We start from the raw sequence: 143,783 nt of genomic DNA, 5'->3' as shown, positions 1-143,783 counted from the left end.
TTATTAAAATAAAATTATCATATTATCTTTATTAATTTAATAAATTATTTTATTAAAATAATCATTTTAATAAATTATTTTATTAAAAGAAATATAAATTTATTTTAAATTTAAAAATATAAAATTAAGGAATTATATTTATTAATTTAATGAATTATTTTATTTTAATAAATTATTTTATTAATATATATAAATTTATTTTAAAATTTAAAAAATAAAATTAACAAATTATATTTATTATTTTAATGAATTTTTTATTAAAATAATTATTTTTAATGAATTATTTTATTAAAATAAAATTAACAAATTATACTTATTAATTTAATGAATTATATTAAAATATAATTAAATGAAGGGTAATATAGTAAATATAAAACTGGTTATGTTTTATTCCCTCCAAATAAATAAAGTAAACCAAACAACATTAGGTTATGTTTTATGTCCCATAACCTTGGTTATGTGATTACCTGGTAATCACATAACCAAGGTTATATATCATAACTTGAACCAAACACACCCTTAAGGTGATAAGCATGATAATGTTATTGACCGTACGTGCAAACTCATAAGTCGTTGGTTCTTGAGATTATTCCATAATTAATTAAGTATCCATTGATCGATTTTTAATTACGATGTGGATTAATTTTCTTTTAAAGAGACATTTTTAAAATATTGACTGCGGAGCCCTGAATCATCTCGATTTATTCGGACAGCCCATGAATCTGTTTATAAAAATTCCTAAACTTAAATTATAAAAAAAAAATCACAAGTCCAAATAAAAAAAATATTTTAATGTGATTATGTGCACTTGTAGTATTATACATCTTTTGAAGATTTAGATAGAAATGTTGGTCTCTTGAGATTCTCAATCTAATTACATCCATTAAATAGATCTCATTTGCTGTGGATCTACAGGGACAATTTTGTTCAGCAGCGGCGTTGGATTCTTATATCTGTCAGGAGCCGCCCTGACAACGAGACTATACGGGTCGCGATCTACCCTCCAATTTATTGGACCTGCAGTTAATCAAATCCATTCCCCTGTGTCGTCTCCGCCATGTGATTGCAACGTTATGATCTCGAAGAGCCAAATCAAGCTTCGGCTACAGAAGCTTCATCTTCGCCTCCCTAATCCCGATCAGACCACGAGCAAAGATCCGATTTTTCCGATCATGGCGGCGGCAAACCACTACTTCCAGGTACGAGTCCAGTTCCCGCTTCGCGTGTGTTCTCTGCGCTTGAGTTGATCTCGCGTCTTTGCTGTGCAGAGGCCGCTGGATTCGCTCCGCTGCAAGCTGAAGAAGCCGCTGTTCAAGGACGACGCCAGGGCCAAGAAGCGCCGCCGGGAGGGGTGGTGGAAGTCCGCCCTGCTCTTCTGGAAGCAGAGCAACGAAGCCGGCGGCGGCGGCACGTCCGACGAGCAGTGGCGCTCCCACACGCAGCTACCGCCCGTGTACGCCACCGAGAGCGGAGGCCGCGGCGCGAGGCGGCCGAAGGCTGCGCTGCTGCTGGCGGCCGCGGAGGTCGGGGTCGAGGCGGCAGTGGGGATGGCCTACCGGAGCCTTAGTGACCCCGGCGGAGGCCACCGGGCGCCGCCCATCTACATCGTTACCTAAACCGGAGATCCTTCGTCTCTCTCTTCTCTCGAATTATCGAAAAACTTTTTTTTCCCGGTGGAATCGTTCCATTCAATGTGTTCGTTAGATTTCTCCTGTCCAAGATTCGATTATTATTATTTTTTAAGTAAAACGAGAAGGAAAAGCCGAAAAGGTGAAGGCGTGGACTGGGAAAAAGGCTTGCTTTCGACGAAGCAGGTTTCCTGGCATCGATGCTCTTCGTTCTCGATGAAGAACCCTAAATTTGTTCTACAATGCGTGGAAACAAGTGCAAGCTGGTGCTGGTGCTTCAAAACGCGAATTTTGATGTCAAAATTAGGATTCAAACTGTTTCTCCATGCTAACGTGCGCCACGCATGTCTTTTCCACTTTTAGGGGTTAAAATGCTTTGCGACTTCACTATTTAGTTGATTGTTTGATGCGTAATTATTTAAAATTATCTTTAAAAAAGTATTTAATATATATAATATATTTTACAATAATAGGATAATTTATTTGTTCCAAAAAACTTTTACCACAATTTTGTGAATATTTTTTAGTCAACCCACCCCTTTCATTAATCTCCGTTCCAGTCAACCCGCCTCCTCCCGTCAAATTTCTCTTTCTCTTCGCTCGCATCACGATATCACATGTGAAGCCACGAGGCTTCCGTAGATCCGAAGCCGAACGGCCCACGCCATTTCGAGTCCACGAGGTTAATTAATTAGTGAACGATTTAATAAGCAAGCGGAGAAAAGAGGAAGCGAGATCGGAAACGATCACGCATTTTGTGGGAGAAAGCCCTTGTTTGTCGCGCCGGCCCGGCGAGGAGGAATCGCCCGATCCGTCGCCTGAACTGCGAGGATGTCTTCGGATCCGCTGCGTGAAGATGCAGGCCACCGCTACGTGAAGATGCAGTCGGAGCCGTCGGCGTTGCCGTCGCCGACGCCGTCGCATTCGTCTCGGCTGCTGGATCAGCCGCGGATCTTCGACGAATTGCCTGTGGCGGAGATCGTCTCCGTGTCCCGACCCGATGCCGGCGACATCAGCCCGATGCTCCTCACTTACACCATCGACTTCCATTACAAGCAGGTGCCTCTCTACGTCGTATTGCTTCACCCTTTTCTCCCCTGATTCGGATGTTACTATAAAAGAAAAGAGGACTTGCTAGATTTTTTATTTGCAGGTGTGAATTGTTGTATAATCGATGATTTGTGGCTAGCCATTTGGGTAGATGATATTTCACGATTCAAAATTGCGGGGTCTTTGGTTTTCCGTATTCTCCTTTCCTAGATTGATGTTAAAATTGTCAATCAGATGTGTTCTGGTGGACTCATGGTATCCATACTTCGAATTTGCGTAGTCGTGTGATTTTTTTCTTTGATTGTGATACGACGTGAAAAGAGAAAAGTGCTTGGGGATCTTTGAATATACGTTTAGTGTTCGAAGAAACAAAAGTTTCTGCATGTTTGATTTACTGTTGAAATATCCGAATATGCATTTTCTTCAAGGAAAGATAGGGCTTGTTTAGTATCTTTCATTAGAGCGGGAAGCATAGTCTATGCATTTATCTCTCTACTGATTGTTTAACCCCATTTTGTTACACTATTAAATTGATCGAGGATTTTGTTTCTTCTCATGGATGCTATGCTTAATCCTCCAACATTATTTGGCTGCATAGATATTTCGGGAAAAGTGTTAACTCCCCCACCCCCCCTATGTTTCCCCCTTTTCTACAATTGGTCTCTCAAAGTTATAAAAGTGAAGCGTTCACCATAATGTTTACCAACCCTTGTCATTATTTCCCTACATTTGATCCATTAGGATTCATGCACACACAGCCATACCTGAAAGGTGTTTATTCTGCCAAGAATAAGCAAGTGTTACTTTTTTCCTTTCACATTTCGCATAGGTTTTTAGAGTGCTGACTACAGATAACCCTGATGATTCTGGCTTGGTGAATACAGTGGCAAAAATTTGCAACCTGTTTGGGCACAAGTGGAACTTTTAGAACTTCAGAGTGGAAAACTTCAAAAACTAGCAATTATAGGGGGGAGTGAGAATTTCCTTTGACTTCACTTGTTTCTCACTGTTATCACTGGAATACCTTTGATCCCTTGTAGTCCAAGTTACTTAATTTGATCAAGTTCATGTTAAATTCAAATCTGGGACTGGAAAATTTGGAATACTGTCATGTAGGTTTTGTCACACCTTTTGTGTGGAGCACTTGTATGCCTAGCTGTAATACATAACTACTAAAGAATCAAATTTACACCTTTTGCTTTTTTCCTACCATCTGGATTACCTTGATTTCATATTAGTTGGATATTCTTCATTGATATTAGCCTATGATTCTTAAAGCACCAAAATACACATTGATGAAATAAAAATCAATATATCTAATGCTTCATTTACCTTGTTCGCCAATTGAATACTATCGTTACCATCAACTAATGTTACTTCCAATTATTTTCGGTTAGCTATATGAATCTTTATGTCACTAGTGATATTCTAGTTGAATGAACTTTAATTTTAATTTTTTTGGTCCTATTAATTTAAATTTTTTTGGTCCTATTAATTTAAAATTTTTTGTGCACCGGGCTGCCCTTTATTGTACTTTGTCTCCAGTTGGACAACATTAAAATAATAAGTCTTGTGTCTTCATTTGTTTCATTGTTTTGTCTTTCTTTTATACTGCTTTTGTTTTCTGAATTATTAATTGGCATTGGCTTGAAGCTTTTTTATACATATCATTCTCAAGAAACTGAACTCCATATTCCATAATAGTTCCATTTATAGTCCTGCAAATAAAATACTTTGGATTCCACAAATACGCTCATTTTGTTGTTTTATATTTGTTTTGCTCATCAAAACCCATAATATGCAACTGTTGGAATTTGAAGATTTGATTGCCTACTTTTTTGCAATGATGGTTTTCAAATATCTAGGTGTTATCTATGTTACTTTATCAGTTTATCATGCTATTGTGAATAATTGAATGTAAATGATCATCTATTATATTTGTCAAGTATTAACTTCTGTAATTTGTTAAGCAGTTCAAATGGCGCTTAATAAAGAAAGCTTCACATGTTCTATATCTACATCTTACTTTGAAAAAGCGTGCTTTTATTGAGGAATTTCATGAGAAGCAGGAACAGGTGAATCTATTTATTTAACCTTTTTCGCAGTCATGTATGCTTGTTGTTTTGTCTCATTGTTTCCACATTATTAGTTTTCATTGCTACTATTTTGGTTTTTTCCTTATTGGAGTTCAAAAGTAAAATTTTGCAAGTTTGGCGGTTCCCAAACTATTTATGTGCTTGACTCTATCTTGATATAGTTTCCTTATTACTCTTTCCTTTAAGTTTCATTATTTTTATTTTTTATGCTGATGAACCATCTTATATTATTTCATAGAAGGGGCAAGATTACCAATTTAGTTGTGCTTACATTATATGTGTCTTTTTTCTCATTATTTTAAGATGTTCCACAAAGTTCTATTTCTCATTTCTGTTTTTATTCCTTTTTCTGCTAAATGACTCAAATATCTGGACACCAGAATGCACCTGTGTTTAATTTCAAATGAAATTTGATATGATTTATCTTTTTTATAATGAAGGTTAAAGAATGGCTTCAAAATCTTGGTATAGGGGATCATACAACTGTTATGCAAGTTGATGATGAAGCAGATGATGAGCCTGTTCCTTTACTGCAAGAGGAGACTTTATCAGCACGGAAAAGGTGATTATTGGCATTCCCAATCTTAGTCCTTACTAATACTTTGTTGAATGAGAATGCTAAGATAATTAAGAGATAAGTTGTTATGGTTGTTTATTCAAATAATTTTGTATCCCTAAAAAAAATTTAACTTTCCTTCCTGACATCTGTGGAGTGACCAGAATAAATATTGGTTATGTTGAACCTTTTTCTTTTATGAATTTTGCTAGAACATGCAATCTTACCCTGTTTGTTTGAGACTAGCTAACAGATGATCGAAATAGTATATCAGATACTAAAAGCATTGTTCAAGGCTCTATCTGGTTGACTATCTTTAATAATGTCTAGGATATAAAAAAACATTCATGATATGTTGGTTGTCAAGGTGATAAATATGCTTGGATTCTTGCGTGAACATCTTTATTAAATATAAAGATGTGAACTGATATAATTGATGGTCATTGGAATATTGGATTAAAATGATATTTGAGATAGTACATTTTAGAGCATTAAAACATGATGTTATTTAGTTGTACTTAACATGGTTTAAGATCTTGGTCCAGTACTAATACTTCTTGGTCGGGCAAATTTGGTACTGCTACTTCACCTTATCATACCATACCAAGCCATCGTACAATAGTACAAGTAGGTATGGGCGAGCATGAACTGGTTGATTTGCCTTATTTGGCATAACATATTACTAGGTCTTGAGAATTTTTCTTTTCGATTGATAATTATAGATGTAAGAATGCTTATCTGTTCCTCATCTCACCAAACTTGAAATGCAAAAATTCATTTTTATGTTCATATAACTCTCATGACTTGCTCTCCATTGTTCAGCTGAATTATACTTTGGTTAATAGTGCTATGTATGATATTCTTTTTCTTAAGTTCTTGCAAACTAGAAAATTTCACTTTGTTGGGCCCAAATGGGCCTCAATACTATTCTTACACATTATTTCCTACAGAGATGTGCCCTCTAGCGCTGCATTTCCAATTATTCGGCCTGCACTAGGGAGACAACATTCCATTTCTGACAGGGCAAAAGTGGCTATGCGAGGTTATTTGAATCATTTTTTGGGGAACTTGGATATTGTGAATTCTGAAGAGGTACTTAACTGAGTCTGAGTACCCCTAAATGTCTATAACAACATAAAAGCAAATTATGCAGATGGTGTGAATGAGTCAAGCATATATTGAAATTGGAAAAGATCTAAGGAAAAATATTTTGTTTATAAATATGATGTTATGATGGATAATTCATGAACTTCTAGATTTTGCATACTTGCTGCTCAGTTTTTCCAGTTACTTGTTTGTCTGTTAGATTGATTAATATTAAGCATTTCCTAGGGTTGATACATCAATTTGGATTTTCTTGTGATCATTAAATTATATATTGAAAATATTTTACTTTGATAGGAGTGCCTTCAAGGCTATTCTCTTTATCTTTCATTGTTTTGAAGCACATTTGATTCTCTTTATCTTATCAAGTTGCAATATATTTTGGTGTTCGTTGTTTCTTTCTTATGTAGCAATTGAACATATTTTGCAGGTTTGTAGGTTTTTAGAGGTCTCAAGGCTATCATTTTTGCCTGAGTATGGACCCAAGCTAAAAGAAGATTATGTTATGGTGAGACATTTGCCAAAGATTCAAAATGATGATGATGGAAAATGTTGTTCTGGTCACTTGTTTAGTTTTTGTAATGGAAGTTGGCAGAAGGTATCTATTGTAATCAAGTTAAGGATTGTAACATTTTAAATCATGTGCCCAAAATGTGAAACCTAACATCTCTGTAGGTCTGGGCTGTACTGAAACCAGGATTCTTGGCTTTGCTGGAAGATCCTTTTGACACAAATCTTTTGGACATTATTATTTTTGATGTACTTCCTTCTTCAGATGGAAATGGGGAAGGTCGTGTTCTTTTAGCAAAAGAGACAAAGGAACGCAATCCTCTACGCTTTGGCTTTCAAGTATGTGAGCCCTTAATTTTATTTCAGTTCGTTTCTCATTCCTTGTTTTCCTGTCAAACTGCTCGTCTGGTGTCTACTTTTACCAACCAAGGCAACCTGTTCAAGTTCAATGTATTGCATGCTAGTTATGATTGCATTATTGAGTTAGCTTTCTGGTCCAATTGAGCAACAATAACAGGAAATTTTCAACTTAGGAATCCATTCACTTGTATGTTTGTTGTGATGTGGATGATCTGAATAACTCCTATACGATTTATATGAATTCATCATCCTTTCCAGCTTTTTCTATGTAGGTCTGAATCTTTCAGCCTTTGTTTGACGACCTAGAATAAAAAAAGGGAATGGAAGGGAAAGAATAGGAATAGTAACTCTGGCAAAAGTTATTTATAACTATTCATCTGGAATTGGGACGTACACTAACTAGATAAGTTCTAAAATCTGTGTTTTCAAGGTGCATCAGTATTATGCATACTACTTTGGTTGTTTATTTCATGCCATCCATTCTCTCATAGGCAGTCTCCAAATTATTGACAAAAATGATAAGACAGTTTGAGATCAGATGAATTTATATTGTTCAATAAATTTCAAGATCATCCAGATCATTTTAAAAGATCTGATAGAAATTTTTGTACTTGTTTAATCTTTTGGTTTTAGTGTTTTATTTCCATCTTGAGTAGCCAGATGTTAGGAGTGATCCCATTGCCAACAATACTTTGAACAGGAGGAAGAAAGAATGACATTTGCTTTCATAACATGCTTTCCATATCAGTATATTATCTTTCTGATTTTTTTTCTTCTATTTTTTAAAGAATTCCATGTCAAATGGATTTATACAATGGCATAAAGGACATATATTGAAGGCCTTGACGAAATGGTAAAGTTACTGCCATGTGACCTTGAGATCACGGGTTCGAATTGTGAAAACAACCTCTTGCAATGCAAGATAAAACTGCGTATTATAAATTCACTGTAGTCCGACCCTTCCCCCGCACTGGTAGGAGTTTCATGCACCGGACTATCCTTTTCACAAAGAACTATATGATAATTTACTTAGTAGTATTAGAGCCAATGATAGTGTGACAAATGATTTTCCATCAAGAATCAACTCTAAATCACTATCATTCTACATGACTACTATATTAACTCACTGAGTTTATTCAAGATAAACCTTGTCGATGTATGTTATTCATAGATGATATTATTCTATTTCATGAGTGTAGATAGATTAAACTTGAGCCTTGGATTGTGGAAAAGTTGAAATTGAATATATTAAGATGAGTAAAATTGCATATATAAAATGTAGTTTCAATATCTAGAAAAAGAATCGAGGAAATAATAAAGATGAATGCACATTAAATTCCTATAAGATTTTGAGTTATTTAGATCTATTCTTTGGTAAAGAGATACTAATGAAGATATGATTAATGAGATAAAATGGTGGTGGTTGAAAATAGAAGCTTCTTGAGTCATGTCCCTTGGCTAAAAAGGAAAATTTTGTGAGCCCATTCTATACATTAAAATGTGAATGCTAGGATACAACATATACCAAAAAATTAATATTGTTGTGACGAGAGAAAATAAGAGAAAACAAGTTGGCTTGCACATTTCATTATATATTAAATATAAAATTAAATAAAATCATATTTTAATCAGCAAAAACATTTAGTTTTGGAACAAATTTAATTTTTTTTTAAAACTGCATAAACACATGCTGATAAAATAGATTTTTCTTACATTATAGTATTGTTAATCTTTTTTCGTATAAGAATTGTTTGTATTATATAACTTTGGTAGATAGGAAATTTCACTATTCTATTCTTGTGAAGAACAATACTTTATATAACTCCTCATAACTCATTTAGACATATTATGAAAAATTCAATGATCCTATTTATAAATAAGTGTTCAAATAATTTTTTAAAACACTGATAAAATGAAAATAAAATAAAAAGTACTAACAATTACATAATAGTCTCATGATGAGAACTTCTTCCTTTTGATTTTTTTTTAATAAATCATAAATTGCTAAAATTGATGGAGGATAAGAGTAAGAATAATCTAACTCTTTAGTTTATGATTGATTAATTTAAGGAGAATAATGCTTGGTGTGGATCTAGGGATGAATCTGAATCTCCTAAGAATACAGTATTCAAGTGAGTCTCTCAATTTTACAATTGGATGTAGATTAGTATGCTTTTAATTTAATATTTTAATTTTATGGTACTTGATGGGCCTAAATCTAGATGCACATGGAACATTATTTTTGTAAAATTGTAAATGTCCTTGAAGATAACTTCAAACTTAAATTATTTAACTAAATTCTAACTTATGTTGAAATTCAGAAGTTGAGATGCCACGTGGAGGACATGAAAGGGGAAAGAGATTTTAAAATGACTAATGTTTAATGGTTTATTTCATAATAATTAGCATGAAGCATTAACTTTAGTTTTAATTTATGAAAGAGCACTAAAGAAATTCTTACCTTGACAAACACTTAACATTTGGATTACACATCGCACAATGTATTTTGTTATTCATTATGAAGCAAGCTAAAAATTCTAATTGGCATAAATATCACAAATATAAGAGGTCAACTCTTTGGTCATAGCTTATAAGTCTATATATAAGTTGGTCAACATGAGATTTACATTTTTCAAAACGACCATAGTCTAAACTAGACAAGTAGAATCGATTAGACTAGAAGTTGCAAGGAGTAGAGGAATACCAAAGATAGGTCTATTTAATATAATGCAAATAACTTTATTAATTTGAATAATGCTAGCGATTACAATGCAGCAAAGAGAAAAGATCCATATAGCTGACCTTAAATTTGAATTGTACTTGGCTTGATGGTAGTGGTGATAATGATGTTCAATGGAGTAATTGCAATGGCATCTTCAATGTTGATCTCAATCTTAATATTTTTTTAAAAAAATAATCATGTAAGAAGAATGAGTTTTTTTATGTAACTGATCAGCAAAAAAAAAATCAATTGTCATACTTTTCTATTAAAATATGAAAATTCTCAGTTTGAGGTTAAAAATAGCCTTGACTGTTTTGGATAGTCTAGCATATAAGATATGGTTTCATGAGCAAGGGTTTCTTTGTGCTACTAGACTGTTACTGTTAAACATGCTTGATGTGTTTTGGTATTCAATGTTGGTTGCTATCAAGGAAAAGAGAAAAGCTATAAGCCTCTTCAAATTTCTCAATGTGAAAAATACAGTAAGGAATTTTGGTGAAACAGTTTCACTCTCATCCTCCTAGAATAGCTTTTGCAATAAACCAACCTTAAAGGTCTCATATTACTAGGATTTTAAACAATAATTATCTTGATGATACATGAAGAACACCTTTTTTGTGTCTGATCCAATCTGATGAGGATATTTTTTTTCATTATTTTCATGGTTGGTGAAAATTTGATCTTGCTAGGATATTCATGAGATATTCAACAATTTTTGTGGACATATTTGAGTTAACCAATTCGCTAAATATTTGATTCAAGTAGCTTACTGTCATCTGGTAATACAAGGCAATTAGCATTTTACTGAAAAATTGAAGACATCCTGGTTATTGATGATATCAAGATTCCTACGTGTCTAATAAAAGTTTGTTTCACAAGATATCTTGTGGGAATCGTACTGTAAGGATAAGGATGAGAAGTAATGCAAAAGTTAAGGATTGGGTTGCTGCAATAAATGATGCTGGGTTAAGGCCTCCAGAAGGGTGGTGTTATCCTCACCGCTTTGGTTCATTTGCACCACCAAGAGGTTTAACTGAAGATGATAGTTATGTTCAATGGTTCATTGATGGCAAAGCTTCTTTCGAAGCAATTGCTTGTTCAATCGAGGAAGCGAAATCAGAGGTACAAAGGATTTATAAAGGTTAATGCCATTTACTATTAGGTGGCATTTTTAATTGAAATTCAGAATTCTGTATTAATGAAAGTCCAATGCAGATATTCATTACTGGTTGGTGGTTGTGTCCCGAATTGTACTTAAGACGACCTTTTAGTGTTCATGGATCTTCACGACTTGATGCGATGTTAGAGGCAAAAGCCAAACAAGGTGTTCAGGTACATACTGAAACATTTCTTTCAAAAGAATCTTCAAACTTCTTCTTTTGGAATGTTCTAGTAATTTTGTTATGGTAGAGTTGAGACCATAATCGATGCTTTGATTGAACTTTCAAATGGTAACGTCTAGTTTGTATACCATGTTCTAAGAATTTGGTTCTCCATTAGATATAACTGTAGTCTTGTGGTCTTCTTTCCTCAACCATTTCAATTTTGTTTCTTGTTGCTTATTTTCTACATTTTATTGGCACCTTATACCCTTCAAGTTAAATTAACTCACCCTTCATATTTTTTGTACTTGTAATCTGAATATATATCAAGGCATGCTAACCAATCCTACCTTTCCTATTTTGAACATACAAGAAAGAAATATTTTCATGTTTTTGTTTGAATGCTGTAAAGCATGGACATGAAAATGGGCTTCTGTATGATATCTGGTCAAGATTTTAAACTATCAGTACATATGTACATATGCAGTGTAATTTTACTAGAATTTCCATGTTTGTTGGGATGAATCTCACTTTAATGATATTAGTATCTAACTGGAATTCTTTATTCATCACAAAACAATCATATGAAGCAAATCATTTTTTCATTCACTCATATCCTTTAATGAGGTTAGCTTGATCTTATCATATTATAAATTCGCTAGATTATTGTTTGTATTGTAATAGCCGACTCTATCTAGTGGGATAAGGCTTAGTTGTTGTTGTTGTATTGTAATCCTTAATTTAATTAGGTATCAGTTTCTAACTATCAAAATCATTTAAACCTATTTCATTTTATATCCATCATCAAAAATATCAATCAAAAGTCTAAGTAAAAGTTGCGCTGCTTTTTCTGTAATCAATCAAAAATACTCTACCAACAAAATGAAGAAGTATCATATCCACAATGAACTAATTTATTTGCATGTGTCTGGATATTGTTTCTTCATGGATCTTTAGAAGCAGGAGGCATGTTTCATTCAGATAGGGAGTTATGAGAACGTACACACACACACACACACACACATTGCAGATATATTGCTTGAATGAATGAAAAGTCATCTGTTTGTTGTGGCATCTGATCAGATAAGTAACATATATGTCCAAAAAAATTAGCATGTCGTACCTCTAGATAATTAACCTTTATTCTTGGGTGATTAGCTTGCCTGCAATTGACAACATTCTCTCTCATAAAATGTAGATACATATTCTTCTCTACAAAGAAGTCGCTCTTGCTTTGAAGATTAACAGTGAATACAGTAAGAGGAGATTACTGAACATCCATGAGAATGTAAAAGTTTTACGATATCCAGATCATTTTTCAAGTGGTGTTTATTTATGGTATGAAATCCTTAAATTATTTTATCTGCTGGATTATGGGTAACTTTGTCTTGCTTATTCTGTGGTGTGTCTATACTCATATACTGCTTCATTTACAAAATAGGTCTCATCATGAGAAAATTGTTATTGTGGATAATCAAATATGCTTCATTGGAGGGCTTGATTTGTGTTTTGGACGCTATGACAACTTTGAACACAAAGTTGGTGATTTTCCACCTCTTATGTGGCCTGGAAAGGACTATTACAACCCCCGGTATGCTTTTAGTCTTAATCAAATTAAATAATGCCCACTGTGATATATTTAATTTGATAATTGATTAATGGTCTGCATTTTGAAAGAAAATTTTCTTTTTTATGTTCTCTTTCAATTAGGGAATCAGAACCCAATTCTTGGGAAGATACTATGAAAGAAGAATTAGATCGTGAAAAATATCCTCGAATGCCTTGGCATGACGTCCAGTGTGCTCTATGGGGGGCACCTTGCCGTGATGTTGCAAGGCATTTTGTTCAGCGCTGGAATTATGCTAAGGTTGTTTCATGTTACTTAAAGGAAGTTTTTGCTTCCAACTTTTGCTGTTCTGACTTTCCACTTGGAAATGGTTATTGTTTTTAGAGAAATAAAGCTGCAAATGAGCAAGCAATTCCCTTGCTGATGCCTCAACATCACATGGTTATTCCACATTACATGGGAAATGCTGGAGAAGTCAATGTACGGAACAAGGAACAAGTTCAAAATCACAAAGATGCTAGGAATACAGGGTCATTCCCTTCATCTACATCATATGACGATATTCCACTGCTATTACCACAAGAACCTGATGGGCTAGAAGCCGCAAAGGAAAGAGAAAAATATGTGGCGGACAATTCATGTGGTCTTTTGGACAATCGAAATAGAGCCAACCAGAATCATCCCTTTCCCTTGAGGAGAATCAAAGTTGAACATCCTATTCAAGACATGCAGTTGAAAGGTTTTGTTGATAATCTTGGATCTCCCCAACAAGCAGAGAGGGGAAACCACTATGATGTGATTGCCCCACCTCAAAATATGGATGAGTGGTGGGAAACACAAGAGAGAGGCGATCAAGTTGTGTCTGCAGATGAAGCTAGACAAGTTGGCCCTCGCACACTATGTCGTTGTCAGGTTGGTGTAATTGAAGTTGCATGAAAGAGACTATTCTACATTATACATTACTTAGTTTTTCTCAACCATAGATTTCAACTTTTATTTTTTTCTAATGAGATTACTTGGAGAAATAGTTTGTTTTCTTGAATTTGTTATCTGGAATCTCTCTTTTCAGTCAAAGCAAAATACAACTTACATTGATTTCCTAGACCTCTAGGATATGAACCAAATTAGATGTTTTGTACGATTGCAGTGCCATCATTCTATCTATAGGTATTGCAATTCACTCATTTGTTTGAAAATTTCTCTATACAAATTCCCTTGCATTTCATGCCAATTTATGGTATTTGGATAAGGTTAGTTATAAGTTGATGGTTTGTTAGGATTCTCAATGTTGCACCATTTAAAAGATTATAAAGTGTGAGCTTGTTCATTGGAAAATTAATATTTCCTTTTGAAGTGATTGAAATTAGGATGTTTGTAATAAAGGGAGGAATGATGAGCAATAAGAATCTATAGCACAACTAATCACTGAGTAACTTGAACGAGAAGTTAAACACTGTCTGACCATTATTGTAATTGTACCAACCTTTGACCTTTTGCTTAAAATGTCTCATAAATATATTATAGCTTCAGGGCTTGATATCATGAAAACCTTTATCACATGTTAGGAATCAACATGAGGAAAATGCATAGAAATAACAAACATGCAAATCTGTGACCTTGTTCTCTTTTATGATCCTTCCAACTTTCAGGTTTAAATTGCTAGCAGGGATATCTAAGACTAATTACTTCACCTTCCTTCTGGATATGTGAAAATATCCTTCTTCATTTTGATATTGGTGTAGTTTCTTTGTTCAATTTGTTATTAAGAATAGGCTGAAGTCATGATGTACTCACATAGTTAGATTTCACAGTTAAGCTAGCATTTGTGAGAATGCCTATTTCGATCATCATGTGATTATCCTGCTTAGATTTGTTTAACTGTGCTGCAAAGTCCTAGACTCTTAGCATACGAATTGGAAGTAAAAAACACATGGAAGACCTTTGTGGGTTTGAACCCACAATTATATTTTTGTTTATTTTTTTCATTCTCATATAATATATGGCATGTAGGATGTGTCTGGTGGCATGTTTGTTGAGTGTTTACTTGATGAATTTAGTCATTCTCTTACTTTTTGCTGATTTTATTGGTTACAGATCATTAGAAGTGTTGGTCAATGGTCAGCTGGAACAAGCCAGACTGAAGAGAGCATTCACAATGCCTATATATCCCTTATTGAAAAAGCAGATTATTTCATTTACATTGAGGTAGGGATTTTTTGTTTGGCAATGATCTTGATTAAACATTTCCAACTAATTGTTTGCAATAGATCCATGGCTTTAAAAAGACTTCACTGCATAAATGGCTACTATGGTGTAGTTTGAACTTTGAACTGCGTAATTGTTTGCTACTAATTGTTTGAGGTGACTACCATATTTAGTAGCTTGTAACTTCTAAGGTCTACTTAAAACTTCACATGCCTTTTGGATTACATAGAGAGAGAGAAAGAGGGAGAGTATATATATGAGTCCCAACCACTCAAAAATTTCACTAACCTAATGCAACTTAACTGCATTTTTCCAAATAAAAATTTATTTCAATCCTAAAGTGGCCAAAATGATTGAAATTGATCCTGATTTGAACCTATGTGATCCTCACCATGCTTACATGACAGCTTGCATCCAAACCCAATCTGACTGCAGCTCTTCCCCTAAAACCTAATTTGTTGATTTGAAGTTAAATACAATAAAATTCAATATTTATAAGTACTAGCCTCCTTGAAGTGTTTTTTTTTGAATGAGCAATTTATTCATAAAGCAAATTGTGATAGCAGTATAGCTTGGTCACAAAGGTTAGTTAAAGACAACCAAGAAACATGACGGAGGGAAAGATAAACAGGACAGAGTAGAACTCGTGGCTTTCTAAGTGTATATTATCCCCCATAAAAGGACAAGAATTTTCCTAACTGTGTAGAGTTGTAGCTAAGATAGAAGTTGAAGCTCACTAAAAATCATTTCTGCTGCAGCATGGTGGACCTGTTTACAGTTTTGTGACTTCTTGGCAAGTTGTCCTTCATAGTTAGCATAGCAGTCTACAAGACTTAAAAAGTGTTCATTAGTTTTATGCATGGATTGAAATCTGAAGAAATTGATGATCACCTTTCTCTCTACTTTTTCAGGAAAAAATTTACATCCTAATATATAGAGTATACATCTACTAAAACTAGGAAACCAAATATCTACAAATTTGGAAGACAATCAATTATTTGATAGACAATCAATTAGTTGATTGTAATTTCCTACAAATTAGGAAGACAATCAATTAGTTGATAGACAATTAATTAGTTGATTGTAATTTCCTAAATTCAGTACTACCAAAAAACTAAATAAATCTTAATCTTTTCTAAATACAGAAACTAAATCTCCTATTTCTACACTCCCCCTCATGCTGGGTTGTATATGTTATACAAACCAAGTTTGGAATTCAAATCATTGAAACTGACTCTTGGAAGCACCTTGTTGAGGACATCAACAACCTGCTGTCTTGTAGGAATGTAGCTAAGCTGAATGATTCTTGTGTTGACCTTTTCAGAGATAAAATGACGATCAATCTCAATATGTTTCGTCCTATCATGCTGCACTGGATTTTTAGCCATACTGATGGTTGCTTGGTTGTCAGTAAACATCTTCACCAGGGTTTGATCTTCAATATTGAGTTCCCTTAGCAATCTTTGTAAGCACATTCCTTCGCATATACCAAGAGCAAGAGCTCGATATTCTGATTCTGCACTGTTGCGAGAAACCACAGCCTGTTTCTTGCTTCTCCAAGTGACAAGATTCCCCCAAACATAGGAGCAGTAACCAGTAGTTGACCTTCTATCAGTCTTTTCTCCTGCCCAACTTGCATCTGTGTAAATCTCAACTACACGACTTTCACTCTTTCTGAACAGTAATCCATGACCAAGAGTCATCTTCAAGTATCTCAAAATTCTAGTCACTGCATCTAAATGATCCTTAGTTGGATTATTCATGTGTTGGCTGACTACACTCACCGAATAAGCAATGTCGGGTCGAGTGTGTGATAGGTAAATGAGTTTTCCAACCAGCCTTTGATACCTACCCTTGTCAACTGGTGTGCCTTCTGCACTTTGATTTAGTTTCTTTGTAGAATCCATAGGTGTATCAGCAGGTTTGCAGCCAAGAAAATCGGTTTCATTCAACAAGTCCAGTATATACTTCCTTTGTGATATAACAATACCCTCTTTTGATCGAGCCACCTCCATTCCGAGAAAGTATCTCAGTGTCCCGAGGTCTTTGATTTCGAATTCAGTTGCCAGCAGTTTTTTCAGCCTAAGAATTTCTTCTCAATCATCTCCAGTAAGGATGATATCATCCATATAGACTATAAGAATTGCTATTTTTCCTCCTGATCCACCTTTGACAAACAATGTGTGATCTGCCTGACATTGTGAATACCCATTGGTTGTCAAAGACTTAGCAAATCTCTCAAACCATGCGCGAGGAGACTACTTTAAGTCGTACAATGACTTCTTTAATTTGCACACCAAGTTTCGGTTTGAGGTATGAACATGTAGACTTTCTCTTCGAGATCTCCATTCAAGAATGCGTTCTTGACATCAAGTTGATATAATGACCAATCTCGATTTACTGCTAAGGATAGTAACACTCGAACTGTGTTTAGTTTGGCCACTGGTGCGAAGGTCTCTTGATAGTCAATTCCATAGGATTGAGTGAACCCCTTAGCTACAAGTCTTGCCTTGAACCTGTCTATACTCCCATCAGTTTTGTACTTGACGGTAAAAATCCATTTACACCCAACCGGATTTTTTCCAGGTAGTAATGTCGTCAAGACCCAAGTGTTGTTGTTTTCTAAGGCCTGAACCTCTTCTTCTACAGCTTTCTTCCATTCTGGTCTTATGAGAGCCTCCTGAATAGATAGAGGCACTTAAACACTGTCCAGCTTGCCTTGTAAGATGGAGACAACTTTCCATATGCAACATATCTTTGAATTGGATGTTTAGTGCATCTATGGATCCCTTTTCTATGAGTAATGGGCAAATCTGAATCATCAATTATAGAAGCAGGAGTATAATTAGGAGAGGAATCCATACCATCGTGAGTGTCAGATACAGTGGGGTTTGGTTCTTGTGTTTGAGAGTGCTGAGTTTGCAGAAATTCTCTGGTTTGCTGGGTTGTTCTCCTTTTGTAGACACGAAGCTTAGTGTTATTGGTATCAAGTTGCAATGGACTTTGGGTTTCTGTAGTGACTGGGGTTTGAAAAGGTGCAAGGACAGGAGTAGTATTGGAATCAGGTGTAATACTAGAATTTAAAGGCTGATCGAATGGAACAAAAACCGATTGAGTATCCTGAAGTAGATCCCAAATCTGATATTCTTTGGAACTATTCTCCCCCTGAATGTCGGATTTGGGAAAGTAGGATTGACTCTCGAAGAAGGTAACATCCATGGAATTGTAGACTTTCCTCGTAATAGGAGAATAACATTTTAACCTTTTTGATGAGAAGAGTACCCTAAAAAATAACACTTGAGTGATTTTGGATCGAGTTTGGTACGATGACTATGATGAATGTGGATGAAGACGGTGCACCCAAAGATCCGAAGAGGAAGATCAGAGGTGAAAGCAAGAATTTGAGGATGTGTTGTGGTGAGAACATGACACGGTGTTTGGAATTTTAAAACATGACTTGGCATCCGGTTGATGAGATATGTGGCTGTAAGTACAAGCTCCTCCCAAAACTGTTTAGGAACATTGTTAGCGAACATATTGGCACGGATGACTTCAAGCAAGTGTCTATTTTTTCGTTCAGCCACTCCGTTTTGTTGTGGAGTGTCTACACAAGAACTTATATGAACAATTCCATGTTTTGACAAGTAAGGACCGAGGATGGAGTTGAAATAGTCCTTTGCATTATCAGTTTTGAGAACTTGGATTTGACATCTAAACTGGGTTGAAATCATGGTATGAAAGGATTGAAAAATTGTGACTATTTCAGATTTTTCTTTCATGAGAAATGCCCATGTGGTTCTTGTATGATCATCGATAAATGTTACAAACCACCGAGCCTCATTGATATTTTTCACACGTGATGGCCCCTAAATATCACTATGAATGACTGAAAATGGATGTGATGGTTTGCATGATAAACTTGAGTATACATGTTGTGTATGATTTGCTAGTTGACAAATATCACACTGATAATAATTGAAATCCTTATTGATGAACAAATGAGGGAACAATTTTTTAATATAAGCAAAGTTTGGATGACCAAGGCGATAGTGCCATAACATGACTTCACTCTCTACTAGGACAGACTTAGAATTGGGAACAGACATGGAATTAGAAGCAAACTTGACAGACTTTGGACTTGACTCGGAATTACAACTTGGTTGATGAACTTGTCTACCGGGGAGGTTCTTTTGTTTGAGTAAATAAAGTCCTCCATGCATATCAGCACTGCCAATCACCTTCCCCGAATCCACTGATTGAAAAACACAAGAATTGGAATGAAACTTAGTAAAACAGTTGAGATCCCAGTGATCTAACTGATAGAAAGTAGATTGCAATTCAACTTTGGAACAAAAAGAATAGATGAAAGATGTAAGTCTTCTATAATATGTATAGATCCTGTTCCTGCTACTGGAGAAATTGTGTCATCTGCAATTTTTACTCCTGAGTGACTAGAACAAGGCTGAAAATTCGTAAGAATGCTGGAATCTCCCGTCATATGGTCTGAGGCTCTTGAATCAACAATCCACATCCTTGGTTGATCAGTTTTAACGCACAAAGCAGAAGACAGAGTACCTTGATGTGCAAAAAAGCTAGTATGTTGCTCAACCGGATAAGCAGATTTTTGGTTGGACCCAGGAGTCTGACTAAACATCTTTTGTAGTACTTCAATTTGCTCCTTTGTAAACAGAATGTTTTCTGCACTCGTTTCAGTTGATGCAATAGCATTGGCACGGGAATCTCTATCCTGATGATTGGAGGGTTTCGAATCAGTAGGTCTTCCATGCAATTTCCAACAAGTTACCTTCATGTGTCCAGGTTTTTTGCAATAATCACACCATGGATGACCTTTTCAAGGCCTATTATTCTATGAAGGGCTATGAGTAAATAGGGCTGAACCTTCAACTGCAGGGGTGATCGTGGCTTCGAGCAGCATTAATTTCTTCTTGCTTTCCTCCCTTCGAACCTCTGCAAAAACTTCCCAAATAGTGGGAAAGGGTTTTATCCCCATAACTCGCCCCCTGACTTCGTCTAAGTCTCTATTCAAGCCAAGAAGAAACCTTATAGTCTGTTTTTTTTCAACAATTTGTCGATAGATAGATGAATCATTAGTACACTTCCACGGATGTGTCTCATACAAATCCAATTGCAACCAGCAACGAGTAAGCATGTTAAAATACTGTGTCACATTCAGGTCTCCTTGTTTTAGATTGTATAGCCGTGTCTCAATCTCAAATAATTCTAAGATATTCTTTGTGTTGGAATAAGTTTCACGGGCAACATCCCATATCTCCTTGGCTGTTTTATGAAGTAGAAAATTCTCTCCAACTTAAGTGGTCATAGAGTTTATTAACCACGACATAACTAGATGATCATTAGTCTTTCATGAGCGAAATTTTGGATCTGTGGCCTCCGGAGCAATGATTTCACCAGTGAGATGTCCATCCTTGGCTCTGCCACATACAAACATGAACACAGACTGAGACCATTGCAGAAAGTTTTGGCCATTCAGTTTGTGATTGGTAATAAGGTGTGGAGAAAAATCTGGAATGGATGAAACCGCAGGAGTGGACTCTGATTTAGAAGTCACTTCCGAGAAAGTCGAGGGAGACGTCATGTGCCAGAAAAACAAAAAAAAGGAACGAAAGGAAATGTTCACCCAGAAAAACGAATGACGAACTATAGCTCTGATACCGTGAAGAAATTGATGATCAACTTTCTCTCTACTTTTTCAGGAAAAAATTTACATCCTAATATATAGAGTATACATCTACTAAAACTAGGAAACCAAATATCTACAAATTTGGAAGACAATCAATTATTTGATAGACAATCAATTAGTTGATTGTAATTTCCTATAAATTAGGAAGACAATCAATTATTTGATAGACAATCAATTAATTGATTGTAATTTCCTATAAATTAGGAAGACAATCAATTAGTTGATTGTAATTTCCTAAATTCAGTACTACAAAAAAACTAAATAAATCTTAATCTTTTCTAAATACAAAAACTAAATCTCCTATTTCTACAAAATCTTTAGCCGTATCGCGCGATATCGGCGAAAAATTTCGTTCCGCCAACGGACCGACACCGACATAGACGTTCTGGCCGAGAGACGCCTCCGGAGGCATCACCGAGGCTGCACGACGCCTCCGGTGGTGTCGCTTGGGCCCGGCGAAGCCACCGGAGGCGTCGCGCAGGCCCAGCACGCCTCCGTGCGCGGGCTGGGCGCGCCCTTGATCGCGCGCGTGGCCAGTCTTGCTTTTTGTTTTTGTTTTTTTAAACTTAAGTTTAATAAGATTTTAATAATCAATTCCTAGTTATAGTTGGAGATAATTTAAATAGACTTTATTAAAATCCATAAAATTATCTTATTATTTTTTAAAAATATTTTATTTTTTATTTTTAAATATTTAGATTAAAATTTTTATTTTAGATAATATATTTTATATTTTAAAAATATCGAAACTATACTGGCACGGTACGATACGGTATTGAAACTGTATCGTTCTGATTTGGGACCGAAACCTCAGTACGGTTCGATATTTTAAACCTTGGTTTTATGGGTCAAGAAAATTCCATCATTTGAAGATTTTTTTCTTGCTTCGTATTTGTCAGTGGGTCTTTTATTGTCTGTTTACTTGAGTAGGTACATAGGAGGGAAGAGGGATGGAGAGTAAAAGGAGCATGAAAAACTATTAAAATATTATTCTTTTGCCTTTTTTTACTTTCCTTCTCCCTCTCTCCCCTCCTGTTCATCTAAAGTAATAGGCTATCAGTTAGTACTGTGACGTTTTATACTATGATGAAATATGATCATATATTCTCCTTTCCTAAAGCTTACTAATTAATCCCTTTGATTATTAGTTGCTGCCTGCAGTATTCCTTTGTTCAAATTCTTTTTCATGTGCCACTCTTTCTTCAAGGTTTTATATAAATCCTTAAAAAAAAAAGATTGTTGGTATATATATTGGTTCATGTTTGCATTATATTGCTTGTCTGTCAATGTATGATAGTACCTTTTCTGAAAATGATTTTTTTTCCCTCCAGAATCAATTTTTCATATCAGGGCTTTCAGGTGATGTGATAATAAGGAACCGTGTCTTAGATGCACTGTACCAGAGAATTCTGAGAGCAGAGAGGGAAAAGATGTGTTTCAGGGTCATAATAGTGATACCCTTGTTACCTGGATTCCAGGTACCATATATTAATAATGTAGTTATCTTTTCCGTGGTATTCATCTGACAACCTTTGTCACAGGGTGGCATTGATGATGGTGGTGCTGCATCTGTGAGGGCAATAATGCATTGGCAATATCGAACCATTTGTAGAGGCCCGAATTCAATATTGCAGAATCTATATGACTTGATGGGTCCTAGAGCACACGATTACATTTCTTTTTATGGCCTTCGATCATATGGAAGACTTTCTGATGGAGGTCCTTTGGCGACAAATCAGGTGAAGATTCAACAGTCAACACTTCGAAATTAGCATGTTTAATAATTCATTCTCAGAGCAGTTGCTTATATCTGAAATATCACTCCCATAAGATAGATATGATATCCAATCTGTAGGCTTTACTGAATGCAATCTGTAGACCTTACTGAATGCTCTTATAGTTCACGTGCCTTTGTTGAATTTCAGAACTGATTGGATTTGTCATTAAATTGTGAGTGATACAACTTAGGGTAAGCAAACTTATGACATGCTGTTGCAGAGCATCCATGGCCAGAACCTCAACATACCTTGATCATGCACATGCCTTTGGCATGGTGTCAGCCTGCATTGTCCCACCATCTGCCAGTGTCCCAAAAAATGCTTCATAATCAGCTAGTTTGTACCCCCCCCCCCCCCCCCCCCCCCCCCCCCTCTTATTTGTTTGGTATGATTGCTTGCCCATAAGTGTATATTGTTGATTAATATTGAAAACGAAATAACTGGCTTTAAATTAAAAACATCTGTAATAACATTCTTTTTTTGAAAAATCTGTTGTTATATTCATGTATTCCTTGGTTTTACAAAATTTTCGATGGCTTTTATAGCATACTCTTTTTGTGTAACATTTATATTATTGATATCTATCTTTATCTAATTATCAATAAAACATGCACAACCTGATTATTACAAAAAGCAAATAATGATGGTGGGTACTGATTATTTAGTCTGATCTAATTCTTGGTGACAATAGTCATCCAGCGGCATTGGATATTTGTTTCTTGAGGCAATTATTGATATGTATTACTGTCTTTATATCCATCAACATGTAAAATATGCTTCTATTGAAACTTTTGCATCCACAATTTTTGTATTCAATTTCAGTGGGAGGAAAGTCTCTTTTTTAACATTTTTTTTTTTCACTTTTTGAAAAAAATCATGTTCCAAGGTTTCTAATTTTTGGAATTCGTTCTCTCAGATATATGTACACAGCAAATTGATGATAGTTGATGATCGGGTGGCATTAGTTGGTTCAGCTAACATAAATGATAGGAGCTTGTTAGGATCTAGAGATTCCGAGGTATCCTTCTACTTTAATATTTGCCTTTCTATATTAATAAATATTCATTTGCACAACATATGCTAGAGAGCATCTATGTTACCTGTATGTCTCTGGTCAGTATTAATCAAATGCTATATAGTGGTGTGGGCCTAATGGAGGATTGAATCAGAGGACTCTAAGCTGCTGTCAATAGACAGGAAGAACAGGTTTATTCCTCAGAAAGGGTAAGTTTGGGGCTTCCTGCTGCTTCCTCTGGCCATGTTGTGCCTCATTCGGAGAAGAGAGAATACGATGTTCAAGGCGAGAGACATGATAGAAAATTAGAATCGGAGATGATGTATATCTCGGACATATTTAAATACACCCCTTTACATCGTGCGATCACAATTGAATCCTTCCCTATTGTCGCAAATAGGTCTCCTTCAAAACATTAACTACCCTACTAATTACTGCTATTACTTCTGATAACTGCCATTTCCAGCCACTTCATGCTGCCATTTATCATGCATCATTCTTTTATAAACTTGAGTTTCCAAGTCACAATATGTGTTCACATTGTCATCTGTCATATATATTCCTTGTTTTATTTTGTGCTTCCACTTGTCCTTGTAGACTTGTCTCTTTACCATGATTTACAATTATTCATAATCCTAGCTCACATGCTAGCTTCACCTGCCATTTAATCATCTTGAAAAGTATGGAAAAAGAACTTCCATATTGCTAATTAGTTGGAACTCTAAAGCCAGATTTTGTGTTTTCCCTAGACGAAGATAAGTTGCTTTTTTTTCACAAGATGTAATTTTTGTCATCCAACTATGAAGTTGGTAGAAAGGGAACTTTGGCGTAATGGTAAAATTATTGTCGTGTGACCTTATGGTCATGGGTCTGACTCATGGAAATAGTGTACAATAGATCCAATATGGTTCGACCCTTCTCCGGGATCTGTATTAACGGTAGCTTCCTGCACCAGGTTGCCCTTATAACTATGTAGTTGGTAGGTATTCTGAAAGCTTTACATCAGGAAAATGCTAGACCATTGTTTCTGTCCGAGATCGCAGTCAGGTAAGTCAACGGGAGGCAACTACTGAGGTTGAGATATTTGAGGCTTTGAAGGTGTCTGAGACGTCTACAATACTTAATCAAGGGTTAGAATGGGCGTCGAGGTGGGACTCGGCGGATCCACTCCGATGCTCAAATTAGCACAGGAGCTAGAAAGGGGTGAAAGTGATAGAACAATAGAAGTGGAATGTTTGTGTGCTCGTACTTGCACCTGTAGGAGCAGGCAACCTTTTAAAGGGCTACAACAGTGTCATTACGTGACTCATGCGTTTGTCCACGTCCTCTGGGTGAAACGGCTACGTTACTAACGTCTTTTGGCAGCAACAACTCTGTTGTCCATGTCATTCGGAAGAAACAACTACGTTGCTTGTGTCTTTCCTGAAAAACAGATGCGTTATCCACGTTCTTCGGAAAAGTGATACAAAGGACCACATAGGATATAGGTCCCCACTAGGGGTGATTGAGTTAAAGAAGTCGAATGACCGAGTTGAGGGAGTTGGGCAGACCGAGTTGACAGAGTCGGATCTGACGGAGTCGGAGGGGTCGGATGACCGAGTCGAAATCAGGTGAAGTGAACCGGAGAGATCGGGTGACTGAGCTACCGAAGTCAAGGCGGCTGAGATGAAGGAATCTGGTGACCCAAGCCAAAAGAGTCGGATGAAGTCGGGTGGACAGAGTAGGAGTTGAGTGGGTACTTTAACTTCCAGCTCTATTTGACGTTGACCTGTTGACTTGATCTTCCACTTGGCTTTGCCACGTGGAGGTTTCTCAATCCACCATATTACAAATCTTCCCTCTAAGTCTAGTCGAAGGAGATCCGATTCTGACTAGACTAGTAGAGTCGTAGCTTGATCGTTGCTCTCGATTGCCACTCTTTACGTGGGGATGATGCGGCATCTAGGCGTCACTGCCTTACCTTTCGTATGCCTCGATAACACGCGAGCCATGTGTTATTAATGTGGGTGATACGAGTGATGGCATATCAAGGTTATGATTGGCTTGTCGCTTTTGATCATTAATGCGATCCGATCTGAGATTGACACATGTTGAAGCCCTGTCGGGCGATCAGTTTGAGACGACTATTGAGATTCTGTTGATTCGGATGTGTGATCTAACAGCACAATGTAGCAGTCTGCTATTTCATTTCCCAAATCCAATGACTGACATTTTGAGCGTTGGGTATATTAGGGCTAGCGACGGAGGACGGCTGCCGCACTCATCTACTTTCATTGCAAAGCTCCGTCATCGGCGATCCCTACAACTTCGCGAACGGTCATATCCCTGTAAGTCTGTCCTTGTTATTGTACTCTGTTCATGTCTGCTCCTTTTTCTATACTTGTTGATTCCATTCATGGCTATCGAAAGCACTTCTGCTTACTGGTATGAATCCATGATATCAGACTTTAATGGGGGTGACTTAGACAAGATCCGCATGCAATTTGAGATCCCTGCCAACCATCGTTTAGTAATTCCGAACGCCCTTGATCGATCTCATCTTCCACCCGTTGGGTTTGTAACTTTCTTTCCGGGTCAAATGATAGGTGACCTTCGATTTTCCATCCCAAACTTCTTTGTTGAGGTTTCTCAATACTTCCGCATTCCTCTGCAACAACTAGTCCCTAATTCTTACCGAATATTGTGGGGTAGTCATCATCTTTCGCCTGTACCGAATCCCCCAGCTCAAAGTTGGAAGTCGAGACAACCTCCACGGTTTGCACCGTTTGCATGCCTGCCCGAGCCGGTACATATTGGTGGTGAGTGAATGGCTCTTTGTGTCGAACAAGTAGCGGAGGAGCCTTGTACTCAAATCAAGCTGACACTGATGTTGGCACTACAACCTCCTTCCTGGCAGCTTAGACTTCTTCCACATTGATATACCTTTGGGCACGACCCAAAAGGTTGAAACTTGTCGGAGGTTTATTCACTAGAGATCGAAAGAAGTCTTTTTCTTGCAAACCTTGGGAAAAGACGTTAATGACACTTTAGAGGTGGCCAATGGCACGTCGATGACAACTCTTTATTAAAATGGTGTATATAGTCCCTCGGGCTTTCTTTATTTGTCTGCTTTAATGTGAACGGTTAAGGGGTGTCTTATGGTATCTCTTGTTGCTAGCGAAGTGCTGCAAGAACGTAACCTTGAAGTCGGTGAAGGTGTAAATTGATGAAGATGGTAGTCGGCCAAACTATCGCTGAATGGGGCCAGAGAGAGTCGTTAGAAGGATTCTGCACTTGACACCATCGATATATCAATGCAACATGATATTTTTCTCAAACCGACTTAAGTAATCTTCAGGATCAGATGATCCATTATAATCTTTGAGCTGAAGCGCCTGGAAGCTACGGGGTAATTCATCATTCAAGATCTGTGCTGAGAAATGTGTACTCTCAACAGGTATGAGTTCTTTGCCTTTACCTTGGTTCAGAGGTGGCATCTCTCTTGCCATCGATCCATTTGAATGTTCTTCAAGTGGGATCACAATCTTACTCCGCTGCTTAGTGTAGGTGGCAGGAGGAGGACCTACTAGGTCCATCGGCACTTGACTAGGATTAGGTGGTACCTTGGTCGAGGTGTGGAGTACTTTAGGAGTTGAATTCGTCGAAGGAGTCTCTGTAGCATCCGTGGCACCGCTTGATCGACCAATGTTTGGAATTCTTCCTTAGCCATGGTGATAGTTTAGTCATGCACTACATCTCCTGTGGAATTAGGACCCTCGACAGTTCTCCCAGATTCTACCATCTCAATGTTGCAATTCCAATGAATTCCATAAACGAGGTCCTTCCCCATGGAGAAACTAGCCTTGACTTTGGTCACAACGGCTCACAAGCTATGTCCATATTTCCTCTCACCCCATCATCGTGCTCACTAATAGCACCCTAGGACAAGTATTGACCAACACCGAGGCTTCGGGAAGGTTACTCAAATGGACGATCGAGCTCAGTGAGTTCGACATCCAATACCAACCCAGAACAACCATCAAAGCACAAGCGTTCCAAGAAGGAGAAAGGTAATGGTGTTGCAAGAAGTGATCAAACCTTATGGATCATATATAGGCCATAATATTCTTGTGTTTTGAGTTTGTTTTATGTTTTCCACTATGTAATCTTTTTGTAGACAAGAACGACGTAAGAAATATGAGTGTCTATTCACCCCTAGTTGCACACATCCGTCTTACAATTTGTTCTTTGCTTGAATTGAGGCACTTGAGGCTTGAGATTCCAAGATCTCTTCCTCTATAGACTTGGACCTTTTTTATCTCTTGAAAAGGTGGATGATTTTCCACTTGATTCATCCAATGAAGAGGGGCTTGTGTCCTCATTAACTTTATCAACAATTGGATCTTGAATTTCCTCTTCTTTATTTTGTGGAATTTTGAATTTCTCTTGTGCTTCTTCCACGACCTCTTCAATTGCTTCATGGACTTCTTAACCGAGACTCTAGGTCAGGAGTTAATGGAAACTTGAAAAATCTTTGTAGATGGATTAACTACGAAGTAAGGTAGTGGAGTAGGGGTGTTACTAATTTCACCCCGAGAAGAAATTTTGCAACTAGTCATCAAATTGAATTTTCGGACTTTCAATAATGAGGCTAAGTATGAGGCGTTGTTAGCTGGGCTTCGTGCTGCTAAACAAGTTGGTGTTGTTTGTGGGATTTCGCTTAAACTGAGACGTTGAGATGGTAGAATATGACAGAATTGTCGAGGGTCATAATTCTACAGGAGATGTAGTGCGTAGCGAAACTATCACCATGGCTAAGGAAGAATTCCAAGCATTGGTCAATCAAGTGGTGCAACGAATGTTATAGAGACTCCCTTGCCAGATCCGACTCCTTCAACTCAGCCTGTTCGACTCCCTCAACTCGGTCATCCGACCTCTTTAGCTCGATCACCCTTGGTGGAGACCTATATTCTATGTGGCCCTTCGTACCATTTTTCTAGAGAATGTGGGTAAAGCATCTGTTTTTCCCGAAAGACATGGGTAATATAGTTGTTTCTCCCGAATGACACGGACAACATAGCCATTGCTCCCATAAGACGTGGGTAAGATAGATGCTTTGCCCGAAGGACGTGGACAAACACATGAGCCACATAAGGGCACTGCTATAGCCCTTTAAAAGGTCGCCTGTTGCTGCAGGTGCATGTACGCGTACACAAGCATTCCACTTATTCTATTGTTCTATCACTTTCGCCCTTTTCTAACCCCTGTGCTAACTTGTGCGTCAGAGTGGCTCCGTTGAATCGCATCTCGACGCCCATTCTAACATCTGATTGAGTGTTGCAGACGTCTCGTACACCTTCTTCGTAGCCTCAGATATCTCCACCTCAACAGTTGCCTCCCGTTGACTTACCTAATTGTGATCTTGGAATAAATTGACGCTATCTGTGGGAATTTGCTTGAATTGAGACGTTGAGATGGTAGAACTTAGGAGAATTGTTGAGGGTCTTAATTCCATAGTAGACATAGTGCGTGACGAAACTATCACCATGGCTAAGGAAGAATTCTAAGCATTGGTCGATCGAGTGATGCAATGGATATTACAGAGACTCCCACAAACGAAGCCAATTTGTTCATGTCCGAGATCATGGTCAAGCAAGTTAACGGGAGGCAACTACTGAGGTGAAGATATCTGAGGCTTTGAAAAAGGTGCCTGAGACGTCTGCAACACTTAATCAGAGGTTAGAATGAGCGTCAAGGTGGGACTCCGATGCTCAAGTTAGTACATGGGCTAGAAAGGGGCGAAAGTGATAGAACAGAAGAAGTGGAATGCTTGTGTCGGCGTACCTGTGCCTGCAAGAGTAGGTGGTATTTTAAAGGGCTACAGCAGTGCCCTTACGTGGTCCATATGTTTGTCCACGCCCTCCAAGCGAAATTACTATGTTACTCACGTTTTTTGAGAGCAACGACTATGTTGTCCGGGTCATATAGGAGAAACAATTACGTTGCCCGCGTCTTTCGGGAGAAACAAATGCATTATCCACATTCTCCGAAAAAACAATACAAAGGGCCACATATAATATAAGCCCCCACTAGGGGTGATTGAGCTAAAGAGACTGGATGATTGAGCTGAGGGAGTCGGGCGGACCGAGTTGAAGGAGTCGGATCTGGCGGAGTCGGAGGAGTCGGATGACCGAGCTAGAATCGGGTGAACCAAACTGGAGAGATCAGGTGATTCAGCTGTCGGAGTTGGGGCGCCCGAGTTGAAGGAATCTGGTGACCTGAGTCGAAAGTGTCAGATGGAGTCGGGTGGACTGAGCAGGAGTCGGGTGGGCACTTTGACTTCCACCTCCGCTTGACCCTTGACCTGTTGACTTGACCTCTCACTTGCCTTTGTCACGTGGAGGTTTCCCAATCCACCATATCAGCCATGAATATTTAAAACACTATCTTCATATAGTCATAATTTGTGTAGTTATTAATAACTTAATTTAAGTAAGCATTTTTAAAGAAAATATACAATTATTGTCAAAAGGCCATTAATATAGAAATTGGTTACCAGTCTAATAGCTTATGTTTTTGGACAAGTTGCCAGCTTATCTCCTTTAGCATGGTGTCAAAAAGGTACCACATTTGAGATTATGGTCAACCTTGAAATGGTGTAGTGCATAGGGATACGAGTCATTCCTTTGGCTTCACCCTGTTTATCACCGGTTTGCAGTGTCATTCCACGTTTGGTTTGTACCACTCTCTGGGTTCCATGAGCCTAACCTATTTCTGATCTTGCTTAGACTTAGGAGGGAATGTTAGACCATGTATATAAGTTGGGCCCTTTCCTGATTATGGTCATCCAACAACACCGATCACATGAAGTTAATTAACATCAAGTTTAGTGCTCAAGGCCAGAAGATATGAATATGGTTTTTAACCTGATAAAGGTTTGCTTGGCAACTGATTACCTAGAGAAATGTGCAGCACCATATGCATCATGCAAACTGGAAATGCTAAGTCAACCACATATATGGTCTGACTGCATGTTCAGAGTGCATATGGCAAAATGTGAGGCAGTTAAACTCTGCATACACACTTCTGGCCACGTTGAAAGCTTCAAGCTTCTTTTTTTAATCTTTTTGATTATTTTCCCTAGGGAAATATATTTTTTGTTCTGATTTCTATGTGGCTAATTATATTTTAATGAACATTTGCCTTGCTCAGATCGGTGTTCTTATTGAAGATAAACAATATGTTGAGTCATTTATGAATGGCAAACCATGGAAAGCTGGAAAGTTTTCTCTTAGCCTTCGCCTCTCATTGTGGCTGGAACATTTGGGTCTTCGCCCTGATGAGGTCAGTAGATATTTTCTTCTATTCTTGAAACTTTATTCTCTACCGTGTGAACTATGGATGATCTTGTACCTACAGATTTCAACAACTTAATTTTCATTTTGGATTGTGAAATTATATCTTGTCGATCCTTTTTAATTCAAACCAATCTAAAGGTTCACATATATCCCACACTAGCACCTATTTTGATTTTTACTGCCTCTTGGAAGATCAGTCTACTTTATTGCAACTTGTTAATTTAGATATCTTACTGGACTGACAATGACACAAAGTTTGAATATTGTACTTGAGCGACAGTCAAATAGAATATGCATAAGTTCTTGCCTTTTTAAAATTTTTGTTTTTGTTTGTTGCAGATTAGTCAGATTAGAGATCTTGTTTTGTCAGCCTTTTAAAAACTTTTTTGTTTTTCACAGATTAGTCAGATTAGAGATCCTGTCATTGATGCCACATACAGGGACATATGGATGACAACTGCTAAGGTGAGAAAAATGTATCTTCTTTCTTTCAGCCAATTACTTGTTTGCTTTACTCCTGTATCTTTGCTACCATGCTCATTATCATGAAGTTTTAGTCCGACATTAGTCATTGACTGTGTAACACATTATTTCTTTCCAAAAATATTGGAACAAAATATGTTAGTCATTGTCATAATTAGACTTTTTGTCTACCTGATACCCATGCCCTACATTCAGCCTGACAAACTCAAGCTGGATTGTGTGACCTGCCAGTATAAAGGTAGCAAGACCATCTCGTTCCATTCTACATGGATCTTTTGCTTGCACTCTCCATTTGACCTGATTAACTTTGAGAGATCATCTTTGATCTTAACTTGAGTTCGTGATTAATTAATATCTGATAGTTAAAGATGATTATAATCAATAAACCGCAATATTGTCTTTTATTTTTTATATTTAATTTATTTATATTGTTAAGGATGCATTTGTGCAGAAGAAATGTGAAATATCAATCTTTCCTCTGAATAATTTAAAATGAACTATCATCATTGTTCTCCCTTTGCCCTTGTCTTGATAAAAGAGAATTTCTCTATTAAAGTATATTGCAAGCATGAAAGTCTTTTAAATGAAATTAAAGGGAAAAAAAGAACGTTTAAATATGCATTAGCTGAGGGTTCTAATTATGACACAGGAATGACATTCCAAATTGCTTATCATTTTCTAATCTTTTATTACAAAAACCTTTCTTTGTCTCATGGGGTAATGTTGATTGCATGCAAGTCTGCTTGGTCTAATTTTTTTTCCTGACACCTAGCGCAGCAAACTCTTTGACATCGCAAATTTGCACACTCCTTATATCACATTCATCATCCAATACGTGCCATTACTATTGTGTGCTGTTGATACTAGCTCTAACTAAAGGTACTAAATCTGTTTCTGTCAGACAAACACAATGATATACCAGGCTATCTTTTCATGCGTTCCAAATGATCTTATTCACACCAGGTACAATCATATTCTTGAACATTTATGCTCCAACATCTCAGTTTCTATTTTCACATTTCCTCTGAAAAATGATCAAATATGCAGATCTGCCTTCAGACAGAGCACTAATTATAGTAAAGAGAAACTCAGACATACCACCATTGATTTAGGAATATGTCCCGAAAAGTTGGAGACCTACGAGAATGGAGATGTCAAAGACATGGATCCGATGGAGAAACTACAGATGGTTAGAGGCCACCTGGTTTCTTTTCCTCTGGATTTTATGTGCAATGAAGATTTGAGGCCAGGTTTCAGTGAGGGCGAGTTCTATGCGTCCTCTCAGGTTTTTCATTAGCTTATAAACTTACATTCTTTTTCGATACACTGTAGATTGTATACCACAGCAGCCCCATGGCTTGTAAATGTTCTCAACTTGTACGTACAGGAGCAGAGTAAACTATACATGATAGATAAATCATTCATTGATTTTTATAGGCTAAAGAATAAAAGCCCTTTCAAAATGATGCTACTTTTGTTTCTGTCTGCTTTACGTGGGTAAATTTTTTACCATTCTAGCATAATTTTGATCGTCAAAATGGAGACTGTTTGCCCAAAAGCAAAGAGCATAGAGACTGGTTGTTTTGATCATCGACAATTTCCTCTCCAGATAATAATTAAATCTCGATAAAGTTGTCCTCTTACTTCGTCTTTTCGATGTTATTTGATTCAGATCAAAAAGACAAAAATGGTGCAGTGCACGAGAAATTAACAGAGAGAACTTGAAAAATCATCTCCATCACTTGTTTGCTGTGGCTAGGAAGACGTGAATCCGATTCTTCGACCTTATACGATGGTGCATGCATTCGGATTTTCCTCGCTGAAGACGCAGACATCTCCTCCACCACCACGGCGGTAATTACCGCCATAACTGTAGTCGTCGCCGGCGACAGCATCCTGGATGTAGCGTACACGCTGCGCGGCAGAGCATAAGGCGAGGTCCTGTAGTCAGGAGGCTCATATCTCCGAGGATAAGGGTAGTAGTGGTCGTGGTAGTAATTTAGGATGCGATCACAAGGATAGTGGTGCACCACGGGGATGATCTCGCCCACCTCCTTGGGCTCGGCGGGCACTGCCTCTTTGGTCTCCGGCGATGGCTTGTTCGCCTCAGGGGCTGCAGGCTCGCTTTGTGAAGGCGGTGCCTCTTCCTTGGGTGGTGTCTCAGCCTCAGCCGGCGGCGGCGGCGGTGCTGCTGGCTCTGCTGATCCTCCGGTGGCCTCACCGGCCGGTTCCGTGTGCGAGCAAACCGTCGCAATCTTCCTCGCCTTCTTGATGGCCTTCACGATCGCCTCTGGCTCGGCCGTGCCCACCACCGTCAGCTTCTGACTGGCTAAGTCGATGCTCGTGCTGTAAACTCCTGCAGACCAATGCAAGTTTAGCCAATTCAACGCACCGAATTCCTTTGGCTTACGACCAGAAAGGAACTCTCACCGTCGATGCCGTGCAGTGCCCTCTTGATCTTCTGCACGCAGCCACGGCAGTCCATTCGGACATGCAGCTCCGTCACTCGAGCTTTCTGCAGTTCGATATTGAAACAGTACAAAAAAAAAAAAAATCAGAACAGGCGACGATGAGTTCAGACAGAAAATTGCCACAATGCTAACTCACCTCAAGCTCTGGAACCATGGCTCTTGTGTTGTCTTCTTGGGATGGAACTGAAGGATGAGAGCTGACTGCGTATTTGTACTCGAGGAATTCGAAGGAGGGAATCGCTGAAAGCGATGGGGAAAGCACAGTGATTTTATTGGTGGAGTAGTGTGGTTGGCTTGGGGTTATGGAACGCATCCCGGAAAGAACTTTGCTTTGGCGATATATCCATCAGCCGACCACAAGGATTAAAAGAGAGAGCATTATGGGGTTTGTTTTTCTCTTCTGTTTTTTTTTTTCAAAAATTTAAAAGATAAAATAAAATCTTTGTTTTGGTTTTGGGATCTCCACTGAAGAAGAATCCTTTCGGCCAAAGAAAAGAATATAGCTATCGCTAGTTTTGACGAGAGAATGCCAATTGTTCATTTGAACGGGCATTTGATTTTTATTTTATTTTGTTTTATGCATAGAAGAGTATGATAAGCCAATATTTATGTAGAATATGGGTAAAAAGGTTTTGGTGATGATGTGAACACAGAAAGTAGATTCTTGCGTATGCTCGAGTTAAACATTCTAGTGTAGACGCAACATTATTTTTTAAAAATAGCACCAATCTTGTCAATGATCATCTACGTCTCACGAAAATTTTCTATAAACTATTAGGATAAATCAAAAAAATACTTATAGAAATCCATCCAAATTCTTAAATTCATTTTTATTAGAAGAAAAATTGCACAATTGAGACTCAAATTTGAGATATTTGATTATTCGTTGGAGGACCTAATTGTTGTACCGTACTCCCGTGAGCTAGTATAGATACAACATTGAACATGAAAGCAAAGATATAATATAGTTATCTTCTTGATTTAATTCAATTTTCTAATAAATTAAGTAGATATCATGCAATAATTCTTAATAAGAAATTCAATTTTCTTATCCCAACTATAATATAATGCATGGTAAGAGATAAGATAAGACTTCCTAAATAATAAATAATGATTCAAATATCACCCAAAATATATTATATTTAAAAAATTTAAAAAACTTATTACATTAACTCGAGGGAGACGAGAGAAGCAGCAAGCAGGAGGAAACCGAGAGCAGTGAAGATTCGAGGTCGACTGGTCCTGAATGCCCAACTTGTAGGAATCATGTCCGGCATCGAGCACTCCTCCCCGTTGAAGTAGACCTTCGAAGGGTAGCCGTCGCCGGCGAGGATGTCAATGCCCGGCGTCAATTTCTTCGTGAACGAGATCACGGACTGCTGCTTTCCCGGCACTCTGGGGTCGCCGTCCCTGGTACCGTTTGTTTCTCCGTTTATATAGTTGAGTCCGGGCATGCCCACCATGAAGATGGTGTCGTTGCCCATCTTGGTCCCGTTGAAGGAGTACATCTGCTCGAAGCCCGGATAGGCTTTCTCCATCTTGGCGGCCATGAACCAGTCGGCGAACTGGTCCTCGCGCCAGTTGAACAGCGTCACCCTGGCCGACCACCCCTTCTCGTAGTTGGTGACGACGTGCCAGTTGATGCTAACGCCGCAGTTGTCCGCGCAGGGCAAGGGCGAGGGCACGTCGTAGTGCTTGATATGCGCCCAGGCGAGGGTTTTTTCCGTCCGGTTGTCGAATGGCACCAGGAGGGCTTCGGGAGGGAGGAGCATCGCCTGCGCGGTGGCGTTGCAGGCCCGGGTGCGGTTGCTGGCTGAGCACCCGCAGGCGCAGGTGTTGCAGGGGACAACAGAGTCGTTGTAGAAGGCAGAGAAGGAGACGCAGCATTTGGGGCTGGTGCCCCTAGGCCTGGTGATGTTGCAGACCACCTGCCAACTGGCCAGTGCGAGGCTTTCCGAGTCGAGGCCGCTCGGGTCCGGGAACTGCGCCGGGCTGACACGGATGGGCTGGCCACACCTGTAGTCAGGATTGAGACCCGAGCCGGAGATGTTCCAGTTGACCGGCGGAAAGAGGACGGAGCGGTTGAGGTCCGGCATCATCTTGTACACCTGGATCTGGAATGCCGAGACGGACTGCTCCTGGTCCATCTCGGGAGGAAGAAGGCTGCCGTTGCGGCAGCAGTGGGGGATGCGGCCGAGATTGGTGTCATTGTATTGCCATGGGGTTAGGTCGGAGATGACGGGTTTCTGCTTGCAGCTGAGCACCTTGGTGAAGTCGAAGTCCTTGTAGTGCTGCCCCTGCTTGCCGAAGATGCAATCGGAAGAGTCGACGACCGTAGGGTACGCGCCCCTCATCGAGGAGATGAACTCGCCGCGCGCCCACTCCCATGAGAGATCCCAGTGGTCGAGGCGGCCGACGGGGTTGTGATTCTCGATGGTGACGAGGGCGAGGTAGTTGGTCTCGAAGGACTGGAGAACGTCGTAGGCGATTGTTAAATCGCCGGATCGGCGATCGAGGTAGCCGGTGACGTTGACCGGTTTGGGAACGTAGTTAGGGTCGCGGAGGCAGCACGTATCAACGGAGCCGGAGCCGTTGAAACCGGGGAAGGGTGCGCAGCTGTAGGAAGGGTCACCGAGATCGAGGAACTCCGGCAGAGGCACCGCAGGGGGCGGCGCGCCGAAGAGTGTGCCCACGAGGGAAATCTTAGCCTGGATCAGCGTCAGATCGTTGGCCGTTTCGATCGGAGTCTTCAGATCGGTGTTGGGGTAGCCGGAGAAGGCAGTGACATTTGCATCGATAGTGGTGTTGTAGGGTAGAGCGGAGGCGGAGCCGTTGGCGAGAACGCCGCCGTCGATGGAGACGAGGAGCTCATCGTGGCGGAAGGGGACGAGGAGCGTCCAGGACACGAGGTCGGCGGTGCCGTGGTTGAGGACGGTGGCGGTGGCGCGGAAGGAGTAGGGTTGGTCCGCCGGGTTCCTAGTGATGGGGTGGATCCTCTCCCGCTGCTCGAGGAAGTAAGAGAGGTAGATGCCGTTGCATTGAGACTCCGGCGACGGGTCAGGGGCAGGGGCAAGGGCCGGAGCAGGGGTAGGGGCGAGCTCCGGCGCCGCCGCGATTGACGGCGGCCTAGTTCGATCTGACCAAGAAGACTCAGCGGAAAGCAAGAAAACGAGAAGAAAAAGCAAAACCGAGGCCCATGAACGCGAGTAATCCATCATATGATTGCTTCCCGATCATCACAGAACAAGATTCGTGAAGCTTGGCGTGATCTCGATTCAGGATCGCTGAGAGAACGAAGAAGAAAGGAAAGGAAGAGAAGCGCGTTAGGGTTTTCACTCTGTTTCGCTACCAAATGAAGCAGAGCAAGACAGGCGGAAGCGGAGGCGGTGGCGAAGGGGGAGCTTAACATAATTTTAGGGAGGCTTTCGGACTATTTGTAGTTTTGAAAAACGGCGCTGACGTCACTGTCGTGTGTCTACTGCGTGACATGAGATGTTTTTCTTTAATAAAAAATAAAATTCAGATCACGATTATTCATGAAAAAATAAATTAAAAAATTATAATTAATTATTATAAAAAAAATATTATTTCAATTTTATTGAAAATTTAATTTTTATCCCCTCTAATGAATCTATACAGTAAGTAATCAATTCAATTAGATTTTTGGGGCATGTGAGATGTCTTCTTTTTCCTTAATTTGAGAAAATTATATTTTTACCTCCAAAATATAACTGAGTTAGTTACGACGGAGCAGACTTACAAAAAAGGATAAGGATTCGAATCTTGACAAAATCAAAAATACCTTTCTCCATCGTGACCAACTGCAGTTTCTCGATTTACCTCTACACAGATAGTCGTGGGACCGACCATATAGGACCGCTGGGATGACGTTTTTTTTTTTTTTTTTGCAGAAGAGAAAATTGCATTTTACCTCCCTTAGTTTCTCATTCTCTTCTAATTCTCTATTATAATTTAGAAATTCAATTAAAATAGAGATGAGTTGTAAGTTTTCAATTAAAGTAAGATGAAAATATTATATTTTAATTACAGTCAAATGGAAATGAATTATTTTTACTCTTATTTTTTATAATAATTATCTATTAATTTTTACACGTTGTAAAAATTAATTAATAATTTATATCAAATGATCAAATAATATTAAAATATTTAATTTTAACTAGAAATAGAATACTCATCTGACAAAAATACCTTTAGAAATTTATATTTTATCTTGTAATTGTTAATTCTTGAAAAAAAATATTTGTTTTACCTCCCACGTGTGAACTTTGTCAGGTCAATAGCTCGTTCAACAGTAGCGTCGAGTGAAAAATAAAGGAAGAGGCAACTAGCTTACATTCCATGTGTGAAAATTAATTTTTTAAACTTAGAGGGGCAATGTGAAATACTTTAATGTTAAAATATTTGCATTAATTCAAATACAAATACATCCGTACGCGGAGAGAACTTCGAAGGAGGTGTAACACAAGACGTAGCTGGCGATTAGAATGGCAGGTGGCCCCGCAGCGTGGGGTCCACAATCGTCCAGGATGGTGGCGGCCTGTTTGCTGTCCTACGTAAACATTAAATTTTTAAGAATATATTTTTTAAAGATCTTACTAATGTTAAAATGGCTCCTTTTTTTTATTTTACTATTTACATAATTTTTTATTAAAAAACAAGGGCAATCCAAGTGGTCACTAAAACAGGCAAAATAAAAATATTTAAAGTATTTTAAAATTTCCTTTATTTGTTTTCCTATTCAATCAAGAATGGCAGGCACAAGGCATCCTCCCAGGTGCCAACTCATTGTCCTAAAATAATCTGATTTAATTGAAAATTCTTCTAAAAATCAAAACTTGCCAAAAGTAAAAATTCATCGTATCATAATCATGATTAGACAAAGTGAAAGTTGAAGCTGTGTGGTGAATTAAAATTAAAATTTTATATATATATATATATATATATATATATATATATATATAAATATATATAAATTTAATGCACATCTTACAATACGTGACTTGTCCACGATAAAATATTTGAAATGCTCAGAACATGAATAGTGATATTTTTATTTTAAAAATTTTCTCTTTAGGATTTAGAATTAAGTTATAGTATTAAACACACAACAATTTTTAAAATAAAAAATTTAATTACTTATGGGGTATGCCAGATTATTATCTTGTACTTCTTATCTGGCACACCACGTGAGCAACTATTTTTTTTATTTTAAATTTTTTTATGTTTAATATTATAACCCAACCCCTAAATTTTAAAGGAAAAAAAAATTTAAATGGTTTAACTATAAATAAAAAAAATAAATAATAAATAATATCAATATTCATATTTTAGGTTCCTGAATATTTTATTACAGACGAGTCTTATAAGACATGCAGCGTGTATATATATATATATATATATAGGTCTCATATCCTGCCCGACACCTCCGCGCGACCCCGCTGCGCGATCAGCCGACCTTTCGCCGTTCATCGCCGCCGTTCGTCGCCGTCCGGTCACCGCCGGCCGCCATCCCGGGGGCTCGTTGGAAGCGCAACTCGATGGCGCACACACCGGCATCGGATTCCGGGCCGAATTGGGGTCAGAATCCGGCCGGAATTCCGGCCGAGAAATAGAGCAGACGGTTCTGGCGGCGATTTCGCCGGATCCGGATCGGATTCCGACCGAATCGGGGCCGGACACTGACTGCGGCCGGAGTCCGGCCCCGATTTGGCCGGAATCCGGCCGAAATTCCGGCCGAAACCGGCCGCCAGACACTGTTGGGCGATTTCGCCGGATTCCGGCCGAATCGGGGCCGGATCCGGACCGCGGTCGACGCGCCGGCGCCGGGCGCGTCGACCGCGGCCAGAGTCCGGCCCCGATTCGGCCGAATTCCGGCTGAAACCGCCCAACGCCCTGTTGGACGGTTTCGGCCGGGATTCGACCGGATTCCGACCGAATCGGGGCCGGAATCCGGCCACCTCCGGACCGCCGTCGAGTTGCGGTTCCAACGGGCCCGGTCCGGCGGCCGGAGGTGGTCGGACGGGTGTGACAGTGGCGGAGAAGTGGCGAAGGTCCGAGGAGAAACACTGTGCAATCGCGGTAAACGGACGGTTGCGATTTCACGCGATTCGACCGTGGACGGCGGGGATCGATCGCGCACGAGTCGGGCAGGATACCGTCGCGTAGTATATAAATCTATATATATATATATATATATATTCTTTTGGAAATTTTAATTTGAAAGATTCTCATACCACTCTAGCAATGTCTCATGAGTAATTTTCTCTTACATATTTCATACATTCATCAGTTTCTAGATTAACGCTATGTTTACTTCATGAAACGGATGAAGAAAAGAAAGGAATCCCTAGGGAAAATAAATCCCTGGGGAGGAGAAAGGAAATCCCTCGCCGTAGGAAGAGTAAACGGAGGATTTGCGTTCCGCAGGAGGCGACGAGGAGGGAGAGAAGAAGAAAGGCGGAGGCGTAGGCGGAGGCGACGAGCAGCGGAGGCGGAGGCGACGAAGAAGAGAAGCGGAGGCGGAGGCCTGGAGGCAGTCGATCGGCGGGATATATGGTCGCAGTCTGCATCGCGCCGTAGGCGTTCCAGCAGAAGGGGTCGTCGCTGCCGGTAGTCGTCGCTGTCGGTCACGGCGCAGCGGTCGAAGACGAAGCCGGTGGGAGGGGTGCGCCGGCGATAGAGGAGAAGAAGAGAAGAAATCGGCGAGATTTTTTTTATTTTTCGTCCGTCCGTCCGCGTTCCGCCCGATTTCGGGGTGACAGATTTTGAAGAAAAATTGATCCGCGGACGGATGAAATTTCCTTTCCTTCCTAAAAATTTCGAGAGGTAAACGAGGGATGCATGCATGCAAGAGAAACTTTTCTGTAGTTTCTCTTTCCGCACCTCCAAGTAAACTGGGCATTGTTCATGCTTAATTTTATAATTTCTTTTAACTGAGACAATTCACTATTTTAAGTAAGTGTCATACAACTAAGGATCACACTCAATTATATTTAAAAACACAAAATCTTTTCTAAAGAAAGTGATTTTTGATTGTCTTCTTTTCCCTATGGTCCTAAGTAAAAGATTGTTATTGGTGTATAGAGTTATTCTAGTTATGGGAAGATGACCTTATCAATATTCCATAGTTCTCATAGAATTTTCTAAATATTGAACTTGAAAAGGTGACCTTGATTTAAGAGTAGATTCTGTTTGATTCATGAGATTAACTTCTTTAAGTTATTTCCTAACAATTAGATTTCTTTCTTCATTGAAGTATAATTTCCAATCTTCTCCTAATTGTTGGTGTTGTTTGTTTATCTGCTCTAACGACTATACTATTTCTTCCAAAGTTAGATAAGCAATAGCTTCTGTTGGTAAGTAAACGTACGTTTTGTCTAGATCATCAAAAAAAGATTTGACTATTTCTGTAATATCCCCATGTCTATGATATTCATGAAGTTATGCACACCAACACTATCTTGTTGGAGTAGTTGGGGTTTTACCGGTTGTAAGTATCTGATTCCTACTTGTTTTAGTAGGTAGTAAGGATCATCATGTTCTATATTCATTAGAATTTGATTATCATTCTATTTCTTCATTCTGAGATGCAAAAGGTTGATATCCATTAATTTTTCATGTCTGTCTTTATACAATGAACGATTGGTTTGAGTCATATGCATATTAAAATTTGGGCATAAATAAGTGCATGATATCTTTGATTCCTAATTATTAATGTGATTCATTATCCTAAACATATAACATTATATTCCGTTGGATGTTATTATTTTGGAAGTCCTATCCTTTTGTTTGTACCAAGATTTTAATATGCTTGACGAAGTCTTTGATAGTCATATTAAAATTTGATAAATACATGATTCCTAAATTATTATTCATATCAACCTCTATAAGGCCTATGACTACTTTTTCTTTAAAAAATCTGAAGTCATAGTGCATAAGTAGAACTTTACCACCCATTCTTTTCCTAGTAAGTCCTCTAAGTCGAAAGACAATTAATCCTAGATGGATATTAAATAACTTGAGTTGTTCTAAATCTTTCATAGCTTCTTTCTACCTTATGTCAAGTCCTGTATTGACATCTTTGGTTATTAAGAGTCTACAAATGGTGTCGCAAAAATTGATAATATTATTTCTTTAAAATAATATATATAGAGAGAGTTTTATTATCCTGCACACCTACTTGTGAGCAATCTATGAACACATAGATGCATTATATATATATATATATATAAAGAGAGAGGGGATATGTTGTGCGCCTTCCCATACACGAGACACTCGTCCCGCGACTGAGTGGGTGCCCAAATCATTTCCAAACACCTCGATGCGCATTTAGTCATGAACATTATTGTACGTACGGGAAAACGTGCAATATCAATTTCGTGTATATATATCGATATATAGTGATATCCTACACGACACAGTGCACGACTGTGTGTCTGTAAAATTTTATTTATTTATTTATTTTGATTTACGATTAAACCATTTAAGATTTTATCTTAATAAAATAGTACCTCTTATTTTTATTATACATTCTATTTTAAAAAATATATATTAAAATACTATTCCATTTTGAAATCTCATTCAAATGATCTTTTTCAGCTGATATAGTAAGCATCAAAATTGCTTAACATTCTAGTAATTTTGATTAAAATTATTATAACAACGTGTGTAGTGTGTGTTAAAATACTTTCAATTAAATTAATTAGAGTAATTTTAATTAAGTTATAACAATTTTAATCAGTATTAATGGCATCTCCAATAGGGGATATTTGATGGGATACTTGAAGAAATATCCCCATGTATCGAGGGGATATTTGAGAGGGGATTAGAAATTTTGCCCGGTGATTTCAATTATTTTATTATAAAAAATATATATAATAATTAAAATTAAATAAAAGAAAGATATTAGGCTAGGGAGGTTAGGGTAGTGATAATATTTAAACGTGAGATAGTGATAATAGGTGGGACTCATAAATAATTGGTTTGTGGTATATTTGATTGTGAAAGTTGAGATATTTGAAGAAAGAAATATTTGATTGATGATGTGGACGTGAGGACTACAAATATTTGGATGAAATATTTGGTGGCATTGTGGATGCCCTAAGACAATTTTAATTGAAATTAGTTACAGTAGTTTTGATCTAAATGTGAAGCAATTTTAATCAACATTGTACCTTTAGATCAAAATTACTATAATAGTGGTGTTGGAGTTTTTGATTAAGTTTGAATAATTTTAATTAAATTGAAATAATTTTAATAGCTATTTTGACCATCATTATAGTAATTTTAACCGTAATTAGAGCAATATGTTATTGAATGTTATTTTGTGTGATAAAACTTTGAGATGTGATAAATTTATGTGATAAAATTTGTGTTAAACTTTTTGTTTGTTGTGTGTGAATATGTTATTGAATGTTATTTTGTGATGTGTATGTATTAGACTTTATTGTGATATGCATGTATTACAAGATATAAGGGAAAAAATAAGAAACGGGAGCAGAAAATCTGCTAGTTAGCCACGGAAACAGAGCAAATATGCTAGTTAGCGACGAATTTGGTTAAATTCGTCGCTAACCTTCGAGATTCTCCGGTGACCTATTTCGAGATGTTAGCGACGAATTTTCGTGGATTAGCGACGATTTTTATTTCGTCGCTAATGTTAGCGACGAATTATCAAAATTTCGTCGCTAATGTTAATTTGCGACAAACTTATAGCGACAAAAATAGCGACGATATATTATCGTCGCTAAGATATGTTAGCAACGAAATTATTAGGTTAGCGATGAAAAAATTTCGTCGCTAAATACCTGAATTCTTGTAGTGAATTTTGATCGATATTGAAACAATTTTAATCAATATCAAAATAAATTTATTTTTAATCAAACATTGGAGCAATTTCAACTAACATTAAAATATTTTTATTCGTATTCAAACTGTTTTGATTACCATTGAATCAACTTTGCTCAATATATATTGAAACAATTTTATCTAAAATATAATTACTACTACATTATATTGTTAGGCCTTTTAAAATTTTAAATTAGGATGAGATATTAATATTTCTCAATATGAAACTCCTTCAACTGGCAATAAAAATAAGAAGAGCACCTTTAATTTTTACCCAAAAATTATTTATAATATTTAAATATTTAATATTTATCCAGAATTAGTTTACGCTCTGTTTATGGATCAAAAAGAGAAAGGAATCCACTGCGAAAATATTTCCCTAGGAAGCAGGGGCGGAGCTATTGGTGGGCCAAGCTGGGCCATGGCCCAGTCTTGGTATTAAGAATCGTAAAAAAAAAAAAGTGCGATCGGTTCCGCCCGAGAGAACCCTAGCCTCCTCCGACAACCGAGCGTCGCATTCCCTAGCCCATGCGATCACCCCTTTTGCCCTAACGCGCCGCCGCCACCGCTTCTGCGCCACACCGCGACGTCGCTACTCGCGATCGCCACCGCCTGTCCCGTCCACGAGCGCTGCCTGCCGCTGCTCGCGATCACGTGTGGAGAGGGAGACTCGCGATCGCGCATGAAGAAGAGGGAGAGAGCCGCAACGAAGGACCCCAATCCGTCTTCCCTTCCTTTTACTTTGCTTGTTCCAGCCGGCGCATCCAACCAACACCCTAATTCCAGCCTGTTCCAGTGTTCCAGCCGGCGCATCTAACTCTGATTCTGACTAGAAACATAAACTACAAACACTCAGGAAGTAACCATCTGAGGTAACTAGTTAACCTTTTCTTTGAAACTTAGAAATTTAAGATTGATAAATGAATATGATTCACTCTTGTCGATTTTATCCCTTAAAATGAAGCTTTATTATCCATAAACTCAGTCCAGTATTGTTAACTACCTAAGTAGAAGTAGAGAGAATCTTCAATTAGAGAAATAATGATGTTTAAGAATAATCTCACTAAATTAAATAGATTGTATTATGTTTACTTGTGCTCATCCATGAATGAATGACTTGTCACATTGAATTTCTTAAATCACACTTAGATGTGGATGCAAAACTCGATCAGACATTAATTTCTTGGTACAATTGTCAATAGCTCATATGTACTTCATATTTGTTAGACCATGCAGTTTAGGTTTGAACAATCCACACGGAATATTGCTTATTGTCTCAGGCTTCCAGGACCCTAAACTCCACCCAAATTAGGGGCTCCGAGATCGAATCTATCTGTCAAATATAGGAGATTTAAGAGAACAAAAAAAAACCCTTGTTGTTAGCCGCCTTTCCTCTACGATCCTATAAACTGTTAAACCCTACTTCTTTCTAGTCAACAGTCCTAATCCTTAGAAGATATAATTTTATTAGGATGATTATTTAGATTGGAATAAAACTCTTTTTCAAAATTAGATGATGGGGAAGAATAAAACTCTGCATTCATTTTTCAAGAGAAAAAGAGATGAGATGGACTCAGAAGAACAAGTAGATGCTTCTTTTCCTCAAGTGCACGAGTCTGATGAAGTTTCTCTCATTATTTCACCATCAAATATTGATACTGAGAATCCAGAAAAACAAGAAGAAGTATCCAACAGAGGTGAAGTGATATTTATAGGAATTGAATTTCTAGAAAGAGATCCTGGACTAAGACCACAAATTTGGGAATATCCAATAAATCAAAGGGATGAAGTTCGCAGGGCTTACTTGAAATTAGGTCCTATGCAACCACAATTGGATGAGTATAAACCATCTGGTCCACCAGGGCATAAACGCAGGTTTCAATATTCATGATTTAAGCAATATCCATCTTGGTTGGAATATTCTGTGAGCAAAGATTGTGCCTATTACTTTGTTTGCTTTCTTTTTAGTAGCAATTTGAATAAGAGATCTGGATTTGATGTATTCACTGTACAAGGTTATTCTGATTGGAAAATAGTGCGTAATGGAAAGAAATGTGCATTTCTAACTCATGTTGGCTCTACTCCTTGTTCTGATCATAACAATGCTTTGAGATCTTGTCAGGATTTGTTGAACCAATCTGGGCATGTGGAAAACATCATCAATGTGCACACCAATGAAGAAAGAGAAAAGAATCGCTTAAGGTTAAAAGTTTCAGTTGCTGCTGTCAGATGGCTTACTTTTCAAGGTTATGCTTTTCGAGGTCATAATGAGTCAATTCAGTCAAGGAATCGGGGGAATTTTCTGCAATTAGTGAAACTTTTGGCTGAATTCAATCCTAAAGTTGAAAAGGTTGTCATGAAAAATGCTCTAGGTAATTCTAAATACACTTCGCCTGATATTCAAAAAGAAATTTTGAGTATTTATGCTGTTGCAGTACGTAAGCATATCCGAGATGAAATTGGAGACTTTAAGTTCTCTATCATTGTTGATGAAACTTGTGATGTTGCAAAAAGAGAGCAAATGACTTTAGTGCTTAGATTTGTTGATGGAGCTGGAGTTTTGCAGGAAAGGTTTTTTGATGTAATACATGTCAAAAACACTAAAGCTATGACGTTGAAGGATGAATTATGTTCTGTTCTACGCAATCATTCTTTAGATATTAAGAATCTTCGAGGTCAAGGATATGATGGGAGCAGTAATATGAAAGGAGAATTGAATGGATTGCAAGCTCTTTTTCTCAGAGAATGTCCTTATACTTATTATGTGCATTGTTATGCTCACCGTTTACAGCTTGCTCTAGTTGCTGCTTCAAATGATGTGGTTCCAGTGTGTCAGTTTTTTCAGAAACTTTTGTTCATTGTGAACACCGTGGACTCATCTGCAAAACGTCATGATGAACTCCGAGACTCTCAAGTAATTGAGCTAGCTCACTTATTAGCTATTGGTGAACTTGAAACAGGTCAAGGAGCAAATCAGGTTGGTTCACTCCAACGACTAGGTGACACTAGGTGGGGTTCTCACCTAAATTCTATTTCTAGCTGTATGAATATGTTTAATGCAGTAAGTTCTGTTCTTCAAAATATTGCTGCTGATGGATCATCTGGTTCAATTCATGCTGATGGAGATATTGCTTTTGGTTATCTTGTGTCTTTTGAGTTTGTGTTTATCTTGTGCTTGATGAAGGAAGTATTGGGAATTACAGATATGCTTTGTCAATCATTACAAACGAAGACACAGGATATAGTAAATGTTATTCGTATAGTAGCATCTACAAAGCAACTTCTCCAAAATATGAGGGAAGATGGATGAAACTGTTTTTTCATGAAAGTTAAAGAGTTCTGTGAAGAGCATGACATTGATGTTTCAGATATGGAACAAACTTATATTCTACGTGGTGGACGTGCACGTCGGCAACCTGATCATTTTACCAATGAACGATTCTTTCGAATTGAAGTTTTCTTGGTTACAATAGATACTCAGTTACAGGAATTGAATTACAAGTTCAATGAGAAGGTAATGGATCTTTTATCTATTATGGCTACTTTAGTTCCGAGAAATGAATTTAGATCCTTTAATGCTGGAGAGATATGCAAAATGGTGGAAAAATACTATCCAGAGGATTTCAGCCTACAAGATAGGTATATGCTAGAGAATCAGTTGAATCATGTTGTTTTGGATATTTCTCAAGATGCTGAGTTGAGAAAGATTGGGACAATTACAGAGTTGTATCGATGTTTGGTTGAAACTAGTAGACATACTGCTTATAACTTGGTTGACAGATTGCTTCGTCTACTTGTTACTCTTCCAGTTTCCACAACTAGTGCTGAGTGAGCATTTTCTGCTTTGAAGATTATTTAGACAAGATTACGCAATAAGATGGAAGATGGATTTCTTAGCAATAGTTTACTTGTATACATAGAAGGTGGAATTGCAGAGAAATATGATTATGATGATATAATTCAAGACTTCAAGAATTTGAAGACACGAAGAGCTGATTTTTAAGCATTTCTTAGATAATTGTTTACGTTTTATTATAATCAACATGATTTCAAGACTTCATGTTGTTTACTTCAAAAAAAATATTTCAAGACTTCATGTTGTTTACTTCAAAAAAAAATTTGGCCCACTCTTCGGAAGAATCTTGGCTCCGCCCCTGCTAGGAAGGGAAAGGAAAGATGAAGGAAATAAAAAACATAAAAGTAAACGTTGAAGAATTAAGAACAAGAAGAGAAAGGAAAGGAGCGACGTCGCAATCTCGCCGTCGGACTTCCCGTGGTGAGGATTCCTTCTCCAGCGAAGACTTGCACAAGCTTCACCTCACAAATGGCACCAACTCTTCCGAATCCTCCTCCTCGACCACTATCACAGTCGTCGAAAGGCTTGTAGAGGGCTCCGTTGGCACCTTCTGGTCGGAGGCGCCTATCCCTGGCAAGGCGTGGAGTAAGCACTCTCACGTCACCCCATGTAATTGTTGGTAGAACAAAGAAGGGAAAAAAAACTTGGTGGAAGAAGGCAAATGAGATATAGGTAAACTACTCAAATTTTTCGTGTTCAATCTCTTAGAAACATTACATATTTATAGGCTTATTGATAAATGATAAGCACTATCCTCAAATACATTGAGTCTAGACCCTTTTATTTTATCAACTTTCCACCTCATCTATTTTATCTCTACTAATTTGTATTTTATCAATATCAACTTTACACCTCATCCATATCGCTACCACATCATTTCTATTCATAATTAAGTTTACTTTTCAACACCCTCTCTTAGACTTAATTTTGTGACTCCAAGTAGATTCCGCATCTTGATGAAATCTTTAAACTTCAATGGCTTGGTAAAGATGTCATGGATCTTTAGTCTTCACATAGACTAGCTCCGCATCTTTGTTCTTCACATATTCACGAATAGAATGAAAGCGAACATCAATATGCTTACTTCTTTGATGATATACTAGATTCTTCCCCAATACAATTGTCGATTTGTTATCAATGCAAATTTGAGTTGCTTCATTTTGTTCAAATTTTATCTCCTTTAGCAAACTTCTTAGCCATATAGCATGACTAACACATGAGGATGCCGCAATGTACTCTACTTCACAAGTGGAAAGAGTAACAATAAGTTATTTTTTTGACATCCAAGAAAATGTCATATCTCCAACGAAAAATGCAACGCCAGAAGTGCTTCTCCGGTCATCACAGTCTCCACTCCAATCACTATCCGAATATCCAACAAGTTGAGAATTGTTAGAGTGAGAATAAAATAATCCATGATTTAGAGTACCTCGGACCTAATGAAGGATTCGCTTGGCCGCCTTCCAATGAGTCTCTTTAGGCTCCTCTATGAACCTACTCACAAGACCGACTCTATATAATATATCCGATCGAGTACAAGTTAAGTACCACAAACTTCCCACCAAGCTTTTGAAAAGTGTGGAATCAACCGTCGATCCTTCGTCACTCTTGGATAGCTTTGTTTAGCAGTCCACTGGTGTGTTAATTGGATTACAATAATTCATTCTAAATCTTTTGAGGACCTCCGTTGCATATTGTTCTTGAGTCAAAAATATGTCATCAACTCCTTGTTTCACCTCCAAGCCGAGAAAGTAGGACATAAGTCCCATATCGGTCATATCAAACGCTTTTGCCATAGTTTCCTTAAAAGTTTTTATCATTTGAGGTGAACTTCCTGTCAAAATAAGATCATCTACATATAATGATACCAATAAGATGTTATCATTATCTGCTCTTACATAAAGAGCATGCTCATAAGGGCATTGTATAAAGCCATTTTCTTTGAAGTATGTATCAAATTTTGAATTCCATGCTCTCGGTGCTTGCTTCAAGCCATAGAGAGCTTTCTTCAACTTCAACACCTTTCTTTCTTGCCCCCCTTGATGTAGCCAGCCGGTTGTTCAACATAGACTTCTTCTTCTAAGTAGCCATTAAGAAATGTCGATTTGACATCAAGCTGAAATATTTTCCACTTTAGTTGAGCGGCTAAAGAGATTATCAACCTTATAGTCTCCATTCGGGCAACGGGAGCAAACACTTCTTCGTAGTCAATGCCGACCTTTTGTTTGTAGCCTTTTGCCACAAGTTGTGCTTTGTACTTTTCTATTTCTCCTTGAGCATTTTTCTTCACTTTATAAACCCACTTCACACCAATGGGTTTGTGGCCATCGGGCAAAGTAGTAAGATGCTAAGTTTCATTCTTCTCAATTGCCTTCATTTCTTCATCCATGGCTTTCTTCCATTTGCTATCTTTAATAGCTTCTTCAAAAGATACAATCTCTTCATTAGCATAAATACAAATGAGATTAAGTGAAGTTGTCACCTCTTATAATTCTTGAAGACTCCTTGTCTTTTGTGGTGGAGGATCTTCTTCATCCGAGGATGATGAAAAGGTAGGCGACGGTGGTGGACTTGGTTCTTTCTCCTTCACTTGCTCTTCTTCTTGAATCATCACCATATTAGTGCTCCAATTCCAAGCATCATCTTCTTGAAATTCAACATCTCTACTTATGATAACCATTTTGTTCACTGGATTATAGAGTTTGTAAGCCTTCGATCTTGCATCGTAGCCAATGAAAATGCAAGGTAAGCTTTTGTCATCAAGCTTTATTCTTCTTTGATCCGGAATGTGTGCATAGGCAATACACCCGAAAATATTCAAATAAGATACACAGGGCTTGTATCTGGTTCGTGCTTCTTGAGGTGTAACTCCTTCTAGATTCCTTGTAGGACATCTATTTAGCAAATACACTGCACAGTTTACCGCTTCGGCCCAAAATTCTTTAGGCACTTCTTTCGTTTTTAGCATACTTCGAACCATGTCAAGAATAGTTCGGTTCTTCCTTTCATCAACTTCATTTTGTTGAGGGGAGTAAGGTGCGGTTAAAGGCCTCCAGATGCCATGATTTTTGTAGAATTTTTCAAATTCTTTTGATGTGGATTCACCACCACGATTTGACCGTATCGCCTTGATAGTATAGTCGGATTGATTTTCTACCAATCCTTTGAATTCCTTGAACTTCTCAAAAGCATCGTCTTTATTCATCAAAAGATAGACTCAAGTTTTTCTACTGAAATCATCAATAAAGGTTAGAAAATATCGACGACCTCCTAAGGAGACCGGAGTGATTGATCCACATATGTCTGTATGAATGAGTTCAAGAGGAATTTTTGCTCGGTTGTGTGATTCATTCGGAAAGCATGCTCTAGGGTGTTTGCCAAGAATACATCCTTCACAAATATCCTCTTGAGCAGTAATATGAGGAAGACCATTCACCATTCCTTTGCTTGAAAGAAGCTTTAGAGCTCTGAAGTTCACATGCCCGTACCTCATATGCCATAGCCATGTATTATTCTTTATGCATGCATTTAAACACTTTGCAGTAACATGATTAATATCAAGAGAAAACATCCTATTTTTAGACATAGGAATATGAACAATAAGTTTGTTTTGCTCAAACGAAGACTGTCAGATACAAGAAATTAGTTAGTTATTTATTTTATTTATTTTATTAGTGGATCAGTTTTGAACCAACTTAGTTTGATTCAGGATGGAAGAAAATTTTGGAAAAACGGAATAGATGAAAAGTTTCATCTTGGGAAGATGAATCAAACAAAACTGATTTGGGTCAAATCGGAGATCGTTTGGTTAGTGAACCAATCGAACCAAAATTGAACCTGGTTCGTTATAGTAATCGGTTCAAGGAATTACAGTAAACCTAACCCGGTTTAGCCCACACCTTAACCCCGATTTAAAAGTACTGTGCATTCCTCATTATAACTAATCTCGCCCGCCTCTTCTCCTCGCAATCGCAACCATCCGCGTGACCCGCGACCGCCGCCCCTTCTTCCGCACGACTGCATTCCGCCCGTGCCCACGCCCGCTGCGAGGATCTCGGTAGGAAACCTATAAAGGCAGCCGAGAGATGGAAACCCTAACCACCCTATCCGCCATCGCTTCCCTCTGCTCTGTTTCACCCTCGCCGCCGCCCTCACGATCCCCTCGTAGCTGGAGTTAGCCGCCGCCGCGTGAAGACCAACAACCTTGCTGCCCTATCCGCCGCCTCCTCTCGCCTTCCTTCACTACCGAAGATGCGTCGTCGCCATCCCTTGCCAACCAGCACCGTCTACCGTGATCGGTCCCCTGCTCAATCGCCGCCTGCCACGATCCGACGCCGCCCCTGCTACTCGTGTGAAGAAGATGCCCCCGCTGCCTGCCAGAAGAAGCCGACGTTGATGCCCTACCGCCGCATCTCCTTTTTCCCCCGCGAGAACCCCTGCCGCCGGACCGCCAACAAATATTACGGTAAAGGGTTTATTAATTGGTTAATTGGATTAAGGGTTAGTTAAACAATTAAATTAATTTGATAATCAATGGGTCGGCTAAATTAGTTTAATATTTAATTAGTAAATTGATTAATCAGTTTAAGTTAATCTTTAATGATGAATTGATTATTCAGTTAGGATTTGTTACCATGATTAGTTTAGGGTTTGTTCAGTTGAGGAGCTAGGTTGATATGTTGTGGAGTTAAGGTTTGATGTGAATGATCCAGGTTTCACCTTGTTGGGTTTTGGATCTCTGATGGTGATGGAGATCAAGTTAGTTATTGTTGGTTTTGAATTAATTTAATGGATCTGATTAGGTTAAAGATTAATTGGTTTAATACTTAGTCAATAATTGATTAATCATTTTGGATGAGGTTTGATAGGGTTAATAGATTTAAATTGATTATGAATTTTAATTAACATAGGGTTTATTTAATTAGAGTTTATGTCTAATTAACAAGGAGATTAATTTAATTAAATGAATAATTAATGACTAAGTTATTAATTGATTTAAATTGGGTTATTTGTAATTTAGTTTATTAATTGATTTAATTAATGTAATTAAGTAATTAGTTTATTACAGATTTAATTATTAGTTAATTTAATTAACTAATTAATAGGTGATTAAGATGTAATTAAAGAGGGATTAATTACATAGGTTAATTTGATTAGTCATTCGATTAATAAATGATGAGTTGATTTAGAATAGGGTTAACTTGAGTTAATGGGAGTTTAGTTGAGCTAGATTAACTTTTGAATCAACTAGGATTTTCCTTGATGGAAATTAATATAATAATATGCTTAGTAGTGTTGTATTTGTAAATTTCAGGACTTTGATTGTTACGGAGAGATTCTTATTGCGACAATTCATTAATCAGGTGGGTACTCCTGTGCTTGGTCAACACAGGTCTTTTCGTAATTATCATGTTGCTATGCTTATGACTTAATTAGTTGCTTGACACTTACCGTTGACCTTGATATAATCTGTTCTTCATCAATACAGTTTTCTTAATTGTTGTTTATCTATGTTGGCTTATCATGATTGATGTTGTAGTAGTTATCTGTTGAACTATGCATCGTACCATATTGTTATTGTTATCTCTCACTGTACAGTGTGGGTGAGAGCATTATAGCTACTACACAGTGTGGGTGCTACCAGGACTAGCTAGATAGCTCTCTTGAAGACTGCTCCTCCCCCTCGCGTATAGTGGTCTGTTGTTGGAGCGGGTGATTCTTGTCGTGCATCCCAGTTCATTGCACAGTGTGAGTGTTTGGGGTTGTTGACGGCAGATGGTGATATTTTTCCCGCTTCCCACTCATGTGTAGCGGTCTGTTGTTAGAGGATGTGCAGTTGTCCTATTTTGCGCCCCAGTTCATTGTGTGGGTGTCTGGAGGTGGCGAATGCAGACAGTGACCATGCATGCATTTGTTGTTGTTTATTGCATTTATAGTTGATTCACTTGGTTGATATATGATTTATGTGACATGACATACATTATTATATGATACTTGTTAGTTATACGTAGTTGACCTTGTTCATATTGAGACTGTATATCTTTGATATCCATGCTTATATTCCTTTGATACCTTGTTATGTTGTGCACTTTTATTCTAGTACCCACTGAGTATTTTATACTCACCACCCAGACCCTGAGATTTTCTGTCTCCTCAGGTAGTAGATAAGGATATCGAAGCTTGGAGTTCTGTCGGACTGCCCCCATCTTACAGCAGGAAGAAGATTTTGATTTTTTTGTGGTTTTACGAATTTGAGTTGTATCCGTTATATGGATTTCATCGTGGATGTTATTGTTATGTTGTCGCTGCATTGTTGTAGATTTTGGTATACGTTGTGTTTTTGTATAATTGTGGTCGATTTTTCGTTGTTGTAGTGGTGTGTGTAGCTGATGATGAGTTATATGTGTTGTTATTGCCGTGTGAGCCTTTATCCATGTCATTTAGTAGTTAATTACATGTATTGTATTGTTGTTTCGGCCGTGTAGGCCTCTATGTTGATATGTACTCAGGAAAGTTGAATTGTTATAAGGGAGATGCTGCTGAAATTTTTGGACGACCATCTCTCGGGGTGTGACAAAGACTAACATCTTTTAGTTGCATATCAAAGCCTTTCTCAAGCAATTATCCAAGGCTAATAATATTTGTTTTCATGTCGGGCACATACTAAACATTGGTGATGTATGTGTGAGCTCCATCTTTAAGTTTGATGAGAATCTTACCAACGCCTCTTACTTGGATTTTAGAAGCGTCTCCAAATGAGACTTGTCCATTCACCGTTTCATCCAACTCGGCAAACATATCTTTACGCCCACACATATGATTGCTTGCCTCGGAATCTAAATACCACAAATTCTTATTTGTGGAATCTCCATCCTTTCTTGCTAGCAAAACCACATCATTGTCATTGCCTTCTTTTGATGCGTAATTAGTATTTCCTTGTACATTGTTAGAGCGACATTCCGTTGCATAATGTCCAAATTTGTTGCAAGTATAACATCTTACATTTCTTTTGTCATACCTTTGGCATCTACCTTGATTGTTGTCATTACTTCTTCCTCGACCTCGAGCAAAGCCCCTGCCACGACCTCTACCTCGGCCACGTCCACGGAAATCACCACGGCCACCACCGTTTTCTTGTGAACCTTCAATCTTTGACTCTTCTTTCTGGTCAACAATCGTGAGCTTGGTTTGTAGAGCCTGCTCCAAAGGCTCTCTCCGTCTTCTTTGCATTCTTGCTTCATGAGCTTGTAGAGAGCTTAATAGTTCTTGTACCTTCATTTCTTTCATATCTTTTGATTCTTCTATGGCCGCAACTACATAGTCATACCTTGGCTCCAACGAGCGTAGAATTTTCTCTACGACGCGACTATCTTCAATGTCATCGTCATTTCTTTTCAATTGGTTGACAATAACCAATACCCTTGTAAAGTAGTCTGATACACTTTCGGACTCTTTCATCTCCAACGATTCAAATTCCCCTCTCAAGATTTGAAGGCGAATACTTTTTGCTCTTTCATCACCTTTGTATGCTACTTGTAGGATCTCTCATGCCTTTTTGGAACTTGTAGCTTTGGCTACTTTCTCAAAAGTAGCTTCATCAAGAGTTTTATAGATAAAGAAAAGAGCTTTCTTATCTTTTCTCTTTTGTTCCGCCATTGTCGTCCTCTGTGCCTCAGTTTGGTTGACTCTTTCTTGAGGCGCTTTATAGCCTCCTTCAACAATATCCCACAAGCCTTCGCTCTCAAATAAGGCACTCATTTGGATACTCCAATTACCATACTTCAAGTCAGCAAGACGAGGGATAGGAAGCATCGACATGGCTCTGATACCACTTTTGTTGGTAGAACAAAGAAGTAAAAAAAACTTCGTGGAAGAAGGCAAATGAGATATAGGTGAACTACTCAAATTTTTCATGTTCAATCTCTTATAAACATTACATATTTATAGGCTTATTGGATAAACGATAAGCACTATCCTCAAATACATTGAATCTAGACCATTTTATTTTATCATCTTTCCACCTCATCTATTTATCCCCACTAATTCTTATATTATCAATATCAACTTTCCACCTCATTCATATCACTACCACATCATTTCTATCCATAATTAAGTTTACTTTTCAACAGTAATTAATCCTCCCAGCTATTGGTCGTATCCCAGCCATCGTTCATCTCACCTTCCCCTGACTAGGAGCTCATCGTGCCCCCAACGCATGCATCCCGCCCAAGAAGATCACGAAGAGGAAGGAGTCAGTCAGTCTCGCCTCCGTGGACGGGCTTCACTGCATCCACTGCGAGACCGACAAGACGCAGTAGTGGTCGACAGGGCTGATGGGGCCCAAGATGCTTTGAAACGCCTGCGGCGTCCGCTTCAAGTCCGACCGCCTAGTCCTAGAGTATCACCCTATCGCAAGCCCTACCTTCGTCGTCTCTCAACACTCCAACTCTCAACGCAAGGTCCTCGAGCTCCGCCATTATAAGGAACTGGACCAACTCATTGCCCCACCTCTCGGAGAGGTTGTACATCCCATGCAACCTTGTGGCGGGCCAGGCCATGGCCGATTTGCAGCCCCGTCGTCGAGATGTTGTGACGGTGAGGTCGAGATGAAGTTGCGACGACGGATGGAAAGTTAATTCCGTCCGATTTGGATGGATAAGAAAACAAGTTAAATTTGATCTACTGATAAATTTAAAATCCGTAGCTAATTTTTTCCCCAAGAGCAAGTAGTGGAAAATGTATGATTCGTATATAATTTATCCTTTAGATTATCAGTGCTTCGAGGTGACGTGGCAGATTCTCATTAATCTTACGTGGCAGAAATGAGAAGGCACGAGTAGATGTGTCAATAGATAATATTGAGTAGGCTAGCACCTTAGTCTCGACCTGGACCGTCTACTACAAAAATATAGGCTATTAGCAACGAAATTTACGATGAAAATATTTCATCGTAAATTGATGATAAAATTTGCGATGAACCAAAGATTTATCACCGATTTGCAACGAATTTTGCGACGAAAATACTTTAGTTGCGGAAGTTGTGATATAATAATTTTCGTCGTGAAAATCATCAGAAAACTAATATTTGTCACTAAAATCGTCGTCAATTTGGCAACGAATATGGATTCGTCGCCAATTTGGTGACGAACTGTAAATTCATCGCCAATTTGATGATGAATTTGGCGATTAAAATGAATTCGTCGCCAAAAACTCTAACTTATCCCCCACCGCCCCTGACTTTCCCTTTCTCTTCTTCCTCCTGCGTGATTTCTCTCTGCCTAACTGTCTCCTCAGCGACCCCATCTGGCGATTTCTTCGCTTTCTTTCTCTCCGATCCCTCCGACAACTGCAACGGCGACAAGCTAGGTGACGGTGCAAAGTGGTAAATCCTTCTCCTTTTCTTCTCTTCCTCTCCCGGTAGTCGATTTAGGCGGTCGTCTGCCGCTTAGGCCACTGGCCAATTGTCGGGTGCCAATTAGCGTGCCGGCAGACCACCGACCGCGAGGTAGCTCGCTGGTCGGCCGCAAGTCGTGAGTTAGCCCGTTGGCCGGCCGCGGGTCGTGGGTTAGTTCGTTGGCCGGCCACGGGCCTGGGTTAGCCCGTTGGCCGGCCACCGACCGCAAGATAGCCCATTGGTTGGCTGCTGGCCGTTGCTTAGGCCGCTGCCCGGCTGTCGGCCGACCCTCTGGGTGTTGGGTTGCAAGGGTGAAAACATAGTTTCACATCTAAAGTACATGGAAAAGATCATGTGGTTAAAAGGATGGAAAGTATCTCCATTGGTATGCGACCTTTTGGGGAGAGCCCAAGAACAAAGCTATGAGGGCTTAGGCCCAAAGTGGACAATATCATACCATTATGGAGATATTTTGATTCCATCGGTACTAACAAGTGGTATCAGAGCGAGATCGCTTTTCACCGGACTAACCGCTGGATGAGTTATGATCCAGATCTAACCATGTGGTTTGAACCTTAAAAACAAAGGAAGTGGGTGCTCCCGTGTCTGAGTCAAGAGGACCAGACACCAAGTGAGAAGTCCTAGTAGGTCGGGTGGACCGAGGGGCAAAAAGTCCTAGCTGCGGCTAGGTGGGAAGTCCTAATAGGTCAGATGGACCGAGGGGAAAAAGTCCTGGTGGGTCGAGGATTTAGACATCAAAAACGACGTTGAGGGGGCCTGTGGTCCTTTGTTTGAGGGGGAGATTGTTGGGTTGCAAGGGTGAAAACATAGTCCCACATCTAAAGTACATGGAAAAGATCATGTGGTTAAAAGGATGGAAAATATCTCCATTGGTATGAGGTCTTTTGGAGAGAGCCCAAGAACAAAGTCATGAGGGCTTAGGCCCAAAGTGGACAATATCATACCATTGTGAAGATATTTTAATTCCATTGGAACTAACACTGGGCACCGATTAGGCTGCTGCCCGATCGGTGGGCGGCGATTAGGCCACTGCTCCGCCGGGGGTCGCGGCTTATGCTACTTTGTAATTTTATTTAGTTTTCAATATAATTTTATTCATTGTTTTTGTTAGATACTATAACTTTGTAATTTGTGCAGGTCCCATTTTAAGGTGTGCTTCAAGTCTTCGGCTACATTCGATTGTATTCACCTGTTTTAGGTATAATTTTACTTATTGTTATAATAATTTAACATAATTGACTTATCTTATGGTTGTTAATGAGGTAGTAATAGGTAATAATTTTGTTTAATAATTTAATAAATTAAAAATAGAAAAAATGTAGAAAGAAAGGAGTTAGATGTATAAAAAGAATAAACTTGAAGGTAGAGCTTTAACTGATAAGTTTATTATTGGATTAAAATAATTTTTAGATTTTGCTTCTACTAATGTTGAGTTTATGGATGGAAATAATATAAGATGTCCTTGTAAAAATTGTCACAATGGTAAATTTTACAGTGTGACAAAGTTCGTGAGCATCTTTGTAGATCTGGTTTTACCCCAAATTATTATAATTGGACATGTCATGGTGAACCATTTATATTTGATAAGAATTATAGACAAAGCATACAAGTCTCAAGTAATGGTGATCAGAGTTATTATAATCAATTCTTTTTCTTTTACAAAAAGGTAAAATTACGCCCCAGCGGCCCTACACGGTCGGCCCCACGACCATCTGTGAGGAGGTAAATCGAAAAACTGCAGTTGGTCACGACGGAAGAGGGTATTACTCGACTTCGCCGAGATTCAAACCCTATTATAATCAATTCAATCCATATCAGAGGATGGTAGTTGATGTAGGAGATAATAATTTCTTTTCTGATCCGAGTTTTGCAAGTTCTAGTTGTCCTTCAATAGATGAACAAATATTTACTACTTATACATCACCATTGGAGAGAGTACAAGAATAACGTGTTCATGAAAATATAAATAATGAGGTATATCTTAAATTTCAAGAAATGTTGAGTGTTGCAGATGAACCTGTGTGGGCTGGTTGTGACAGTCACACTAAATTATCTCTCACTACAAGACTATTAAATATTAAGGCAGAACACAATGTATCTGAAGATTGTTTTAATGATTTTGTTCAAATTATGGGAGAGGTACTTTCACGTGATTACATAATGCCTAATGATTTTTACAGTATGAAAAAACTTGTGAAAGACATGGTCTTTCAGTGGAAAGGATTGATGCTTACAAGATGGTTGTATGATATATTGGGGAGAAGATCAAGATACAGATGTATACAAATTCTATAATCAAGCTAGGTACAAGAGAATCAATAAGAGTCAACAACGACGTAAAGCATATAGTCAGTTGTTTTATTTGCCTTTAACTTCTAGGTTACAAAGACTCTATGCATCAGAAGCCACTGCTGAATACATGATTTGGCATGCAACTTATCCAACAGAAGAGGGTCTAATGTGTCATTCATTAGGTGCAAAAGCATGGAAAAATTTTGATAGGACACATCCTGAATTTGCGAAGAAAACTCAGAATATATGATTAGGTCTCAGTGTTGATGAATTTGCTTTATTTGGCAAATTAGGAAGAAATGATTTATGCTGGCCAGTTATATTAACTCCGTATAATCTTCCACCTGGGATGTGTATAAAAATACCATATATGTTTTTAACATTGGTTGTGTTTGACCCGTAAAATTTGAAAAAGTTAATTGATGTTTATATGCAACCACTGATTGTAGAGCTGAAACAATTATGGGATGATGATTTTTCTACATTGATGTTCATACTAATCAGATGTTTGTAATGAAGGCTGCACTGTTTTGGACGATAAATGACTTTCCGGCTTATGACATGTTATCAGGATGGAGGTACTGTTGGAATTTTAGGATTCCCAATATATATAGAGAGATCAAAATCATTCAGATTGAAACATAGGAGAAAACCGAGTTATTTCCATCTTTATTTTTTGATTCCATGGAACATCTTTTAGTTCATTTACCATATGAGGCCAAAGTTTGAGGTTCTGTCCATTATCGATGGATGTATCCATTTAAAAGGTAAAATTTTAAATTTTGATTAATGGAGAAATATTTATTAATCTTATTATATATTTTTGATATCTAATATGATTTCTTATATGATAAACAGATTTCTATATCATTTAAAGAAAAAAGTAAAAAATAAAACACATGTTGAAGCCTTTATTGTTAATGCATACATTGTAGAGGAATTAACAACTTTTACATCATATTATTTTAAATCTCATGTTAAGAGCAAAAGGCGGATACTAAGAAGAAATGATGAGGATTCTATTGATCCAAATTTAAACTTATTTTTAATTTTTAACTATTTTGGTTGACCAAGTGGACAATATAAGCAAAGATATTTAACTGATTAAGAATAACATACAACCCAGACATATATTTTACTGGATTATCTAAAAGTCACGTCATATTTTGAGTGAGTATATATATTTTATATTTTTTGATTTCTTATATCGTCGCTATTTTATGTTATAATTTAATTTTTTTGAAAGATTTTTCAACACTTATATTTTGAAATGTTGACATAAGATTTTGATCGATTTTGCGATGAAGAATTTACACCGTGGTTCAAATCATATGTAAGTAGTCAATCTAACTTGCACTATAATTTATACATATACAAACTTTTAAATATATTTTTTTAATTTTAGGTTCATGATAATTAAGCTCACCTTGAGCAGGAATTTCTATTTCATCTTTCTTAGGGTCTAAAAGCATTGGTACACACTTGACCAGCATATTTTATAAATGGATATAATTTTCATACTCAAGAATATGGAATGGAAAAGAGTACAATGAATAGTGGGTTTATCTTTAGTCATCAGATCATGATAGAGGTGCAAGCAATGATTTTTATAGTTTGCTCGATGAAATTATAGAGGTAGAATACTCTGAATCAGAAATGTGAGTTATTTTATTTATGTGTCGTTGATTTGACCTTGTTAGATGAATGAAGGTGCATCCACACTATAATTTGATTGAAATAAATCATAAGAGATTTTATAAAAGATATAAATTATTTGTGTTGGCACAATAAGCTATTCAAGTATTCTATGCTTTGTATCCTAGTTTAAGATGTGACAAAAATTATTGGTAGGTTGTTTGTAAAGCACGGAAAAAGATTGAGGAACGTTGGGAAGACATTGTATATCAACAAGAGGATGTTAGGAACACATTTCAGATTGAAGAATATATTATTTCAACATTACAAAATCTCAGCGGAGTAGTAATAAATATGGATACAAGTGAAATTAATGAGAATAAATCTAACGACGACGACGACGAGGAGAATGCCAATGAAAATGAGGACTTTGATATTATTATATAAAAAAATGAATAGATCTTTTAAAAATGGTAATGAAATTTTCATGAGTAATTTAGTTTTATTCTGCATATTTATATGACTTGTTGCTTACTTAATTGTTTATATACTATCTTATTGTTAAATATTTGTAATTAACTGTTAATGCACTGTATTTTTTTTTATAGGTCATTATAGGTGATATTATTTGCATGTTTAGTTTTGTACCTATTTATATTGTAGCAAATATAGTAAAATTTTTCATATTCCTCATCATGTAATCAATATTTATTATTTTATCTCATAACAATTTTGGTTGATAGTTTCGTAAAGGTGGTCACAGACGGAGTACTCCTGGCCAGTCTGCTTCAGCACTTAGCACTGCAAGACCATTGCATGCACCTTTGCCAGATTCATCACCATTGTAGTCTCCAGTCCCTTCTCTCAGACAGTCCGCTATCGAGTTGTAGGATATTCGGGAGTTTATAGTCTCTCACGGAGATTCGTAAGTATTTAATAATTTTGTATTCATGATTTTATCTAAAAATAATGGTTATCTTATCATTTTTCTAGATATTCAGATTTCATCTTATTTTGTTTATTTAATAATATTTGTTTAGAATTTTATGATAGATTTTAAAATTTTGTACGTGTTATTCATGAAATTAATAAAATCGTGAATAACCATTGGGGAGGGGTTTCAATGACCTATACCAACACTCCAACACCCACAAAAGAATTATGGTGGAACGAATTTAAGGTATATGTTTCCTTCAGTTGATATATCAAATTAAATTGAATATATATAATCATTTGTTATTTTTTCAATTTTAACGAACATTTAATTGGGATATATCTGAAGAATTAAAAATCAAGCGGATCTTTAAAAAAATATGGGGATCACATTCGACATGTTCTAAATCATGCCAAGACAAGGGAAAAAAAATCATCGTGCATCATCGATGAAAATTGGGCTAGGATCCTCGATTTTTGGAAAACTGAGGAAAGTAAATAAAGGAGTCACCAGAACAAGGCAAATCAAACATTTAATTTTAGGGACTCATCTACAACATTTGCGGGAGGCTCCATCAACATTGAGGAACATACACGCAAATTGATAAAATTTTTATAAATATTACGTTACTAATTAAATTTAAACTATTACATTATTTTTAACAATGCATTTTTAGGCTAAGGAAATGGGAAAGGAGCCACTTTTTATTGAGCCTTTTATCCGCACTTTTCAAAAGAAAGATAAGACTTGGAGCGGGGATAGAGCTAGAGCTATGAAGGTTTGGATTTTAATTTTTAACTTAATTGGATTTTAATAGTTATGTACCTTCTCTAACTTATTAAATGTATTTATATTTTGATACAGGAAAAATATAATGTGCTAGAACTAGCACAGAGAAGTTCAAGTGCTAGTGATAATAATGATGGATCTGAGCCCTCTATTGGGAATGATTTGAATATCTGGTTGGAGGCGAGTGAAGGATTCAAGGGGAAAGGATATTGGGAATGGATTCTCTAAGTAGAACTCATCAGTTGCTGACACATCTTTTTCCACCCCACCAGCAGTAAGGGCATCGATAAAAAGCCTAACTAAAGAAGTTTCTAATTTGAAGGACATAATTTTGCAACATCAGCATTGAGGAACATACACGCAGATTGGTAAAATTTTTATAAATACTACGTTACTTATTAAATTTAAACTATTACATTATTTTTAACAATGCATTTTTAGGCTAAGGAAATGGGGAAGGAGCCACTTTTTATTGAGACTTTTATCCGCACTTTTCAAAAGAAATATAAGACTTAGAGCGGGGCTAGAGCTAGAGCTATGAAGATTTTGATTTTAATTTTTAACTTAATTAGATTTTAATAGTTATATACCTTATCTAACTTATTAAATGTATTTGTATTTCAATACATCAATATATGAAAAATATGATGAGCTAGAGCTAGTACAGGGAAGTTCAAGTGCTAGTGATAATAATGATGGATCTGAGCCCTCTGTTGGGAATGATTTGAATATCTGGTTGGAGGCAAGTGAAGGATTCAAGGGAGGAGGATATTGCGAATGGATTCTCTAAGTAGAACTCATCGAGTTGCTAGCACATCTTCTTCCACCCCACTAGCAGTAAGGGCATAGATAAAAAGCTTAACTGAAGAAGTTTCTAATTTGAAGAACATAATTTTGCAAAGGGATGAAGAGATGAGAGAAATGTGCAGACAACAGGATTTTATTATGCAACATCTTCAGTTAGGCTCCGCTCCGAGTCAGATTCCTCCTGGTTCTGGTGATGACGGTGATGATAATGATTCTTCATAAGCCTAGTTGTGTATCATTTTAATTTTTCTCACAATTAGTATTGCTTTATATTTTCTTTCATTTGTAAATCTTTTATTTTTTTATCGATTAACACTGTTATTTTATTTCGAACAGAGTTGGTGAAACCAAGGATGACGGTGAAGTAATTACATATTATAATTAATTTGTACAAAATAATATTTTTTTATTTTCTAATGTAGGAAAAGAAAAAGAAGCTTGGAGGGAGAAGAAAGTGAAGCAGAAAGTATTTTTCGAGATCGATGCCGTGGACGATGATACTTTTTATTTCTTGTAGTTTTGAGACTTTGTTAGTTGTTTGGATACTTTATTGGATGTTTTAAGACTTTGTGTTAGATGTTTTGAGACATATTTATTCAGGATGATGTATTGGATGTTTTGAGACATATTTATTCAGGATGAATGTTTTGAGACTTTGTGTGAATGTTTGTTAAACATTGATGTTATTCATGATGATGTCTGATGATGTGTTTGTATTGATATTAATGTTTCATTGATGTATGTTTGTTTGTTTGAATGTGTTTGTTTGTTAGGATGTGATGTGATTGATTGGTTGTGATTTATGTAAAGAATTGGTTGTTCTGAAATGAAGTGAAGTTGTATATGTAAACAGGATTCATATTTTCATAGAATGGAATGAATCTGTAGGAAATTTTAATGGTTTGCGATGAATTTTGCGACGAAAATAATTTTATCGCAAAAGTATCATAATTTTACTGTGTTATCAAAACATTGATGACAAAAATTATTTTCATCGCCAAATTGACGACAAAAATAGAAAATCATCGCCAAATTGGTGACGAAAACTGTTTTCGTCGCCAAATTTAGCGATGAAAATTCTTTTCATTGCCAATTAGTGACTTTCCTGTAGCCTCTCTATTGCAATGAAGTCAAATTTCGTCAAGACATTGGCGACAAAAATAAATATTCATCGCAAAAATTGCGACAAAATGAAATTTTCGTCGCAAGTTACAAATAGTGAATTTTGCGACGAAAATATTTTCGTCACAAAACTGCGACAAATTTAGCGATGAAAAATTTATTTATCGCAAAATTGGCAACGAATCAGTTTTTTCATCGCAGAATTTTACGACTGAGCTATTACCAATGAAAAAATTTTTGTCATAAAATTCATCGCCAAATGATTTTGCGACGAAATATTTTTTGTTTTCGTCGCAAAATTCATCGCAAATGACCTTTATTTTTGTAGTGTATTCCAATTCAACCACGGCCATACCAGAGTTGTTGCAATCACTGCTTAAGTAGCCAAAACCCCGTTACCATAACCGTTTCGAATGCTTCTTTTCGGCTTAAAACCCTCCATATCTGATGAAGTTCTCGCTAAGGCATTCCAAGTGGATCAGAAGATTGTTGACCGGCTCCAAGCTCAATTCTGGATGGATAACAACAATTAAATTAGATAGGATCGGAGACATGTGTGATTAAATATATTATCAATATCGTTACTATGCGTGGGTTGGAATAACCAACATAATAGATTAACTTAATAAAGTAATGTGTTGTATAATCATTTAATTTATTTCAATAATGATGATAATAAGAGATTTTATTTGAATAATGATAATATGAGATTTTGTTTGAAACTATGGTTTAATGATGCCAAAAAGATAAAAGCATCAAATTTAATTATCATCTTTGTACTTTTTAAATTAGAAATTAAGTTGCAAATTATATGCTTGAATATGACTTAGTTAATCAATGTAAAAGTTTGTATGGTATATCCACTCTACCCTATCTTTTTTTTCTCAACATACCTAGCTTTGTCGACATGCTTAGTTCAATTGAGATTTCATAGCACATAAAGCTTGTTTGATTAATTATAGGTCATATCCATGTGATTTGTCAATCCATCTAATTGTATGTTTAACTCAATTGGCTTTCTTGAATCGTCTTGCACATAATTAATCCATTGAACTTGGTATGACTAGTTTGCTTGAGCTACCTAACACAATGACAATTCCACTTAGCATGCTTGGTATTTCTAGCTTGATTGGCCTACTCAACTTGATGACAATTCCACTTAGCATGCTTGGTATTTCTAGCTTGATTGGCCTACTCAACTTGATTGGCACTACTGGCCTAATTGACTTAATAGACACTACTAGCTTGATTGATATGCTTAGCTTGGCTAACCCACTTGGTCCTCTCATAAAATGAAATCTGCCTAGACCACCCAATACAATTGACCAACCTACTTCTCCAAACATAATACACTTCCCCAAATCTATTAGAATCCATATATCGGGTATTTGATCGGTGTAAATCGCAAGTACATGATCGTTGTCAAATAATAAAATTATTATCTTTTAGGATTGCGTGTTAATTACCAATTTATATGTAAAGTAGGCTATCTAGATGAATCGAATTGAAAGAATTGTTGTAAAAGCAAACTAAGAAGACTTTATGCAGAGATGAGAAAATCAATTCTTGAAATGATACTAGGACTTTAGTTTCACCACAATGGCCATTGATAATTTAGTTGTAATTCCTTCTCTTACCTTATGTTAGATATGCTTAAAGGTGGTTTATTTAAGGTAATAGTCTATAAAGAGAAAGAAAAGAAAGAAATTCACTGATATATCTATCCTAACACGACCTCTACTTTCATGGTAGTCAAATCGAGATAGACCTTCATGCTTTGTGAAATCAATGTTAACCCTCGAGAAAGTTTGAACTACTTTCGTGATCAAACCCTCAAGTTCAATTTTATAGGTACGAGATTAGAGTTCACCTATTGGTCCCTCCTCTAATCTCTAATATATGCAAATATATGTACGCTAATACATCAATAGTTAAGCATGCTAAAATTGAATCAATAATCGAACATGTCATAGATAAAAGAGAAATCACATATATCAATCGTTAACTTAACATTGGGTTACTCTCTAGTCCTAGAATTAAGGAAACTACTTAATCATGATGAAGAGACAAGCCAAAGACATCAAACACAAAAAATCTACAATCAGAAAATAAGAGTAAAGTGTAGAAGAACTCAATTGTAAATGTCATCATCGTCTATGGAAGATCCCTACGTGCTCTTCGATGATCAAAATCTCTTGGCTCCTTAGACATCTTGGAGTCTCTTTTGGGGTCTCCTATTACGAGATCTCTGCCTCTTCTTTAGTTGGTGCCCCTTTGTTTTATTTGTAGATACCAAAATATAACAAACTTTTCTAAAAATAAGAGAGGGCATTGTCACAAAACCCTACTATTTTACGGCCATGGTGGCTACCACGGAGTGGCCATGAATCACGTTGGAATTTTTCTCATCAAGTCTTAGGTTGCACCATGACCGTGGCAAGTGCCATAACTTGGTCGTGATTCTTGTGACTTCTTCTGGGTGATGCTCCAATAGTAATTTTGACTCCTAGGCAATGCAATCAATTAATTAATTAATTAATTATCTTGTATTTTATTAATCCACGTGCCCATTAATGTTCATCTTTGAACTATACATATTTCTTAAATTATATATATATATATATATATATATACAGGATTGATATCCTGCGCGATGGGTTTACGCGACTCGTCCGCGACATCTGACGTGGCGAGGAGTTTCACTGTTCATCCTCCTCCACCGTGGCCGAAACGAAATCCCGAAATAAAATCCCGCCTCTCCCAAAATCGCGCGGCCGATTCTCAATTCGAGCTTCCGCTGTGGTTGAAAAGGATGCAGAGAAGGATGCGACTGCAGCGAAGGTGAAGAACGAGAAGGGTGGTCCGGTTGTGGAGAAGGCCACGTCCTTCAGGGAGGAGAGCAACTTCTTGTCGATTGGATCTCAATAAATCTGAGAGGAAGGCGCTGGTGGAGCTCAAAGCCGCCGTCGAGGAGGCCATTCTCAAGAACAAACTATTTAGAGATGAGTCAGAGCCGTCGGAGGGGAAGGAGAAGGTCCATGGAGAAGGGAAAAAACTAGAACTTGCAAATCTGTTGAGGCGAAGCACATCGACGAAGAAAAACCTGACCTCTCTACCCAAAATCCTAAATCCTATTCGCTCCTCTTGCGTCGCTACGTTCGACCCGCCCCCTTGCTCGCCTGTCGCTCCTCTCGTTTCGAGTTTCCTACTCGAGTTTGGTTCCATTTTAGGTTTCGACCCTCAGTGCGAACAGAGGAGGAGAAACACATCAAAATCGAAGATCTCGCTCTCAGGTATCGGATCGCGTTCTCTTTGGCCTCTATCCACTGTCACAGAATTTAATGTGATTCCTCTGTTTGATCTTTTTCTAGCTATTTAACTTGAAGATCTGATGTTTTCTGATATTGAGTTCCTAGTTTGCTTTCTTGCGTTGCTGTAGGTCTGTTGTTTTGCTTCCGATGAATCTTCATAAATAATTTTTTTTATTGACAACGTGTTCTTTTGTAGGTTTTTTCTGTAAAATGTACGTTTCTGATTTGTTATATTATTGTAGATGGTGGAATTTGTGGTGTTGGTTCAATAATTTTATTTATTTATAGTTACGTACATGAAGATGTTCCTTGGATTTCTCATGTTATAGTCTTTGTTCATGAATTTGATGGTGAGAATCTCATAAATTTGTAGTTTCTTTGATTTCCTCGTTTGTTATTGGTACCGCTTGGTGATCCTGTAAAATTTCTTAGTGACACTAGGAAGAAAATACATTTCTAAAGCCTTTAGACTATGTTGCCTTTTCTTCTGGACGTTTATATATTTGATTGCCATGTATTTAAGTTGTGCTGAAATAGGGTAAATTAGTTTGCCTTTGCAGATTTTGTCATTCAAAACATTGCACAAACCACACATGACACACTGCAGTTTGTGAATTATAAAATTTCTTTCCTTCAAGCAACAGGTCTTTATGATGACTCAATATTGGATATAAAAGATTTTCCAAGATGATGACTTTGATAAGTTGTTGAATAATGATTAAGATTTTTGAATTTTCTACCAAAATGAGATTTATGCTGATTTGTTTTGCTTTGTTTTTACCAATGTTGATCTCACATTAGGCATTTTGGGATACACTATATTTTGATTTGTTTGTTCAACTTGCAGTGAGGTTCTTCATGATCAATGGCACTAATCAAAGCTGGTTTCATGGCTCGAGTTGGCCGCCGTAAAGCTAACACATGATCAGAATATTCTCCAAGTCAACAATGCTACTCTTCAGCCATTTCAAGAGAGGCTCTTCTTTTGTTGTTCAGTTGTTTGAACCCTTGCTCTGAGCTTGTCTTTTCATGTACTCTTTGATTGCAACACTATTTAAAATAATTTTTAGTCATGAGAATCTTTTGTAAAAAACTTATTTCGACTTAAAATTATGTTTCTGCCTTCTTTAAGGATGTGTTTGTTGTCATTGTTTGTCGCAGCTTGTGCCCTCGAATTTAGACGATATTGAGAGCATGAATATGAAGCATAATATTGAGAGCATCCTTAATTGAAAATCATGAACTTCATAAGATCTCAATTAGGAAATAAAAATGTAACAACGTCATTTGTCTGAAGAGAGCATGATATAAAGCATACGGTGAAAAACCATCAGCCGTTTATTATCAAATGTTCCTTGGACTCCCTCACTCAAGTAGATATAAAATTTTAAATTTTTTATTATCAAATAAGCCATCAGCCAGTTTTGACCAAAACCGGCTGATGGACTTAAAGACCTCTAATGCACATGATCCGAACACCTTTTTTGCTCCTCTTGCACTCTATAATGTGTACATCAACTCAGAATGCATTGCGATACATCGTGTTGGAAGTAGAAATTTTTTTCGCTCGTGCTCGGCATGTGGATTGGGTTGAAAATTTATTTTTAATTCTACATAAATGATACTTGGTGTTTAAACACACCATTGAGTTCCTTGGACTCCCTCACTCATGTAGATATAAAATTTTGAATTTTTTATTATCAAATAAGCCATCAGCCTATTTTGACCAAAACCGGCTGATGGACTTAAAGACCTCTAATGCACATGATCCGAACATCTTTTTTGCTCCTCTTGCACTCTATAATGTGTACATCAACTCAGAATGCATTACGATACATCGTGTTGGAAGCAGGAATTTTTTTCGCTCGTGCTCGGCATGTGGATTGGGGTGGAAAATTTATTTTTAATTCTACATAGATGATACTTGGTGTTTAAACACACCATTGAGTTCCTTGGACTCCCTCACTCATGTAGATATAAAATTTTAAATTTTTTATTATCAAATAAGCCATCAGCCTGTTTTGACCAAAACCGGCTGATGGACTTAAAGACCTCTAATGCACATGATCCGAACATCTTTTTTGCTCCTCTTGCACTCTATAATGTGTACATCAACTCAGAATGCATTACGATACATCGTGTTGGAAGCAGGAATTTTTTTCGCTCGTGCTCGGCATGTGGATTGGGGTGGAAAATTTATTTTTAATTCTACATAGATGATACTTGGTGTTTAAACACACCATTGAGTTCCTTGGACTCCCTCACTCATGTAGATATAAAATTTTAAATTTTTTATTATCAAATAAGCCATCAGCCTGTTTTGACCAAAACCGGCTGATGGACTTAAAGACCTCTAATGCACATGATCCGAACATCTTTTTTGCTCCTCTTGCACTCTATAATGTGTACATCAACTCAGAATGCATTACGATACATCATGTTGGAAGCAGGAATTTTTTTCGCTCGTGCTCGGCATGTGGATTGGGGTGGAAAATTTATTTTTAATTCTACATAGATGATACTTGGTGTTTAAACACACCATTGAGTTCCTTGGACTCCCTCACTCATGTAGATATAAAATTTTAAATTTTTTATTATCAAATAAGCCATCAGCCTGTTTTGACCAAAACCGGCTGATGGACTTAAAGACCTCTAATGCACATGATCCGAACATCTTTTTTGCTCCTCTTGCACTCTATAATGTGTACATCAACTCAGAATGCATTACGATACATCATGTTGGAAGCAGGAATTTTTTTCGCTCGTGCTCGGCATGTGGATTGGGGTGGAAAATTTATTTTTAATTCTACATAGATGATACTTGGTGTTTAAATACACCATTGAGTTCCTTGGACTTCCTCACTCATGTAGATATAAAATTTTGAATTTTTTATTATCAAATAAGCCATCAGCCAGTTTTGACCAAAATCGGCTGATGGGCTTAAAGACCTCTAATGCACATGATCCGAACATCTTTTTTGCTCCTCTTGCACTCTATAATGTGTACATCAACTCAGAATGCATTGCAATACATCATGTTGGAAGCAGGAATTTTTTTCGTTCGTGCTCAACATGTGGATTGGGTTGAAAATTTATTTTTAATTCTACATAGATGATACTTGATGTTTAAACACACCATTGAGTTCCTTGGACTCCCTCACTCATGTAGATATAAAATTTTGAATTTTTTATTATCAAATAAGCCATCAGCCTGTTTTGACCAAAACCGGCTGATGGACTTAAAGACCTCTAATGCACATGATCCGAACATCTTTTTTGCTCCTCTTGCACTCTATAATGTGTACATCAACTCAGAATGCATTACGATACATCGTGTTGGAAGCAGGAATTTTTTTCGCTCATGCTCGGCATGTGGATTGGGTTGAAAATTTATTTTTATTTCTACATAGATGATACTTGGTGTTTAAACACACCATTGAGTTCCTTGGACTCCCTCACTCATGTAGATATAAAATTTTGAATTTTTTATTATCAAATAAGCCATCAGCCTGTTTTGACCAAAACAGGCTGATGGGCTTAAAGACCTCTAATGCACATGATCCGAACATATTTTTTGCTCCTCTTACACTCTATAATGTGTACATCAACTCAGAATGCATTGCGATACATCATGTTGGAAGCAGGAATTTTTTTCGTTCGTGCTCAACATGTGGATTGGGTTGAAAATTTATTTTTAATTCTACATAGATAATACTTGATGTTCAAAGACACCAAAGAGTTCCTTGGACTCCCTCACTCATGTAGATATAAAATTTTGAATTTTTTATTATCAAATAAGCCATCAGCCGGTTTTGACCAAAACCGGCTGATGGACTTAAAGACCTCTAATGCACATGATCCGAACACCTTTTTTGCTCCTCTTGCACTCTATAATGTGTACATCAACTCAGAATGCATTGCGATACATCGTGTTGGAAGCAGGAATTTTTTTTGCTCGTGCTCGGCATGTGGATTGGGGTAAAATTTTCACCCCATTGGTGTGTTTGACCACCAAGTATCATCTATGTAGAATTAAAAATAAAATTTTCACCCCAATCCACATGCCGAGCACGAGCGAAAAAATTTCTGCTTCCAACACGATGTATCGCAATGCATTCTGAGTTGATGTACACATTATAGAGTGCAAGAGGAGCAAAAAATGTGTTCGGATCATGTGCATTAGAGGTCTTTAAGTCCATCAGCCGATTTTGGTCAAAACTGGCTGATGGCTTTTTTGATAATAAAAAATTCAAAATTTTATATCTACATGAGTGAGGGAGTTCAAGGAACTCATTGGTGTGTTTGACCACCAAGTATCATCTATGTAGAATTAAAAATAAAATTTTCACCCCAATCCACATGCCGAGCACGAGCGAAAAAAATTTCTGCTTCCAACACGATGTATCGCAATGCATTCTGAGTTGATGCACACATTATAGAGTGCAAGAGGAGCAAAAAAGGTGTTCGGATCATGTGCATTAGAGGTCTTTAAGTCCATCAGCCAGTTTTGGTCAAAACTGGCTGATGGCTTTTTTGATAATAAAAAATTCAAAATTTGATATCTACATGAGTGAGGGAGTTCAAGGAACTCATTGGTGTGTTTGACCACCAAGTATCATCTATGTAGAATTAAAAATAAAATTTTCACCCCAATCCACATGCCGAGCACGAGCGAAAAAAATTTCTGCTTCCAACACGATGTATCGCAATGCATTCTGAGTTGATATACACATTATAGAGTGCAAGAGGAGCAAAAAAGGTGTTCGGATCATTTGCTTCCGAGGTGTGTAAGTCCATCAGCCGATTTTATCCAAAACCGGCTGATGGCTTAATTGATATTAGAAAAATAAAATAATTATATCCATATGAGTGACGGAGTCTAAGGAACTCATTGGAACTCACATCGAGCTGTCATGCTGGAGTACAGGGAACTCATTGGGAGCGGTTTGTGCTCAAGGAGAATGTGGTTTAGGCATTTATACAAGCAGGTGAAGGGCATGCTGCAAGTGAGGTGGAGATTAACCCAATTTAAGAATTGATTCTTGTTGGTCATTCAATGAACAATATCGAAAATAAACCAAACTTGAACTCAAAAGTTTGATGTCAATTTAACATTTACTCACAAAAGGATAATTGTGCTATAAGAATACATTAGAACAAGCTGTACAGGAACATTAAAGAATGGATTTAACAAGTTGAAAAAAAAGTTAGATTGATGAGGACGGATGAGTCAAACCAAAAACTCAACCATCAATCAATTTTTTCCTTCAGTTTAATCATTCAAGATAAAAAACATTCTTTGAACATCTTGTACAATAGGTGTTCCCTGTCTTGCTTTCTCCAATATTTGTGTGATTAAGGTCTTCATTTCTTGATTGTCAACATAGTCAACTTTATCCATTGCATGAACCTCATGAGTAGCTAACAATCCCATGTCCTTCGACTTCTGATCCCACAATGACTCCCATATCAAATTCTCATCAGATGAATGCAAGTAATATCCAATATGGTCCTTTGATCGAGTTAGTTGCAATGATCGGTTCTCCTCCATGTTTGCAAGCGAAAGTCCCTGTTAAACCATAACCGTAAACAAGCTGTAGTAATTTTCAGCAAAGGGGAAAAAGAACAAGTCTCAAAAAGACAATGGTAGATAGTAATTGATCAGCTAGAAAGATAAAGAAATATACAATTCAGATGAATCCTGATGGTTAAATTAAGTACGTTAATGCATTGACTTAATCTTCCTCCTTCTTCTCTTCCTCTTCTGATCCCCTTTCCTCATGAATGCGGAGGTGCCCTGCAAAACTGGCCTCGTCAAAATCTAAAAATAGGCAAAGGGGGTGAAGAAACGAGAGGAGCGACGGGCGAGCAGGGGGGTGGGCCGAATGCAGCGACGCGAGAGGAGCGAGTAGGATTTAGGATTTTGGGTAGAGGGGTCGGGTTTTTCTTCGTCGGTGTGCTTCGCCTCAGCAGATTTGTCAAGTTCCAGTTTTTCCCCTTCTCCATAGACCTTCTCCTTCCCCTCCGACGGCTCTGACTCGTCTCTAAATAGCTTGTTCTTGAGGATGACCTCCTCGACGGCAGCTCTGAGCTCCACCACCGCCTTCCTCTCGGATTCCTTGAGATCCGACAAGAAGTTGCTCTCCTCCCTGAAGGACGAGGTCTTCTCCACAACAGGATCACCCTTCTTGTTCTTCACCTCCGCTGCATCCTTCTCGACTTCCTTTTCAACCATAGTGGAAGCTCAAATTGAGAATCGACCGCGCGATTTTGGGAGAGGCGGGATTTTATTTCGGGATTTCGTTCAGGCCACGGTGGAGGAGGATGAACAGTAAAAATCCTCGCCATGTCAGATGTCGCGGACGAGGCGCGTAAACAGAGCGCGCAGGATATCATTCCTGTATATATATATATATATATATATATCTTCCTTATTTCCAAGATTTATTTTATTTAAATATCCTTATAATGCAAATTTTGTAAAAATAACATTTTTCATAAAATATCTTATCGTACTTTTCAAAATAATTTTTAATTAAGTCATTTAAAAGGTTATTATTTCATCAAAGAATTTCATAAAAAATCATTAATGATCTTTTAAATAATTAATTTTGAAATTTAATAAAAAAAAATTAAAAGTACAGAAGAAGATTAATAAAAAAATTATAAAAATAAAAATTATTTTTAAGTATGATAATTGGAAGAATGTAGCTAATTTGTAAAAAAATGAAACAAACAAAGTGATGATCAGGAATTATTATTATTATTTTATTTTTTCCTCATATAATTAGCTATATATTGGAAACAGATAGAAAACTTTTTTTTGAAAGGCAATGGCTGTGGAATAATAGAGCCGGAATATAAAAAATATAATAGATAGAAAATTACAAATAAAAAAAAAATATCATGAAAAGAACACGTTCCAAATCTTCAAAGTCTGCTTCAGTTGCACCGGCCGTTCCTGCATGCCCCTCTCCCAACCCAAAAAAAAACAAAATTCTAGAACAATCAATCATAGAACAACCGATCAATGGACATAATTGACTTTATTGATCTCCATACGGAGTTTAAAGCAATCTCTTTTCACCATAAGTTAGAATTCGCTATCCCAACGGTGTCACATAGTTGACTTCACGACTATCTATAAAGAGATAAATCGAGAAATTGTAGTTGGATTATTACGAAAAAACTAAAACATTACCTTAACTTTATCAAAATTCAATTTTTATCCACTTCAATAAATTTATCCTCTCATAATTAACTTAATTATGTCTAAATAAGTCTCTCCATATCATACAAATGCATAGATTTTGATTAAAATATATCAAATTCCACTAAGTATACAAATGGTACATGATCGTACATGTCCTACGGAAGGACTCAGAAAAATTATATCGAGAGAGATGAAAATTAAAAAATAAAAAGTTGAGAGGAGCAAGTGTGGCATTGCCACCCTTTCCTATACCTTTACATCCAGTGGCAGTTCGAGGGGTATCTTTAAAATTACATGTCCAAGTAGAACCGTCAATTTGGATTATGTCCGTTGGATTGTCCTATCTCATCAAATAATTTAAATGAATTGAGTTAAAATTTTATCGATCCATTTTAAAATGGGTTCAAGTGGATCAACCCGCGTGGGTCGACACACGATCTGTGTGGATCGGCACGCGACCCGCATGAGTCGGTCCGCGGATTGAGAAAATTTATTTTTTAAAAAAAAATTAAAATTAAAAGAGAAAATTTAATGAATTAGTGGGCTCTGCTTGTCTAAATCACAATCTAAATTTAAAAATTTCAACTTAATCCGTTTAAACTACAATCCAAATTGAAAATTTTTAAAATTTTTTATATTCTTTTATTTTTTGATATACCCGTGAGTTAGCTCATCTAATCCACAACCCGTTTTAAGTTGGATTAGATTAAAAAAAATTTAACCTGTCAAATTAATGAGCCGATCCACCTCGTCATATGATGAATTTTTAATGGATTAATCCGTCCTATCATAAATGGATCCGTTTAATATCTCCTCTGAGTTCTAATGTTATTGGTGTTCATAATTTTTTATATTTTGATATTATTTATATTCAATTAAAAAACATTCACGATCAACATCACTTAAACCCTTAACCTCTAAACATGATTTAAGGACCAAGGGCTGAAACTCACCTTCATGGAAACCCTAGGTTTCTTTAAACACATGAAAGCTAATTTACTCAATGGTATCATAAACCAAATAATTCATTTAACATGTATTAAGCCATCTTTAGGTTTAAAAATCATTCCTTAGGTTCCATAACCTATCTTGGCCGAATGTTCCATTTAGGGTTTCCCTTTGGTTGGTTTTGAATCTAACCACAAGAACTCTAGATCCTGTAAAATACGTTACCAAGCATATAGAACATGGATTAGGTTTTAAAAATCATCATCTATACTTAATCATGCATTGGCCGAAACATTCAAAAAGGTTCTTCATGGCTTTTGCAACACAAAACATAACACATGAGAAAATATTCATGAAACCATAACATAACAAATATGTTGCAGGTGAGGGGAACTTACAATAGTTTCTTAGATAATTCCTTTACCCTTACTTTAGACCTTCTCTTAGCCTCTTAACCCTTGCCTAAGTTCTTCACTTTTGGAAGCTTGATGAAGAGTGGAGACTCCCCAAAGCTCTCGGCCACACAAGAAAGGAAGGAGAGCACTCCAACCTTCGGCCAAGAAAGCAAAGGAATGGAAGGTTGGGACTTCCCTAACCTCTCGGCCAAACCACCCAAAGGAAGGGAGAAGAGGGCTTATGGCTCTCGGCCAAAAAATGGAGAAGGGAGAGGGGGAGAGCTCACGGCAAGGAGAGGAGAGAAATGAGAGAAATGAGACTTTAGGTGGAGTGGAGAGGCTTATATAGAGTTTAGCAAGGGAAGAGTTTCAACACAACTTGACTACTCCCCCTTTAACTCTCATTAACTCCATAGTAAAAGAGAACAATTGTCTCTTTTCTTGTTAAACACCTCTTCATGAATCCTTAGGTTTAACTAGCATTTCCCTCTTCCTTTTCATAGCAATTGCTTGCTAGAACTAGTGGCTAACTCATGTTCACTTAGGCTTGCCACTTTGCATGAGGTCCAAGGTTCAATCCTTGGCACCTCCATTTTTTTTTGTTTCTTCTCTTTTTTTTTCTTTTGGCAAAGCCCACGCATGAGAGCCCATTTTCATTCCCTTAAGCCCATATAGGCACCTCCATTTTTTTTTCTTTCTTCTTTTTTTTTTTCTTTTGGTAAAGCCCACACATGAGAGCCCATTTTCATTCCCTTAAGCCCATATAAGGGTTAAGACTATTACGAGAACCTTGAACCCATATAATCCATTAGGATACATCCCACTAATGGTCTATTTAGGGTAGAAGCTCATTTTGTATTAAATGTCCATTTAGTATTTCTTTTCTATTCTAAATTATTTTTCATAATCTTAGCCATCATTTATCAATATTTAAGGAAAATGTTGAAGCCTTTTGTGGGGTGTTACAACCCGGCTATACGGTCACTTAGTCTCTCGGCCACTAGGTCTTGGCCACTCCATCTCATCCCGTCTCGGCTACTTGATCTCTTAGTCGTCTCGGTCACTTAGTCTCTCGGCCACTAGGTCTCGACCACTCCATCTCATCCCGTCTTGGCTACTCGATCTCTCAGTCATCTCGGCCACTCAACCATACGGTCTCTCAGTCGTCTCGACCACCCGGTCATACGGTCACTCAGTCTCTCAGCCACTAGGTCTCGACCACTTCATCTCATCCCGTCTCAGCTACTCGATCACTTGGTCATTCAGCCTCTCGGTCATACAACCTCTCAATCATCTCAGCCACCAGGCCATACGATCACTCAGTCTCTCAGCCACTAGGTCTCGACCACTCCATATCATCCCGACCTCGACTGTCTCGGTCTTTCGGCCCTTCGGCCACTCAACCAATCCACCTCTTAATCACTCGACCACTCAACTACTCAACAACTTGGCAGCCCAGTTCTTGGATGACTCAGTTCCTTCACCAATCATCCCCTCTGAATCCCTCAATTAGGCGGCCCCTCGGCCCGCTCAGTCTCTCCATGCATCATCTCAATCACCGCCCCCGCCTTACATAGAAACTGCCAAAATCTCCCCCAGTGTGCAAGGTCTGCTAAGGGGTCAGGACGATTATGAGATTGCCAGGCCTGGTTCCCTGAATCCCCTCGTGCCTACGCATATAACCAAAATGTAAAAATAATCAGTAATGGCAAGCCATAGGAGGTTATGACATGTGGGATCCCCGTATCAGCAACTTGCAGAATTGATCTCCTCAGCCTCGACAAAAGTCTTCCCTCAGGTCGATGTGGAGATTCCTTTCTCGTAAGTATATAAACCCTCCCACAGATATAAAAACTCTCTCAGAGCAAGTTTAGCAACTTCACATACTTTCACTTCTACATCTTCTTCTACCAGTATTAACTTAAGCGTCAAAGTGACCTGTTTGAAATCTCCAACACCCATCTAACCCTCCTGTTCAGTCTCTTTTCAAATCTCTTCATCGACGAGGGCAGCTGTGCATGAGCTGAAATTTTATTGACTGATGGCTTGATTGTCCACGACATCCAACCGGAACACAAGGCATTAAGGGTCTAGACACTTCAATTATTAAAAAAAGAAAAAAAATCATGATGATGGAAGTGTCCTAAATCATCTTCTCATCTTTCAAACAAGAACAATATTCTCTTTAATGATTAGGTTGTGATTGGATTAAGAAAGCACATACAAGTGGCTCCAATGGTTGTTCAAAGACAATGAAATAAGCTGATGGAAACCTGCTAACAACCGAATTGTTGTTCATAATCAAAATATTGGCCACAAAAATGGCACAATATTTTTAGCACAAAATTATGTATTAAAAAAACTGACTAAATCAATTGGATGAATCGTATCCTTCTCTTTCAGCTAACGTGGACGTCGTTCCTAACACAACAAGTTTGGCTAGCCACATAACTACTCGTCGAGACGAGCTCAAATAGGTATGAGGCCTAATTTGGACCATTTGCTATCTCATCCTTCTGCTGCGAGGGTAAACAAATTATGCAAATACAATCCTCAAAGCTACGATGCGGATCCTATGGAATTTCTCAAACATCTAACGATCAAATTCTAACTATAATGAATTATCAAATGAATTTCTTTCAATGAACGATTGACCTAAAAACATTAGACGGTTGGATCGCCCATTGTAGCACTTTCAGATTTATCTTGATTGTCAATAGAAAATTTTCATAAAACCGAACTGATCACTTTAGGATTAGTCAATTTCTCGATTTACCTTGATAACTGATTGAAAATTTCTGTAAAACTAAATCGATTATCTTCAGAATTAATCAGTTTCAAAAAACTAGATACCTGATGTCAATAAAGAAAATAAAAAATTATACAAATGCAAATACTCTTCTCATCTGCTCCATGCCCTTCGGTGTGTGCAAATGAACCCTAAACCCTAAACAGTCCCGACTACAAGTTTGATGGATCATAATACAGAATCCATCCCTTTCCCTCCCCGAAAAATGAAAACTTATGAGGTGCCACTTCAAGAAACAGACCTAGCACAACCCTATCATTCATCGACACGACAAATTTGATTTCGCTGTCCTCATAATGGTTAAAGAGTATTAATCACCCCCTAAAAATAAAATGCTCTATGGACCCAGGACAGGAATTATGTGGTCGAATAGAATATGGTATGGACCTCCACTTACTTCGAACTCCTAAATTGAGCATCCAAATTGTCTATTCTTCTTAATCAATCTACCCTTCCAGCTCAGTAGCTGCTGCCTGCATAACCACTCATTGGTTGACTAACTCAAAAGCTTGACTTGTCCTGAAATCGAAGGAAGATCGGTGGAGGGCTTTTGAGGACTGCTGCCAGGAACAATACAAATTTTCTTCTTTGTTAACGTGTGATGATGGCAGGATGCAATTGCTAAAGAGAATAATAAGATAGATATGCAAAAGTGGCCATAAACGATGAAGCAGTCTAGGTCATCGGAACCTACCACCGACAGCCAACTGAAGAAGGGATATATAAAGCGGGATAACGATGGAGCACCTAATTCTCTTTCATTAGAGGAACAGGGGCTGCCTTTACCAGGTATTTCACAGGTTTTTTCTTACCAAGGTTGAATCTTTCTTCTGATATTGGAAATATCAACAAAATCTAAACCGTTTCGATGGCTAAAAAACAGATTTTGCACACCCAAACCAAGAAGTTGGACATTGTTTTTTCCCCCCGATTAACCCAATGCGTGAATATTACTAGATTGGATGAACTAAAACAAGGCAAACGCAAATTGAGAGAGTGGGATTCCGAATGGAACAAATTTGATCATCTTGCTTCCCTTTTATTCATTGAGGCAGTAACAATGGAATGTATAAAATACAAATCGCCTCGCAAGAACGGGGTTGGGGGAGCAAAAGTAAGGGAAGCGAAGAGAGGAAATCACTAAATCCACATTAAAACCGAAAAGAATAACAAACGTGAAATTTTGATAGAGGGGAGCAGAAGATGGGTAATGGTCGACGATTCTGATTTTTGTTTGTATGAAAATTGATGGGGAGCGGGAGCAGTAGAAGTAGACGAGGCAGAGGATTTACCGGAGAGCAGCGGCCGTGAATGTAAGGTCAGGCGACGTCGGGACCGTAGAGATCGTAAGGCGCCCAGAGGTGATCGAGCGGGCACGGCCTATTGGAATCGAGCCGCACCCACGGCTTGCCGCTGCCGCTCCAGTGGAGGAGGCTCACCGGCCCCGCGTGCAGGTCCCTGCAGCTGCCTTTGATGTTGTCGCCGCCGAGCCCGTGCTGGTTCCACCGGTGCTCGATGGGCGCCACGTGCCCGGCGAACACGAGAAGGAAAGGCGGCAACGAGCCCAGCTCGTAGATCCGCCCCGGGCCGCCGGGTGCCTCACCGCCCTTTTGTATTTCCATCCACTGCTCGATCTGCCGCGTGTACCCAGAGCGTCGCCACTGGACGAGGTCGAGCACCATCACCCCGGTATTGAAATAGCATGGCCGGCGATCGGCGAACGCCGCTGCGAGTCGCTGGTCGGACCAGAAGCGCGGGGTGAAGTACTTGGTGAAGTTGGCGTGACAGTACTCCGGAGCTCCGACGGCGCGCGACCCCAACCCCGTCCGCCATAGTTTGGCGATGTCGTCGACGACCACGAGGTCCGAGTCCAGGTAGATCACTCGGCTCACGCACCGTTCGAGGATGTCAGCGAGGTAGTTGCGTGCGTAGTTGAGGGGCTGCTCCAGGGCCTGACGCACCGACGTCGAGACCAGCCCCCGGACGCGATCCGGGTCGAAGAAGTACGCCTTGAATCGGAGCCCGGGAAAGGCGGATCGCACAACGGTCTCCAACCCAGGCTGCGAAACCATGAAATGGAAGAAGATGCTTTCGGGGCACCGGGCGTAGGTGAGCACCGAGTTGACCGCTGCGATGGAACCGCGCAGGTACTCCTTATCTAGGGTAATGGCGATGTGCACGAGCGACGGGTCGCAAACCGAGGTTCCATTGGCCGAAGGGACCTCGCAATCGACGGCATTGCGGAAACTCGGCGCGCGCCGGAATCCAGAGACGTCCTCGAAATCGGATAGGGCGGCGACACGGTGGTACCTGCCGCCGGGGATCCGGAGGAAGTGCGAAGACCGGATGGCCTCGGCAGGAGGTAAGGATTGGAAGGAAGGGGACAGGACGACCATGAGCATGGCGGCGGAGCAGAGGCCGGATAGGCGGAGGAGCCAGAGCATGGTCCCGGCACCCAAACTGCAGGCCGCGGCCGCAGGCCTTGCGGCGCCTGCAACTCCGGGTCTTGAAATGCAACAGATCAGCGAGCAGGGCGACTGATCGCCGGATCGCCGCCAGCGAAGAGGCGGAGGAGGAGAGCCGGCCCCGCAACCAATGGGATGAGCAAGGACCACGGCCTCAGCGCCGGAGGAACCAATTGGATCCTCGTCGCTTCCCTTGAGCCCGAAGCAATCGCCGGAGACGTGGGGAAGCAGCGAGGAACCCTAACGAGAGAGAGAAGAATCCATGGACGAGGAGGCGACGAAGGAAGCGATGCGGTAAGCCCACTCGCGGTGAGCTCCTCCGCTCCTCCCTCTCTTTCTCTCTCTCTCTCTTTTTCGCTCTTCTGCTCGCCGCAGCCTCTCTTCCTAATTTCTATTCTAAAGCAGTTCCAGCGAGAGAGAGAGAGAGAGAGAGTGGAGGACATTTAATTGAATGAACCAAACCGGCGGAGAGGAGCCGAAAATAATATTTTATTCTAAAATTTCCTTTTAATGCATTCTTTTTATTTGATTGCTTTTTAAAACTATTTTAAACCGCCAAAATTAGAAAGCATTCTTAAATAATATTAAAATAATTTTTTTACCAAGTTAAAATAATTTTTAATTGAATATTTCTTATTAATATTAACATAATTTTATATTAGTATTATAATAATTTTGATTAGTATTATAATAATTTTGATGATCAACATTGAATTACTTTTAACTCAAATTATTATAATAATTAAAAAAATATTTTAGAAAATTAAGATAGGATATTATTTTCATATGTTTTAAGATAAGATATCCTTTTAATAAGGAAAATAAAAAAATATTTTTAATTATCATGGATAGAATTTTAATTGAATCTTAGTGCGTCTAACTAAACCAAAGTTGTGAGATGAGTTGAAAATTTTTAAATTCAGTCTAATTCAAAATAGATTACAAGTTAGATAGACCTTTCAAAAAAAATTCTATAATTCATTAAAATTGATAATTTCATAAATAAATTTTAATTTAAAGGCCTCTTTCCCTTTTAAATTTTTTATTTTTCCTTCTTAATCCACAAGCCAATCCGATTCCATTTTGTCTCATTTCGCTTAGATCCACAATTCACACAGACTAATCCATTTAGATCAATTTTTAAATGAATTAATAAAATTTCAACTCAATATATTTAAATTATTTAGTAGGTTGAGTCAATCTAACGAGTTTAATATCAAATTGACGGCTCTAACTAGAACTAAATTATTCTAGTTATTGTTGATTGTTTCGTTGAATAAAATCAATTTCAACCAATGAGAGGCGTAGTTAACGGTCAATGCAACTTGAATTAGTCTTATATGTTGTTGGTGGTTGAGTCAGGATCCGATTCGAATTAGTTTGATCCATGAGGGGTCTCTCTTCTTAGATTACTTGGGCTATCCTTTATTATCAATTTCCTTGGGACCTTATGAGAATAATTAAACTTAATGGCAATGAGTGTACGTTTGCTCTTATTTATTGGCTTTAGGATGTTAAACATAGCATTAATTAAAACAAAACTCATTTGACTAGAAAGAGATTCATTAGTTATTACCTATTATTATATGTTAGTTGACATGTTGCTCTAGTAGTCAGTATATCTACTACTAATACTTAATCGTTATATAATTAACAAAACATCTATTTTAATTGAACTTTAACTTTGATACGTTGTCATTGTTTTGTATTAAAATAAAGCTTCTTGTCACAACAAATTCCTGTCACAAATTTGTCATAACAAATTTGGACCGTTCGATTTTAAAATTAAGATTAAATCCAGGCCGTAGATTGAATGGGTGATTGTGATAGCTTGGATTTAATCTTCTATTTTAAAATCTAACGGTCCAGATTTGTTATGACAAATTTGTGACAGAAATTTGTTGTGATAAGAATCTCAACTGTTTATATTATGCAACGTTAACCAATACATGTAACTAGTAACTAAAATTAGATTACATCGTAATAGAATGATGTTGGCTATATAAATTCTTTTATGATAAAAATTAAGAAAGCGTTTAATTTTTGTTAAATCTTATTTTATTTTTATTATTAAAAAGACATCTCACTTTACTAGTAATTTATGTATAATTACTCAATTATTCTTCAGTACTATTTTAATTATTATTTTTCATCTATATCTTTTTTTCTAAATACTGAATTAGTTGAACACGTTATAGCAGTTATAATTTCGTAGTTGCTACATCATAAATATTAGATGAGTAGATTAAATCCACATTGTAATAGTTACGATTTTATAGCTACTACAATGTGAATAACATGGATGAATCTGCATTGTAATAGCTATGAAATCATATCTACTACAACGTGAATATTTTTTAATAGATTAAGTATGCATGGCAGCAATTACTAAATCATAACCGCTACAATATGTATAACAGTTACGATTTACGAAATCATAATTGTACAATGCACCCAATCAGCTCAGGATTTAACTAGGAGATATAGACAGGAGATAATAACGAGAATAATATTAACACGTAAAAAAATAATTCTTTGATGATTTGAAAAAATAGAAGCTTTTTATAAAACTTTTACCTCCTAAATTCTTTTACATATCCTCTATTAAATTAATATTATGAAGTAAATAAAAGTTTTTGAGTATTGGGAGACAACAATTGATGTTGGCATTTGGGAAAGGGCAATCAAAGCATGAGGCGATCTTAAAACTTGAGTTATATATTTTGTCCCTCCCAAGGGAGGGATTGCTTTCAAGTACGGCAATTCCTCCGAAACTATCAACACTCGAGTTTCATTATCAGCTTAAAGCAGGGCACTTAAAGGGCAGGGCCCTCCTGCCTCACAAGGCACATGCACGCAGCAATACAAGTGCAAAGTCAAAGGAAGAAACAAGCTGCAAGATTGAATAATTGGATGCCAGTGCAGATTCTTTTTTTATTTAATTGGCACCCAATATTCTGTTGTTCGATTGATTAAATCAATCAAATCAATTAATTCTAACAATAATTAATTTAGTCATATAAAAATTTTTTATCGACCATTAACATAAATCAAAAAGTGAACATGACAATCCAATCTAACAGTCAACATTCTCGAATTTACTATTCATTTGACACTTGAATTTGGAATTTCATATGTCTGATCTATCGTTAACAAACTTAACCATCTCACCATTTCCGGAAGCGAAGCGCCAGTGCAGATTCACATAGAGAAAAGTGGATTGTGTTGATGACTTCATTTTTCCAATTAAATGAATCCATGGCAATTGTTTTAGCTGTAAAGATCAACAGAGGAATCACATGGATTTTTGAAAATGGGCCAACAATCATCGATTGACTTCTTCTTGCATCCACAATTCTTTTTCTCAGGATAAAATGAGCAAAAAGCAATACCATTGCACAAGTTAATAGATAGTAGCATTTTAACTGTATTTCATGCAAGCGTTTGTCCATGATAACAAGAGAACACACTTTCAGCGGTACACTTATTATACAACCATCCTAATTCGAGAAGGGTAAGAAGACCATGGACTCGATTGACTTCAGGATCGTATTCAAACAAACCCTCAGGTTTCGAACACCATGCTTTCTGCTTCTTTCTTGATTGACTGGAAAAGCACAGAGGAAAGGTATCGCTCCCCAAAACTCGGGAAAACAACCTAAATCAGCAAAAATTCATTGGCATGAATGGATCTGTAAGCATGCACTGTTTGAGCTAATGAGAAAGACGTGCCACTGATGGCATGGCGCATGGTTTCGTGGATAGGAAACCAAAGATGAAGCTGAGATTCTCCTTTAGTTGTAAGCAGATACAAAAAATTTGTATTCTTTACTCGGATACAAATCATTGTGCATCTTGCAATTATAAAACTAAATTGTGGAACAAAACAAAGCATAAGGAAAAGCAGGAACTCACAACAATCAATTTCCCCTGATTCTCCGGTCGCTGTGCGAGCTTAATAGCAGCTGCCGCTGCAGCCCCAGATGAAATTCCAACCTGCAAAGAATTTGCTAAGATATGTTTGTATTGACATGGTTGAGTGCTAAAAATTAGGCTATAGTGGTCTTGCTAGTAGAAACAATCACCAGTAGCCCTTCTTTCAAAGCCAGAAGTTTAGCCGTCTCAATAGATTCATCACTTGAAACCTAAACAGTGAGCATGTGAAATAAGAATTTTAGGTACATAGCAATGAACTATTTCAAGATGGAATGCAATTTGCTCTTAATAAGAGAGGCCAACTTGGATAACTTCATCGATGAGATCCACATTAAGAACACCGGGAATGAAGCCAGCTCCTATTCCTTGAATTTTATGGGGACCTGGGCCATAAATCAACTTAGATCAGATTCAATAAGACTTTCATTTTTTTTTAGATGGAAAGTGACATTGTTATTATGACCTGAAATCATGTATTATTCCACAAACACTGGGAGGTCATCCCTTGAGTCAACAAGAAATTACAAAAGGAATGATGTCTTGCCAAAATGAACCAAATATATGCTGGAAAACAATAATGTATAAGATGAAGCATAATTGGTTTCAGATAATATAGACTGAACAGAAGAGCAGAGTCTGAGTGAAAGAATAGTTCTTAAATTACTCATCAGCCAGCAGAGCCCCACAGAGCTCCTTAAATCATCGAAAACAAGAGTTCCACAAAAAACATCATTTGATAATATGGGAACAATTCTTGTTAACCACTGTACCTCAAACATTGTTCCTTGTGGATTAGCCACTTAAGTCTTGTTTTTTATTTTGCATGACTGGCTATATTTCATAACTTTTAGATGGACACAAGGATTTGCCTCTGCTAACTGCTTACCATCCCACAAGGACCCAGTTCATTCCCTCAGAAAAAGAAAAATTATAGATGTAACATAAATCAGCTTGAACAATCAGATGAATGAACACAATTAGGGTAGGAAAAGGAACAGAGTAAGTCATTGAAAGAAACAGGCATTGATATTTCCTCCCTATGAGCTTAACATTAATGTTTGCATTTAGAAAATAAGCACACAAGCTAGTTATTCAGTCGAATGGAAACATCAGATGACAAATACAGTGGAAAGAACAGCCTACCAGGTTTCCCTCCAGAAAGGACTGCACTTTCAACTGGCTCTACACCATATAACTGAGAGAATGGGGAAAGATGCCAGTATCAAAAAGAGTGATTGGACTTTTGTTAATATTAAAAGTATTCAGAAATGGTACTTCATGGTTGTCATACGATAATCTCAATAGTGAAGGCTGTCACTCTGCTCATGGTAACATAACTAACCTTAACATTAGGGTTTTTCTCCTTTAGATAGCTGCCAGCTCCTGTAATGGTACCCCCAGTCCCAATACCAGACACAAGAGCATCTATTTTTCCACCTGTTCCATTCCATATTTCGGGTCCAGTTGTTTCGTAATGAATCTGAAACCACAGAAATGTCAAATTTATGACTCAATTAAGCTGTATCTAAATAAATCCATGTACTTGACTGAGGTTTACCTTTGGGTTTGCTGGATTTTCAAACTGTTGAAGAATGTATGAATTTGGGGTTTTTGCAGCCAACTCTTCTGCCTTACTGACAGCTCCTTTCATGCCCAAACTAGGATCCGTTAGGACTAATTCAGCACCAAAAGCTTTAAGAATGGTTCTTCTTTCAAGGCTCATGGATGCAGGCATTGTAAGAACAAGCTTGTAACCCTTGGCAGCAGCCATGAAAGCTAGGCCGATCCCAGTGTTTCCACTAGTAGGTTCAATCAGGATGCTCTAGCAATAATAATCATGGAAAACAAACAGCAATGTCAATGAAGGTTAATGTCTATTTTTTTGTTCTATTTCTTGAATGTTTCAAATCCTCTCAATTACTGAATGTTGTTTTCTCAGAAAAAAAAATGCCTATATGGTCTGTACATCTGAGGTCAATAAAAAATGTAGCCCAAATCTTTCATTTCAGTAGATGGCATATCTTACAGCTTCATGTATAGCTTGCATAGCCTATGGAAAGACTAATGATCAAGGATAAAACATGGCTTTCAAACTTAATGAAAATTTCAAAGATCATTCATTGGAGGAGGAATAGTTAGGGTTTTGTGTCCTTGTTCCCACATGAAAATGGGCAATCTTTTAGATAACTGATAACGACTGCCATAACTGATAGACAAATCCAAATTGTTCCTTTCCAATCCTATCCTATATTTGTATTTTTTTGAAAGCCAAAAAAAAAAAAAACTATTAAAGGGCAAACGTTTCTGCATTCGATAACCTTTTAGATACTGATGAAAATTGCCACAATTGATAGACAAATCCAAATTATACCCACCCAATTCTAATTCATGCTTTGTTTTTGGAACCAATAAACATAGGTGTGAAACAGCTTACCTTCCCAGATTCGATAAGCCCTTTCTCCTCTGCATCAGAAATCATGCTATACCCAATCCTGTATTAAAGATTCACCCATCATAGAAAACCACATCACGACAAAGAACAACATGAAACTATTGGATTAAGAACCTAAAAAAAAACAAAACACTGATTCATCAAGACCTGTCCTTTACACTGGAGCAAGGCTCCATGCTCTCCAGCTTAGCAGCGATCCTAGCGACGCAGCCAGTGGCAACATCGTTGAGGTACACCAGTGGAGTCTTGCCAATGATCTGCGAATCCAGAAACGGATCAACATAACAAACAAATCCAAGGGATGTAACATAAGACCTAAAATCTTACCTCAGTGACATCCTTTGCAATCGAATCACCTTCCGCCATCCTTCAGATACTTACCTATAACAAAAGCATACATCGCAAACACATGAAAGCCTAATAATCCGGGGAAAAAACCACATGTTTTTAGCGCTCCGGCAATGATTTTAAGACCAAAACATACGCAAAGGAGCAGCAGCGAAATCGATTCTAACAAAATAACTAGAACAAGTAATGGTTAAACATCAGAAGAGAAAGCAAATTACTCTAAGAACGCAATCAGCGGACTCTGGGAACCACGAAACGGAAGGGAGGGGATAAAAATCGATGGGAAGGAATGGCGAGGCGAGCGTCGTATTTGTAGCGACCCCTTTCGATGAATGCGATGTCTGCGTCGTGACGTGTGTTAATCCCTCGAATATATCGGCAGGGCCGCTACGGTGTGGACTTTTACGGGGATTAACGTCGATGATTTTGTCGTCAACGAATGGCCAGGTCAAGGTGAGGTGCATCGGGACGCTTTTCCGTTCCCAAGTCAACTATATTGATATATCTGCAAGAAAATTCTCCAGGCTGTTCCCAGTGTAGTTTCTACGAATTGTCTGGGTTTTTAAAGGAAGTATTATCAAGAACGTTAACGGTGTGTGGCTAAGGACGAAGATAAGAAGAACAAAAAGTCAAGTATCAGATAAAGTTTGAGCCACTGAAGACGTGTTTTGGAGCATAGAATACATACAAGCAATGCCATTGTGGAAAGAACTCTATGGCGATATACATGATGAGATTGTAGTTATACTTCATTGAATTTGTCTTATAGCTCTTCCTTTTACTTTACAAATCGCAGACACGACTGAAAAAATATACATAATATGATGATATATGTTCATCCCTCGTCACAACACAAGTGATCCACTCATCACCTGGGATCATTGCTACTCATTAACTCTGCTTGAGAAAGCCGTCGAATAGAAGAAAGAACAAGTTGCAAGCCATTCTACTAGAAATTACTGGTTTGATAATCTTGCCAACCAATGTAGTTCATTGATGTTTTCGGTCACCGGCACTGCTGGAATTGGTCGGCCTTCCTATCCGATTAGACCCATTTGATTTCTTGGAAGACGATAATTTTGTTTGATTTGGAATCCTAAATTGCAGATTCAAACATAAAGAATAATCATGGTTAAACTAATGGAATACTTAAAATGAAAGAATTAAAGAATGAAGAAACGCCAAAAGGAATAATTAAAATGCATGTGCAATGATGCTTTGAGCGAGTGGTATTTAAATTCAAATTTACATTCAAAGGATGTCTTCCAAAGCAAACTAGAATTGTAATTCAAATGTGCAAATTTTAGTTCATGCACAAGTTAATCAGCCATTACTATTCTCAGTAAGCCAATTATGATCGATCAAGCATCAGCATCTCAAATTTCAATTGATCAAATCTTGAAACAAATATTTTTTTCTATATTCATAGAATGAAAATCTAATAGTAAATTGGTGTTTCATGTACATAGTGCCAACATATTCTTTATTCATTGTTTGAAGTTGCTAAAGATCAATGAGTATAACTAAGAACCGGAAAGCCCTAGGAAAAAATAACTGATTTCAAGATGCATTTACAGTACATAAGTTTATACAACAGACAAAAGCTGTGTATGAAAATTATCCTTGTTTTCATTTCTAGTAGGAAATCTTCATTTGGTTCTCCAACTGCACAATGAATGGGATAGCAAATCTGACACTTGAATCTTCTATATATCATTCTAATTGGATATTGTTGACTACTGTCAATAACTTGTTTCCAGCATAGTATAGAATGATATAATAGTTTTTCCCACAACGAATTATACTGCAGTATAGAACAAGAACAAAGTGGGGTTGGTTTTTCAAATTCTAGTTTGTATTAAATCAGATTAGGCATAATACTAAATGCCAAACAGAAAGAATAAGACGTCAAGAGAGTATAGAGTTTTATAGTTGCTCCATGGAAGTTTTATGTTATCAAAAAACAAAGAGAGTCAAGTAATTCATAAAAATTGTGTTATTTCTAAAAGTAAGATATTTATGGTATTTTCAAGTCTGGCAAAATTACCTTATATCTGGTGTTTTTGGTTGAGGTTTTGTTTGAGGCTTCTTGACCTTTGAGCCACTCTCATTGTATGTGTTATGTACATTTTGGAGATTGAATTGCCATAGCATATCTGCTTCAGAAGAGTCACTAGTAGCAACGTCTAGGTCATCTGAACCATCAGTTGCAGCATAAAATGACTCTTTTCTTTGCCTATTCAGCTCATAGCTGCTATCTTTTCTAGTGATGGCATTTTTGTGGTACTGTTCATCAGGATGAACTCTCATATCAGAAAGACTTTGATGGTAAAAGATATCAGGTGATGTTCCATAACTGCCCTCCCAATCTATCATGGAATTGCCATCTGTAGCAACTCTGTCTTGCTTGTTCACCATGACTTTATCAACCCAGTCATTGTAGACAATTTGTTTATCATCCTTGTTAGGATGATTCATTCTGGAACTACTTACAGGCCAAGGAGAAGAGTCATTTGTTGTCAATAGATCTTGAAGATCAAAACTTGGAACTCTTCGTCTCAGAACAACATTTCCCCTGACCTGAAAAGAAAGCACAGTAGTTCTGTAAAAAATACAAACAGTAACAGACAGTAATATTCTAGATTAAACCATATTTCAAGCATGCTACCAGAAAAAGAAATTTACATTATTTGCTTGAAATTGTGTAAATGACATGTTATTGTGAAAAGGCAATGATAAAAATGTCAACTAGAAACGAGATACTGAAAGGGGACTAACTTAGACACCAAATACATGGAAAAAAAGGAAAAAGAATCGTGCATGAACTATATTTGCAGAAATGATAGACAATACTGCTGTTCATGTCAACCAGAAAATTACCAATTGCTATGAAACCTTAAAGCGTGGTAACTAGAACTTCTAAATTAGACGATACTGCTGAACTTGCAAATTCATGACAAGTATAAAGAAATGTGTATTGGTATATTCCGAGAGATAGATTTATCATTTATGGCTCTTCATCTAGAAAATTTTCAGAATTATACACTACACTATTGTACTGCCTTCTGTGATGTGTATTATCTAACAAAGCAATGACACCAAAATGGATTGTTTGATTTGAACTACAATAGAACACTTACTTCAATGTTTCTAACTTCTTCCATTGGTTGTCTGAGAGTAGTTTGACTGCTTAGATAAGCCCCACTACTCTGTCGACTGGGATGTACAGGTGATGGAGTTGCAATATGGATGGGATCTGGACTAGGTAATACATTCTGGTGATCAGTTTCTTTCCTTGCTAGGGCTGCTTTCAAGCTTGCTATCTGCAATATAGAAACAATTGTATCTAAGAAATAAGAGACAATAAGAATACCACAAATGCAAAAAAATAGCACTAGTTATTGGAGTATAGAAATGCTACTGAGAGAATAAAATAAATAACCTGCTGCCTTAGCTCTTTAACTTCTCCACTTTCTTTATTCACTTGTGCAGCACCAAGCTCAACTGTGGAAACCCGTTCTGCAAATTTAAGTGTGCTAAGGGTTTCCCCAATGGTGTCCATTTCTGGACTTATATGAACAAACATCAAGGTCTTTGCTTGTCCACCTATTTAACAAAGGATATAAAATTTTAAATCCAAATAAGATAAAACTTATTGATCTACATCCTTGGAAGAAAGCAACTTACCAAGAGAGTCTTGAAGAAGTTGTGTGAGTTTGCTATTTCTATAGGGAACATGTGAGTTCTTTTGTGCAAGTGCAGATATAACATCACCTAAAGCTGAGAGTGATTTGTTTATATGTTGTGCTTCTTTTAGCCTTTCTCCTGTGACTTCAGATTTGTCAACTCTCTCACTGCCCGCCAGATCAACCAGGTGTAAGCATCCACGGAGTATAGTTTCGGAAGTCATATTTCTTCCTTGAACATGAACAGTCAAGCAACTGCATGTAACACACTTAAACAATTTATAGGATGTGTAAAAGAAAGTCAATAACAACAACAACAACAAAAAACTTATAACGTTACCTATGAGACCGACTGCTACGATCGTTCAAAGCTGTAGACCCAACAGCACGATTCTTTTGCCCAATGTTCATTAATTCCATCACATCAGATGTTGATGCAACAGGCACTAAGTTTGCATTAGGAACATTAAGTCCTTTCTCCGAAGTATTCCGAATTTCTAATGTTCTTTCTTATCAAGGAAGCAAAAGATGTAAAGATAATTGAAGCATTACCAACAACATGAAGGAACATTGAGTATAACAATTCATTTTCATCCATTCAAAATTTTACAAAGTAATTATAGACAAATATCAACAAAACAAAGATGATAGATTGTGAATCAAAACATCGCTAGGTAAGAGGATATCTTTTGTTAATGCCTTCATTGAGAAGATCCCTAACTTGCTCGTTATATATCTCGATCATTTGAACAGCAATTTCATAAGAAAATGCACCCCTTCTTTGTTCAGCAAGTTTAAATAGATCGCTTAAAGCTCTATAATTCACACCTAATGTTTGCTCATTAAGAACCTTGGGTCCACTCTGCAACCATGAAAGAACTTGGATCATTCATAAATGCAATTTAATTGTAAACCAAAATAAGCTATACTTCAAGTGTCATGAAAATTTTGTTTTCCAAAACACATCCTTCAATGAAACATCAGTTATGCAACATACCATAGTGTAAGTCTTCCCAGATCCAGTTTGGCCATATGCAAATATACAAACATTGTAACCATCAAGAATGGAACGGATTAGAGGTCGTGTATCGGAAAATACTTGTTCTGCAATATGATTACATGTAAGAGTGATGCTTCATGAAGTTTTAAGTGAATAAATATGCATATCATATAACATATCTCCAATGACCTTGTGTTGCAGATGGACCTAATACTTTATTGAAGTTGAAAGACCTACGCCCTTCTTTTCCATTCTTTGTGGGAGTTATTATCGAGATACTTCCCTCATCCAAAGAACCAATGCAATTATTACTCAATTGTCCTGCTAGGAAGGGTCTCACTCTGCAATAGACCCTAATGCTCCCTGATATTTACAAAAAAATAGTCAAAGTTAGCAGAAACACATTCCTCTATTATTACATAAAGATAAAATTCTTTTTTGTTTACCTTTGAGATCTTGAACTTGATTGTACAACATTCTGTTCTCCTCAAGAACACTGTGATAACCTGAAGCAGCATTGGAAAGACTATATACACACTCTCCTAAAATTCAGATTGCCCAACAGGAAAATTGGCAATCAGTAACAATGCATGATATAATATTTGCATTTGTCAAAGTGTACAATTTGTGGCTTACCAAGTTTACTAAATTCATCAGTGTGCATCATATGCATTACCTCTATTCCAACTTTTGTACTTTGGAGAGCATGCTTAAGTTCCTACAGTTGTAAATAATGCTAAAATTTGTTAGTCTAATATATTTAATTAATAAACAAATTATAGTATAGCTTTCTAACAGAAAAGGAACCTGAATAGCTCTATCTTGGTTGCAAATCAGTTGTTGCATTAAAATCTTTTCTTTTGACATCTCTCCTTTGTACATCTTATTAGAGCCCTGTTCTTTTGAATTTATGAAAATTCTTCCTTCAATTTCCTTTTGGGAAAAAATAAATTAGTCTACTTTTTAGTATTAAATCTGCATTTAGATATTTGGATAGTAGCAATCGTACATTGTACCTCTGTTCCATTGTCAGAAGATAAAGGACCTATTGAAGCCTTCATCTTGACTAATGTGCAATTGTTGTTGTCCTTTGAATTTGAATTAACCTGTTTAGTTAAGCAATCATAGGAACTAATGATGCTCATTAAATTATAAAAAAGCAATGTTTAATTATAGAAAAAAGATAAGTGGTAAGAAGGAGAGAGAACTATGGCATGTTTCTAGATTTCATTCAAATGAAGGAAGAGTTTTACACCCGATGTAGATGAGAGTACCCAGACATGCATTATAGACATCTATATTAATATTGTCCAACATGATAAACTGAATCACAGACTGCATGTTACTTAGCCTCTATCCATATAATAACGTTGGACATAACGAATGCAGAAGAAAACAATCACAAAATAAAAGCACACTTGAATTTTCAATGACAATTTTTTCCATTGACTACTGCTCCATCAAAAATGTTCTAAGAATTGAAACGTACCAATTTATTTTGTCTCACGATACGATGTTCAAATTCTTCCATTACTTTATTCAACAATGATTCCACAAGCTGCAATAAAATTTAATTGCCACAACACTAATAAATGGGACTTATTTTTAAAGAATAAATAACAATGCTTTCTGGAGATATTCAGCAAGCTTTACCGTAGGAAGTTCTTCAGGCTTCTTATTTGATAAAGCAGCATGGACAAGCATATTTAAAGGACCAGAAGTGGTCTGTTGCCAATGAAGACTTTAGTGAAAAGTGTAACCATTCTACCTGCTTAGAATTTATTAGTCTTTCAATTACTAACCGTTTCACTAGATTCCGCAGAGACATCCCCATCAAATAAATGCTCATCTCGTAAATGATCACTGTCACTCATAGATTGACTTCTTAGCAATGAACTCTTTGAATTCTCTGAATTTTTCCGCAACAAATGCTTGCCTGAATTGGATGGTTTAAGGTTTGCACTAGATCTCCAAATACCATGACCACCCATTCGTTTCCACTCAGCATAGCTCTTGAGAGAAAGAACACAATCAATAATCCTAGCACTCTTGCCTCCCTAGAGTTCAAGCAAACAGAGTAGAAAGTAAGAACCAGATAACTTCAAAGCTGATTTAGTTAATGATTGTAGTTTTCCACCAGGAATCAGTGTTACAATATCCATAAGTTTAGTAGAAATATTCAATATTTTAAATACCTAATTTTAACTTTAACATAGAGAAATATCATTGCTTTCTGAGAGAGAAACCTCTACTTTAAGAGTTCCAAACTCCACCTGTTCTAGGTCAGATGCCTCAAAGGTGGGCAGGCCCATTTCTTGTGCAGATACAAGGAAGTTCCTCACGTTCTCAAAATACTGATATGCTGAGAGCGCTGCACCATCTGGTTGTTGAATTGTATCTCCAGGATTGGCAACCACCTGGATAAGCAATATCTCTTAGACTAAGAAAATCGCAGTGGAGAGAAGAAAAGGGCATTGAACACATCGAGGGAGTCTAGAACGCGGACTTACTTTTGGAACTGCTCCGGGTTGAACCTTGTTCAGAGCATTACAGAGGATTATCCCATTCCTCAATCCAAGCCTAAGCTCTTCCTCCGAAGGCTCGTTGGGCAAATCTTTTGCGGCTACAACACCCACTACCATTCTCAGCCACTCGGCTGCCTCGTTCCTCCTCGCCGCTGCCATTATATCGAACAAAACCCTCTAATTTGAATCATCCGTCCGAACTCAAGCGAAACCATTTATCACACAGGAAATTTGTTGGGAGAAAAAAAATTCTACGAGAAGCAATTAACAACATAATTCTGCACAATCTCCCTCGAAACAAGCGAGTACAAGATAGTAACAGTAGTTATAGATTTACCCGCTTCCTGGGCCTTTCTGGAGGCCAAATTGGTATCGCTAAACCTAGTTCTGTGCCCCTTCAAGACATCTTCAATCACCGAAGCTAGCGACACAGACACAAACCCCTCCGACGCCGACGCCGACGCCATTGCCCACGACACGTGATCCACGGAACTTCCGACGACGTTGAAGATTTCGAGATCGACGGAGGAGAAGAGGAAGGGAGAATCCAATTCCTCCTCCCACTCCCGTGGCCTGCTTTGCGAAGCGGAGACAGGAAAGGGTCCTGAACCTTGCAGTGCTCGCTTCCGCTGCCGCTTCGAGTTATAACTACTCTTCTTTTCCAGCCTGCCTTAATACTTTATAAATTCCGAAACTAGTTGGCACCAAATTGCAAATTCTGCATTCTCCAATTCACCTTACGAGGGCCTTTCCCGAAAATTTAAAAAGTAAAGGGCTGTACGTGAGAACGATTCGTTGCATTTATTAACGTGGCCGTGGTGGTGTCAACCGGCGCATGTCGCTCCCCGGTCTGACCCACCACACCGGAGCACTCCCAACGTTCAAAAAAATTCGAAAGTTCCCGTCCGAGCCAAAACGAAAAGTGGCTCGGATCTTTTTTTTTTTTTGCTTTTTGTAATAAATATTAAATCGGTGAACCCGGTTCAGTCGAAGAGACAGGCGGTCCATTTGCCATTTGGTGGTGTGATTTCCCTCGATAGCCGCATGCGGACGGCAATACGCGGATATACATTATGAAACGCCGCATGCGGGAATTTTAACAAATGGAGTGTACAACATTTCCCATTTGGCAATAAATTTAATGTAATATTATTTTTTTTGCATGATTGAAATGGAATCAAGTGAGTTTATTAGTCCCATATTTTATTATAATATTTGAATGAATAATATAATAGTTTATTAATTCTTTAATTGACATAATAGGATAGTTTTTATTTTATTAATTTTATCCTAAAAAATTTCTTTATTTCAAGACAAACATCTCCAACATAATCTCCTACTAACAAAATATAGAGAAGTATTACACAAACTCTCTCTCGCCTTAAACTAATTGATCATTAGATCATTTGAACATACAAAAAAAAAGAATATAAATTCTATGGAGAGGGTAAGGCCAAAAAAGACACCCCTCTATGGTTAATTTCACAAAGGGCCCTCGATAAAATTTACCTTCCACAAAAGCCGGTTCATATTCATAATCATGGCGATGGTGGGAGAAGCCTCACTTGTTTGCAATGATAGTGATAACACTTTAGCATGCACAATGAGAATTGAGTTTGCATTTAGCTAATTGGCTAAAGTTGATTGAAGAAACGAAACTAAATGAATAAATATATATAAAAAAATCATAAAAGTCGACCCCTAAATCCCCTTGATTGGTGGTGGATTATCATAGACTATCCTTTCGCCTAACCACATGCCTCCTCATCATGTTCCTTCTCCTTTCGTTCGGCTATTAAACTTGAATCTCTTTGATTTGTGAACAAGGATGAATAGAAGCAACATAACAAATGTAAAAGATAGCACCTCATTATGTAATTGTAAAGCGGTTGAAGATGGACAGCTCTACTCTTCACCAAAAGCTACAAAAGGTTATGAATTCATTCTTCTTCTAATCGAAGGAGAAGCGAAAAAAGAGTAAGAAATAAAAGATTTCAATATTGAATTGGGAAGTCATAGATTGATCTTTGTTATGTAATCATGGTGCTTAATTATGTCCTTGGTAGAGCATTTGATGGGTTATCTATTTAATTATGTTATTTTCTCTTCTTTATGTGTGAGTAACAATTAGATGATTTTGCAATTTATATAAATGACGTTTACTAAAAGTTTTTTCTAATTGTAAAAACAAAAACATTGTTTCATTTCCATTGATTTTTTTTAAAGTAAAATTATAAAATTTGATGAATCAAACAAAACTCTAATATTAGTAATAGTAGCAAATAGATGATTTTTCTTTAAAAATAATATATATTTTAAAAATACCATTTAAAATTTCTATTCATATATATAATAGGACGTGATGCAACGATAAAAGATAAGGTTTTTTTTTCAGTAAAAAATAGAATTCATCATTTTAACAATCTCACATAGTCATTTTCAGTAAGATAAAATATTATTTCAACTTCGTCGAGATTCGACATTTGCCTACTCTAGTAAATATAGTAACCAACTCAACTATACCTCAAAAGTTAAAGTTATTTTTCATATAATAAAATTTTAAATAATAAAAATTGAATATCTAAATTTTAAAAAATCATTATTTTCTTATTTTGCCCTAAACTTTCCATTTTTAGATAGTTTGTCTCTCATACTTTAACAAATTATCTCAAATTGGCCCTTGCAAAGTACGATTTTACTTTACTACTGCTACACGTCACAGCCACCCTGTTTTGGCTCCAACCGGATCTGAATCGGATCTCGCTTCCTCCCCTTCCATGGCAGACCGCGCCGTCGCAGACCCGTCGCAGAAGCCCTCCTCCTGTCCGCCGCCCGCCGAGGCGGCGAGGCCATCGAAGGGCGGCGACCGCGACTTTCTCCTCCACCTCGAAGCTTATCTGGCCCGCCGCGACGGCGTCGACAAGCTCCTCAAGATCTCTCGCTACGCCGCCAAGATCGCCCTCGCCGCCCCCTCCTCCCCGCTCCCCCCGGCCCTCGCTCCCCGCCTCAAGTCCTTCGAATCCAGCGTCGGCCTCAGCCGCAAGGCCTTCCGCCTCGGCAAGTTCGTCCAGGATCTCAACGCCTTCCGTGCCGCCGCAGGCGGCGCTGCCCTCTCCCGCCGATCGCGTCCTCGCCGCCGTCGCATACGGCGGCGAGGGCCTCTACTATTTCGTTGAGCAGTTCGTGTGGCTGTCCAAGGCCGGCCTTATACCCTCCGAGTACTCCCGGCGGCTCCAAAAGATCAGCGCTTGGGCGGAGCTTATTGGCTACTTTGGCAGCGTCGCCCTAAAGGCACGAGAAGTACGAAAGATCCAATCTTCGATCCAATCGAGGATCAACAGCGCGAAACCTGGAGAGGGCGACGAGGAACTAAGGAAACTGAGAACGAAGCTATTGCTGAAGCAGCTCTCCATCGTTCAAGACCTCGCTGATGGACTGATGGCGCTCGGCGACGTCAGGGATGGAAAGGACTTCCTCTCAAACACTCTACTGATGGCTTCGGCAGGACTCCTTTCGGCACTCATCAGCACTCACAAGAATTGGACTTCTTGCTAAGGTAGTCCCTCTCCATTCCTCTCAGAATAAACAAGCTGAATGCATTACTAGTTCTGCTCTTTGTTTCACTTTTTTAGCTGAATTCAATAGATGGGATTCAGTTCTACTGCTATAATAATCAATGAAAAGGAATTGGCTTATAGAAGAAGGTGGATTGATAACTGAATTTGGAGTAAGGAAACATTCTTGATTACTTTGCTTATTATGGATTTGTGCTCTCTACAGAGCAGAAACTTGGTTAACTAGGAAGTAGTATTTAGATCACTTGAAGATTGCTCGATCAGTAGTGGAGCCATTAACAATGTCTGTATATGCATTTTCAGATACATCCACTTCTGTTCTTTGTCGATGAAAGCAACACAGTTGTTCATAGGATGCATCTTTTTGTGTCTTCTATCCAAGTTAAGTGACCCTAAAGCTCATGAACCTTGCCGGATTGAGTTTACCTCTTCTTATGTTCCATTCTGGCTAGCTTCTTCAATCTTGACATACTACCTTTATAGTACATCCCTAAAGAGAGCTATTGGATGGCCCAATTTCATCTTCAGTGTTTGGTTGATTGTTGCTCCTTTATCATCTTGAAAAAAATGCGACTCATCCATCAAGGAGAATTCAATGAACATTTAGTTCATTTTAAATTCGACCTTATCAAACAAACTTGAACACCACAAAGTTTGACTTGACTTGACACTTTTACAGTCCTAGTCCTAGTGTTTAGAAAGCTAATTTAGGGTCTTGAAGGCTTTTGTAGCAAAAAGGTTGACTGAGATAATAATTGTATGATATGGTTCTTATACTACTGGATTAGTCGGTTACTGGTATATCGATTTATCAGTTGTTCTAGCGAGCAGGCAATATTCGAACTGACTTTGTCTGAGTTATGAATTCGATTTCGAAGAAAGTATGAAGTGCCAACAAACTAGAGGAAAGAGCAAATTTATGTGCATAGTAAGCTAGAGTGAATTTGTTTAGGAGTTAGTATTCGATTAAAACCAAATCGAATCTAACCGAATTAATCAAAATCGAACTGAATCAAATTTTTTTAAACGAATCGAACCGACCGAATTTTTAAATAAAAACTGAATAAACCGAACCAAAAACTTAATAATTCAGTTTTTAATCGAATTAATCAAATTATTTAAATATTATAAAATTTTATCAATTAGTTAAGAATTTATAAATTTAATTTCTTAAAATTTTATAAATTATTTTTTTATTTTAATTAATTTGATTTATTCGAATAAAATATTTTAAAATCGAAATCAACTCGAATTAATCAAATTAATTAATTTTTTTAAAAAATAACTAAAATAATCGAACTGAATTTTTAAATTTGATCGGTTTGGTCCGTTTATTCGGTTTAATCCAATTTTGCCCACCCCTAAATTTGTTGTTAACTTGTAGATTAAATTGTGGCATATGATTCGCAACAAATTTCAATCCTACTGATTTAATAAGCGAATTAAAATTTATAATTTGCATATGATGCATTTATGTCAACGGGATAAATCAGAAGGAAAAAAAAATCTGTCATCATGATAAATGAAAAAAAAAGAGAGGAGTTTCCAAAATAGAAAACCCACTCATCATTAGTCCTCGGTCATCGAGTCACGCACGCCACAGCTGCGTTGAGAGTAAGAGCATCTCTAATAGTTAGAGTTCCAAATAAACTTTTTATAATTTTCAACATGTCATATCAAATACATAAAAACTTACTTCTTATTCAAAAAAATCTTCTTACAAACCTCAAACTTCATTATTAACTCCATTCACATGATTGATTTTGAGGAAAAAGTAATTTCGAGGAAAAAAGCAGCTTTGAATTTTCACTATCACTCTCAAACTAACAACTTCAAATCTTACATCGATTAGAGTTTTTTTTTCATAAACCTCTTTAAAAATCTTGCATCGAAGATGTCTCAAGTCAAAAGAGCTCTCTTAGTTTTTTAGAATGAACTGATATATACACTTTGATTTTTATCTAAAGAGTATTCCATTCTATCAATAATCTATGAATAATTATTCAATTGTTCTTCAATATTATTTTTATTATTATTTTTTATTTAAATTTTGAATCATTTTAATAATTATAATTTCATCTAAAATTTATATTATTGTAATTATGATTTCATAGTCGTTATAATTGTTCGATGAATTTAAAATTTAAATGAGAGATTTAGATGGGGGATAATAATGAAATAATATAGAAGGATAATTGAATAAATAAAATCGATGGAGAGGGAAAATCAAAATGGATATTCCATGATTTGGAAAATAAAAAAGGACGTCTTTTTTTTTTTTATAATTTTTTGCCCTACAACAAAACACCTCTCCCACACACCGCACTTCTTCTTCGCATTCTACTCACCGCTTCCCTGCCTGCAGACACACAGACAGACAGAGACTTTTGGCTTGCCACCTCCACCTCCAAATTCGTCAGGAAAAAAATTACAAAATAAACCAACCTCGTACTTCCACCTCCACCTCCGATCGCAACGACCGACACCCACCGCTCCGCCACCACGCCTCCCTCTCGTCCGCCGCTTATCTCCCCACTCCCGTTCCTTCCTTCCTTTCCTTAGCTGCACATTTTTTTGCTTCCTGCTTAAGTAAATGGTCGGCTATTTCTACCCCCACCGGGCATTCCTGGCTCGCCCTCCACCACCAGGGCGGCGCCGTCCCATGGAGGCTTTCTTCGACTCCTGGCTAACTCACCTCGACCGCCTCCGGACCGAGCTCCTCCACGGCGTCACCCACCGGCCCGACCTCATCCCCCACGCCGTCGACGCCTTCCTCATCCACTACCGCGACTACCGCGGCGCCAAGGCCCGCCTCGCCGACTCCGACCTCCTCCGCGCCGTCACCCACCCGTGGCTCACCCCCTTCGAGCGCACCTTCCTCTGGATCGGTGGCTGGAAGCCCTCCCTCGCCTTCCGCCTCCTCCCCGGCCGCTGCCTCCTCGCGCCGGACCAACGCACCGCCGTCGAAATGTTCCGGCGGGAGGTCGAGCTGGCGGAGCACCGGATCTCGGAGGACATGGCTGGGGCGCAGGAAGCCATGGCCGGCCACGCGGTGCTCGTGGCCATGAGAGCCAGACTCCTCTACGCCAACGGGAACGCGTGGGAGGCGGCCGTGGACGAGGTGTCGGGGGCGCTGAGGGCGGTCGTCAACGCGGCGGAGGAGCTACGGGACGCCACCCTGCGGCGACTGGTGGAGATCCTGACGGCAGCACAGACGGCGGAGTTCCTAGCCGCTGCTGTGGAGCTCAGGCTCCGGGTGAGGCGGTGGGGTTTGCGACGCAATGAACGTCAGTTCGCTTGAGATAGATGTGCGGTGACCGACGGTGATCTCTAGTTACCTAGCTATATATATAAGCGTAGTAGTAGTAGTAGTAACTGGTAGCCTGCTTCGATCGGGTAGTTACTAAATAAGATAGAGCAATAGATCGAGCTGTAGTCGTCCGTTTACAAAAAAAAAAAAATAATAATAATAATAATAATAATCGGAAAATTATGTTATAGTTAATTATGGGTTTTTGATCCTACAGCCAATCAAGCACATAAAGACTTATGTTACATATATACAGGAGAAAAAAAAATGCTGAAAGAGCAAGTACACCAGCTTCAATTTTCCCCAACCGTGCAAATTATCAGAATTATATTACAGATTAAATTACTACCTAAGGTGTGTGTTATTTCAGACGAGCCATATCCATCTAGCATAGGCCAGTTTCGTGGGGGATTAGTCATTGATTAATTTAATCAATCAACGAAGAAGAATCTTTACTCGTCGGATGGATAAACTAATAATAATAATAATCAGAAAGACCTCGTGCTTCGTTGTTTTCAATTCGCAGATAAATGAATGAAGAATCTCATTTCACAGAAGAGAAGTGAAGCCTGGCTTAATACTAATTAACCTTCTTTTGATATTATTTTTTTTCTTAAGCACAGCGTAGAAATGCTTACTGTATCGCTGAATTGAGGTGGAAAGGTAGGAGGAGAAAGGGAGCTTCAAATTGATGACAGATTTGGGAAACTGTAAGCTTCCAGATCAAAGGGCAAAGGGGCTTTTGCTTATGCATCTCTCGCCTTCTGGATGTGAAAATAATAAATAGATAGTTGATGACAAAAATTGTACGTGGACATGAAAATGTAGATGAAAAATGCTTGTTGCGATGTGATCATGGTACGTTGCACAGCAATTGGATGCGGTCAGAGCAACACCGAGCTGGAGAATCTGTCCAATCAATAAATGGATATGATGAACTAACTTCAGGCAAGGCAACAAAATCACATAAGCAGATTCATCATTGTGAGTTGTATCTGCAACAACACAGTTCTAGTTTGAAGCTATGGCAAAATAAAATATATTTAAATTCTGATGACTGAGACTATATAGATGACAGCACCATCATCATTGTACATCCCCAAGTTCCATCTTCACAAGTTTCTTGTAAAAGACACGATCATCTCTCGCTGAATTACTTTCCAGGAGAGCACTTTGCACCAGTTCCTAGCATACAGAAAAGGTTGGTTGAGGATGCAACCGAGATTATGCACAACAGAAAAACAAAATGAGGAAAAGAATTTCCCATTAAAAATACGTGTAAATGTGGAATTAGATGATACTAACCTTGACATGCCTGTTAGACATGAATTTGCCTAAGTTGTGCAGAATGCACCTTAAATCTTGAACCTGCAATGGTAAATATACAAAAACAAATTGAACCAACCAACCATGAGAAGGAAAAAAAAGATTGAAAGCAAGTAAAATGATCTTGCTGAATTACCTTGATGTATCCCACTCTGTTTTTATCAAAATATCTAAACGCCTGCAAATGAGGACATGCCCATTGTTATCATGAAAACAACGTACCAACCAAAATGACCAAAAATTTCAACAAAATGAAAATTCACTCACCTCCAAAAGCTCCTTATCCACCACTCCATCCACTTGTGATGCTTCCTTGACAGTTTTTACAGAAACTTTTTCGTCCTTTACAGAATCCGTCCTGTCATCATTCTGTTTATGATCCTTCACGACTGCTTCATTGTCATTTGCAGCCTTATCGATGCCAGTTTTGTCAGTATTACTTTCCTTCATAACCACAGGATCTACATCCATCTTAACATCAACTTCTGACTCAGTTTCTACTCTTAGATCAGTATTATCATCCTGTACATATTCATAGAATTATAAAAACTCAAAAATCAAAGAGACAGTAATGTGAAAGAGTATTGCAAATCTGAGGGATCACTGAATAGTGTTTTTTCCATACTAAATTTAAATATGCAAAAAGCACCCCTTTTGGAACTCGATTAGGATTCCCACAAAGTACACAGATGTGCATCTATTTTAACATTCAAAAATTAACAATGAGCTTAGCTGATATCTACTGTATTGCAGTCTTCATGATATTCAAATGTTTTGAGTAACCAGCATGAGACAAATAGGACTGCGAAAAATGAATCAAACCTCCAACACTGGTACCCAAAGTAGTGTTGTACCATTTTGGCAAACCAAATAGATCTTAATGCATGCCATCATGGGAACCAAAGGAATCCAGTAGTTACTTAACAAGATAAATGAAATATCAAATCAATAAGAATGCTTATCTTTTGTAACTGATGATTCTGAATGTAAAGCTCAGTATACCAATGCTACCAAGGCCTATGCAAAGAGACACATCAACTTAAAAGGTGTGCATATGTTATGCATGCCAAAGATGGAAAAAAATACTTCAGCCACATTTGAATCTAAAGCGTTCAATATTGGTTGTGGATAAAGAAAGAAGTCTGAGAACATCAAAATTAGGTCATCTCATTGGGTTGGGAACTTATCCCATAGATCAACAGAAAAAAATAAACAATCAGAACAAAATCCTATAGGGTAACTAGGCTAGAATGTTCTAGGGCTTTGCTTCACATGATCAAACACAAGAATGGCACAAAGTAAAGAAAGCATTAATTATAACTCAATGAGAGGAATGATAAACATTAATCATAGCTTGCCTTTTGAACATCATTTGATATAGAATCATCATCAGCTTCCTCTTCATCATCTATAATTTCTTCTGGATCTTCATCCTCATCTATCATATCCTCATCCGTTGCCTTGTCTTCAATTTTAGCTTCATCCCTTCCACCTGAAGAACCATCTATGCCACAATTTTCAGGATCTGTTTTGTCAGACACATCTTCCTTTGCTGATTTTGTAGACTCACTAACAACGTTTAAAGCTTCATCTTTGTCTTTGTTAGATGTACCCTCCTTTGCAACAGGAGGGCTATCATCAGTTTTTGGACGTTTGGTGGGCGATTTCTCCTTTTCAGAAACCTTCTCGAGTTTTTCATCACGTTGTCTTTTCCGATTATTTCTTTTCAATATATATCTTTTATTCAATTTCTGAATATCAAAAAATAAAGATAGTTAAATTAAATAGCAAGGCAACTCAACCAACAAAGTAACACATTTACATTATACCTCAAGAAAAGACAATATATGATGGCCCATCTCAAACTGAAGCATTTCATTGAAGGCCTCGGCAAACAGGGAAAGCTGCAGAAATCCACATTTAAAATGGCACATAAGACAAAAATCATAATTAGTGCAGATAAATAGAAAATTCTTTTGCATATTTATTATGCTTAGCTAAAAATAAGCAAAGGGTAAACAGATATGATTCTGTTACGACATAAGCACAGCAATATGCATTGATAGATTAAATTGTGTATTTTTCAAGGACATGTTCACAAACTTATGCACATCAAACACGCATTTCATAGAAATATATCTACCAGCAAGGATATAAACACTGGTTTATTTCATGGTATATCATTCAGTTTGTAATTCATGTTTTAGCCAGTGATGCTTATTGCATGAGCATGTTAAATAGCACAACAAAGCATCATGACTAATAAGGCATTCGGCATGCCTCAGAAAAGACTAGAAATTATTATATAGTAGTTAATGTAAACAAACCTCAAATGATGATTCTTCTATGTCTTTATCACTATAATCTAGAAGTCCATCCAATGAGAGGGACACAGAACGAAGCTGCAGAATCAAAAAAAAATTGTTAGGCAAGTTGGTTCAGGCATTCTGAGAGTGAAATATAAACAATGCAACTAAACATACTTTGGATCCCTTGCTACGATGGGATTTCATAATCAATCCAGGATGCTTAGGGGGTTCTCTAGAACCTCCTTTCTCTTTTTCTTTGCTAGACTTTTGGTGCAGCTCCTGCTTTCCATCTCTACTCATCTCTTTTTCATCTTTTTTTCTCTCTTTTCCATCTTGCCCACCTTTTTTAGAGTCTTTTTCTTTCACATTTTCCAAACCATTGACACTCTTTGAGCTTCCTTTATCTGGGATGACATCACTATCAACTGATTTAGTTTCCTTTGTCTTATCATTTGTCATTGTTATTTCATTCAACTGATCCTTGTTAGGAATATTAGATCCCTCTGTTGTCTTTTTCTCAGGAGTATTCACTTCAACTGCTGTTTCCTTCTTTTCCAAATCACCTTTTACATCTTCCTTAATTTCTTCAGTGTTTTTGTTTGCATTTGCATCCTTAACTTTCTGAGTGGAAATTTTTCTTTTAATAACTCTTCTGATGATTTTCCTTTTTCCAGGTATCTTAACTGCTGCACCATGTCCACTGGAGCCTCCATCATGTTCTTTCTTCACTACTTCTGTTCCATCCATGATTGTTGACTCATTTTTAGTTTTCCCTTCAGTTCGGGCTTCAGGTGAATTAGCTTTATCTTCCATAAGTGGTGACTTATCAAGAGTACCTTTTGTGACAATTGTTGTTGTCATAGTTGCAGGGTTCTGTGGATCAGCTGAAATTGTATCTACTTTATCAGAATTGCCATGTTTATTTTCTGTGTTTTCATTTTGCATATCCATATTCACTTCCTGCTTGGTGATACTGTCAGCGCCAGCAATAATTGCTTTCTTACCAACAGCCTTTCCTTTCACTACCTTCTTAACAATTTTCCTTTTGGTTGTTTTTTTAGTCTCAGCTGACAGCTCAACAGAACCTTCTTCACCAGTCAAATTCTCGCTAGTTTTACTTTGTCCACCCACAACAACATCATCTTTTCTTTCTGTATCAGCTAATGTAAGTGTTTTTTCTTTCTGTTCAGATGGAATTTTATTGGATTCACCAACTTCAACCTTGGACTGGTCATTACTTTTCACATCAGCGGCCTCATCCTTAACCAAGTTGTCTTCAGATTTCAGTGTTCCAGCAGAGTTATTGTTCACCATTTTGCTTTGAACTTTTTCCCCTGCATATGTCAATAATGATATGCATAAACGATGCACTTCTATAAGAATGGCTAAAATTACGAGGGAAGAAAATCCTTGGACTTACCTTGCCCAGATTCCTTCTTTTCTGCAGGTTTCTAGAATAGATGTTAAAAGACAAAAAAAAAAAATCATAATTTAATAGGGTTCTTGGATGAATTAATGTATAGGAAAAGCAATGGAAAAACAGATTTGAGAGACAAGGAGAAAATAAACCTTCTCCTTTGAAACTCGTTCCCTCTCAGCCATCTCCTTCTTATATGCCAGCCACTGCCCTCGCCACTGATCCAATGATGGAAGGCATTCCGACAGGTTTGGCACATACAACACTGTAACTTCCTTGTGGCTAAAAAAACCATCCTTTCCAACCCTATCATAGTGTATCTAACAAAAGTACATAAAAAAGATCTCAAATTATCATAGAAATCATAAAAGAATACCTTCGAGCCTACAAGATTATATGAAGAACTCAGCATATGCATTAAAACAAATGTAACTTTCTGATTAGTTTAGTCAAGGACACAAGGAGCATATAACTAGACTAAGATATGCAAATATAAAACATTAGAAGTAAAATTTGGTAGATGCAAAGATAAAAATAATAATAATAAAACCATGATTGGACCACAGAACCAATGGCAGATTCTGCAATCTACATGCAACTTTGCTTTCATTGGTAGATAACACAGTATGCACTTCACTGTCGCATAAAAAGTAAGTGTGAAGATGTAATAGACATGTATGCATTTTAATCCAAGTAGTGGTATATATATTAAATAATGTTAACTACTAAAGAAACACTAGAATACTGCCTCTAACACAAGCTAAGCCATCATAGAATTAAGTCACAATCAGTTAAAGTCAGACCGGACCTGCATAATCCATCCCACTGAAGTCCCTACTCAAGCAACCAGGAGAGCTGGTAGGTTTGATACCTTGTTGAGCTACAGAAGGGGCAAGCCAAACCCATCCCAAATTGAATATTTATTTGGGATGAACAGCCCCTTCTCTCAAGCAAGGTGGAATTAAGATGCAGACTAAGCACTGACAAAATAAGTAACAAACTCAATGAGTGATTTTTCAAGTAAATTTCTGTGTTTCAGTATCATTTCCTTCTGAATAAGAAATGTTAACTGCATAATTCAAACTAAGAGGAAGGTTAATAACAGGCTCAGTGAGATTTCATTAGGCTGGTCACTAAGAAGACTTGGAAGTGCAAGGCTACAAAACAAATAAAGGTCCACAACTTATCTGTGTAATAAGTTTGCCTTGTCTAATAAGAGTGTAGGTATTCTTTTCATTGTGCATACAAGATCACTTGAATTGGTATTTTAACCAAGTACAGAATCAGTGGGACCAAGTAAATAAATTACCTATAATAGTTTGCGCTTCATTAGCTCACCAATTAAAGATGAGGTTTTAACTGATCAGATTCTAATGCATAGGGGGAAATTTGATGTAAATAGAAATAATAATGAAGCATCTAAGAACAATTGGGGTCCAAACATGAATAAATGAAGCACAACTTAATGTCCATCTACAGCTCAGATTGTAAAAAATCAATCACATCTAATCAATGATAATAATGAATTGGCCTTATGAATTGTCCATCTACAGATGAGATTGTATAAAATCAATCACATCTAATCAATGATAATAATGAATTGATTGATACTAGTTTCCCTGGAAATATATTGGCCTTATATAAGCAAACTTGTTCATCAAATTTAAATGCAGGATAACCCAATTAATAAATCCAACAAAAAATAGCAAAAGTCAGAAAATCTTGTCCATGTAATAAAGAAGAAAAAAATAAAAATTTGCACAATGATATTCAACAGACAACTTTCCAAAAAAGGAGGGGTAAGAGGAGACCTAGAAGGCTACATGTAAGTATTTGAATAAGACACAGCAATCTGTATGCTCAGATTATATTAGGAAACAATATGCTGAAGTCAGTCGCTAAGCCTCGCTATCCTTACCATATAAAATAATTGCATTTTTCAAATGAATTAAAGAGATGTCAAATCATCTAGAAAGAATGGGGCAAAGGATATATTAGATAACAGAGAACAATGAACTTTTCTTGCAGGTCACCACAGAATAGATTGAATTGATATTAAAATATTCCTTAGGGCATTGTATCAGAACAACATACAAGCAGAAGTTTTGCAAACAAAGTATGAATAAACTTACCCCATAAGTGCACAAATGTCATACAAATAAAGAAAAAATAGTAAAAATGAAATTCAAAATACAGACATGTACCTCAAGGAAACGATTCCAATGATGGCAGCAATGTAGGTCAAGTTGAGTTAAATGTTTGACATGTCTGCGGGAGAAAGAGTGCTTCATAGATCAATTATGACTCACAAATATAGGATGATAAACCATACTAAAACAAATTCACAAGTAGCTTGCCTGATAGCTGTATGAATCAAGGAAGAATCATCAACTTGCATATCCCCATCAGAAGTCATATGTGATGGACCTCCAATTGCCAGAAAAGAATGATCTTTCTTCATAATAGCAAACTTCAAGATGTTGTTAATATGCACTGGCCTCTCATCATTGTCTTTACCAAAACACAACTCATTCAAAGCTTCAGCACTGACTCCACTCATCAAGATAACCTGAAAATAAAAATAACATGCAAATAAGATCATAAATACAGAACCAGTTTACAATATTTCTTTTAAAAAAAACTTTATATAATTTTATTTTTACAGATCTGCTTGCACATTTTCTTTGCATTATCACTGAATGTTTAAAGCATTTCTGCTAAATCTAGAAAGGCATTTCTGCTAAATCTAGAAAGGAAGTTCCTTTTGGAAAATGTGCATTTACTTCTCAGAATAATGGAAAGTGTTTTGATCAAGAAGTAGAAGGAAAATTGTGTCTATGGTTATATGGCTATGGAATAGCAAAACATAGAGCAAGCAATAGCCAGGTAATGTAATATTGAAGAACAGAAAAGTACAAGCATGCAATAATAAATTTTGAATTTGGAAGTCTGATAGTCAAGACTCAGATAGGTTTAACATGTTCAGGAGTACACAATTAATTCATGTTTAAAGTGCCAACACATAGAAAGTGTTGTATACAGTTACATGTCCATAGAAGTAACTCAAAAAGAAGGATGTGTAGTTTACCTTCGAGTTCCAAACAGTTTTAACACCCTTGGATTCAGAGGAGTCCAGCAAGAAAACAGGCCCTTTCTCCTCACTTTTATCTTCCACATCCAAGCAACCATGCTCAAAGCTACAGAAATAATATGGTACAATGACTTATTTATCACATTTGCCAGGAAAAGAAAATTAGAGAAATTAGTACTAAATTAACGACAGAAGAATTTTTTGGTCTCAAACCTAACAGGAGTATGAAGAGAAAGATTCAGTGTTTCCCTCGGCCAGTTCACAATAACCTGTGAGATATACAATTGCAGTATCAATGTAAGTAATACAAGAAGAATGAAAAGTTTTGAACCAAGAAATTATATTATTGCATGTAAGTCAAACCTTCGAAAAATCTGCTGATATCACTAGCCTAGGATATCTCTTGCTCAAAGACAAGTGATCTCTTTCAACATCCACCAAGCAGAATGGATAAACCTGCCATCGTTATGTTAATCATTCCATAATATTATCATAAACATTTACGAAATGGATATAACCAATTAATAGTTTCAACTGTGCATTTTACATAGATATGTTGTGTCCACAAATATATTATGTCTTTTCTAAGTCAACGCAAACATCAGAGCTTAGCAAATTTGCCAGGACAGAATTCTAATTATGATCACAGCAAAGAAGATGATGAACAAAGGGAATTAAAGGAGACAATAAATTCCCAGGGGAAGAGAGGAAAGGAGAATCCAACATAGAGAATTCTGAATTTAGGTTTTCAATAACTGCAAGTTGGGCTAATAGGATTGCATCAAGTAGACATGTCTGACAATCTAAATGAACGATCGACTATATAGTTATGATTCTATCTTTTACCTTGCAGATGTATTCTCTCTTTTTTTCTTTAACAGGTGAATGATGCCTTCAGTACCAAGAACAAACAGATTAGTTAGATAGCTGCAAATCAGAAGCAGCAGCAAGCAGCAGGCATAAATATAGCAGGAAGATCCACCTATGCACAGCCTCTCGATGTGGTGTTGCTCGACGAACAGCCTTCTCATCCTTTATTAAAGAAGAGCCTCGATGATCTCTAATAGGTCTTGGTGGTGTTCGTTCTCGCCTTGCTTGAAGTGCACGCCTGCGATCTCGTTCCCTTTCCTTTTCACGACGCTCTCGAAGGCGTTCCCTTTCACGTTCTCTTTCACGTTCCCTTTCGCGTTCCCTTTCGCGTTCTCTTTCACGTTCTCTTTCACGTTCTCTTTCACGTTCCCGCTCTTCTCTTTCACGTTCTTTTTCTCTCTCCCAAATCAATTCTCTACGACGTTCTTCCTCCCTTATCTCGAGCTCTCGGCGGTAAGCATGCCTATCATCATTCCTTTCGTCCACCATGGAGACTCCAAGGGCTGGATGTGAACGTGTAAGAACACTAGGTTGATAATTAGACTCATGAGGAGTGCCAAGGATACCCTTTCCTGCAGCATAATCTCGACCAGGTGGCAAACCCACCCCATAAGCAGCATTCAACGATCCTTGGCCATACACAAGGTCATCAACATTTCTCCTGGGAGCTCCCCCTATAATGGAAGCTGTTTGTCCACCATAAGCAGCACCAAAACTAGATAGACCACGCGGATCAGCATCCACCCTTGCACCATAGCCGCTAATTTCTTGTGAATGAGTAGGAAGAGTCCTTGCTGTATAGTATTCATCTTGTCTGCCAGAAATGCATATTCCATCTCAGTGCAATAAGATTCGTAATTTCCACTATTTATAAAGCAGCGAATGGAGCTGCATACAATACCAAATAAGCAAAAGAAGATCGGCGCAATACACCACTAATATCGACCATCATTTTCTTAGTAACACAGGAATCTAATCATACCCACACATAATATTTAAATAGAAATGTACACATAGGAAAACTGAGAAAATAATGGCATTGTCTTATAAGTGCATCAATATACCTTATTTCTGCACCAGATTGCAGTTGCTGAGCTTTCAGCAACTGTTGTCGCAATGATGCCTTAAGAAAATGCACAATAGGATGATCAATATCTGCACCTGCAGAAACAATTCATAAATAGGATAAAAGTCTATAAGCAAGTACCTGGTCCATTCGATCATGCAGTTCAACCTGCAAAGATAGACAGATTTCCAAGTAATTTAAGAACCAAAATCATCAATATCGCTAACATTTAACAAGGTTTAATATGGAACAGGTATTAAGGCACAAAAATAAAAATGAAAACCTGATGACGACTATTGAGAGAAACAGACTCAAGGTATCTTCTTGATGAATCACTCTGCAAATCTCTGCCAGCAAAAGCACCCTGATGTTCACCATAGTGCCTCCTGTCTGCTACACCATAATCAGGATTTTTTACTGAAGAAAACTGATCCCCTTTCTGGGAATATGCATGAGTAGTTGCAGAACCATAGTCATCAGTTGTAATGCCCAAGCCTGATACAAGAGTTCCAGAGGGGAACTTGGATGACTCTGCCAGTGCAGATTGATAAGCAGATTGACCTTGTAAGTTGGATGATGAAACTGTTTCTTTACTACTCACTCCACCAACCTAAACCAGAATGAATATATGCGTCAAATGTTACTGACTCACTCAGGGAAGTCATAATCAAAGTAATCAGACTTATAACAAAAATCTGGTCAAAAACATATTCATGGCTACAAAAAGTTACTCCTGGAGGAATTCAACCGTGCAAACCTGAAGCCAATAAGGCAAATATCAATCAGCAACAACAGAAGAGGTACTTATCCATTTTTTACATTGTATTTTTCATTTTGTGGTTTTCCCCTCATTACTTGTAAACACTGAATTCCACTGTTACATGTATATGAAAAGCAAGAGAAAGAAGTAATAAAAAAGATCCTTTGAATGGTTATAGGCTGTAATCAGAATATGGTGGTCAGTACTTGAAATCACATAATAAAAAGACAATGATAAGTAAAGATAAATTACAAACTGACAAACTTTATTACATTTAGATAGCTCCAAATATTTTGATGTAATGAGCCATTTTTTAAAAAAGTTATTTCTATTCTATGTGAAAACAAAAGTTACTTCTATTCTATGCGGAAACAAAATAGTATACAGAATTTAGATTTTAGAACATGACCTCAAGTATCAGTCACGAGTCATTTTGACCACAGGTTACTCCTATTGTGTTCCAGAAGTACTATTATATAAGATATTATTTCAGAATATAAGATCAAAAAATGTGTCACAAAATCTCAATCCAAAGTTGATACATTTACTATTTTTTCAGTGGAACCTAAGCAAATAATATATTACATGTTATCTCAAGGTAGCTCCTTCCCTCATTAAGTGAGCAATTTTCTTGCATCACATCTTTCCGTATATCTAAAGGTTTATTTTTTAAAAAAAAAAAAAGAAAAAAATGATAGGATATAACATGAAAGAAATTAAATATGTTATGTATCACATCAATTTTCTATGTACTAACACACATTTGTTAACCTAAACCCAAATTTGCACTAAAACAAATAAGCGGCATTCTTTAAGCTACTAGCTATAGATAAAATTAATAAACTAAGTTACAACTTGTTTGCCATGTGCAACAACTTGTTTATGTTTTATGTATTAGTATGAATATGAAATTAAATGTTTAGGTAATGCTTACTATCAGATATTTAATAAAATTAATACTACATTAAGTACATATATTATTCCATTTTACAACATTATTCAATATAAAATATAACTACATGAAAATTTGCAGCAGCATATAATTAGATTAATTTAACTGTATATATTATTAGAAATATGAAATTACTCTTTAGATGATACTAAATTACTGACTATCAAATACTGATCATTAGATGATACTAAATTACTAAATATTATATAATTTTATCAAAATTATTAACATTAATAAAATTATCAAATTTAGCATAAGCACGCAAGTTTGTCCAGAATCTAAGCTAGTACACGTCCAAAAAGGATATCCATGCAAACAATTTACAGTTAGACACTCATAGAAAATTGAAGGAAAGTCGATAAATTCTGTAAATGAACATAACAAGCTTGATGAGAATTATTTTTAACAAACAAGTGACGTGCAACCTTATCAAAGACTATAAAGGACATCAATAGTCCCCCACCAAACCAAAGAAGAGTTATGAGAGATTGGCTTAACTACTGTAAAAATAAAGTTAAAGTAGCATTAAATAAAATAAAAGGGTAAAAGGTCTATTTTGCTAATTAAGGAATCCGTCATATGACCTGTTGCACATTGCTAGCAGCAGAAGAACCATAAACGGCAGCATATGGCCCTCCATATTGTGTTGTTTGTGAAGAATAGGCTCGGTATGAGCTCATATCCGCATCTGAACTGCCAACAGTGTTCCCACTATAGCCACTAGCAGCCTGCAAGATTGAGATCAAATGGAAAGTTGATGATGCATAAAAAAGAAAAACAAATACAAAAATGCATTGGCCAAGGAATTTGAATGCTCGCATGAACTTCCATAAGAGAAAGAACAAGAAAGTATGCTCACGATGTGCCCATATGCCTGGGAGGATCCATAAGGCTGCTGCCCGTAGGTAGGGTTCCCCTTGGAAGGGTACATCTCCTTTCTTCGCTTAGCAAAATAATCCTGCCTCAAGCACAAAATTTCACCTTTTATACCAAAAAATACATATAGGTAGATATTGAGAACCATAATCCATCAACAAAAGCCTAGAAAAATTCTCCCCTCTTAAACCACCATTTGTAGGGTTGGCATGACTTTAACGTTCAGGGAGAAGGATACCTAACCAATCCTCTTTCACAGGACTGCAAACTATAGACACCAGAACAAAGGCAAAACCCTATGTACTGCGTCTTTCCTTATTCCTCCATTCAAACAAAACCTTATCAAGACGAACTTTGTGTTGTCTACACCGAAGAAATCTATCTTCTTAATAATTGGTTAGAGAAGATCAATAAAATTCTTTATAATCATAGGGAGAGCATCAGATCTATCTCTATGATCTCAAACATTCGAGACGAGAAAAAAAGAATAATCTCTAAATAACACGAGAGAGAAAAAAATTGATCGATCGATCGAGAATAAGAGACACTGACCTAATGGAAGAGGCGGACCAGGCGAGATTCCAAATCGATCTCCTCCAGAGGAAGAGGTCGAAAGAGAAACACAGGCCGAGAGTCGGAGAAGATAAAGCGAGGCCGCTTGGAGCCAGGGAACGGAGCCGACGGATGACGAAGAGCAGGAAGAGGGGCGGTAAGGCCCCTTTTATGTACGCGACGCGGTTGCGAGCGGGGCTAGCAGCGCCGTCGAGTCGTAGGAGATCTACCGTCAGGATGCTGCCGCGTGTCCGAGGGTTTCTTTCCTGATGAATAAATCTTTATGTATTGTGGTGGACAACTGTTTGTCCGCTGATTTTATTTATATAAAATTATAATTGTTAATATTTCTTAATATATTTAAGTGACTCTATATAAAGGCATATTAAAAGGCACTGTGTGCATAGACTAATAATCCGGGGTACACTAAGCTCAAGTCAATATGGAATCTCATACAATAATCTATTATAAGTAATTTTATCTTACTTTAAAAAATATAATTTTTGAGAAACGAACTCGTAATTTTTAAATCACACTAACAATAATTTTAATACTGTACCAAGACTCTATTCAAAAGTAAAATACATACTAATTTTAATTTTTCACATCTTTAATAAAAAAAAAAAGTGAAATACATTATCCCAATTACCCCACACAATCAGCCCCACGATTATTTATAAGGAAGTAAATCAAAAAATTATAATTAACCAATACAAAATAGAGCATTATTTCAACTTCATCGATATTTGACCGTTGTTCTACTTCAACAAGTCTACTCCACACTAACCAATTCAATCATACCCCAAAAGCTTTTAATTTCTCACCTCAAGTCATTGGATGAGATTGCCTCATATTATTTAGTTGAATGCTCATATCTTTTGGGCTTTAGACAAGTAATTGAGTTCAAGCCAAAACACTACACACTAGCGTAAGTATTAATAATTGAATCAATAAGCAAAACAGGTCCTATGAATTTTACATGTCGGGCAATGGTGTTCCAATTAGCAGATTGAAACTGCCGTTTTGTGGTTTGTTTGATCGAAAACTGAGGATAAGGATCACACAAACACTATTATACTTTCCTAGGCTGTGAGCCGCGAGGAATGTTTTACAAGCAAACTTCTTGCAGATTGTAGTGCATATGTAGCTTACTTCTCTTGAACTCGTCATAGAGTGTCGATCGGTGTGAATGGCACGGCTTTAGTTCTTGCAACTCGGTATCCTATGAAAACTGAAACACAGAAAGAAACTACTGAGAGCAGCAAAGCAAATGCAGAAGCTGAGTTCCATGAACCATTTGAGGAAGACGAGGAAGCTGATGCAATGTCCAAAGGTAACCAATTGCAACTGGCAGAAAAATGATCAGATTCCCTCCAAGCTTTCCCGCCTGTCGGATACCAGAATGCAACAGCCACCTTGCTGGCCTGACCGATTGTGAATTGAACATCCTGCAACCGAGGAGCACATGTGATTGTCTTCTCGTTGGAAACTGAAATTTGTAACCAGAAACACTATTCGAATTTAGAATGATAAAGAATGCTCAGCAGAGGGAATTTGGATACTTGTTGGAAATGGTCCATCGTCCTCAAGGGTCTTGAGAATTCAAAGAAATAAGTACCCTTTTCACCATCTTTTCCATATGGACTGTCATCTTCGATCAAACCTGGACAAAGACAATAAAAAAAAATGAGGGAGCTAGGAACTTAAGCAAAGCAACATAAAATTTTGCTTAACAGAGTAAATTTTATAGACAGAGCCACATTCTTGTCATGCTCAGAGATAAAAGAGTCCTGTGTTTCTGACTAGTGTAGGTAATTACGACGTTAATTGTCAAGTACAAATCCTGTCTTAGAAGATGACAAAGCCCGACCTAATACTATAATAAAGTCGTTAAATAAACGAGAATGAAGCTCACATAAAACTGAAAGAGCTACAACAAAAAATATACTAAACGACACACATATATGAAAGTGGATCTGCATGCAATAAATCATGCATATCATTCACATTGCATATCTTAGCTCAAAAAGCTATTCTTCATTCTGCAATATCTACATACTAATCCCTACTATAGTCATGGTTATTGTTCACCAAAACTTGTATTTTTACCCTATCTACTTGTAGGGAGTTTTGCCATAATCAGATAGGGTAGTCCGGTATACAAAGCTTCCGTCAATACGGATCCTGAAGAAGGATAGAACCACATTGGTTTCTGATGTTTCTGCACTAATTTAATCTGACAGAGTTTTAAGAGAATTGACAATAAACAAATAGTCAACCATTAGCAAAAGTATAAAAACTTTTCCAATTTATATCTTGATTTGTTTGAAAAGTAAAATCACCATAATCATATGGATCTTTAAATTTACTTGAAGATTCCTGAACCCAATCTCAAGTTTGATCTGACATGTCTTTCCACAAATGATTTTGTCCTCTCTTGTTTTCTTAGCTCCGGTGTTTGAGAACCACTCCTAATACTAACTACACATGATGACCCTTGTCCAGTATTGAACAGCAGATGAATCTGAAATGGACTGATCATATTCTGAGAGAACATAAAATTTAACCTACTAATCCATTTGTATGCCACTAAGCCTCATAATCTAACGGTCGAATCATGCTATCAATTATGTATCTCTATAATGAATCAGAGGTCTGGCCATGGGTTCTGAAATTGTAACTTTGTTCTACACAAGCCAGGACTTTATCAAAACATGTCTAAAAAAGTTATTCAATAGGGAAAATAATTTCCAGTTTCCACTACTGAAAGGTTAATCAAGTTGATATGCATATATTGTAATGGCTCTTGGAGGATCTGATACACCATGTGCTACCTGTGAAACAGACATCTTCAATAGGAAAACTAAAGCTCAATTGTGGATCTCACAAAAAGGTTACTAAAATACACTATCATGACAAGTGGACAAATAAGAGCTTACCTGAATGAAAGTTTAGACTACTGTGCCACCAGGCTCCTTGCCAATCATTTTGAGCATTTGAAGTATTTGCTGCGATAACAAGGACAATCAAATGAGGGCTTCTTTTGCATAAAGAAAACTTTAATAAAGATACAGTAATATTAAAACTTTGTTATAATTCACTATAGAAGAAGAGACAAAAGTTCTACTACTTTTTGGATGTAAAAAATAAACAAACAAATTTGACAAATTTAATTAACTTGAGCTAACAAAATATATCAGAGATAAATTATCAATGTTGTCAGAAAACTTGGTGAATTAAAGGAATGGTTGACATGGTTTTGCAATAAAAAAAGGGTAGAGATGACGAATGCAAGGCCCATTAATAGGCTTTGAAGTAAGAGAACTAGCATTTAAGAGGACAAGAAAAAACAACAAATATATCCAAAGCAACACAAGAAATGGCATAACTAAGTGGAGCATAGATAATGTCAGATGTATCAACATAAATCTCCAAATCTAAAATAAATATACACTTGATGATGTAACTGAAAAAGCTATAAAGGGGCAGGGGCAGGGGCAGGGGCAGGGAGTTCATACTTAAATTGTCCATTGCCTTTTTTTCTCAAGGCAATATATGGGTGGATTTCATTCACCCAAATAGATTAAAATAAAATCAAATACAAAGAGCAGATATTGACAGCAAGTTTCATTCTATAATCCAAAACAATTGATAATACAAAAGGTAGTTTTTGCCTTGTAATATATCAATAAAATATAATTACCTGAAGGACCAATTCCATCAAGATTTCGGCAATGAGGGTTCCATGCATATAGATCAACTAGGTGACCAAAACTACAAACAGAGAGCATACACAGCTCAGATTCTGGATATCAAGTGAATATCTAGTTAAAATACAAACTGAAATGGATCATTTACCTATCTTTCCCAGTCCCATTTAAGTTGTCCATGAGATTACCACCATATAGCCGCCCAGGAATAGCATTACCCAGCGAAAAGTGCATAATGTCCACTTCATGACCACGGCAGCTTTTAGCAGTGCATGTACCAGGCATGTCAGCACACCCTCCCATCTAATGAAAGAGAGCATGGTTTCACAAGTATATTTGATATATTATATAAATCAGAAAAAAGGCAATTTAGAGAAGTAACGAAGAGAAGTATTTTACAACAAACAAAGTTGATTTTGAAATCAATTTGGAATGTTTATTAAAGTCAGAAAAGATAGAAATGATGCTTTGCGACTAAAAACTCACATTCTGATATGTGGCATTTTCCCCCACTTGAAACATGAGAGCAACAGAAGGACATTGTTTACTGTTTCTGAATTTCCAAAAAAAGGAATAATCAGAAAATATTTCATTCAAATGCATAATGATGAAATTCATAAGATTCTGATAAATTTTCGATGAAATTGTCACAGCGAGTGAAATAGGACAAGAAGACTAAACAAATAGCCATTACATTGAACAATAATCTTGGCATAAAGTAAAAATTAGGAAAGGAGGTCAAATGTTGCTTATTCATGGCGCACACACACAAAATTCACTAAGGATGGACTTAGTAGGTTACACTTTACAGCTTTATTTGATAACCTCGAGAGCCATATAAGACCTCCAACTGCATTGTGAGTTCTGAATATTATGTTAAGAGAAAGAAATAACAGTAAAAATTCTCAAGCTATTTGGGATCAGTAAAAACTAAAAACTTACAAGAACCATTTCCCCTCATAGAAATAACAATAACTGCAACAAGAAAAATACTTAAATACAATGTCCCTCAAATATGTTACTGGCCTGACTAATGGCTTTGTCGTTTTTCTTAGAGACAGCTGGATTCTTATTTTTTTCAAAATGATTATGCCGATCATCAGCAACTTTAGGAAACTCACCTTTTCCAAAAATGCAGAATTAATTATCTAAATCTTGCATCATTACACATTTACATAAGCCTTAATGTCAACTACCCTGGCAATTTAAACAATCAATCAGTATGCCATAAAAACAAAAGTTCTTACCCAGTGGAATAAGCATATTCGCCATTAATTTGAAGCATGAAGAATACATTACTACCATCATGAACAGCCTGAAAAAATATTAACAAGCATAAACAAGTCAATTGGTTAAGCTGTAAGTCTCATTAATTCAATAAAATCATACACATCTAATGAGTTCAGATAGAACCAGAAACTATTTGGTACATGCATCATAAGAAAATTCAAATAGAAGCTCACTCACTCGGCAAACCAAATCAAAATGCAATTTGGTTAATTGAGTTGAGGAGAGAGGAGGCGGCTATAGCAAGACGACAAAGATTCTAGAAATAGCCTCTGAAGATGTAAAACCATGATGAGTTGGCTAGTTGGGTGGCAAAATCACAAATAATGGTCTAAGGATGCTGAAAGAGACCTCATTGAAGGGTGAAGGAGAGGCTGTTAAAGTTGAGGGAAATGAAGAATGAAAATTAGTTGAGGGCAGAGGGAACTCTCTCAAAACGCTTAATTAGGCTCAGGGAATCTGAGGCCAGTAGGGAAGTGAGAACACTAGCACTTTCATCTACTAGTTTCCTCTTTTTATTTTGTCTTTAATACTATTTGTAAGTAGCTTATTATGAGTGTTTGTATTTGTGAACTCCAGAGGTTGGCAGTTCGTATAAATGGACTCAAGGGATCAAAAAAGAAAAAAATCTAGGCCCAAAACATGAGCCAGAACAAAGAATCGCCAAGCTAAACAAATGAATGACATGAGCATGAGTAAGGTAACAGAGACATCTTATCAGTTAGATTCAGACATAACAAATAAAAGCAAATAATTTGGCCGTTCCAACATTAATTGTTTGATTATTTATGCTATACAAGAGGGCCACTATGGTTTAACACCACGATAAAGGAGCTTCACACTCCAAGAACAAGAATTTCCCTTGAAATTGGGCTTCGTCATAATTTGTAACAAACTTATCGTGCACAAAAATATATATTATCATTATGTAACTGTATGCTATCATACTGATCCTGTAATCTACATGACTAGATGACCAGGGCGAAGTAGGGACGCTAAAGGTGATGAAGGGAAGTGAGGTACGTATGAACACGGTGAAGTAGAATATCAGGATATAAATAGTTAGGCATCCCTGTGCCTAGTTCCGTAGAGCTCAGGTATTTTTACAAAATTCCTTACGACTCGAGTTGCAGAGCAGATTAAAAAAAAGATCAGAACTACTATTTCATTGTGCTTGCGCACTGCTTACTTTCCTCGGAAGCTACCAAGTTCATCATATCGCGGACAACAAAGCTTCCTATGACTGGTTCAGTCGGAGAGAAAAAGGATTCATTGCCCATTCGGTAAAAGTAAAACAAAATCCGTTACGCGGAACGAAAAGAAAAGATCCATACTTTGACTAGCAATTGTCCGCCTCCATAGGCCTTATCCTCGTCAAAGTCGAGCGCAGGAAGGAGAGGAAACTCAGATCCATCAATGTCGGCCCAGTCGTCCGCGAGACCGTCGACGGTGATCACTCCGGGCTGGAACCCGGCGATAACGCGGACATCGGAACTCGCCTCGCATCTTTGCTCCTGATCATGGTGGTCATGGGCTCGTGCGACACGAATCGACGAGTGGATGAGGAGGAAGAAGAGAAGGAGGAGAGGACGAGGCATCATCGCGGCGGCAAGAATTGGGAGGAGCTGGACGAGGAATCGGGGTCGGCGGAGACTTTTGCCAACCACGGAGGGAAACACAAGTCTGACCAGGACAAGTCACAATTACCATTCAGCCATCGGAAGCTGCCTTCTCCTTCCTGAATTTTTCAATTTTGATGGGGCTCTTTGCGTAAATTCAAACCGGAAGCGTCAAGGAATCCGCAGGCGACAGCCACGTCCAGTTTGTCCACAAAAATTGCTTTTTGCATTTCGCGCCCGAGAATCCGACGGCGTCATTGGACTCTCCAAACTTTGCAAAGCCGGCCACATCATTAGCACGCGTCAGCCGGAAAGCCACATCATTTGAGATTTCAATGATTTTGATGAAGTAACCAACCAAAGCTTCATAAATAAATTGCCTAATGTTGAAAATACTATCTCAAATAGTAATTTGTTTAAAATATTTGTCACTTTGTTATTGAAAATTAATCCGGTCCTAAATCAAGAAGGGGAGAGACCACCAATGAAAATGAGAAGGTTGGCGAGGGATCAAAGATCTTTCACTAATAAATGAGATTGATAATTAAATTTGTAGATTTCCTCTAAAATTTGAAGAGGATCCGTGGGCCCTTTTTTATACTCTTCCATTCAAGGGAAGGGTGGAACCCACTATTCCTCACATGTTCATCGAGAGAGCATCACGTCCTCCACTGCCTGTCTTACTTTACGACGCACGTTGTCCCACGTTTTCCCCTGTATATCACTATTAGTGCCGTTCCACACTCCGTACGTTCGCTATCGGTCATGCTCTCTCTATCGAGGTCGAATACCATACCTGTTGAGATTGAGAGACATAGGAGTCGGAGTCGGAGTCAGAGTCGAGATGTCGGACGTCAAGCAGATACAGGAGTCGGAGTTGGGCATTGAGAGATGTAGGGGTCAAAGTAGAGAGTCGGGAGACACAGGGTCAAAGTCGGGCACTGGGAGACGCAAGGGCTAAAGTCGAGCACCGAGAGTGAGGGCATCGATTGGCATGGGGTTCATTCAGTCATGATTTCATGTACCCTTTGACCTGTAGGTAGCTTTGACTCGACCACATGGCTTTGACCCTAGCACGTGGAGGCCAATTATCCATTGCATCACAAGTCTCCTCTTCGAGTCTAGCTGAAGGAGGCGGAAATCTAACTAATTAACTGGACTTTGGTGTGTTGTTATTATTCGATGGGCTTGAGGGCCGATGGACTTGGTCAGGTTCATCTAGTTTGATGACATTGTTGAGATCGGGTGATTATGCCATGCTTCAAGAATCAACGAGATCCCATGTCAACCATTAATGCTTCTTGTAGACGTGGTGATTATGATCATCATGGAGATCAACCAGCCGTTATGGTCGAGATTGCTTAGGTAAGGGCGTCCAATCACGCTTGATATGTTGTCAGACTTATGGATGGGGTGATCGAAGTGACATGCACTACATCGCCTAATTTGATAGTGGAGCCAAAGATGCTCGCATTTTAGGGCCTCCCATCAAACGACTCATGCAGACAAGACCGACCTTTCTTAGGGCGAGTTAATAGGAGAGGGCAAATAGTTTTGATTACTTCGTCTCTTGAACATGTGTTTATCGTTTGAATGTGCAATGAAAATTTTGATTCAAACTTATAATCACAAGTACAACTCCGAGATTTATTTTGTATTCGTATCCTATGCAACTAATACAAGACCTACTCCTAGTAATGTTCCTCCACTATAATTTTTCCATTTTAGATACTTTTCAAAAGTTGAGAAGTCTCTTATAATATGTTCTTATAAATACATAATAATAAAACAAATATAAAATATATATAAAATACAAATGAAATTGAAAATAATTTTTTCAATAGAAACTTACTTGGGATGCTTTCTTGTTCCTTGAAATTATTTTTTTATTCCAAAAAAAATTATATTCCGATTTGACTTGTTTATTCTCATCTATTCCATAGGTTTTAATTTTTTTATTTATTATAGATACGCCAATTTTAAATATTTTTTAATCTGATTTTTGTTATTTCTTTCTTTTTATCTGACATGGGCCTATTAATTTATTTTCTTTAAAATTATTATTTTTAGGATATTGTTTTCCTTCTGTGCATTATAACAAGAAAAGTCAAGATTTTTTTTGATAAACTTGTTTCAATATAAAATGTGTCAATTATAATTATTCACTAATTCTTATAAAATAAAAATATAATTACTATATCATAAAGATTAAATGTATGATTGATTGTCCATGTTTTTCTATTTTTTTATTGTAGATATATTAATTTTAATTTTTTTAATCTAAAAGATCTTTAAATTTCTTTTCTTTTATCAAACTTATTTATAATTTATATTCAATTTTATTTTCAAAAAATTATTATTTATTTTCTTATTTGTATTATTCGATGAAAATTTAACTCCTAACCAAGTTGTGTTTTTAGATCATTGTTTTTAAACCTATTTTGATAATAACTATTGTAGGTGGAAGAGATGGTGTTAGGAAAAGTATTATAAAATTAACTTTTAAATAGGAAAAAATAAAAAAAAATATCCTTAATTATTATAATCATTAAAAGGTCCATTTTTAAAAATAAAATAAAATAAAGCCCCTAATTAACAATAATTTTAATCAATTAAAATAATAAAAAAATATTTTGTATATAATATTGCTAACCAAGTTAAACTAAAATTTTTAATTTATTTTAATATGTAATAATAGTTATTTCTTCTTCTAAAAAGGTGGATCCGCCACCTTAGCGGCCCCACACGGTCGGCCTTACGACCATCTATGAAGAGGTAAATCGAGAAATTGCAGTTGGTCACGACTAGGATATTATGGCTTAATTCGATAATAATAGTTATTTCGATCCTTATATAAGGTGGTAAATAAGTCAAATTATGGTGTACAAATTTATTTGATAAGATAATTAAATTGAGTCAAATCTAAAATTAATTAAAATATTGATAAAATAACCAAGCTGAGTCAAACTGTATGATGTGCAAGTTTTTAAAATCTATTTCAAAAGTATAATAAAAATTTATTAAATATTTCAACGAGAGAAAAAAAAACTAAATTTTCATTTCAATAGTGTTAGCTATATTGGAAGATACTTGGAAGAGAGACTCCTCGGATGCTAATATACCCATGAACTGCTCCTTGCTCGTGCGCCTTCTCAGGATTTCCAATCCCATATGCTTAAATTTCTTCATCTTCTTCCGATTTGAGAGAAACCCTTCAAATCTCCTCTCTGGCATCGTCACTTGTAAGTTAATCAGCTCCAATCTTGTCGTCGATCCATGGAGCAAGTGATCGTTTTCATTGGTGCTCTCTATATGCGTAGAATCTGCCCATATGTCAAACTCGGTATTGCAATCATTGTACTTCTTCATCAACTCGGCCAATATCATAGTCGACGACGGATCTTTCAGATTGAAATGGAGGTTGAAGATCATGTCGTCCTCTCTATCTTTCGGACATCTACATTCATCAATTCCTGCAGCTAATATCTGTCGATCAAAGTATAAATTATGTTAAGGTTATGCATGCATAAAAATTAAAGAACGTCAGTTTTATCGATCGATATCCTCTCACGTTTTGGGCTCCTGTCACGTTTTGGGCTGTGCTAGAATTCAGCATGAGGCAAACGAATCCCTTTAGGAAAGGGGCTCTGAAAAGATTCTTCAATACAACTGAAGGATCTTTCCACCGCATGAAGGCGAGAAGTAACGACGCGGTCCGGACCTTGGGCGCTTCGATGTGAAGCTTATAGATGACGTTGACAACGAGGGACTCGAGCTTTGGGCCGCAGACGTCGATGGCGCGGAACCAGGGGAACATGTAGAGCAGGACTAGATGCTTGAGGGAGGCGGAGTGGATGCTCAGTTTGTCTATGCCGCGATTGAGACCGTAGCAACAGACGAGTTGCAGAGTCTCGAGAAAAGGGCAGGAGGCGAAGAGGTTGCGTAGGAAATCATCGCGAAAGGACACAAAATTCCATTTTGATGGAGGTGAGGAAGGCGCAGCCCAAGGGCGAGGAGGGGCGGTGATAGAAGTGTTTATACAACCGAATCCTGCGCAAGTAGAGAATCCGCAGGGACGTGATGCTGAAGAAGTCGGAATCCCCGCCGCTGCTGAGGTTTAACCAACTCGTAGTGGGAGGATTTCGAGGATGAGGTCTTGCACGCCCGCCTCGACTAAGCCGTCGACGAGCAGCTGCTCGAGACGGTTGGGTAAATAGGTGACGTCGTCGTGGAAGACGATGTGGCATTGGTGGATCAGGGCACGGGGGAAGGTGAACTCTTGGTGGTTGTAGACGCCGCCGGAGGGGCTCCCTACGTCGAGGCGGAAGGTGTCGAGTCGGGGGATGGAGGGGAGGAGGTCACGGAAGCGGGAGCAGACGGCGGAGAGGGCGACGCGCTGCTTAATGGATAGGAAAGATTGGATAAAGATGAGGAGGTCTTCGGAGAGGGAAGTAAGACGGTCCTCCGGCGCACTTTCCTGCTCACACCGGTGCTTGTCGTGGTACGCCATCAAAATCAAAGCGTCGGGATCGAATTGTCTGTTGCCTTCTCTTCAGCACTATTTAAACGCGGTGCCCACCGGCGGTTCCTAATAAATATGATACAGAAAGTAACAGATGATATAAAATATATATAATTTTGTTTACTAACCTAATAAATAGGATAGAGAAAAAAAATACGGTATTAAACGTTTGAAATAGTAATCAAGAATAAATCTTATGAAAAAAATTAGTTATTTGATTTAGATAATTTAAATTTATTTTTTTACGTTAATCTGTCAATTAACTAACAATTATAGTAAAAAAATTAACATTTATTAATTAAGATTTAGTTTATATTTCTTGAAAGATAGAGTAGAGTGAATAATTCTAATCGCATTGTCTTTTGAATATGTGCATTTAAATGTACAACAAAAATTTTAATTTAAACTTGTAGTAGACATGTACAATTTCAAAATTTATTTGGTCTACGTCTCAAGAATTTTTTTTTATTCGTACTCATAACTCAAGTTGCATAATGCTGACATAACTCAAGTTGCATAATGCTGACATAGTCTTAGGGAAATCCTTAAATATTTATTAAGTTGTCTCTAACCTTTTTTATTTGTCTTATTATATCATTAGTCAATTATTCTGATTCTTTTCCAAAGACAATTAAAAATAGTATTTCCTTGTTTTGGAATCCTTTATCTTTTCTTTTTAAAATTGAAATTTCCTAGATACATCTTTTTATCGAAAAAAACTTTTAATTGAATTGATTTCCTGACTGTAGATTCTTCCCCTTCCCCTTGATAAATAAATCAATTTTTTTTACTCAACTCCATCACGTACTATCAATCTACAACTAATAAAACAGAACAGATTATGTCAAGACAAAAACATCTTTTTTTATAGAAAATAATGATGGATATAAACCGTTAACAATACAAATATAATTAAAAAATGGATATAAAAATGATGGATAGCTTTACGCGCATGCGAAAGCGATTGAATTATACACTGCTAATGGTATAGATTCCTACCTTTGGAGAGCGAATTCATGAGGTTCTCATAACTCTCCCAACAGGGGTTCAAGTCGACTTGAAGATAATGCAAAAAGATGGGGCACCAGACGGAGACTTGTCAATGAAGGAAGGAGCAGGTTGGATAGCGGCATACTTGGGCTGAGCACCAATCCCGAACTGATCCAAATGCACATGATCAAGGGCGGTCACGATCTCAATCGACTATGGGTCCAGGGCGACAAAGAATAAGGTATTGAAATCGTACAAGACCGAGGTGGAGGCCATGCAACAACAACCACATGTTACGGTGCCGGAGGCTCAAGAAGGATTGCGATAGTTTTGAGATGCAGTCCAGTCCCGGTGGCTATTGTGCTCCTGGATGATGGACATGTTGAGCAGCAAGGTACTGGTACGAGAGCGCCACAACAACGCACACAAGTGGTGGGGAGGAATGAAGAATTGCAGCAAGAAGAAGTGGTCAGCCGGCCACAAGATCCAGTAGTACAGCTGACCTTTACAGGTGGGGGGAGTTCCTCCTCCTCCTCTTTGTCATCGGATGCATTATGTGATGGTATACCAGTTAGTGAGGACCATTGTACATCATTAGAGACATCTACATCTTTTATAGTGCCTCCAGCTACCTTAGCAACTCAAATGTGGACAATGGGAGTAGCACACTGGTTCCAACAGTTGGATGAACCCTAAACCCTAAACACCGGGCGCGAGCAGCCTGAAGAGGTGGACAATGAAGGTGGCTTCATGGAATATTAGGGGCTTCCACAAGCCTCTAAAGCATGGGGGAGTGCAACATCTTTTCCGGCAAAAAGACATTCAGGTTTTGGCGTTATTGGAGACAAAGTTAAAGGTTGACTCTTTAAGCCCAATTTTATAACGAAGGTTCTCAGGCATGACGCATGCACATAACTTTGGTTTTTCTAGTCATGGCTGAATATTACTTCTATGGGATTCCCAGAGGGTGGCTTTAGACATTCTAATAACTACGGAGCAATATATGCATTTCCATGTTCGTTGTCATATTTCTAGCAGGAGCTTTCTGGTCACTTTTATATATGGGCTTTATTCTATTGTCACACGGTGGCCGTTATGGGAGGCGCTTATGGATTTTGGGGACTCTATTTCTACTCCGTGGATGGTTATGAGGGATCTCAATACTTTTCTATCCATCGATGAAAAGCAAGGGGGGCACCAGTCACCAATCATGAAATGAGGGATGTGTAGATTTTTTCTAAGCATGCGGATTTGTGGGCCTTCGATCAATTGGAACTCGCTTCACATGCTCAAATGGTACAGTATCTTGTAAGCTTGATCGAGTTTTGGTTAATCCATTTTGGTTAATGGCAGATTTTGATGCATACGCGGAGTTTATAGTACCGGATTGTCTCTCCGATTATTCTTGTGCCCTAGTGCATACATTGGGAAAGAGCCGTCCACTAAATCAGTCTTTCAAGTTTCTCAATATGTGGGCATTGCATAAGGATTTTGAAACAGTTGTAAGAGACTCTTGGACAACCCCGGCAACGGGGAATGCCCAATTCATACTCAAGACAAAGTTGCTTCGTTTGAAAGGTTGTTTGAGGATGCTCAACAAGGAGAATTTTTATCACATTTCGGAACATGCGCGGAGAGCAAAGGAGGAGTTGGTGGCGGTTCAGATGGGTATTCTTAATGGCGTCCAACACCATTGGAGTATAGTAGTATTCGGAAACAAGTTAATCTCTTAGCCGAGGCGGAAAGATAATCTTATCAACAACAGGTTAAGATTGTGTATCTAAGGAGTGCGGATAAGTGTACCAAGTTCTTTCATGATGTAGTGAAGCGAAACAATAAATGTAATGCTATTATTACACTCCTAAAGCGAAATGGTGATTAAACGGAGAATATAGAGGAGGTTCCGGAAGAGTTCGTGGATTATTTTCATGGTTTGCTTGAACATGTTGGAGAGGGGAGTAGCTTGGGCGGCTTGGACAACATGAGCATGACACTGTTGAGGAGTCAAACTGAGGATCTTTGCAAGCCAGTGGAGGTGGAAGAAATACGGGCTGCCTTGCATGACATTGGGAGTCGAAAAGCCCTAGGTTCGGATGGATATGGTTCGAAATTCTTTCTCTTTGCTTGGGATATTATTGGTAGTGATTTAGTTGCAGCTGTGCAGGAATTTTTTCAGGGTGGCAAACTGCTCAAGTAATGAAATCACTCCTTGATTTCGCTTGTGCCAAAGCGCAATCATGCGGTGAGCGTTACGGATTTTAGATAAATCTCATGTTGTAATGTGATTTATAAAATCATCTCAAAGATACTTGCTGGGTGATTAGCGGCTGTCTTAGAATTTTTATTAGACTCGGCACAAGTGATTTTTATTAAGGGAAGGTCTATTGATGACAACATCTACTTGACTCAAGAGTTGTTTCGTAAGTATGCTCGGTGCATGATTAAATTAGATTTAAAGAAAGCGTTTGATATAGTTAATTGGGAATTCCTTTTTTTTTGACACTTGTTGGTTTTGGTTTTTACCAACAATTTTGTAATTGGATTAAGGAATGCATTACTATGGTTTCCTACTCTATATCTTTGAATGGTGGGGTGTATGGTTTCTTTAGTGGAAGGCGTGACCTTCGACAACGGGATCCACTTTCTCCTTTATTATTTGGCCTATGCATTGAGGTATTGTCCTGAAAACTTCGTGCATTTCCACTTTGACTACTTTCCATTTTCATCCGATGTGCAAAGAGATTGATCTTACACACCTTGTATATGTGGATGATCTCATGCTATTTTGTCGTACGGATGGGTCTTCTATGCAATATTTGAAGGATTATTTGGATTTCTTTGGGGAGGTATCGGGTTTACAAGCTAATTCGCAAAAATCATAAATTTTCATGGCCGGTGTAGAGACTACTATCAACAATCAATTACTTCAAATCATGGGCTTTCATGAAGGTTCCTTTCCCTTTAGGTACTTGGGCATTCCCTTAACGGCGGAGAAGCTTCGTATTGCCAATTATGGGTCACTTTTGGATGCTATCACTTGAAGGATTAATACGTGGCCCAAGTATACGTTATCTTATACCGGTAGATTGGAATTGGTTGGCACGGTTCTTCAAGGTATGGTATGTTTTTGGCTATCTATGCTACCAATTCCAAGTGAGGTAATTGAAAAGATCAAGGCTATTTGTCAAAGTTTTGTGTGGTCTTCTAAGTGACCTCCTATCTCTTGGTCTAAAATTTGTCTATCAAAGAAGGATGGAAGCTATGGTATTCGGGATCTCCACGCATGAAATGAAGTTTTGCTAAGTAAAATACTTTGGGACATACAATCTCAGAAGAATTCTCCATGGGTGAATTGGGTGCATCATCATTATGTTAAAAATGTAGATTTTTTGGCATGGAATGCAAAGTGTTCGGATTCTCCTCTAATTAAAAGACTTATTGAAATTCGAGATAAGATTGTCCATAGCTCGAATGATGTGGGGAGGGCTAACATGACTATGATAAATTAGTTTGTTGGTGGGAAAAAAGGAGTTTCTAATGCTTATCATTTTTTCATGTCACTGGGTTTGGAGGTAGCTTGGAGTCTGGTGGTGTGGAGGTCGGAAGTTATGCCTAAATATCGGTTTATCTTGTGGATGTAATTAGCAAATGGACACTTGAGAACCAAGGATCACGTGGAGTATGAGCCTAACAAGTTGTGTGAGTTATGCCAACTTCATGAAGAAACCAACCACTACTTATTTTTTGAATGTCCCAAGGTTTGTGAGGTGTGGGGCAAGGTCAAGCATTGGCTCGGTATTGGATAAAATTTTACTTCTTTTGAGGAGATGCAGCAGGTTCTTGGGCAGCATTACAAGAATGGGCGACTTAAAACCAAGGCGTGCTACCTCGGCATCTCTCGCTTGATATACTATATATGGGAGGCACGAAATCGAAAGTGTTATCAGGGCATTATCCCAAATTTTGATTGGATTTTTTTGCAAGGTGCAGGTCCATATGTATTAGTTTATAGATCTTAAGTCACGATAGCATTCAAGCTATCGGTGGCTCTGTTCCTGAAATGAGATTGGTTTTGTGGTCTGTAGTGCTTTGTTTGACTCGTAGATGAACATGTAAGTGTTTTGATGTGTGGACATGTGGGGCTATAGTGTCTTGGTGTTGGTGGTGTTAATGAGTTTGATGTAGTTTTTTATTTGATGGGTCATATATATGTGCTCAATGGTTAGTACTATCTGGGCTATGATATTAATCTTTTGATTGTACATTTGAGGGGTCTAACCTCTCTTATTTTATCTATATATGAACTATTAAAAAAAAAAGCCCCTTCCTAAGTCAATTTCCTAAGGTGGCTACTTGTTTGGCCTCATATAAGATTCGATTCTAGTTGAGAAATATTAAAAGGTCCTTCACACAAGGTTTGGACATCAGATTTATCTAATTTAATTTTTATTTTCATTTTATATGAATTTATTTTTCTGATAAAATGTAGATTTATTATGAACCACATCAATATTTTATTTATATATTCATGTTATTATACCGAGAGACAAAAAAAAAACATTATGAGATTTATGAATAGGTTAGGCTATTTGGCCACTTGACGCCATCAAGCCGAGGGACGTGGCTAGTGCCGCGCGTGGTAGTAAACTAGTAATAGAAACGTATGGCATGGGCGTTAGAGAAGAAGAAGAATTTAATATTAGATCCTCGTTTACGATGAGATACTCGAAAATAGAAAAGTAAATTAAAGAAGATTCAATTTATTAAAATAAAATTATAATTATGTAATTAATACATTTCTTTTTAATTTATATAAATTAAAAATAGAATCGTGGCGGAAAGAGTCAGAGTCGGGGGATAGAGAGGAGGAGGCATCGGAAGCAGGTGCAGCCAGGGTAACACACTGCTTGATAGGGAGGATGGAGATGAGTAGGTCGTCAGGCTAGCAAAGGCGTCGGGAATCTGGATCGAACTATTCTCTACTAGAGTCGGTCATGATGGACGATGAACAGTGAAACTCCTCACCACGTCAGCTGTCGCACAAGACTCAAATCACTCGCGCAGGATATCAATCTATATATATATATATATATATATAATTTTGTTAACGAATCCAATAAATATATAATATTAAAAAAGGGGTTTTAATCTTTTGAAATAGCAATCTAATACTTTTTAAATTTTATCATTTAATAATTTTATAAGATCCACTTATTTTTGTCAATATTATGAAGTAGTTTAAGAAGGATTATCCGAACAGTTACGTTCATGAGGAAATAGCGAATGATAATAGTAATAAAAGAATAAATCTTATGAGAAAATTGGGTTATTAGTACAAATCTTTTATAACGTTAATTAACTAAAATTTACAATAAAATATCACTTACTTATTTTTCATCCATCAATAATCTTATTTCTAATCTAATGAATTTAACAAAAGGGAATATATATATATATATATATGACCGTATGGATCCCATCGTTGATATCACATGCCGATGTCATAATGCGGAGATACACCTCTTAGTCTTGAGGCAGATGGCGTATCCGAGTCATTAGATGTGACTCGACCGTTGACGGTAGACCCGTCACTCTTGCTTCGACCTGTAACGGATGAGTTTGATCCGTTAGTATGGACACAACCGCTACTCACGGATCTTACTCGAGTGGATCCTCTCCTGACCCACTGTCGTCCAGTCAATCGGCTTACACCTGCTTTGAGTAGACTTGATGGAGAGGCTTATGATATGGCGGATCCTAAGTAGTCTTACGTGGAAGTGAGAGTCAAGTGGCAGGCAGATATGGAAAGTCAAAGGGTCAATAGTCAACCTTAGGTGAATTGGGTCGACCTTCTCGACCTCGATGAACTCGGTCACTCGGCCTATCTCTCGGCCACTTCCGACCTCAACAAACTCGGTCACTCGATCTATTTATCAGGTCACTCGATCTCCTGACCTCGACAAACTCGGTCACTCGGGCACTCCGGACCTCGATGAACTCGGTCATTCGACCTATCTCTCTTGGTCACTCCCGACCTTGACGAACCCGATCACTCGGCTTATCTCTCGGCCCTCCCGACCTCGACGTGCCCTCCCTCTCTCATCCCAAAAGGCGCCAGAAGCCCTCAAGCGTGTGAGCCCTGCCAAGCCATAGGGTGGTTACGAGGTTCTCAGAATTGGTCCCCTATATCCCCTCGTGTTTGCACCTATGGCTAAAAAGCCAGAATATTCCACACGGCTGAGCCATAGGGCGGTTACGAGGGTGCCAGATTTGGTCCCCTAGATGCCACAAACCACTGACAGTGATTGTCAGAACTTGCCCCCTCAGTAATAACAAGGTCTGCTCTCGTGCCAACGTGAAGATTCCTACTTGAGTATCGAAGTGGCCTGCCGGGAATCCCTAGCACCCTACTAATCCGTGTGCTCAGTCTCCTTCTTTGGGTCCCTTTGTCGGCGAGAGTGACAGCGCGGGAGGTGGCAGATTCTTGATTGGTGGCTTGACCGTCTACGGCATCCAACCGAAAGATATCTATCAACCTAATTCCTCTAGATACTCAAGTAAGTGTGTGTGATTTAGAGATTAATGAAACTCTAATTTTAATGCTTTCTATTGTCCAGTACATACACCCTTAGTAACTTAAGCATCAAAGAGATCGATCTTATCAGAAATAATTTATGGTGCTCTCTAACATTTATTTTTGGGTGTGCAGATCGAACTAAACCTCCACTTTAATAGCTACCAGGTCAGTCGGGAAACATTTACATCATTACCTCTTCATCCTCTAGCTCAGCATTCATCTTATTGACGGATTCTATAATCATAAGTCCAACAAAGAAATGCATGAACTGATCTTTAAACAATGGCACTGTTTAAAAACATTCGCACCAGAAATCCAACTTACATGATTTAACAAAGAATGAAAACATTTGTATCGACTACAATAAGTTAGCGACACTAAAATTTCATTTCAATACAATTAGTGATACTGGAGGATACTTGGACAAGAGACTCATTGGAAACTAATATATCATTGAATTGCTCTCTGCTGGTGCGACTTTTCAACTTTTGCAATCCCATCTGCTTTAATTCCTCCTCCATCTCTTTCTGATTCGAGAGAAACCCTTCAAACGTCCTCTCAGGCATGATCATCCGTAGTTTAATTAGTTCTACATCTATAGAGCCATGAAGCAAGTGATCATCCCTCGCTGTTTCAATGGTGTTCTGTATATGCGCAGAATCTACAAGTATATCAAACTCGGTATCACAGTACTCATTGCACTTCTCTAGAAACTGAGTCAATATCATAGTTGATGATTGATCTTTCAGATCGAAGTCGAGGTTGAAGATCACGAAGTCCTCTTTGTCTTCCGGATAAATAAGTCTATCAATTTCGTTTTCTGCTACTAAACCCTGCCAATCAAAGCAAATTATGTTAGAGTGTGCGTAGAGATTAAGAAAGTCAAGTTTATCGATCGATCGATCTTCTCTCACGTTTGGGATCGTGCTAGATTTCAGCATGAGCCAAGCGTCATCGATTTGAAAAGAAGCTCCGAGAAGCTTCGTCAATGCATCTGGAGGATCTACCGGCGGATGAAGGCCGAAAAGTAGCGAGGCGTTCTGGGCCTTGGGAGCTTCGATGTGTAGCTCGGCGGCAACGTCGACGATGAGCGACTCGAGCTTTGGGCAGCGGACGTCGATGGTGCGGATGCAGGAACTCTTGTGTAATAGGACTAGATGCTTGATGGAGGCAGAGTGGATGCTTCCGTTGCTCGCGTAGTGTTCAGAGCAATTGATGAAATGCAGAGTCTCGAGGAAAGGGCAGGAGGCAAGGACAGCGGGCAGGAAATCATTCTGGAAAAGGATGCAACGTTCCATTTTGAGGGAGGTGAGATGGGTGAGAGCGATGGACGGACGAGGGCGGCGGCCATCAATGCATGATATGCATCCCATCGCGATTCTGTGCAACGAGAGACTCCTCAGCGACTTGATGCCGAAGAAGTCGGAAATTCCCCTGCCGTTGAGTTCTAGGACGCCCACCTCGACTTGATGCCATCTCATCTTGCCTGAGGTTTCGAGGATGAGATCTTGGACGCCTGCCTCGACGAGGTCCTCGACGAGCACCCGCTGGAGGCGTTTGGATAAATAGGTGATGTCGCGAAAGACGATGTGGCATTGGCGGATCAGGGCACGGAGGGAGGTGAACTTTCGGTGGATGTCGAAGCAGCTAAAGGGGCACTCGACTTCGAGGCGGAAAGAGTCGAGTCGGGGGATAGAGGGGAGGAGGCAGCGGAAGCGGGTGCAGACGGCGGAGAGGGCAACACGCTGCTTGATAGGGAGGAATGAGAGGATGGAGATGAGTAGGTCGTCTTGGAGGGAAGTGAGAAGGTCCTCAGGCGCGCTTGCCTGCTCATGCCGGTGCTTGTCGTACTGTTCCGTCATCAGGCGAGCAAAGGCGTCGGAAATCCGGATCGAACTATTCTCTCTGCTACACGAAGTCGGTGGCTATTTAAAGGAAGATGCCGGCGGTTTTAATTAAGTTATCGAAAATATAGCAGTTAGATAATTTTGTTAACGAATCCAATAAATATAATATAAAAAAAATAGTTTTAAATCTTTTGAAATAGCAATCTAATACTTATTAATTTTTTATCCATCAATATTATTATAAGATTCACTTATCTTCGTCAATATTATGAAGTAGTTTAAGAAGGATTATCCGAACAGTTGAGGAAATAGCTAATGATAATAATAATTAAGAAATAAATCTTATGAGAAAATTGGGTTATTAGTACAAATCTTTTACAACGTCAATTAACTAAAATTTACAATAAAATATCACTTACTTATTTTTCATCCATCAATAATCTTATTTCTAATCTAATGAATTTAACAAAAGTGAATATATATATATATATATATATATATATATATATATTTTAAACAAATCCAATAAATATAATCTAGAACAAAATACGGTTTTAAATCTTTTGAAATAGAAATTAAGAAAAAATCTTATGAGAAAAATTAATTATTAGGTTTAGTTTATTATTTTTTATTAGATTTTTTTATTATTTAACAATTGGAGTAAAAATATAACATTTATTAGTTTTTATCCACCAATAATTTAATAAGATCCACAGATCTTCACTTATCTTTATCAATATTGTGAAGCAGACTAAGAAGGATTCCATATAAGGTCCCAAGAGAAGATTTATATAATTTAACTTTTATTTCATTTTATTAAAATTTAATATTGTTTATTAATGTAGACTAGCTTTGAACCATGTTAATATTCTTTATCTTTATTTGTAAGTTTATATTATTTTACGAAGAGGTAAAAATGTATAAATTCTTAATTAATTAATAAATCTTTCATAATATTTAAAATTTTTGATTATTTTAATTAATTTAATAAAAATTAAATTAATTGATATTTTATTGATTTAGTTTGTTCAATTTTTATTTGAAAATTTAATTGATTCGGTTAGTTGAAAAATATTTGATTTAGTTCGATTTCGATTAATTCAATTCGATTTTAACCGAATACTCACCCTTAATTATCATCCATACTTTTATTGGATACGAGCATTATATGTTATATAATTTACTGCTAAGATGATACGAGTTAATAGGGGAGGGTGAATAGTTTTGATTACTTTGTCTTTTGAACGTTTGCTTGTCATTTGAATGTGCAGCGGAAATTTTGATTCAAACTTATAATCACATGTACAACTCCAAGATTTATTTTGTAGTCGTATCCTATGCAACTAATACAAGACCTACTCCTAGTAATGTCCCTTCACTATAACTTTGTCATTTTAGATACCTTCCGAAAGTTGAAAAGTCTCTTACAATATGTTCTTATAAGAACACAGTAATAAAACAAATACAAAATACAAATGAAATCTAAAATCACTTTTTCAATAGAAACTTACTTAGGATGCTTTCTTGTTCCTTGAAATTATTTTTTATTGAACCGACAATGCAATAGTAATTTGCTCCAAAACTTCCAAAAATTAGCCATGGTTGTGAAAAACTCCTTCTTTTAAAGTCTTTAGGTCGAGCTCATTTTCGCCTATCAATCGACTGATCTTACTCATCAGTTGATTGATATGGTCTCTGACCTATTGAACGACATTTAAATCTTCTGAAATCTATCTGATTTTATCAATTATTTGAATACCAATTGATTATTTAAACATCAGTCGACTAATTCTATAAGTTGAATCAAGCATATGAGTTGATATGCTTATGTTCGACTTTCGATGGATATCAATCGATTGATGCAACTCATCAGTCGACTTAAGCAATCAAATTTGACTTACTTCTGTTTGTTGGAAACTGTCATTAGTTGACAAATATAATCCATCAATCGAATCAAGCAATCGAATTTGATTTACCTCTGATTGCTTTTCATTGACATCAATAGACTGATACTCATGATCAGTCGACTAATATCGAGTAACAAAATATATCTCTAAACCAGCTTTGTTTCACATCAAAGATTGCCTCGTTCTAATATTTGAATAAAAAATTATCGCATTCTAAAGTTTGTTCTATCATTTCCGCATCACTATTAATCAACTAATACTCATGTTTCGGCTTTATCAAAGTCGAATTCTCATCTTGTCCTCCTGTATCAAGTTGACCTTAACCTACCATAACTTTCTTTATCCGATATCCGATTAATCTTAACCTGTTAAGACTTTCTGTAGCCTAAAATCCAGATAATTTTTATCTATCGGGACTTCACCCTTACTTAGCATCTAATCAATCTTGACTAGAGCCGAGGTTGAAGATCATGATGTTCTTTTTGTATTCCATTTTAAGGCAAGTTGGGTCAGAAATCATGGCGGAGATATGCAGCAGCATAAGGGTGCTCTATCTAGACTTTTTCTATCTGATATGCAATCCATTTAATCCTTTAAGATTTTCATTGTCTATCCGATCGATCATGATTTTCTTATTTAGTAGTCTACGCACTTAATAAATACGTCAGATCTTAAATGCTTAATTTTAAACTTTTTATCAATATCGAAATATATGTTTAATTATTTAATGAACTAATACGATAACTATTTCAACAGCTTAGTTCATTTTAGATTAGACTTGATCACTTGGTTATTTTATTAAATAATCTTGAACTCCATAAAATTTATTCCGATTTACCTTGTTTATGGTATAAGTAAAAATCCTCATAAAGAAAAGATAATTTCTCATCTATTCCATAGTTTTTTATTTTTTTATTTATTATAGATATGCCAATTTTAAATATTTTTTAATCTGATTTTTGTATTTCTTTCTTTTTATCTGACATGGGCCTGTTAAATTATTTTCTTTAAAATTATTATTTTAGGATATTTATTTCCTTCTGTGCATTATAACAAGAAAAGTCAAGATTTTTTTTGATAAACTTGTTTCAATAGAAAATGTGCCAATTATAATTATTCACTAATTCTTATAAAATAAAAATATAATTACTATATCATAAAGATTAAATGTATGATTGATTATCCATGTATTTCTAATTTTTTATTATAGATATATTAATTTTAATTTTTTTAATCTAAAAGATCTTTAAATTTCTTTTCTTTTATCAAACTTATTTATAATTTATATTCAATTTTATTTTTAAAAAATTATTATTTATTTTCTTATCTGTATTATTCGATGAAAATTTAACTCCTAACCAGTTGTGTTTTTAGATCATTGTTTTTAAACCTTTTTTTTTATAATAACTATTGTAGGTGGAAGAGATGGTCATAGGAAAAGTATTATAAAATTAACTTTTAAATAGGAAAAAATAAAAAAGAATATCCTTAATTATTATAATCATTAAAAGGTCCATTTTTAAAAATAAAATAAAATAAAGCCCTAATTAAAATAATTTTAATCAATTAAAAAAAATTTTTGTATATAATATTGCTAACCAAGTTAAGCTATAAAATTTTTAATTTATTTTAATATGTAATAATAGTTATTTCTTGGTGGAATCCGTCATCCAACGGTCCCACACGATCGGCCACACGACTATCTGTGAGGAGGTAAATCGAGAAATTACAATTGACTATGACAAAATATAATAATTATTTTGATGTGGTAAATAAATCAAATTATAGTGTACAAATTTATTTGATAAGATAATTAAACTGAGTCAAATCTAAAATTAATTAAAATATTGATAAAATAATCAAGCTGAGTCAAACTGTACGATGTACAAGGTTTTAAAATCTATTTCAAAAGTATAATAAAAATTTATTAAATATTTCAACGAGAGAAAAAAAATTAAATTTTCATTTCAATAGTGTTAGCCATATTGGAAGATACTTGGAAGAGAGACTCCTCGGATGCTAATATATCCATGAACTGCTCCTTGCTCGTGCGCCTTCTCAGGATTTCCAATCCCATATGCTTAAATTTCTTCATCTTCTTCCCATTTGAGAGAAACTCTTCAAATCTCCTCTCTGGCATCGTCACTTGTAAGTTAATCAGCTCCAATCTTGTCGTCGATCCATGGAGCAAGTGATAGTTTACATTGGTGCTCTGTATATGCGTATAATCTGCCCTTAGATCAAACCAGGTATTACAATTATTGTACTTCTTCATCAACTCGGCCAATATCATAGTCGACGATAGATCTTTCAGATTGAAATGGAAGTTGAACATCATGTCGTCCTCTCTATCTGTCAGACGTGGTTCATCAATTCCTGAAGCTAATATCTGTCGATCAAAGTATAAATTATGTTAAGGTTATGCATGCATAAAAATTAAAGAACGTCAGTTTTATCGATCGATATCCTCTCACGTTTTGAACTCCCACTACAACAAAAATTGTATGTTGGGGCGCTCAAAAAGTGCCTCAATAGATTTATGTTGTGACACTTTGATTTGTTGAGGCGTTAGGATAAAACGTCGTACAAGCGGGTGTCACAACAAATACTAGCGCCCCAACAGATATTTGTTGAGGCGTTACTAAATGTTCCTTAAAGTGTTTTTGAGGCACGAAAAAATGCCTCAACATATAGCAGATGCACAAAATGTCTCATATATGTTGAGGCATTTTATTGTGCCTTTTAAAGTTCATTTTAAGGCATCCAAAAGTGTCTCATCTGCTATATGTTGAGACGTTTTATTTTGTCTCATAAATTTCATTTTGAGGCACAAAACAATGCCTCACCTGCCATATATTGAGGCAATTTATTGTGCCTCTTAAATTACATGTTGAGGCACAAAATAGTGCCTCATATATAATATGTTGAGGCGTTTTATTATGCCTCTTAAATTACATTTTGAGGCACAAAACAGTGCCTCATCTATCATATGTTGAGGCGTTTTATTATGTCTCTTAAATTTTCTTTTGAGGCACAAAACAGTGCCTCATCTATCATATGTTGAGGCGTTTTATTATGCCTCTTAAATTTTCTTTTGAGGCATGAAAAAGTGTCTCATCTGCTATATGTTGAGGCATTTTATTATGCCTTTTAAATTTCATTTTGAGGCATGAAAAAGTGTCTCATCTGCTATATGTTGAGGCATGACAAACGTAACTATATCAACTCGATTAAGAATTATGTAATTTCAAAAGTTATACACACATTAACATACTTTACAGGGTGTTTAGTTTAGAACAAGTTGGAGAGCATTTGCTCAAATATCGACCAATCGGTGTAGTTATGATATCTATGAACAAGTAGAATCAGCAAGTCAGTCTCAGTTTCCATGAAAAGCTGCTCTTCAGATGAGTGTTTGTTGTCTCTTGTTCTTGAGCTTTGCTCCTACAAGAACAAGATAGAACATAAATTATGATTAAAATTCTTGAATTTTCACAGCTAGAACTTGGAAATCGGAAGACTAATGCATTTCTCTACCTGATTGTGAATGAGCGATTGGAAAACCTCAAGCTGCTTTGTTCTACTTTTGTAAGACTTTTTCCTCCTCAAGCAATTCATTGCAGCTGTTTGGGGAAAAACGAAGATTACATCATTCTTTCAATTTTTTTTTCCCATTGCAAGTTGCAACTAATGCAATCATTTAATAGTAACTAAAATAAGGAAAATCAGAGTTAAGCATCACATGCTTCACAACAGCTAAATGTTTGATGGTTCTGGACAGCTAATGCTTCACAACAGCTGTTTGATGGTTCTGGACAACTAGATGGTCAATTTGGAACGAAAATGTACCTGCATTACTATTTTAACGTCTAAAAAATGATACTGTGTACTACAGCCAACTAATTCTATCTCGTTTAAACTGCCTGTTGAGGATTCAAATTGGAATATCAGTGCATAAACAGGAACTCGGTTCTAAGGTTATAGACTATGGTCAAATGCAAAACTGAACATCATATGCTTTACGGTATATTCAGGCAAATGAGAAAGAAAAATAAAACGAAACTCTTGTGGCACCTTCCTTGCTTATAGAAACAAATGAGAATACCAACAAAGTTCCAATTACTAAATGAGCATTGCAAGCTTTCAAAGGTTCCCGTGTCTCAGCTACTCATTGTCACTGACTTGGTTTTTTATTCTGTTCTATCAATAAACTTATGTGTCCTTTGTACTCAGATTTAACCAATTCTTACAGACCCTTGACATTATACGTGGTCCTGTTCAGATCGCATAACTGGGAGGTTTCATTCAAGAGTTCTGACAAGGCATCTACCCATACCAATTTTCCCCAATATAACTGGCCTGGTATTTACTACATGTGATGCTGTCGATGGGTCTTAGCATTAAGATAGTGGATAGATCAAGTGCTACAGAATACATGAATTTACTGATCGCATACGTATTCCTAGATTAACAGATGATAGTTAACTTTTAATTTCTAGTATATAAATGTATGTGGGTGAGGAACCAGAAAAGGAACTCTGGATATATGCAAGACTTGAATTGCTATTTGAACTTGAAATAAGAATAATCAATGTGTCCTTCAATCTTGCATATCATCTACTGATTATACATAGACAAAAGTTATCAGAAGCAAAAGACAGCAAGATATCCAATTCGCATATAGCAACATTAGATTTAAAACAAGGACTCACCTCAAGATCAGCTATTCTTGCTCTAGTTCCAATCTTCTCTGCCGATCCAAGTTCTCCTTCTTCCTTTCTCACATCCGAAACCCACAGAAGGTTCCTCTGATCTGCCGATCAAAACCCCAAGGAAACCAACTAAATCCAAAGAAATCTCACGAATCCAAGAATTTGCCTTACGAGGAAGCTTACCTCAGATCCGTGCCCTAGAACCATCTTCACCTCTACCCCTTCTTCCTCCTTGCGGCCGACACAGGGAATCAATCTAATTCCAACATTCGACTCTGAAATCCGGAAGAATCATAGAAATGAGATCAAGAAACCCTAAAGCCTAGAAATCCAAGCTTGCTATCCACTCACCGATCTTCTTCCTCTTCTTCGATTCGCTGTCGCCAGAACCACCACCACTCGTGCGATTCCAGCCACCTCCAGCGAAAGCTAATCCCCAACGGATCCAGCCTCTGGTCGCCGGCGATTCCTCCGCTTCGGCAATGGCGTTGGGTGACGAAAGCTCCCGGCGGCTTGGCTGCGGAGGTGTGATCACGCGAAGGAATCGCGATCGGGAGAGGGAACTCGCGATTTCCTTCGTTAATGAGAAGCTAGTTTTTATGGTTAACGGGTTGTGGGTTGAATCCAATAAGTCTTTAACCATTAATCCATTAACCTTTATTATCAATTAGCCCACTAATCTAATTCATTTAGGTTAATTAAACCCATTAGAGGTAAAGTCCATTTACCTCATAATTAACCCCAACATTTAGGGCAATAATTTGAATTATTACAAAT

General features: G+C 37.5%; 12 protein-coding genes and 4 pseudogenes across 13 annotated transcripts; 6 read left to right on the top strand and 10 right to left on the bottom strand.

The window, feature by feature from the left end:
• The first annotated feature begins 1,157 nt into the window (after positions 1-1,157).
• Positions 1,158-1,668, top strand: LOC141812010 (uncharacterized). The gene is made up of 2 exons (XM_074700101.1): positions 1,158-1,199; positions 1,269-1,668. Exons 1-2 carry the CDS (start codon positions 1,173-1,175, stop codon positions 1,614-1,616), a joined length of 375 nt encoding a protein of 124 aa, XP_074556202.1. The 5' UTR covers positions 1,158-1,172; the 3' UTR covers positions 1,617-1,668.
• Positions 1,669-2,337: 669 nt separating this feature from the next.
• Positions 2,338-32,903, top strand: LOC141811722 (phospholipase D zeta 1). 2 transcript variants are annotated; one of them, XM_074699766.1, is made up of 20 exons: positions 2,341-2,687; positions 4,652-4,753; positions 5,215-5,336; positions 6,281-6,422; positions 6,865-7,032; positions 7,110-7,283; positions 10,906-11,148; positions 11,242-11,358; positions 12,547-12,686; positions 12,790-12,939; positions 13,059-13,215; positions 13,300-13,827; positions 15,010-15,120; positions 22,174-22,320; positions 22,384-22,581; positions 23,537-23,638; positions 30,827-30,958; positions 31,372-31,437; positions 32,357-32,418; positions 32,503-32,903. In XM_074699766.1, the coding sequence occupies exons 1-20, from the start codon at positions 2,460-2,462 to the stop codon at positions 32,750-32,752; spliced, it is 3,339 nt and encodes a 1,112-aa protein (XP_074555867.1). In that variant the 5' UTR covers positions 2,341-2,459; the 3' UTR covers positions 32,753-32,903. The 2 variants fall into 2 exon arrangements, with proteins under 2 accessions (XP_074555866.1, XP_074555867.1); XM_074699765.1 differs by having other exon boundaries at positions 2,338-2,687; positions 32,357-32,903.
• A 246-nt stretch (positions 32,904-33,149) lies between these two features.
• On the bottom strand, positions 33,150-34,090 carry LOC141811999 (uncharacterized; annotated as a pseudogene).
• A 999-nt stretch (positions 34,091-35,089) lies between these two features.
• On the bottom strand, positions 35,090-37,144 carry LOC141848300 (COBRA-like protein 7). The gene has a single exon (XM_074736342.1). It carries the CDS (start codon positions 37,142-37,144, stop codon positions 35,090-35,092), a length of 2,055 nt encoding a protein of 684 aa, XP_074592443.1.
• An 8,165-nt stretch (positions 37,145-45,309) lies between these two features.
• LOC141848299 (uncharacterized) lies at positions 45,310-47,625 on the top strand. Its single transcript, XM_074736341.1, has 4 exons — positions 45,310-45,668; positions 45,762-46,753; positions 46,856-47,050; positions 47,162-47,625. Exons 1-4 carry the CDS (start codon positions 45,310-45,312, stop codon positions 47,623-47,625), a joined length of 2,010 nt encoding a protein of 669 aa, XP_074592442.1.
• Positions 47,626-47,969: 344 nt separating this feature from the next.
• Positions 47,970-56,285, top strand: LOC141848298 (GATA transcription factor 12-like; annotated as a pseudogene).
• Positions 56,286-80,328: 24,043 nt separating this feature from the next.
• On the bottom strand, positions 80,329-82,023 carry LOC141848567 (putative galacturonosyltransferase-like 7). Its single transcript, XM_074736612.1, has one exon. It carries the CDS (start codon positions 81,761-81,763, stop codon positions 80,639-80,641), a length of 1,125 nt encoding a protein of 374 aa, XP_074592713.1. The 5' UTR covers positions 81,764-82,023; the 3' UTR covers positions 80,329-80,638.
• Positions 82,024-85,184: 3,161 nt separating this feature from the next.
• Positions 85,185-88,851, bottom strand: LOC141848566 (cysteine synthase-like). The gene is made up of 11 exons (XM_074736611.1): positions 88,739-88,851; positions 88,500-88,553; positions 88,320-88,429; positions 88,155-88,212; positions 87,279-87,542; positions 87,063-87,200; positions 86,864-86,915; positions 86,024-86,103; positions 85,870-85,929; positions 85,700-85,780; positions 85,185-85,442 (listed from the first exon to the last, which is right to left on the bottom strand). Exons 2-11 carry the CDS (start codon positions 88,536-88,538, stop codon positions 85,350-85,352), a joined length of 975 nt encoding a protein of 324 aa, XP_074592712.1. The 5' UTR covers positions 88,539-88,553; positions 88,739-88,851; the 3' UTR covers positions 85,185-85,349.
• Positions 88,852-89,510: 659 nt separating this feature from the next.
• On the bottom strand, positions 89,511-96,818 carry LOC141848297 (kinesin-like protein KIN-14F). Its single transcript, XM_074736340.1, has 20 exons — positions 96,802-96,818; positions 96,069-96,397; positions 95,717-95,883; positions 95,480-95,623; positions 95,009-95,263; positions 94,860-94,931; positions 94,696-94,764; positions 94,223-94,312; positions 94,014-94,139; positions 93,843-93,924; positions 93,653-93,748; positions 93,396-93,569; positions 93,204-93,310; positions 92,893-93,068; positions 92,547-92,708; positions 92,208-92,461; positions 91,963-92,126; positions 91,661-91,843; positions 90,568-91,100; positions 89,511-89,616 (listed from the first exon to the last, which is right to left on the bottom strand). The coding sequence occupies exons 1-20, from the start codon at positions 96,816-96,818 to the stop codon at positions 89,511-89,513; spliced, it is 3,306 nt and encodes a 1,101-aa protein (XP_074592441.1).
• Positions 96,819-98,508: 1,690 nt separating this feature from the next.
• LOC141811933 (peroxisomal membrane protein 11-3-like) lies at positions 98,509-99,791 on the top strand. Its single transcript, XM_074700017.1, is given in 2 exon segments — positions 98,509-98,840; positions 98,842-99,791. Coding segments are annotated over 2 exon segments (777 nt in total). The 3' UTR covers positions 99,287-99,791.
• A 2,177-nt stretch (positions 99,792-101,968) lies between these two features.
• LOC141848296 (protein DOG1-like 4) lies at positions 101,969-102,607 on the top strand. Its single transcript, XM_074736339.1, has one exon. It carries the CDS (start codon positions 101,969-101,971, stop codon positions 102,605-102,607), a length of 639 nt encoding a protein of 212 aa, XP_074592440.1.
• A 919-nt stretch (positions 102,608-103,526) lies between these two features.
• Positions 103,527-115,954, bottom strand: LOC141848448 (protein SHORT ROOT IN SALT MEDIUM 1). The gene is made up of 23 exons (XM_074736479.1): positions 115,836-115,954; positions 115,267-115,365; positions 114,992-115,135; positions 112,979-113,305; positions 112,837-112,863; positions 112,694-112,752; positions 111,742-112,443; positions 111,606-111,651; positions 111,123-111,215; positions 110,973-111,028; positions 110,757-110,865; positions 110,026-110,237; positions 109,873-109,936; positions 107,821-107,988; positions 107,672-107,702; positions 106,426-107,585; positions 106,270-106,344; positions 105,772-105,846; positions 105,301-105,693; positions 104,210-104,464; positions 104,079-104,120; positions 103,922-103,984; positions 103,527-103,801 (listed from the first exon to the last, which is right to left on the bottom strand). Exons 2-23 carry the CDS (start codon positions 115,336-115,338, stop codon positions 103,703-103,705), a joined length of 4,272 nt encoding a protein of 1,423 aa, XP_074592580.1. The 5' UTR covers positions 115,339-115,365; positions 115,836-115,954; the 3' UTR covers positions 103,527-103,702.
• A 783-nt stretch (positions 115,955-116,737) lies between these two features.
• Positions 116,738-122,542, bottom strand: LOC141811596 (uncharacterized; annotated as a pseudogene).
• A 2,957-nt stretch (positions 122,543-125,499) lies between these two features.
• On the bottom strand, positions 125,500-126,961 carry LOC141848295 (uncharacterized; annotated as a pseudogene).
• A 7,956-nt stretch (positions 126,962-134,917) lies between these two features.
• Positions 134,918-136,402, bottom strand: LOC141811983 (uncharacterized). Its single transcript, XM_074700067.1, has 2 exons — positions 135,455-136,402; positions 134,918-135,373 (listed from the first exon to the last, which is right to left on the bottom strand). Exons 1-2 carry the CDS (start codon positions 136,400-136,402, stop codon positions 134,918-134,920), a joined length of 1,404 nt encoding a protein of 467 aa, XP_074556168.1.
• A 5,126-nt stretch (positions 136,403-141,528) lies between these two features.
• LOC141848294 (uncharacterized) lies at positions 141,529-143,649 on the bottom strand. Its single transcript, XM_074736337.1, has 5 exons — positions 143,358-143,649; positions 143,190-143,281; positions 143,007-143,107; positions 141,832-141,917; positions 141,529-141,738 (listed from the first exon to the last, which is right to left on the bottom strand). The coding sequence occupies exons 1-3, from the start codon at positions 143,647-143,649 to the stop codon at positions 143,075-143,077; spliced, it is 417 nt and encodes a 138-aa protein (XP_074592438.1). The 3' UTR covers positions 141,529-141,738; positions 141,832-141,917; positions 143,007-143,074.
• Between the last annotated feature and the right edge of the window lie 134 nt (positions 143,650-143,783).

This window comes from Curcuma longa, chromosome 17 (assembly GCF_044706935.1).
Source record: "Curcuma longa cultivar G26 ecotype Majalengka, Jawa Barat chromosome 17, ITB_CL_G26_1.1, whole genome shotgun sequence".
Lineage (NCBI taxonomy): Eukaryota > Viridiplantae > Streptophyta > Magnoliopsida > Zingiberales > Zingiberaceae > Curcuma > Curcuma longa.
Note: the sequence above shows the minus strand (reverse complement) of the source record. Positions and strands in the feature narration are given on the sequence as shown.

Bases quoted from the DNA above. Each gene is read 5' to 3' on its own strand.
- LOC141812010 (XM_074700101.1), top strand. From the start codon at position 1,173: ATGGCGGCGGCAAACCACTACTTCCAG. The intron at 1,200-1,268 runs GTACGAGTCCAG...TTTGCTGTGCAG, and splicing joins CGGCAAACCACTACTTCCAG to AGGCCGCTGGATTCGCTCCG.
- LOC141811722 (XM_074699765.1), top strand. From the start codon at position 2,460: ATGTCTTCGGATCCGCTGCGTGAAGATGCAGGCCACCGCTACGTGAAG. The intron at 7,033-7,109 runs GTATCTATTGTA...ACATCTCTGTAG, and splicing joins GTAATGGAAGTTGGCAGAAG to GTCTGGGCTGTACTGAAACC. The intron at 12,940-13,058 runs GTATGCTTTTAG...TCTTTCAATTAG, and splicing joins AAGGACTATTACAACCCCCG to GGAATCAGAACCCAATTCTT.
- LOC141848300 (XM_074736342.1), bottom strand. From the start codon at position 37,144: ATGATGGATTACTCGCGTTCATGGGCCTCGGTTTTGCTTTTTCTTCTC.
- LOC141848299 (XM_074736341.1), top strand. From the start codon at position 45,310: ATGGGGAAGAATAAAACTCTGCATTCATTTTTCAAGAGAAAAAGAGAT. The intron at 46,754-46,855 runs GTCAAGGAGCAA...TGTTTAATGCAG, and splicing joins TATTGGTGAACTTGAAACAG to TAAGTTCTGTTCTTCAAAAT. The intron at 47,051-47,161 runs GTATAGTAGCAT...TTGATGTTTCAG, and splicing joins GGATATAGTAAATGTTATTC to ATATGGAACAAACTTATATT.
- LOC141848567 (XM_074736612.1), bottom strand. From the start codon at position 81,763: ATGCTCTGGCTCCTCCGCCTATCCGGCCTCTGCTCCGCCGCCATGCTC.
- LOC141848566 (XM_074736611.1), bottom strand. From the start codon at position 88,538: ATGGCGGAAGGTGATTCGATTGCAAAGGATGTCACTGAG. The intron at 85,781-85,869 runs GTGATTGTTTCT...AATTCTTTGCAG, and splicing joins CTTTGAAAGAAGGGCTACTG to GTTGGAATTTCATCTGGGGC. The intron at 85,443-85,699 runs GTGAGTTCCTGC...TTGCTGATTTAG, and splicing joins ATCAGGGGAAATTGATTGTT to GTTGTTTTCCCGAGTTTTGG.
- LOC141848297 (XM_074736340.1), bottom strand. The intron at 95,264-95,479 runs GTGGAGTTTGGA...CTTGAACTCTAG, and splicing joins AGGCATCTGACCTAGAACAG to GGAGGCAAGAGTGCTAGGAT. The intron at 94,140-94,222 runs GTACAATGTACG...TTTTCCCAAAAG, and splicing joins CTTCTGACAATGGAACAGAG to GAAATTGAAGGAAGAATTTT.
- LOC141848296 (XM_074736339.1), top strand. From the start codon at position 101,969: ATGGAGGCTTTCTTCGACTCCTGGCTAACTCACCTCGACCGCCTCCGG.
- LOC141848448 (XM_074736479.1), bottom strand. From the start codon at position 115,338: ATGTACCCTTCCAAGGGGAACCCTACCTACGGGCAGCAGCCTTATGGA. The intron at 113,306-114,991 runs GTCATATGACGG...ATTCTGGTTTAG, and splicing joins CTGCTAGCAATGTGCAACAG to GTTGGTGGAGTGAGTAGTAA. The intron at 112,753-112,836 runs GTACTTGCTTAT...CATTTTCTTAAG, and splicing joins TGCATGATCGAATGGACCAG to GCATCATTGCGACAACAGTT.
- LOC141811983 (XM_074700067.1), bottom strand. From the start codon at position 136,402: ATGACGGAACAGTACGACAAGCACCGGCATGAGCAGGCAAGCGCGCCT. The intron at 135,374-135,454 runs GTGAGAGAAGAT...TTTGATTGGCAG, and splicing joins AATCTAGCACGATCCCAAAC to GGTTTAGTAGCAGAAAACGA.
- LOC141848294 (XM_074736337.1), bottom strand. From the start codon at position 143,649: ATGGTTAAAGACTTATTGGATTCAACCCACAACCCGTTAACCATAAAA. The intron at 143,282-143,357 runs GTGAGTGGATAG...TCCGGATTTCAG, and splicing joins GAAGAAGAGGAAGAAGATCG to AGTCGAATGTTGGAATTAGA. The intron at 143,108-143,189 runs GTAAGCTTCCTC...TTTGATCGGCAG, and splicing joins TTCTAGGGCACGGATCTGAG to ATCAGAGGAACCTTCTGTGG.